This window comes from Hydra viridissima, unplaced genomic scaffold, assembly GCF_058129835.1.
Source record: "Hydra viridissima isolate aposymbiotic clone 2 unplaced genomic scaffold, HvirCarnegie_v1 scaffold_8, whole genome shotgun sequence".
Classification (NCBI taxonomy): Eukaryota; Metazoa; Cnidaria; class Hydrozoa; order Anthoathecata; family Hydridae; genus Hydra; species Hydra viridissima.
Window position 1 is genome coordinate 6434808 of NW_028324307.1, and position 125193 is coordinate 6560000.

Below are 125193 nucleotides of genomic sequence, written 5' to 3' on the forward strand. Positions count from 1 at the left end.
GGAAAAGTTTCATCTTTTTTTGACTTGAAAAAATCAATGATCGTGTTCGTTTTTCTGGTTGTGCTACAACACTATCGTTACTGTCAGATGTAGAAGCTGTTGTATTTTCATCAAACTTTCGCTTATTCAAAACTGTGTTGTGTTTAGAACGAAGATGTGTGTGCATGGGAGTTGTACATCCACCCAATATCTTTAAAACTTGCTTGCATTGCATGCATTTCGCCACCTCATTTGTTTTCCCTCGTAGAAAATATTTCCACACAGAATTTGATGAGCTTTCTTTTGAAATGTCCATAAAAGTTTCTTCAGATTTATCTACCATACTTGGGTTGGGATTTAAAACAATAACAATGTAAGTCTACAAAATTTTTGAAACATAAAGTTAATATAATGACTTACTTTGTCTGCTCTGCATACAATTTAATTTCTTAATGTTAATATTTCATTTAAAAAAAAAATTTTAATGCATTTGCAGTAGCCTAAGCCTACTAAAATTTAAATTTTTTGAATTTGTAACAATGAAAGTACACAATGCTGCCATCTATAGTAAAAGTTCTTCTAAATTCAAAATTCTAAAAATTTCAAAAAAAAACTTTTGTTTTGTTTTTATATTATGTATTTAATCCGTTTTAAAAATTTTACTTTTTATTACTAAAAACTGTTGTATTATACTACTGAGGATGACAACTTTGTTGTTGAAAAACGTTTTTAGTAATAAAAATTAAAATTTTTAGAACGGAAGAAATACATAATATAAAAACAAAACAAAAGTTTTTTTTGAAATTTTTATAAAAACAGTTCTAAATAACTTCAAAAATAAAATAAGAATTAAATAATCGAACTTCTAAATTCGAAAAATCCGGAATTTGCGTTTTTGAATTCCGGATTTTTAAAAATTCAAAATATGACGGAATTTCGGAATTCCGAAATTCCGAAATCCGGATTTGGATTCACTAAACCAAACCATCATAAGCAAACAAAGCATCATCATTAAATCTGTTATTAACTTCGAATAGGAGGTGATCGATAAACGGTGTGGTTAATTTCTTAAAATGATCTGAAGTTGAACATGAAAGAACATTATTTCTATATATTTGACGACTTGATACTCTTGGTTCAACTTCAGCAACATTAACTTTAGAAGCAAGGCAAAAAATTGTATCATGCCACTTTATGTGATTATCATCTATTGAATTTCTAAGTGTCAACATACAACTTTTTAAAGCTGAAATAGAACTTAAGCCATCACAAAAGTTTTACCTTGCAACTTTTGTGTAACAGGAATAGTGTAGTCAAGAATTGTTTGAGTAATCATAAAGTTGCAATAAAATCAAAAGTGGTAATGAGTTTTACCAAGGAGCTTGTGATGAAGTTTCTTTGTTGCACTTTTTTTGAAAATTCATGCTCATTCCTTCAAGACGAAAAACAATAGGTACAAACAAACTTTCAAAATCATCCAACCCAATTATGCGTTCAACCCATCTTGTGCGACAAACATCAATTGATTTTTTCTTTGTTGCAGAAGGACAATGTTCGGTGATAGCTTCTTCTAAGAAACTGTCTTGACTCAGAAAAATTAGAAAAAAAATAAGAGAATTGTTTTACTTGCTTCATCACATTTCTGACTTCTAGTAGTTTGCACGAATTTGATACACTAAGATTAAGACAATTACTAAAGCAGTGAGTATACACTGCTTTGTCGTTGTGATCTTTAATTCTCTTTACAAGACCTTTCGCATACCTCTGACCTCGACACTTGGAAATGTCGAGGGAATAATCTTTAAGACATAAAATAGTTTTGTTAAGAGTTTCTCCTGATAAACCATATTTGCAATGCAAAAAACCCATAAAGTTTTCTCTAACATCAAAAGAACTATCTATATATCTAATAATTAAAGACTTTGATTAAAAATTTTGGAAAAGAATTTCTTTCATTAGGCACAAAAACATTTCTAATTAAGTATTTTATTTGCAAATCATTTAAAGTAGATGCCTTTGAACCAGACGCGGATTAACCGTTTGTGGGGCCTGAAGCTAAGTGAATTTTAGGGCCGTAAAAGCTTATTACCAAAATATAAGTAAAACGTAATGAAACACAAATAAACTTTGGAAAAACTATAAATTCATCTTAATTCATAAAAATAACAATAAACATAATAAAATTTAAACTTTTTGTTTGCGGCATTTTTTGTTTGCAAATTCTCTTATTACTTCGTTATAAGATACTGATTTTGTTAAGTCATTTTCAATTGACAAAATTGAAAGATAACTAAGTCTAACTTCGAGCATTGTGGTGCGATACTTATTTTTAATAAATGTTAATTTTGAAAACCCTCTTTCGGCCTCACAACTGGTTATTGGTAAAGTAGAAATATCTTTAATGCGGTATATAAATTTGGAAAAACATCTATCAAATTTCTCTCGTATATTAATTTAAACATACTGGATCATTTTGTTTGTTTTTCTTTATTTGTAATTTGAAGATATTCCCTAAATTGTGTACATTTATTTGTCCAGCATCTATTTCATTGTTGTAGAATGAAATGACATAATTAATGCTTTCCATGTCTATATGAGAATCTTTTTTTCCTATATTCAAAAGAAATTTATATTTCTTTGTATACTATTCCTTTTTTCGATAATTCTTTTGCTAAAGAATCAAAAAGGACATTGTACAGGTGTACTCTACCCGAAACTTGTCCTTGCCATTAAAAATGTGTGTCTTTCGCCGCTTGTTTAAATCATTATGATTTCCTGTAATTTCTTCACTCAAATTTTTAGCTTTTTTTTCGAACTCGTTCATTTTTTCTTCTGAGTTTTTTCGCTTTTCTTTTACAAATAGTTCTAATGAGAATATTAATTCATAGCCTTCAGAAACATCGAGCCCAGGGGTTTGTAAAATTTGGTTGACTTTGTTAAAACGTTCAAGAACCTAAAAATATATACAGTATTGTAAAAAGTTTACGAACCACCAAAAAAGAAAAGCATAATTTTTTTTTATTTTTAAATTTTTATTTAACCGAATATATTTTTCTGGTTAAAAAAATAATTATAAATTTTAGAAAATAGACAAACAAGATAAACAATAATAACAATGATAAAACTTTTAAAAAAATTAAAAAAATGAATTGAAAATTTTATAGGTAATTTTTATTTAAAAAAAAATTGTGAAAAAGTAAAGAACCACAGAACAAAAAACGGTAATTTTTACCTCATACCGCGTAATCTACCAAGAATTTTTAAGCACTCATTTATACAATTAAATTCTCTAAAAAATGTTTGGGAAAATTTCCAAGTATTGCTGGTAAAATATTGCGCAACTCCTCAAGGCTCCTTGGTGCTTTCTTGGCAATCTTTTTATCAAGCCAACTCCAAAGATTTTCAATTTAATTTAGATCTGGGCTATTTGGTGGCCAAGTTCGGTTTTTTCGGTTATCAGCCTCAATATTCATCAATATTCATTCATTATTTTTCCAATTTCACGAGCGGATTTACCTTCCTGGTGAAAATGCACCACTTTTACTCGATCTTCATAGGTAATAGCTTTTCTACTCATATTTTTCAAAAGAAAAGAATTTTTTTTTGTTTAAAATTATATTAAAAGAATTTAAAAGAAACTATTTTTTTCAAATAATTTTATTGTTTTTTTGGTAATGACTCAGGTCATTAATGGAGTATTTAAACAAAAAAGGTAAAAAAAAAAATAATTAAAAAAGACCTTTCCGCCGCATTCAGCACCAAAAATTCTTTGTGGTACTTAACTTTTTCATACAAAAAATATTAAAAAATTCAGCTTCATTAGCGTACAGGTGGATCCGCGTCTGCTTTGAACAAAAGCATGTAATATCATATTCACTAGAGAATTCACTTGACAACTTATTTTTATTAGATTCTAGTTTTAAAATTTTGGCAGATAAAAAACTTTTTATTTTTAAATTTACAATCATTTTCATAATTAAACTCTAACCACACCATACAAATTCTTGACATAGATGTAATGCTTCTTCCTTAACAAGATCATCTTTTAGTTTTCCTGAGTCTACAGAATGTGTGGACACAGATACTGCTAACAAATTATCTATTGATGAAAACTAATTCGGATACTTTAAGCACAAGCTGACAAACGTTGGGTGATTACTTTGGAATGAGGGATTTAAATATAAATCAATTGCTGTAAGATTTCTTATATCCATTACCAAACAATTATCAACGTTCAAACAAATTGAAAACGAAATAAATAGTCAATTACCAGCAGATTCAGATCTGTAAAAATAATGAATAAAACTTTTTTATACACGTTAAAAGACATCCAACACCGAAGCTTAATTTTAAAAAAATGTTGTTCAAGTATTTATATAAGTTTGACCAGAAAAAAAAGCAAATCAATTAGATCAAGGCAAACGATAAATTTAAGAAATGGTTTGCTTTTGCTAACTTTCTGAAAGCAATTTTAAGTCAAGTTTATTATTACAATTTTTAAACGTTTTCATTATTATTTTATGATTATTATGCTTATTACTATTATTGTTGTTGTTTCTATTGTTACCATTATTACTGTTATTATTAATATTATTATTATTGTTATTATTATTAATATTATTATTATTATTATTATTATTATTATTATTATTATTATTATTATTATTATTATTATTATTATTATTATTATTATTATTATTATTTTTACTATTATTATTACTACTGTTGTAGTTGATACAAAGAATGAATTTTTGCTATTATTTTTCCTATTATTTTTCCTTTTACTTTTTAAGCTAAATAGAGACACTTCAATGCCATAGTTTTCTCTGAATTCTGCGGTATGTCACACTCAACATAAGTATTTCTCTTTATTGACTTTTGAACTGTCAACAAGTCATAAAGATCTGGTTTGTGAAGGAAATTAATCTTCAACGACAATTCGGAATAAACAGTTCGTAGATTTTCAATTACACTGTTCTCAATTAACTTTCTTACAGACTGTAAAGAAATGCAAGACATGCTAAATAAATGTTTTAAATAGTTCAGTCGAACGTTTCTTTAGAAATCTGCAAACGACAGAAGCAAACAATCTTTTACAGCCTTGAAGTCTTTCATACATGGAATTATTGAAACTAAAGCAGGAAACTCAGATAATATAACGTTTTCTAACTCATCTAAACTATCTAGTTTAAATTGTTTCCATCCCATTCTCTGCCTTAATATATAAATAAATTCTCATACATACTTACCATATATGTAGATATATCCTTTTTATATATCTGTATATGCACTTTTTAGTTATGCAATTGTTTTTGTTAAGTACTTTTGAAATAGATTCTTAGTCATTGTTTTTATGTAAACTTGCATACTCATGACATAACTCACACACTTATGCCTGAAACATAGTTACTAAGTTTATTTTAAACTTTACTAGTAAAACATTTAAATATATACACAAGTAGATAATTTTGTGTTCGCATATGTATGTATGTGTGTGTGTTTATATATACATATATATATATATATATATTTATATATATATATATATATATATATATGTATATATATATATATATATATATATATATATATATATATATATATATATATATATATATATATATATATATATAAACACAGACAAACACATAATAAAAGTTTGTGTTCGCATATGTATTTATGTATGTATGTGTGCGTGTGTATATATATACACACACACACACAAGCACATAAGAAAAGTTTTTTCTTGATCGTTTTTATTAATAATTTTAAATCGCTTTGTTTTGAAATTTATATATAATCAAAATAAGTTTCCTAATTAAAATACTGAAAAAAAAGCTCATTCAACCAATGCTTTTTAACAAAAAAAGAATCTATTCTTCCAAAATATAGCTTTCCAACCATCATCTTAAAAACTTTTTTCAAGTGATGCTAGACCTACTTTTTATTTGTTAATGGTATTGCTGTAAAAATCTAATACATTCTGCATTTCATTTTGTAACGTCTCAATTTTTTCAACAGCTTTACAATTTATTTGATAAAACTTTAAATATTTTCTTTTAACAATTATCACAATCAATGTCTCTAGTTCATCATTGAGGGTTTTCCAAAAAGCACTCTCTAAGTTGATAACTTCGTCTTAAACATTAATACTTGATAAAGTATTACTAGAGTATAATAAACTTATAGAGTTAAACTCTGATTGCATCTTGTAAACGTTTATTGTTTTTGTTCACCTTTTTAAGTCTTAATATTATCCCTTAAATTTGTAAATAGCAATATGTTTTAATACTTAAAAATTGTAGATTATTATGTCTTCAATCGAAAGAAAAATGTCATATTAAAAAAATAACAAAGTATTGAAACAAAATGTTAATCTATAACAGAGTGTAAGTAACAAGTCTTCTAAACTTTTTACTGTTGCTAGAGAACCTATATATACAAACATCCAAAACTTTGAACACCAAATACGAGCTTTATGAAAAAAAGAAAGTTTTTAATGCATATTCTCCCAACAATTGTGGCAATACCAAATATGAAGACAATCTGGACATTTAATCAATTTATCTAGAGGTTTAATTTTATTTCATATACATCTAGTTATATTCATCAAAGAATCAGAATTAGAATCTTTATTTATGTGATTGCTGTGTCTTGATGTTAAGAGTGATAATGATGAATTATACAACTTAAAAGTTAGAGCTTGTTTTTTCAATATATTCCAATTTTTAGAGTTTTTTTTTTTTTTGCAATAAGACATGTACCAGAAAAAATCTGCGCGGACATTATAAAGGATATTTATCTATTGTATTTCGATATTGAATGTTATGTATATTTTGAAAGAACATATATTAATACTTTTAAATTTCACTTAAGAAAGTTTGTGAAGTTTTGTACGTGAGAACGCACGCACTTTGTGTTTTACAGTCGACATCAGCTTTTGCACAGTCTTCGGCTGGACTTTCTTAGTAGCTCTCATCTATTTATTTTTGAAGTCTTTAATGTTTTTGGCTTCTTTTACATTGAACTTTAGTTTTCTTTTGACAAGAGCCCAATATCTTTCGATAGGACGTAGTACGGGACAATTTGGTGGATTGCAGTGTTTTTCAACGAAATCTACTTTATGTTCTCTAAGTTTAAAGTTGTCCCAGAGCAGTGACACGATGCTAAATCGGGCCAAAATAACGGGTTACCCGTGTGTGTTCTTAAAAACGGCAAAAGACGTTTCTTGAGGCATTCTTTTATGTATATTTTGGTGTTAATTGTCCCCGTAGTCACAAAACAAGAGCTTCTTTCACCACATTCACAAATTGCTTGCCAAACTAAGAATTTTTTAGCGAATTTTTGCATTCCAATGCATTTATATTTGAAATTCAGTTTCTTGCGATTAATTGCTGAATAATAATGGTGTCCTGGAAAAGATCGGAAATATTCAGCACATTAAGTTTCATCGTCAATAAACAAACAAGGTTTTTTAGCACACAATTCTTTATAGAGCAGCTTTGAACATCTAATTGCGACATTTTCTTCCTTTTCTTCTCGACGAGGAACTTTTTTCTTTTTATAAGATTTATAACCACAATTTCTCTTTACTCTTTGTATAGTGGAAGCACTTGTCTTAAATTTATTCGCTCATGTTCGAACAGAAATCTCCGGTTTTCTGTCTAAGGCATCTTTTACCTTTTTACCAAGATCTCGTCTAACAAAACATTTTTTTCTTCCACTTCCTGATTTTCTTATGATTGTACCAGTGTCCTTAAATAGTTTCACAACGCTTTGCACTGTTCTCAAAGCAATCTGCAGCTCTTTAGAAATTGTTTTGTTTGATACACCAGGACTTTCAACGAGAAAATGCAAAATTTTTTCTCGCTTCTTATCTTGATTTGATGAGATTTCAATTAAAGCTAATTGTTTTAATAACAGAGTTGTTTAAAATTTGAGCAACATTAATACAATCACATTTTAAAACAATTAGCTATTTTAAATGATGTACGGTTTCCGTAAACACCACATCAGAACACGCGCAGATTTTTTCTGGTACATGTCTTATCAATGTACGGAACTTGCTTTCTCTTTTTTAAATATTGTTCGATGTCATCTTGGTTATTTATACAAGTAAGTGCCACCCCTTTGCCTTTGTCAATATTTCCTCTAACATCACAAAAAAATTTTATTGTGTTTACTTTAAACATTAAAATATTAATGTAATAATAAAAAAAACAACTTCTTGAAAAGTTACTGAAAATTCTTGAAAAAAAGTTCAATAGAAAACATTTCAAAGTATTTTTAAGAAAATTGAGAGAAAGCGTTTTGAAAATAATTTCTTGTTTTCCGTAAAAATAGTTAAAATCATATAATGTGGGCCATTACCACAAGACCTCACCAGATTTAGTTTTAAAGCAGATTTTATGAAGATCCTTTTTTAATGGCGGTATTTTTAATCAACTTTTTGTATGGTTTTAAAGAAAAGAAATACCGTGATCTTCACCAACTTGACTTTGAAAACTGTTTAACGCATACCACTTTCTTGTAATTTTCATTTTATTTATAACAACAACATTTATTGTTATTCTCCCTCTAGCTCGAAAGCTTCGCCACCTCGAAGACATTGCAAAGAATCTTGTAAGAAATATAAACAGCGTATAGCAAGACATACACAGTTTGAGATCAGAAAGCAACGCCACATGTGAGACGGTGATGCGTATACATAGTTGATGAGATCGTAAAACACGAAGAAATTTCATTTCGATGAGATTGAAGCATTTTACTTGTGATCGGGTGAAAAAACAATAAAATTATGTTAGTTTTATTAACTAATACAGTTATGCCTTGTACGTCGTATTTATGTCAAAAGACATCGCACGATGTCAGAACGACGTTGGTAAAACGATCTCGTTATCGCGACGTTATAAGAATGTCGTACCAAGTCGGTTCCCAGCTAACACAAAACGTTCAAGTACGTTCGAAGAACGTTGACAACGTTCTTAGAACGTTCTTGGAACGTGCCCAACCGTTTCCAACGTTCTACGAACGTTTCTTGAACGTTTCGTGTTAGCTGGGTTGACATCACCGATGAAACCCCAACGTAAACCCGACGCTATCTTCCAAATTTTCAATAAAGTTAGTGTTTATGCAGCATCAGAAGATTTTGATCTTCTTGGAGATCTAATAGTTCTGTTTCAAATTGAGATACTTCTTCAACTATATTTGATGGAATTGGACAACCATCACCAATAATATCAATTAAAAAAAGTTTTGTTATAAATCCTAAAGATGATTTAAGTACATGCAAATCTTTAAATATTTTTTCAAAGTCTTCTAGTAAACTCTGTAATTTTTCCCTTTATGATTCAATCTTATGGTTATCATACTGAATTGAAGGATTAGAAATAATCATCTTCATTTGAGAAAAATGGCTAAAGGTTTTTAAAGTAAGATCTCTCTGAAAAAGAGTATTTTGTTTTTGAAAACTAAAATTAGTCTGAGCAAGATCAGATATAATTTTTTCATTTCCCTAAAGAGATAAATTCAGACTTTGTAAATGTTGCATTATATCAGTCAAAAACAAAGGATCTTGCAAAAAATTCATATCATCAAGAATTTCAAAAGTCCTTTTCTTTTCAATCAAAAAAGATTTAATTGGTTCTAATAATTCTACGAACTTATAAAAAGCATCACTACTTGAAAGCCACCGTACAGCAGAGGAAAATGATTTGGTTTGTCAGCAAGATCCAATTTATTATTATGGTTTTTAAACTGTGATTTTTAGCATTTGATCGAATATAATTTACAACTTCTGTCACTGATTTTAGAACGATTGAAAAATTAAAATGTTTTGCTTATAATTTTTCTCGATGAATCAAACAATAAACTTGAATGAACTCTGGATACTTAGGTTCACTTTTTAATAAACCAATAAGTCCAACATGTTTGCCAACCATTGCTGGTGCACCATATGTAGCAACACTAACAAGTTTGTTGATAGGTGCATTGGCTTTAAGAAGAACTGTTTCAATAGCTTCTTTTATAACAACTCCACGAGTTGTATCTTTTAGCTCAACCAAGTCTAGTAATTCAACTTTCAAAATTACATCTGATGTTACATACCTAACAAATACTGCCATTTGAGATTTATCTTGAACATCTGTTGATTCATCCAGAGCAAAACTGAATGCTTCACAGTTTTTTAAGTCATTCAACAATTGCTGCTCAATATCAGCACTAATCTCAGATATTCTTCTTTCAGTTTAATGTCGAGAATTTTGCTAATTTTAGGATCTAAATCTAAGAGGACATCGAAAATATTTTGCTTTACAAGTTCTCCATCAGTGTAAGGATGTTTTAATCTTGCAATGTTCCATGCTGTAACAAAACTTGCTTCTGTAGAAGTAGTTGATTCTTTACTGAAAGATCATGCATTGAAACATTTCTGGTTGCTAATTATCGTTTTGAGCAATTCAATTTTTTTTTTCCTGTAATCTGAACTTAATTGATATTTCTTGGAAAAACTTATATGTTTAGTTTCATTGTGGCGTTTAATATTCCCTGACTTGTTGTGAGCAAGTTCTTTATTACAAATTAAACATATCATTTTAATTCTTTTTCATTAAATGCAAATTTTTCTGTTCAATCTTCATTATTCTTTTCTCGTCATCAATTTTTCTTTCCCTACTACTGTTGCGAAGTGAATTATTGTAAGTATATACTTTATCTATTTCAAAAAAATAAGCTTTGCGATTAAGTAAAGTTAATACAAAGAGTCCAAATGAAATTACAAGAGCCGCATGCGGCTCGCGAGCCACGTTTTGGCCATCCCTGATTTAAGCAAAGGAACAACACTTGTGATAATTATGGTATGCTCTTGATTAATCTCTCATTATTAATATTTAGTGTTTGTAATGCCTAAGCATTTGTTTAATTGCAGTTGTCGCTAACATTATCAGTCATTACTAATATATGACATTTCTTTGTATTGTTTTTTATGTTATTAAATTACAAATTATTTCATCCCTTACTTGAAATATGTTTAAAAAAAAAAAAAATTGACATTTTAGCATAGAAAATAGTATTTTCTGTTAATTTACTTAGAAATACATTATAAATCTCTCTGCCCGTAACACATCTACACCACTTGGCCAGTACACCACCTTTTTTTCTGTCAATCTATTTTCTTAAAATTATCCAGTTTTTTTAAATTATCCACATTTTCTTAAAATTAGTCCACTTTTTGATTGGTACTGGTTCCATGTTTCATCAAACCTTTTTACTAAGTTTTTTTAATCTAAAGCAACCAATATTAAAATGAGAACAGCTCCAATCAAAGGCAATATTAAATTGGTTATAATGATCATAAATAATACAATTGCTATTTTAGTTCAGCAGTATTATAAATTTATTCTTAAATAAACTGTTGTTATGAAAAACATAATGTAACGTAATTCTTATATTACCAAAATGAAGAAGAATGAAAATTGAGCAAGTTGAAATTGCTTAAGGTTGTTGGATTGTTTGCTAAAAGTAGCAAATTGATTTTAAAAAACTTTAATTTTGCAGTAAAAAACTGAACAAAAAGAACAACAACAACAACAAATGCATACAAAAATATATACAAACCGTTATTAAAAGGCAATACGGAAACCTTCTTAACTTTTCCTTCTTAACAACAATTCGTAGTGATAAAACGTGCATAAACACAGAGATGTGCTTTACCGACAAGGTCAGTACTCATCGAGAGCGATACTCACAAGTTCAGCTTCTGACAGATTGTTTGACAATTGTTCATAAACATTAACAACCATTTTCTCAATTTTTCGAGTAACTGTACGCGCGGACAAGTGCATATTTTGAAATTTGTCATGAATTTTTTTATCATTTGGGAAAAGAAATTTTGATGCTTAAATCATGCATTCTTTTATTATTTCACCATCAGTAAATGGTTTCAGGTTTTTTGCTAATATCCATGACACCATATTAGAGGCACGAGTTTCACAATCAACACCACTAGACATTTGTTGAAACAAATTTTTCTGTTTTTCTAAACAGCTTTTCAATGAGTCGTATTTTATTTTTCTGGTTGTTGAATCAAGAGGATATTTAGTATTGTACAATTCATGTTTTGATACGAAATGACGTTCAAGCTTGGTTCCTTTCAGTTCACTAACAGTCTCATTACATATTAAACAGAGCATTGTTACTTGGTCCCTTAGTGAAGAAATGAATCAGCTCCCATTTTTCATTCCACTGGCGTGCATATTTACGCTTCGCTTCATGTTTACCTGGCATATCTTTGCAAGTTAATGTGTGTATTTATCAGAGTTGCAACTTCTGAATAAAGCATCCAAACTCGATAACCGGTTACTCGATAACTGGTTATTCTCGAGTAATTTTTGGTTATTCAATTTCCAAATATTGCGTCTTAAAAAACCGGTTATTTAAAACATTAAAGATTTGCCGACTATTTCTTTTATAATACTTATTTCGTAAAAAATCGAAACAATGTAGTATTTTTATTCAAGAAAAGTACGAAAAACATTCTAAAGACGATAACTTTTACCACTGATATATTTGATATGAAATAGTTTTTACAGCGTTAAATTAATTAAATTGTTGTTTGAGTTACTTCATCTGAACAAATTCGAATGTTCTAATTATTTTTGACGTGCTTTTCGAATGTTTTTATTTTTGCAGAGTAATTTTTTAGCATGATTTAACTTTTAAGTATAAGGATCTTATTTGAAGTCTTAAAGTTCTACAGTGTTAGAGTGCATTAAAATTATTTTTTTACTATGTCTAAAATGACAAGATCTGGTGTTAGGGAGTATTTTATAAGGAGGCTTTATAATTTTTACAGCCTGGAAAACAACTGAAAGGCCCACAGCTACACTACTTTGTATATTATGCAGTTAGGTGGCTTGGGACCCACAAATTGTGTAGCAAAGGCCCACGATTGGGCCGCGGCCCACAATTTGCCAACCTCTGTAGTAACTAAATACATGTTGTAACTCCAGATAATAGTACTGTTGCACACTTCAATGTTCTTTGTTTTTTTTGTGGCAGATTAAGGTTTCTTGAAGAATATAATTGATTTATGTGCATGTACATCAACCTATGGATGCTACCATTGCATATTAAAGAGAGACAAATGGTCCTTAAAACATACAGCAATTTGGTGAAAAGCGCAGTATGGCAGAATTAGGTGAAAAAGTAGAATCAGTCATAGGTGTTACAGCTGATCACAATTCTACATTGTTTAAAAAAAGTCAGCTTTTAAATTATGGCCAATTGGTAAAAATAATTATTGAAAATGGTTAAGTGAAATAAATATTAATATAAAACTAACTATTTTCCACTTTTAAATATCTTTTTTCCTCATTTTTTAGGTGAATTTAGATTACTATTATTTGTATTAATTGTTTTTTCTTTACTTTAAATAATTTACTAAAAACAAGTTATATTTATTTTTAAATTCATAATTTTTTTTCTAAGGTTGTTTCTAAAATTTAGACAACAGTGTTATTCAAGGGTTTTGTTATTGACTAAATGCCCACCCCTGAATAATTTTTGGATATTGGACTTTGAGCTGACCCGAGAGCGCCACCTATCTAGGGTGAAAGTAAACATAGTCCCACACCCAGGAATGTCAATTTTGAAATCAAGTAATGACGTCCGCGGAAATAAATTGGATTTGAAGTCAAAAATCATACTAAAAAAGGACTAGCAGGTGTAACATACAAAAATGCCTATAAATTTTTTTTGGTAGTTTAGATATTACCCAAAATGGGCATGTATACTACCCATATGTGTGCCAAAATGTGTATAAAATTTCACGCCAAAATATTGCTTACTTTTGAAATTATGGTAATTCCAGTTTTCAAAAACCTCACCTTTTGCCAATGTCACCATGTAAAGTTAGCATCCATTGAGCCACTATCTAAGTTATCCAACAGGTAACACTACACTTTAGCCCTACAGGTTGTGGGCAACAACTTTTGTAACAAAAAGTTTTTTCTATGACTTAGTGGTAGAGAACTATGTCAAGAAAACTTATCAAGTTAAGGGATTTTCCTTTATTAATATAACTCTTAAATCATAATAAAAAAAATGAGTATAGCACCATAGTTGTCCATTTTTTTCAAAAAAGTGCATAAAATAAAAGTTGTAGGGCTTAAAAAATTAGAGGGGGTCATTTTTATACAGTTTCCATTAATTTTGTGTTCCACTTGGAGAAATTTTGACAACCTGTGATGTATTTCTAGTTTGGTAAACAAATCTTACTGTCTTACAAATATATGATTGATTTTTCTAATCAGCTTGAAAAAAAAGTTAAATTCGGAACTGCTTAGGAATTTTGGACAGTTATTTAAGCTCAGTAATCTTATTAAGTAAAATTTCAATCAACTATTGAAATGACTAATGTTACAAAATTTATCTCCATCGTTTTAAATTGCCAAAGGCATTTTCAAGATTTACCTAGCTACGATTTTTAACAGAACTTCATGAAAGTAAAAAAGTATTTAAAATGGCTTTAACATCTATTTTAATTCTATAAAGAAACTTTTAGGCATTATTGAAAATTTTGCAAAACCATGAAAATTGAAAAATTGACTTGTGTTCTTAACAAGTTGATCTCTGTTTACACTTTTGTTTTCCTTGAAAATTTTCACATTATTCTCAAAGAACTTATTAAGTAATAAGGTAAGAAACATTTGAAATTTAACATTAAAATGAACAGTGATACTTTCATACTTTTTAGTCAATTTTGTAATGTTGTTTTATATTGAAGGTGACTCCAAGTTGTTGTTCACTAAGACTTGCATTGTTTTGCCGTAAATTCAGTTGTCAAAGTATTTCGCTTAAATCACCGGCAATTTTCAAGATAAAGGTATGAAATTTTGACAGCAGTTTACGGGATAATAAAGAAACATTTTATTTTATAAATTTTTTTGTTGGACTTAGTTTTGGTCCAGTTTTATTACTTCCAATCTTATTACTCTGTTAAGCACTTAAGTTTAACCCAAATTTGTACACTTCACAATTACTTTAAGTACATTAGTTAACAATATAAATCAAAGATTAGTATATTTAATTGTTTGCATTGTATACTATAAGTAAGTGAAAAAAAACTTTTTCATCAAATAAAAATCCCTTAGGGGCTAACAGAATGTTTAAAAGTTGCACTAAAATATTTATAATTATGCAAAGATTGATAGGTTAGGTATTTCCTTGAAACTTTCTTTTATGTAAAATTTAAAAAAATATTTCTCTCACCCAATCAAAATGCCGAACCACGCCAGAACTCATGAGGAAAATCAGAAAATTGTTTGCCTGATTTGTCTTAAAAAGTGCTCAAGACAACTGACAGCATTTATGTGGGAGCAAATCAGCAAAATCTATGGAGTCAGTTTTGATAAAGAAAAAAAAAGAAAAAAAAGAAAAAAAAAAATTGGAATTATAGAAATTTTTTTTATTTTTATTTTTATAAATTATTTCTTAAAGAAGAAAAAAAATTGGAATTATGATACCATAATTACAATAATAATAAAAAAAAACACCACATAAAAACTTAAAATCGATTTACCTATTTATAGTAATCTATTTTGACATGGCAGTTAATATAAACATTTATCGAAAATGTAACTATAAAATCTGTTTCGAAGAACAAAAAGATAAACAATACTAAATAAAAAAAAATTAATAAAATCAAATTAAGATATAAATTACATTTTTAGCATAATGTTGTCTTGGCTTTTAGTAAATAAATAAAAGCAGTAAGTTCCAATTATGAAACTACCTATTATTCATATTTAACAATAGACACCAACGTGAAGGAAAGCCAAGCAGTCTATCAACACAAAACAGCACAACAATAACACATAACAATAGAATATTTACACCCTTGATCCTAAAATCCAGCGAAAATAACAAACCAAATTAAAATATGAAAGGCAAAAGTAGAAAACCAATATAAATTTAACTATATTTATCTTTTTACTAAACATATAAATACATGAAAGTATATTTGTTTTTATGTTAAATATTAGTTATTCAATTACTTCAAATTTAGGATATTAAAACACCCTAGATTTAAAGATCACGGTTGCATACTCTCTCATACACATCACGTTTAACATTAACAGATTATTACGTGTTTCCAGAATAATTAAAAAAGGCTAGACAACACCTAGCTCTAAAGCAGTAACACTGCCTGGCACTAATTGCTGCCTAGTCATACCTCTGCAATAAGTACACCGCTTGGCTGGCAAGATTATCAATCTTGCACAACTTAATGCCAAGTCACACCACTTTGAAAACATGGAAACAACATAATTTAAACATATACAACTATAAACAAATATGGTTTTATATAACACATATAAACACATTTTATAACAATAATAAATGACAGGTATATTAATCAAAAACTATGAAAAAGATATTAAAATAGTAAAGTTATACATACAAAATGTGCTCACAACCTACAAACAGTAAATTTTCGAAATGAAAACCTAAAAACTTTAAATCAAGAACATTAGAAAATATAACATTATTTGTGTAACACTTTTCACCTACCACACCTTAAATGAGATGTTTATCAATTTTGAAAATCAAACTTCTAAATGCTCTATTTCTTGAACATGCAACATAATATTGAGCATGAGAGTCTTTTTATTGCATTTTTTAGAGCTCTTTTTCTTTGCTTTCCTGACATGGTTTTCTTTATGATTTTTTTTTATAACTGTTATTAACTCAATATTATGGAAAGAAAATTAATAATCAGTTTCGTTATTAATTGTCCTTCGATAATATGAAGTTATTAATAGTTAATGCATAGGAATATTTTAAAAAATACATTCGTTGTGAATGTTTACATCTATTTGGAAAATAATAGTAAAACCCATATTTATTCATGTCATATATATTTATTTGGAAAATGAAAATAGTTTACATCTGTAATACATACTAAAATTCAAAGAGAAATGTGTTATTTTAACTATTCATTATCTTAACATAATTAGCACAGAAACGTTTAATGTTAAATGCTCAACGTCGTTTCGTCATTAGTTACTAGGCTTTGAAAAAGCGCGTTCTCTAAATGCACGCGGCCATTGGAGAAAGATCTCTTAAGCGAGTTGAAACTTTTTTCCTTTTGGAATTTAATTATTAGTTTAGATATATTACATAAAGAATCATATTAAGAGAAATGATAATCGTTAAGATCATATTATAATTGAAGTAAGTATATAAAATAGTTATACATACATTTTTATTAGCTAAAGTAGAAAGGATTTAAATTTTTATCAGAAAAAGTAGAAAGGATTTTAATCTTTTAAATCGTTTGTATTTAGTTTGTTTTAGCTTTTCTTTCAGCATTTATATTTTTGTTCTTTTAATTTTTAGAAAGAAAATAGGGGTATGGATGTTATTTAAAGTTACACTAATGCTACTTCCATAAAATGGTTATTACTACTTTGAAATTTCTGTGATGCTTTTAATTATTTTTGTTCTTTTTTAGAAAATTTAGAAAAATAAATTAAAATTTTGTGCCAACACTGACATGGCATGTCACATGTTATTGTATGTAAAGGTTAAATTTTGTTATGAGGATTACAGTTCTTATGAAAAAAAAAAAAGAAGGAAAAGAGTATTGTTTGTTAATATATATTTTGTTTACTTTGAATCTTTTTAAATTTTATGGCGTTATTTTTAAAATTTTTGTTTGCACAGGTTTATTGTTTACATATATGCTTTTTTGATATGTATGTATATGTTGAAATAAGTGCCTTTTTTTTGTTCTATCAATGTGTTTTTACAACAATGTAAATTGTTTTTTTATTGTTTGTGTATGTGTTAATATGTGTTATAATTGTTTTAAAATTGTGTTGAAATATGTATATAAGGTATATATTTAACCTTATATACACATTTAAACACATTGTGTTTATAGTTGGTACATATGTTTATATTATGTTGTTTCTGTGTTTTCAAAGTGCTGTGACTTGGTAAACATCTACCTTAAAATCATTTATTGTATTTTAGAGAAGGAGCAGAACAAATGGCTTGAGATTGTGCAGCTCAACGTGATACGCACCTAACGGCATGGTTTAAGGGCTCTTAGAAATATTTTTTTGAGATTTTCCCATATAGCACAACAAGTTTCTTCGATTATACTACAAACTGTAGCTCTGCCAACTCGAAAATAAAAGGACTGAGTTTGTTGTGATTCTCCTGTAGCCAGGTATCGAATTGTAATAATTAATCTTTGCGATGGACATATAGACTCTCTACTGGGACAATACTTTTTCGTTAATGAAGATCCAATTAATGGCAAAAGGTGTTCAAGTCTGTCAGGAGACATTCTTATGTATCGATAAAAAAATTCCCTATCAAATAGCATCATTCCTTGCACCAAAGAACTAAACGCACCCTGCTTAACGCGATTTTTAAATAGTTCTCTGACCCAAAACATATGCTTTCTTTTCTTTACGCTTTTTCGGCGTCTTAAAATTAAAAGTGTAACAAAAAGAAGATAATTTAGAGTGAGATTTTTTTTTTATGACGGCCATTTTTTGTTTGTTTACACTGTTTTTTTTGAAAGTTTTTTGCGCTAATTCAATGTAATGGAAGCATTGCGTTGCACAACAATTTAACGCAAAACAAACCAAACGAACGTTGCACGATTTTTGTACAACATTTCTACAACTATTGGAAACCAAGCTTAACAATCTTTTTAATTTGATGAAGAGTTGCATGTTCAGCTATTAGAAGTGGGACTGAGCGGTAAATGAAATCTTCCATCATAAAAGCTTTGCATGTAAAGGATTGTCAGATTCACAAAAGGTGAAAATAATTGTAAACAACTGTCTAATTTGCTTTGGCAATACGTGTTAAAACCGCCTCAGAAAGAGTATTCTGCCATTCAGTGTCATCTTGCAACAAACCTTTCAAAACACATACTTCACGAAATGTTTCAAGGACAATACCATAAACAGTACGCCAATCCTCCCAAGATGTTGCTCCTTTTACTTGCAAAAGTAACAGTCTAAGAAAAAACAATTCTCCAGTTGGATTAACTTTATACATTCTTACTATCACCTTATCATAACCCCTTTGTCTAATCTTCCATTTACAATGTTTAACATCAAATATAAAGTTATTAGGAATGTCTACATACGAATAGCAATGTGCGCTTTCATTTTTTTCTTAAACCATGCTGTTAGGTGCATATCACGTTGAGCTGCACGATCTAAAGCCATTTGTTCTGCTCCTTCTCTAAAATACACTAATTGATTTTCAGGTAGATGAACTTTAAGACGTATAATAGTGTGTGACATGTGAATTATTGGACACTCAAAAATTCGCCACAATGCTTCAGGTGCACTAACATAACGACAATTTAAAAAAGTGTTTACTTCATCATGATTAATTTGTTCCTTTAATAAAATATTTGCACAGTCGTGACACTTGTATATGTATTTGTATAAATATTTAACAGTTTTAACAGACATGCAAGCTTCAACATTAATGTGAGCTTGATATTTCTTTGATAACCATGGATTGTAAGGTATCACCCAGCAGTTATATTCATTGTTACCTTTAATATTGATAACCAAACCATTATCACGACGTCTATATCGTGGATAACCATTATGAACTGCTACTGTGTTAGCATGAAATTCTTTAGGATAGTTTTTGCTGCACACCCCATCTTTCATGCAGGGAGAATTTGTATTCAGTATGCCAAAGGGACCGTGAATCATGCAAGTTTTAACAACATCATCAAGGTCTCGATTAACAATCGGATCTGAAATTTCTGCAGATATTAAATTATTGATATCATGTGCTGTTTCAAGCTTATCTTTATTTGCAAAGTGAAGTAAAATATGAACATGTGGCGAACCACGCTTTTGAAACTCAATAACCTGAACATGTGTTACAACCTTCCCTATTTTACCGTGGTTATAAATGTCATTGAGAAGGTTATTTAATTTGAGATTAAATACTCGAATTACCAAATCAGGTCTATCGTTTGCAGTCTGACCTGGATAAAAATTTTCAGTTATCTCGCGCCATTTTGGGTTGCAAGTGATAGTAATAAAAAGATCTGGTTTACCATACTTTTTATTTATAGCCATAGCATCTTCAAAGTTTTCTTTTAAAGCTGTAGGACTTCCTACATAAGTTGATGGCAAAACTACAACACGCCCTGGTCTAACATTATGATCATTTCCGAGGTTGTTTACATGGTCGTGTAAGACATCATACTGCTCGCTTCTCAGTTTGTTTTGGTTATTTCTGATTAAAGCAAGGCGCCGGCCTTCAATTTTAACATACGCATCAACAGCATATTGCTGAAACGGCGCTTGTCTGGTTTCGCACCCCCCCCCCCCTCTTTTTTTTTTTTTTCAGATTCTGAAAGATCTTTGTCTGAAACGGAAAAAAATGGTATTAATTTTTCTTTTTGACAAAGAAAAAGTACTCTAATTCACATTTAAATACTCCATTTTTCCGTTAAAAAGGACGCTGCTTTTAACTCCATTTTGAAACTTTTTAATGATAGTTTTAAAACCATTAATTCAAACCGCTGAAAATATTTACCTAGTTTTTACAAGCGTTAAGAAACACACAGAACAAAAAAATGACTTAAATTAAAACATTTGCTGAAAAGCTACTAAATTTATTCATTACAATATATAAAGAAATATAAACAAACAAATAATGAGCTGTGTTCATCAAATAGTTTTACGAACACCTAATTTACTGGGTAGTTAGTAGCAATTTGATCCCAAAAGTGAAAAAACGCATGCTCTTTAAATCTCTACATCCACATGAATTCGCTGAGATAGTCAGGAATCATGTCTCGATGTGTTCCAAACATTGCTTTAAACTTTGCTTTGCTGCGACTCCACATTGCTTCAACGCGATTAGTTGTCACGTTTGTTGCCGGATCTACAAAGTGAAGCAAGTGGTTCACCGTACCATGCTGAAAGCCTTGTGCTCCAAGAGTGTTATAAGCACCCCACATATCACTCCAAATTTCCATCCCTGGCCTTATCCATCGATGTATAATGGGCAAAAGAGTTGCTGCATCACGTTGAGCTACAGGGATTAAAAAACCTTGTTTAGTTGTTGGCTCGTAACCACCAAATATCCATTGGCCTTCCACAATTCTGCCACGGTTGTATTTGCGGCGAGCAAAAAGAGATTCGTCAATCTCTACAACACAGCCAGGGCCGCCTAATTGTACAGGATTATTCAAAAAGTAATCTACTGCAACATTTCTGCAAACTGGTTCCAATCGCTTATAGTTTCCCTGCATCCAATATCCAATTCTTTTTGAATATCTTTTTGCGACAGTCCCCGACTTTTGCCTGCGCTACGAGCCCATATGTATGTTATTCCAATGATTTTCCACAACTCCAGTTTTGATTTGTCAAAAACGCTGCCTTTGCGAATGTTTACAGTCTTTTTACACTTTTAACAGTACATCTCCAGGTTATTCCATCTAGACTGCGTGTGTACAGCTGTTTGCTACACTGCAAGTTGCAAACGGGACAAATCATTACAGTAGCAAGCACACCGAATTTTCTCAACCACTTTATGCATTTTTCGCGATTATTCATAAACCTCGCACCAATTTGAGTTAACGAGATTTTATCGATTTCATCTACTGTTGGTTTTCTAGCCATTTTGAAATTTCTCTTTGTAAAAAACTGGTGACACGAATTTATTAAGCTACTTATTATAAGCATCAAAACCGTTCGAAAAAATTCCAAATATTTTTATACCTGATACCTGTTATTTACTGGAATAAGGCAGTCGCGCAGCGAAACATGGACAAACATCAAAGATGGAGTGTAAAAACCACTTAAAAACTGATTTTGTTTTGTTGATAACACTCCATCCATTTTTTTGTTCTTTGTGTTTCTTAACGCTTGTAAAAACCAGGTAAATATTTTTAGCGGTTGGAGTTAATGGTTTTAAAACTATCATTAAAAAGTTTCAAAATGGAGTTAAAAGCAGCGTCCTTTTTAACGGAAAAATGGAATATTCAAATGTGAATTAGAGTACTTTTTCTTTGTCAAAAATAAAAGTTAATACCATTTTTTTCCGTTTCAGACAAAGATCTTTCAGAATCTGCAAAAAAAAAAAAGGAGGGGGGGGGGGGTGCGAAACCAGACAAGCGCCGCTGAAACTGTTTTTTACCATAAAAGAGTGAAGAAAAAAATTGTCTAACTCAAAGTTTATGATTGTAATACTGAGATAATGTAACATGATTTCTAACCAATGTTGCACATTCAGGGTTGTGAACCAATTGATTATGCCAACCAGCATCACACTTCGGAAAAAATAGAGGATAAACCATAGGATCTAAGTTGGCAGACAAACTTGATATAGTTTTAAGAGGATGACCTCTTGAGTAAATAACAACTTCCCTGGAAGCAGGTGGTGCACCATCTTCACCAACAAATACAACTGCAACTTCGTTATGTGAAGGGAGATTATAGCGACGTCTATCTTGCCCTTCAAGTAAAGACATTTTTACAACTGACACTGAGCGCCCTTCTAGAGCTGCTTGACGAACTTCTTCATGTTTCATTTCAGCCATGTTTTTAAATGCAAGAGCAAATGGGTTCTCTTCACTAATAATAGTTTGCAATCGCAACATTAAATCATTTAAGTAAAGATCATTACCACGTTGTTGCATTCTAAAATTTACTGCTGCAAGTGGATCATAGATGTATAGTTGACAATATGTCGGCGGAACATCTTCATTTGGTCTTAGATTACCTATAAGATGAAAAACTTGACCACATATTCTAAAACATGACGGCCCGTGTATCACGGGTTGAACTAAATTAGCTTCTAATGAAGCAAAAGAAAGACAGGCATTATAATTTCTATTATATTTTAATAAATTCCGATTGGCATTTCTATCTGCATAGTTTCTTTTAAATCTTCTAAATCTTGTGGAAATGATGAAGGTTGCGACAAAACTACCTTTCCATTATGGCAACATAAAATATGTGTTTCATCAGGAAAATTCTTAATACCACAATGCTGACAAATATAGTTCATTTCTCCTAAATAATTATAATCTGGAATAGTATTACTTCTTGCTATACAATGCACACTGTGTCACGAAATAAATTTTAATTCGAACCTCTTGTCCCGAGAAAACCCTTTGGAGGTTTGAGAGTACACATGTGTAGAATAACACTAGAGTTGGTTTTGAAATCTTTCATCATCGTCCGAGAAAGAAAAATCAGTTTAAAGTTTTTAATTTTATTGCTCAGAATAAAAATTTTACAAAAAAATAATTTTTTTAAAAAAATCTTGTTCTCTATTATAACATATAAATTTCTTCAAAATATAATGTGTTTGCAACTCTAAACAAAGCAAAACCAAAAAAAATACATACAAACTATTCTTGAAAGACAAACAGTTTTCTACTTTCAGCTTTGAAATTCAAGCTGTGAAAAACATTAATGATTCTAGATACTTATACAAAATTATTCTACTCAATTGATTAAGAAGCAAGCCTTTATTAAACTCTTACATAGCACATGTAATTAATAACTGTAAATGTCTCTTCCACAAATAGAAATCAAAATAAATGTTTACTGTTATACTCGATCAAACAGTTTCGAAGATTCCTGGGATAATCCCGATGGATGGCTGGCCTTTTGAAACGTTGCCAATGAAGACTGAAGTTGTGGTGAAGTGACTCTGTGGCTTGCTCAGAAAAGATGCCCAGAGAGTGGTTGTGGCGATCAATAAACTGTGTCACATGGAAGAAAACAGCATGTGCTTTGGGGGTAACACTTGTGTTTGGAAGGTTGAGATAGGAAGCTTTAAACTCTTCAATAAGCTCACAGTAGTTCTGTTGGAGTGTATTCCCAAAGCAGGCATGAACAACAGCATCAAATTTGCTGAGGGTTTCAATAAATGGAAATGCCAAAAAGCAAGCATGCTTCTCTGCAAGTTGTTGAAGTGAGTCAACATTTCTCAAAAGCTTTCTACACTCATTGCCAGCAAATTGTCCTCCATGAAAAGGTTGTTGTTGAATGTTGATCATCTTTGGCCACTCATCTGCATTTTGCCAAACCTGACAGAGGTTCTTAAAGAGGTGGTTCACAACACCAATAAGAAGGTGAAGTTCCATAGGAGGAATAAAATCTAGGACAAGAGTATCATCAGAAAGTCTTATTATTGGCTGGTGAACAACATTTTGAAAGTCCCTTGCCTTTTTTGTTTGGGCACCGGCTGCTTGGAAGCCTTCAAAATCAGAACGAATGGAGCCAAATGTTCGAAGCTCACCACTGTGATGAAGATTCTTTGACTCAATGTCACACCAGGTGCAAGGGTGTGCACTAGAGTGAGATTGCAAGCCACAAATTATGTTAGCAAGCTTCATGTCGCATAACAACACAAAAGACATTCTCTCTAAACACAGTTTATCCAGGATTTGTTTGACATTGTCATAGTTTTCAGAGACATTTTCTGCAATGGCCACCAAAAGTTGACGCTTCACTCCTGAGTCTTTGAAATTTTTAAAGAGAGGTTTCTTTGATGGAGAAGTATCTGGTGTTTCTAAGCTCATAATACCAAAAGAAACTTTCACGAATCCGCCTCCACCATCTATCCCCACCTTAATAAGCTGGTCTGACTGAGGGCCTCTGACTTCAGCAACAGTGTTTCTTAATGACTCCATTTCATTGCAGTACACCAATAAATGTTTAGACTCTTGGCTAGTGCTTTTGGATGTATCAGTAATTTCTGAGGTCAGAAAGTTGCTTTCCTAGAGATTCAAACTTTTCTCTGAAATTTTTCTCCACAACACGCTGTGAAACTACTTTGTTTAGAGTTGAAGCAAGCATATTCATTCCTCTATTTGAAAGACCAATCTGGTTTTAAACTTGTACTAGACGTTGTGCAGTCAAGGTGGGTGTAGATGAAGGAAATAATTCTCTTTGTCGCGATGAACCTGCAAAAAATCACAGAAAGTTACCATTTTATCATTTCCGAAATTCATAGTGTATATTTTATTGCTATGCCCTTTGACAAAGGTTTTTTTTGTTTAAAAAGTACAGTTTTTACCTGGAGTTACTGGAAAGGGTCTTCCTACTCCTTGATTGAGACGGACAGTGCCATGGGGGAAGGAACTTTGTTGGCAATTACAGAAACAGCCACTCTTTCTGCTGCTTTTTTGTCCTTTTCTGCAACTTCGAGTAAGTTCTGTCGTAACATTGCTTTAGTACAGACATGAGGGATGCCTCTTCCTATCAATGAAAAGCATGCTGAACATCTTTTCTCAACAATTGGCTGTTCTATAAGCTGACTGGCAGTGTTTGTTGCTCCACTTATCTGAGGGCTTCTGAATTTTGCTTTTCCCACACTACAAATCCAGCAATCACATGCTGATTCTCTTGTTGCAGGACGGATCTTTATGTTTTGATAGTCTGGCAAGGAAGGAAGTTGGACATCTCTCCCTTCACCTTTTCTTCTGAGACTTACTCGACAGTTTTCACAGATTCCAATTGGTACTCTTTGGTCTTCAAAGTTGATTCTTTGGCCCAAAATTTCTTGACTGCGTTTAATCATAAAATCAGTCAGCTGCCTGTTAGCTTTGTTCATACAGAGAAAACAGACAGTTTTCCTGTTGTCTTCATGAGTTTTTGCTTGGTTAGGCATTTTGAAAAATGACGCACACCTTGTTCTTTTAAAACGGTTTCTAAACTGTTTGCAGGTTTTTCCCGGAATTTTTTAGTTAATTTTTTTTTTGCTAAAATATTTTGTATGTACTATTTGTAAAACAAATAACCAAAATAGACAGTTTTTTTGAGAAAGAAAAAAAAACTCTTCGTTTATTGACCTTATTAAATAAGCATAAAATTAGAAACTTTAAACTGATTTTTCTTTCTCGGACAATGATGAAAGATTTCAAAACCAACTCTAGTGTAATTCTACACATGTGCACTCTCAAACCTCCAAAGGGTTTTTTCGGGACAAGAGGTTCGAATTAATAGTCATTTCGTGACACAGTGTGCATTCCTTCGTATCTAGCAGCATTTCTAGCATTTTGTCGAATATTAATTTCATCTTGCCTAAGTCTATCTCTTTCATTTCTGCGACGAATATTTTCAACTCGCCTAACCAAGCTCTCCTCATTTAGGTTTGAATTATTTGGTGCTTTCCGAGCAGCATTTCTAGCATTTTGTCGATGATTAACTTCATCTCGCCGAAGCTTATTTCTTTCATTTCTGCAACGATTATTTTCAAATAGCCTAACCAAGCTCTCCTCATTTGGATTCAAATTATTTGCTGCTTGCTGAGCAGCATATCTAGCATTTTTTCGATTATTAATTTTATTTTGCCTAAGCCTATTAACATTTCCATTTTCTAAACAAATATCTGCTTCGAGCCTAATATCATCAATTTAAACTTCACTTTTAATTGAAAGTAGAAAGAAAAAATCTGAAAGTATCCTGAAGATTGCGATCTTTCCTACATAACTTTTTTTCTACTCTAAATAGCACACACAAATATTTTTTTAAATATAACAGACTGTCATTTAAAAAAAATTATAAAATAATCTTATGACTTTAAAAATAAATATATCAACTAGGAGATGTTTAAACAAAAATTAGCTTAGCTAATAAGTAAATAAAAAAATTATTAAAAATATACGATTCTAATAACAAACATACTGCTAACAAAGAAAAATTTTTAAAAAAAATGTTTTAAACCCTTTTTTGCAAACTTATATATTATTTCTTCATAAAAAAATATAAGTAAACGTTTTTAAAAAAATCACAAAACTTTACAATATTTTGTTCTTCTATACCTCATGAATACATCATCTGATAAATGTAAAATAAAAAATGTAACGAATAAGTAAATAAATAAGAAAAACATTACATACAAAAAATGAAAATCAATGTACCTTATAGAGAAAAGCTGTTGTGATTTGCCAGAGTAAAATATTACTATTTAATGTTATCTTTTACAAAATAATTTATTCTGGAACATCATGATTATAAAATATTTATAGCAAAATCATGTAGTAAACAGCGCTAAAGACAAAAAATCAAACTGAGATAAAACAAATTGTATATATGGCAAAACAATTCGTATTGGCTTTTAGTGAATGATTAAAAGCAGTGATTTCTAATAAAATTACCTATTTACCATTTTTAACAATAGACACCAGCATGAAGATTAGCCAAATGTCTATTAACTCAAAAGATAACAAAAAACATCACAGCAACAACACACAACAATAGCACACACCATAAGTTAATATGTATATATATAACTTAAGTTAACATTCATATACAACAAGACATAAGTAACAATATTGTGCAAAATTTTATTAAAATACATTATAATGTATTTATAGAATATCTTTAATAGTAAAGGCTTGAAAACAGCTAGACCTAAAGCAGTAACAATTTAACACTAAACACTATCGTGTAACTCACTGTTAAAAGTACATTTCTTGGCTGGCAAAGTTGAAAAATCTTGCTCTACATGTCTACCAAGTCACAGCACTTTAAAAACACGGAAACAACATAATATAAACATATGTACCAACTATAAACACAATAAATATGTTTAAATATGTATATAAGGTTATATATATACCTTATATACATATTTAAACACTTTTTTAAAACATCTATATAACACATACACAAACAAAAACACTTTACATTTTTATAAAAACACATTGATAAAACAGCTATAAAGCACTTATTACCAAATACACATACATATCAAAAAAAGCATAAATGCAAACAATAAACGTGTGCGAACAAAAATTTTAAAAATAACGCCATAAAGTTTAAAAAGAATCAAAGTAAACAAAATATATATTTACAAACAATACTCTTTACATTCTTTTTTTTTTTTTTTTTTTTCATAAGAACTGTAATCCTTAAAATTTAACCTTTACATACAATAACATGTGACATGCCATGTCTGTATTGGCAGAAAACTTTAATTTATTTTTCTAAATTTTTTAAAAAAGAACAAATTATTGTTAAAAGCATCACAGAAATTTCAAAGTAGTAAAAACCATTTTATGGAAATAGCATTGGTATAACTTTAAATAACATCGTTACCCCTATTTTCCTTCCAAAAAATTAGATAATAAAAATAAAACTGCAAAATGAAAAACTAAAACAAACAAAATATAAAGGATTTAAAAAATTAAAATCCTTTCTACTTTAAATCCTTTCTACTTTATCTAAGTAAAATTTAAATCCTTTCTACTTTATGTAATAAAAATGTATATATAACTATTTTATATACTTACTTCCATTATAAGATGATCTTAACGATGATTATATATCTTAATATGATTCTTTATGTTACATATATAAACTAATAATTAAATTCCAAAAGGAAAAAAGTTTCAACTCGCTTAAGGGATCTTTCTCCAATGGCCGCGTGCATTTGAAAAATGCGCTCTTTCAAAGCCTAGTCACTAATGACGAAACGACGTTAAACATTAAACGTTCAACGTTTTTGTAGGAAATTATATTAAGATATAAATTGAAAATAACTGTGGAATTGTTTACTGCAAGATACTAGCAGGCTCAAAGGTAGTTTTGGAAATTATGTTAAACAAAGTAGCCGCAAAAAGACATAGATTTTTGACACTATGTTGACAACGTAACAGTTTCTTGATATTTGTTTCCTTGATATTTCTTGATATTCGTTTCCTTGATATTTGGCAAAAATATCTGAAAGAAAATGTAGAAATTTGAATCGCTTTCATTGTTTCGTTCTTCGTTCGTTTCAATCGCTTTCGTTCAAATCAGGCAATTGTTATGGTCATCTTAAATTAATATATTTGGAAAATATTCGATGTGGAAATTGTTGCCAATAAACTCCATTGCCACACATGTTGCACCATCTTGCTGAAACTATATACTGGCATTTGGTGGCAAAATAGCTAACCAATATCATGAAAACAAAGATAAAAATTTAATTAGAATAACTATAAACCAATAATGAAGTTGAGTTGTCATGAGTTTTAATCAAAATTATAAGCACTTATTACTCAAAACAGACTCCTAATAAATCTCAACATAGTTTGTTGACACTTCATTTCCTTATTCGCCTTGGCTATTAGTTAAAAAACATATTTTAAAACTAAAATAAATATTTTAGTTTTAAAATATGTTTTTTAAATCATAATATCAGTGTGCACCACAAGAAGGTTGGCCATAGGACTTTGCTCACCGCCTTCCATGAGTTACACTTTGCCTCCTTTTCGAAACTAAACTAAAAAAGCCATTTAAATTTAGTTCAGAAGCTGAAATGCCTTAAAGCATTTTCAATACCTATTTTCACTGGTGTCATATTCTAACATTCTCCTCCGTTAATTAAAAAAAAGAACAAAAAGTTTAACTAAAAAATCAAAATCAAACAAAAGCATTTACAAAGAAATTTTCTTGTTTCTTTCAGTTCTCATGATTGAACCCCAAACTTCTTTACCAGGCACTCTAAATCTGGATGCTTTGTTTAAATTGTTAACTTTTTTTTCACAATTGGCTCGTTAGAAAATTTAACAGACGGTAGGTACTTGGATATAAGCGTGTTATCTTCTTCAGAAAACTCTTTTCGCATCCTTTTAAACACCATTTCTGGAGAAGGTGCGATAAAATCAACATCGTCATCACTAAACAATATTAAATCTTTAGGTTCAAAACTTTTTCATTTGTTTTCGTTTTCATTTTTTCGTCTAAGATTATAGATCTTAGGAGAACTAATACAAGCAGTGCTACTGGTAATTTCTTCCTCTTTCATTTTTACTTCTAAAACCTGATTAACTGGTTCGTCTTCCTGTTTTGTTGCTCCTATAGTCAAAGATGTAATCGATTGATCAGCTGGAATCGATGCCGTAGTTATGCCTTTTTTGCGAATATCATACCACACTTTATCTGCAATTTTCTTTATCTCACTGTTGCATCCTTTGAAACTATCTGCCACTGACCATTTTTTTCTAATATCAGCTACTGTAACTGACCCTTTTTTAATCTCCTCTTTGAATAAATCTTTAATGTTACTTTCCTCTTTCTTTTTTTATTTTTTACCTGAGAGGTTAGACGATCTCTGAATATAACGTAATTAAGAGCTGGTATTAGATGCCAAATTACGCCTATCAAATAAAGCACGTTTATTTTTAGCAACCTTCAGACTGTGAAACAGATGCTGTTCACATCATGCTTTAAATTTGGAAAGTTGCCATGTACTTTACTCGCGTATTTCCTCACCAAGGTTGGATTCACTTTCGGAAAATTTTTTGGTTTTTCAGTTAAAGCACGGTTCCAAAACAAACTAAACTGTGATGTTATCATTGATGAATCCATCGAAAAACAGTTTCTTTCTCAGTGGGATTAGATATTCCTTCTAATTTATTTCGAAGAAATACTATGTACTTTGATACTTCATTGTACAGTTTAACAGTCATTACAAGATTGGCCGGACCTTTGACCCTGTCTTGTATTTTTTCACACTGATGGTGTATCCAATATCTTTATAGAGTGCCTGGCGAAATTCACCAATAGTCATATTGGCAAATGCACCAGGCCCTGATGCATTATTGAATAATGTGTATGTCAGTAAATATGACCTGGCTAAACAATAATTAGATTTTGTTATTACAAAACCAGTGCTGTTGCAAATTTTAATAACTTTTTTTGCACTTTTAACAAAGTCAGATTAATCTAACAAAACTATTTCTTCTGCAGAAGGAAAATTGTGAAAGTCTTCCATATCTTTTCCATGCTGTCTTTCCTGAATCCCCTTTATTAAAACATAACTTTGCATACTCATCACTGGAAGATTTCAGTTCTTTCTTTCAATATGCAAAAATCCAAAAAAATAGACAGAGCCTAAATATGTTTTACAGAGCCTAAATATGTTTTAATTGTTCCTGGCTATTTTTGATATTGCTGCAATTTCAACATCCAAGAATTCAAAAACGAAGTACATGCTAGATGCTTGTAATTGATATCATCTGCTGCATGTCGAACAGCACCCATAATTACATTTTTATGTTTTAGTGCTGTGCGATATGGCTTGACTCCACCATCAGGACTTTGCATCCTAGCTACAAACTCTTCCAGAAAGCTTTCTTCTTCATTAGAAGCCATGTAAAACTTCTCTTCGCCATCATCAAAGTCAACAGAGGAACCTTCAGACTCCGAACCCGATGTTACCTTTTCACTTCTGTTAAGGTTTACATTTACCTTAGTTTTTCCTTTATTCTCTAGTCTCTTATCGAGATGTTGTAAGGCAAGCCATTCTTCATCTTCGCTGTCAGATTTACTAGCCAAGAAGCTACTTTTTGGAAAATTGCTTTAAAAGAGCTATTTATAATTATCTTTATGAATGGCTTTTTCAAAGCAATTTTCCGATAACCCATCTTCTTCTGTACTTTTTGAATCCACAGAGGAGCTCAAAGTCTCATGTGGCATTTCATCTCTAAATGTTTCAAGGACAGGTCTTGAGAATGCCGATGCTTTTTGAACTTATTCTTTCGTTTTCAATACATGGAACTGCCTAAGATGATTATTCATGTATTTCACTTCTTTGGAGCAGTGCAAAAATCCACATAATTGTTTTTTGTAAGTGCAGACATTAGAGCGTCTTTTAAAAGGAGAAAGAACTTTTCTTTCCAAGTTCAAGTTAAAATAGTAACTTTTACAATAAAACAGTAACTTTTACAATAAAAAACAAACAATGTCACATTAAATAACTTGATTTATTAAAAAGAATTAAATTGGCCTGATAATGATCATTAATAAGAAAAAATGAATGTTGAAGTAAAAGAAGCATTCCTTTGTTGCTTCTTGAAAATCACCTTTGTGAAGTGCTCTCATTACTTCACTCTTCATGCTTAAATAAAAAAATACTGAAATTAAAAATGTAATTGCTTAGAAAAACGTATATGTTTTTTTTAATATTATGTTATTAATAGTTTTAACTTAAAACTAGTTAACCTTTCATTACTCGTTTTGGAGCCTACAGTTTGCCAAATGTCAAATGTCTAACTACTTTATCAATACTGCCTAGAAAGCTAAAGTGAATAAAATGTATTAATTTTTTAATACTGCCTAGAAAGCAAAAGTGAATAAAATGTATTAATTTTTTTTTTTTTACAATAAAGAGTTTAACACACTTCTAATATGAGCACTTAGCATTAGGTGCTTTACTTATTACTTATATTTTCTATTAAAGTGTGAAAAAAATATAAACTATGATCTTAACTACTAACTTAGGTCTACTTTTAAGTTAGGCTAAGTCTCATTTATTCTAGGAAACAACTTTTGCTCATAATTGTGAAATAGCAGTATGCTATAAAAAAATACTTTAATACCAAAATCAAATACTTATACAATGTTTGTAATAATTAATACTACATTGTCGAATCTTCTTGGGAAAACTTCATTAACCTCTAAAAAGATTTAATATTTTTGAATAAAGACTACAAAGCAATCAACGCTTTGTTAACTAACATTATTTATGGTAAAGGTACAACAGCTGTGTATCTAAACTGATTTTCTGTGCCCACCTTTGAAGACGCTCTTTCTCTAAAAATTATAATGATAATAATAATAAATGTTTGCTGTAATACTCAACGCAGCGAGTTGAGTATGGAGTATAACAACAGTGGTTGTTAGGCTATAACAGCTTTTACTTAAGGTTAAAATATAGTTAATTTTTTTTTTAATGCCATAAGAGTTTTTGAAAATGTTAATAGATTTAGTATCTATAGTTTTTTGACTTAATTTGTTCCATTTTTCTGAAATCCTATTTGTAAAAAACTCATATCTTGCTATTGATCGTTTGACTAAATGTCTTCTAATACGCATGTTGTGACCACGAGTGATTGAGTTTGTTAGAAAATCTGGTGGATGATGCCAAATTAAATTGTCATAACTATTAATAATTTTAATCATTTGAATCATGTCACCTTATTCTTCTTTCACTTAACGTTGTCATTTTTTAATTTATCTAATCTTTCATGATAACTTAAACCTTTTAATTGATGAATTCTTGTTGCTCTTTGTTGTACTTTTTCTAATTTCTCAATGTCTTTTTTAAGATAAGGATTCCATATTGAAGCACCATATTCTGAATGAGGACGAACTAACGATGTAAATAATAGTTTTATGCTTTCTCCATTAAAAAACTGAAACACCTCTTTATCAATCCTAACTTCTTGTTTGCTTTACCAACTGGAATATTGATATGTTCTTCCCATTTCAAGTCATTTGAGATATAAATGCCTAAATCTTTTTCTAGAGTGGTTGTGTAACTTTTTGTTAAGTTTTTCTCACCATCATTACTGCCGTCATCCATTTTATTACTGCCGTCATCCATTTTATATCACGTCATTCATTCCATTTTATAGATACATTGAGGATTATTTGGTCCAATATAATAACTTAGCATTTATCTACATTAAGCTTGGTTAACCATTTGCTTGACCAATCCAACAATTTATCTAAATCACCTTGTAAATTATTCTGCTCACTTTGCAATATTGAAATTATTTTTGTATTGTCAGCATAAAGTTTACATTGATTTTGTAAATTTACAACCAAATCATTAATGTATTTAATAAACAATAGCCTTGAGGAACGCCACTTAAAACCAATTTCCAATCTGAAACATTATCGCCCAAAACAACTCTTTCAGTCCTATTACTTTAAAATCCTTTGCACCAATTTCATAGTTCACTGTTTATTCCATAACTAGCTAACTTAACACATAATCTCTAATGTGGGACAGTGTCAAACGCTTTTGCAAAGTCCAAAAACGCAATGTCTATCGATACACCATCTTCTAAAGCTTGTGCTATTAATTCCATTTTTTCCAATAGGTTTGTACTGCAACTTTTACCTTTTACAAGACCATGCTGTTCGTTTATAATCAAATCATTGGTAATCAAATGGTCCATTATGCAATCTCTTAAAATACTCTCCATTACTTTGCATACGATTGATGTTAAAGAGACTTGTCTGTAGTTTGTAGTTTCCAGTTTGTCGCCTTTTTTGAATAGAGGTGTAACCTTTGCACATAAGCATTGTTTTGGTAAAACTCCAGCTGAATATGATCTATTGAATATAATTGATAGTGGTTTTGCTAGCGCACTTAAACATTCTTTTAAAACTCTTGGTGTACTTTGTCGACTCCAGTTGATTTACTTACATAAAGCTTCAATAATTGTTTTTCTATAGTTTCTAAGGTGAATAAAGTAGTTAGACATTTGACATTTGCATGATTTTGAACACTTGGTGGACTATTTTTTTCTTCTTTAACAAAGACTGAACTGAAAAAAGCATTTAGTATATTCGCAATTTTTGAAACTTCTGTTATTATATCCCCATTTTAGTACTTTAATGCATTGATTGTATCTTTTATCTTCGTTTTGCTGTTGATATAAGAATATACCCTTTTCGAATTCTTTTTAGCGTTAATTGCAGGCGTTTTTTCATATTTCTTAATAGCTTTTTTAATTAACTTTTTCCGTGTATTACTTGTTTTTTTATATTCTTTTTTCAGTTTTTTGTCTCTAAATCCGTTGCTTTTGCAAGTATACAAAAGTTTTCTTTTATATTTTGATAAACATTTTAACTCGTTTGTCATCTATAGAGGTTTACGTCTAATCATTTCACTGCATTGAAGCTTTGGAATAAAACCATCACATCCTTTACTATAAATTTCTAACCATTTTTGGTAACACTCAATTACATCGAGATTTTCAAAAAACTTTTCATAACACCCTTCACCTAGTTTCTCATAACCAAGAAGTTGAAAACATAGAAATGAATAGATATATAAAAGCTAAAAAGATCTGATTCTTTAAACCAAGACAGTTTTATATTTAAAAACATTGTTTAAGATAATTCCTAAACAAAAGTTTTGCCAAAATGCCTATGTAATTTTTATTGCAAATACTTTAAGTTTTAACAGGGAGATAAAAACCCAATAAAAACATTTCTTATTTAACATGTTTATGGAGGCATGAAATGGAACTAAACTAGAAATGTAAATAACATACTTTTCAATTCTTTGTTTCTTAAGCCTCTCATTACAAAATCAGCAAATGACACTTACTCACCTATATATTGAGTTAAAAATATAATGCTGTAGATATTATCGTTTGCTACTAAAAAATCAAACTTTCTTATTCTTTTATCATACTAAAAACTCAGTATGATAAAACAATTCTAAACATAAATCCCAATCATCCAATCACTAATTAAAAACCACCCAATATTAAGGTTAAATTTTATTTTCTTAAGAGATCTTCTCTTAAGAAATCAAAACTTATCTTTTATATATAGCATCTTAACAAAGGATAGTATCTTATTATGAAGATACTATTTCAGTATTTTATGGTATTTGATTGGTTAAAAATGATAACGAGCATTTTAATTCAATACTAGTGTCTTGTGAGCTTCCATCATTTAAGTTTGAAATGTTTTTTTTCCTGAAAATCAACAAATTTTACAATGATAAATTATATTTGATAACAAAAGGAACAAAAACTATATTATTTAGAAAATAAGAAGAGAAAAAAAAACGAACTTAAAAAACGTTCCGTTCAGTAAGAAACTCGTTTAAAAAAACTCCCTAAAAAAAAAAGGAAAAATAACCTTAGTTCATAAGAAAAGGAATAAAAAAATGTCAATTTAAATTGTAATTAACTCAATTTCTTACTGTTAAAGTTTACCCAAAGAACTCATTTAACTGGTTTTGAAAGGACAAAAATAAGTTTGAAAATAGACTTAATATTGCTTCAGGTACAAGAACCTTGTAAACATAATCATTTTCCTAAAAGTTAAATAACAACATAAAATTTATCAAAAATTTTAACATCAAAAAATTTGTTAATACACAATAAAACTAAAAAATGAACTCAATTTCTTAAATAAAAGGAATAACTCAAGTTCTTGTTTGTACCTTAATTTTAGAAAAAACTGATCATAATGCTGAATATAGGTGGTTAGCTTGTTCCTCTGATAAAAAACCAAGCAACTCAACATCAGACATATTTTCTAAAATTAATTGTTGCAGTTTACAGACTTGTAAGGTTGGGTTTAAAACATGTAAATTCCTTTAGTATTTCACTTAAAATTGTTTAAAGTAAAACAAAAGCATTTTTAAAAATAATTTCAGAAAAAAAAAAAAAAATTTTTTTTTGAAGACCACCTTCTTTAAAGATGTTGTGCCTGTAACTATACAACTTTAAAAGATGAATAAGACATATAGAACATTATTTTTAAGGAATAAAAATATTTGTTGATGTGTGTGAGTGTGTAGCAACCTTTACACAGGGTGCGTAAAAAGTTCGGGGCCATTTCGCAAAACACAGTAATTCATTTACAAAATACAGTATATTTCATTTCCAAAACAGGTTATGAATGTATGTACACAGTTCTTCAGACATAGTTATTTACATATTCTCAAAATGTCCTCCCTCTACCTGGATGCACTTTTTTAACCTCTTAGGAAAATCATCCACAGCTTTACCAATTGTTTCCATTGGCAATTCTTTCCAGGCTTTAATCAGATCTTTCCTTAGTTCTTTAATCGATCGATGGGGTTTTATGCAAGCTTTGGTCTCTAGAATACTCCAAAGGGAATAGTCCAACGGGTTCAAGTCTGGTGAGTTAAATGGCCATTCTCCTATCTGTCTCTGATGTTAACTTTGATAAAATCGGGAAATTTCTCTTTTAGCCAAGTTTGAGTCTCTATAGCTTTGTGAGAGGGTGCACCGTTCTGTTGAAACGTCCATTCTTCATCTCCAAAATGCTGCTGGGTCCAAGGCAAAAGTTTTTCTTCAAGCATCGCTCGATATTCAGCACCATGAACTTTGACTCCATCTGGAACAAAGACGAGAGGAGATTTACCATTGTGGGTGATTGATTTCATCTAAGATCTTATTCCGGTTAGCTGGAGTGTTGGCAGTCCGAGGACGTCCACTGCTCCGTCCGTCTTCATAGCTCCTAGTTTCTTGATATCACTTAATGATTTTGGATACAGTTTAGTAATTTTTGATGTTTAGAAGCTGGACAATTTCTTTCATTCATTTTCCTTGCTCAAATAGACGAATAATAGCGGGTCTGAGTTCAGACACTTTTCCTAAAAAACAATACAAACACTGTTAACAAATGGGGTTAGATTATGTTAAATCTAAAAAACTGCATAGGGTGCGTGAAGAGTTCGTCTACCTTTTTTAAAACGTTTTAGAAAAATGGCCCCGAACTTTTTTCGCACCCTGTACAAACAGCCTTTTGGTGTAGGATTAATTACTTAGTTCTCCCGAACAAATCATTTTCATGGTTTGAGATGCAGCAATGTCTTTCAATTCTTCTTTATTAAATTTTGGAAAAACTTTAACATATAAAACATATTTTGAAACATTTTCTGGAAAAAGAAACATGTAGATAAAGAAATAAACATTTATGTATGCATAAAGAGAATATAGATATACACATACATACAAAGAAAAAAAAAATATTGTACTAACATTAAAACTAACCTTGACCAACAATATTTTCTTTATCTGTTATAACTTCACCAGCTATACTCCCTATGGTAAAAAGGGGACAACATCTATATGAAAGTTATCTATACTTAATGAAGTTTCTGTAAAGGCAATTTATGTATGTATGTATGCATGTATGTATGTATGTATGTATGTATGTATGTATGTATGTATGTATGTATGTATGTATGTATGTATGTATGTATGTATGTGTGTGTGTATGTATGTATGTATGTATGTATGTATGTATGTATGTATGTATGTATATATGTATGTAATGTATGTATGTATTCATCTAGCTATGTACGGATCTAGCAATGTATGTATCTAGTTATATACAGATCTAGCTATGTATGTCTCTAGCTATGCATGCCTCTAGCTATGTGTGTATCTAGCTATGTATTTATCTAGCTATATATGTATCTTTGTGTGAATATCTATATTTACTTACTAGTTTCACAACATGATATTTTATAGCAGCTCATATTTTACCTTGATAGCTGCTATGAACTAATAATGCGTTTATAACTTAAAATTAACATTAGCACAAAGAGAATAACATAAACGAATAAATATACCAGAACAAGTTTTACAAATAATGTAGGCATTCCCAACAGTGTCTCTTTGATATTTGATGTCCACATCATTTTTACACATCATAGATGATGAGCCAAGTATTGATGAGCAAATCACCATTTTTATGAAACTTTAAACTTAATAAAAACTAAACACTTATAATTCTCTAAAAAAAAAAAAAATTTAATGAACAAATCCTAATACCAAAATTTCTTTAGAGATAGAAATTGAAGAGAATATGATATGTACAGTGTATTAACTAGGCAACCAGAAGATTTTTTACAAAAGACTTATTGAAAAAATAAGATAAAGTAAAATCCTAAAAAGCCAAAACCAATAATTGAAGTATAAAATATAATATTTTTAATGAACCAAAAATTGTAGGAAAAAAAAAATGCATAGAAAACCTACTTAAGATTTTGTTAACAGCATATTCTTAAACTCACTCAGTAAGACTATTTGAAATCGTAACTTTAGGGCTCAAGAGCTTTTATTCAATCCAATTACGGGCTAAAAAACCCGATGTTCGGAACGTGAGGGCTCAAAAAGTAACATTAGGGCGCACTTCGTAACCTAAGGGCGATTTTCGTAACGCGAGGGCTCCAAAAACGTAGCTTCAAGGCTCACACAAACTACTACTATTACTACTACTACTACTACTACTACTACTACTACTACTACTACTACTACTACTACTACTACTACTACTACTACTACTATAATCTTAATCACGAGCCCTCATGTTACCTAAGAGTCTGGCGTATAAATGGCAGAGACAAAATTGAAAAAGTACAAAGTTTTTGGTTTTTTTTAAACATTTATCTTATATTTTTATAATATGAATTAAAAAAGCATACACTTTTTGTTTAGGCCAGAGAATTATCTCAATAACTGACAATAGTTGTAGCATTGCGTAACATGAGGGCTTTTTGGATTATTTTTGAGTTTTCATTTTTTCTTTCAAAAAAATTTATTTTTTCCTCTATTTTTTCCAAAGGGTGATCCTGGTTGGCATAATCAATTGGTTCACAACCCTGGACGTGCTACATTGGTTAGAAATCATGTTACATTTTCTCTGTATTACAATATAAACTTTCAGTTAGACAATTTTTTTCTTCACTCTTTTATGGCAAAAAACTGTTTCAGCAATATGCTATTGATGCGTATGTTAAAACATAGTCAATAGAATATAACTATGTTCTGGAAGTCTATTGTTCTATGTTATTGTTCGCGTTTATTTGTGTCACGTGATCAAAGAGTGTGCAAAACAAAGTTCAAGCAAACGAACAAAGCTCATACAAACCAACAAATTTTATTTAAACAAAGTTCACTGTTTTATTCAAAACCACTAAGAAGTTATGCCTGGCAGGAATTGTGGTTTTCCAACTTGTACAGTTTCTTATACAAATAAACACAGCTTTATAAGCAGCTTCCGAATTTCAACAAGAAAATGTGACTCTGAATGGAAAAATGATATTGTTAAAGTTTTAAATAAATATCGTAAAATAGATAGGTCATTACAGGAGAGAATTGATGGTGGTCATGTTTATATATGTGAACGTAATTTTAAACCCGAAGATTTTGAGTTGACAAGTAAGTTTATTTTCAATTATATATGTATGTGTATATATATATATATATATATATATATATATATATATATATATATATATATATATATATATATATATATATATATATATATTATGTTTTGTGTACACACATCATCAGTTTGTAACAGTTTGTAAATGTCCCTCACTTATGTGTGTATGTTTATATGCAGTTATTAAAGCCAAAATGTATTGATCATTTGATAAACACCTATAGAATCTGGTCGCAAAACATTGAAACTTGGTTCAGATCCAACATTGAATTTACCTGTGAAATCTCATGAAACTTTTACAGTTGAACGAAGAGAGCTTGAAAAAATTTATATCAACAAACCGAAAACCAAAAAAGCTGTTTGTTACAAGAACTGGAAAGACTTTGTGTCTCATACAACAAAATTAAAGAATGTATATAACTGGCAGATTACAATTGATGATAATAAGCAAATTGTTCAGTTTAAAAATTATGAGAAACCATTCTCTTTACCAAAGTGCGAAGTGATTGTAAATGATTCTTTGGAGTTTACATGTTTGGTGTTTGGTTGGAAACTTCCAGATGATCATATAATTTACAAAGATTTTAAACGAAGTATGACAAATGTATTCATACACAACTTACTGCAAAAAATATCACTGTTCAATGTTTGCAAAGGAATTGAACAAGAAATAATGAATTTCAGTATATTAACTCATGTTATACCTTATGATTACGACCCTGATACAATATCTCCCATGCAATATAAAGAAATGAAAAGACATAAAGATTGTTGGGTTTTGCATGAAGAGAGTGGATGTGATGTTTGTAAAAAAGTTAAAGTATTAATGAAAAAGCAATTTAAATCTAAAATAAAGATTGATAACACTGCAGCAAAGTTAAAAGCTCCTCTAGCAAAAACATCAAAGAACAGAATTGTTTTTGCATTTCGACAAGAACGATTTAAAACCAAAGAATTAAAAGAAAAAATTAATCGGATGAGAAAAGAAATTAATTCAAAGGGTGTGGAACTCAACAAAGATTTTATTAATGATATAAATCACATTATGGATTCCAACAACCAGAATATGACTCCATTTATGAAATTATTCTGGGAAGAGCAAAAAAAAGCTTCTACTAATCAGAAGAGTTTTAAAGTATCATCCTATGATTATCAGATTCTGCTTATCCCTTTCCATGAAATCAGCATCTGCATATGATGAACTTAGGAATTCCATGATACTCACTCTGCCAAGTCGCAGGACTCTTAGTGATAATAAAAATGCAATACGTCCGTCAGTGGGGTTCAATCCTAATGTAATTGAAGAACTCAAAATATTATCTGAAAACTTAAATGATGTTCAAAGATTTATAGTACTCTCTTTTGATGAAATCAAAATTAGTGAAAATTTAGTGTATGACAAGCACTCAAATGAGCTTATCGGCTTTGTTGATCTTGGAGATCCGCATCTAAATTATAGCACTTTCAAAGACATTGATGACTTTGCTTCCCATTGCTTAGTTTATTATGTTAGAGGTGTTGCTTCCGATTTAAAGTTTGCTTTGGCATATTTTGCTACTAAAGGTGTTACTGCGAGTCAAATTATGTCTACTTTTTGGAAAGCAGTGTCTGTGTTAGAATTAGAGTGTGCTCTTAAAGTAATAGCTGCTGTGTCTGACGGTGCTTCTCCAAATCGATTGTTCTACAAAATGCACAAAGGCATGGATAACATTGAATCATTTGTTGTGTACCGTTTAAAAAATATATTTGCAGACCGTTACATATATATTTTTTTCTGATGCACCACATCTTATAAAAACATTTAGAAATTCGTTACATCACTCTGGAGATAGTAAAAATCATACACGTAATTTATGGAATGAACAAAATGTTACATGGAGTTATTTTGTGAAATTAGTGAATGATGATATTTTCAGAGATTTAAAGTTGCTGCCTAAATTGACCTTAGAGCATGTTCAATTAAATTCTTTTTCTGTCATGAATGTTCGCTTAGCAGATCAAATTCTTAGCCAAAGCGTTTCAAATGTCTTACTTTTAGAGTATCCACCAGAAACCCATGTAACAGCACAGATATGTGAATTAATGGATAAATTTTTTGATTGCACAATTACTCGTAATCAAACATAAGGCATTTTCATAAGAAAAGAATTTTTGTTGCCCTACCGCAATGTTAATGATGCTCGCTTTGATTGGCTGAAAAACACCTTTTTAAAATACTTTGAAACTTGGCAAGAAAATATTAAAAATAGAACTGGGAATTTTCATCGGGGTGAATGTGAAAAAATGTTTATTTCATTACAAACATATGAAGGTCTCCATATAACTGTGAATTCATTAATTGAAGCTACCAAGTTTTTATTAACTAGTGGAATGCCTTTTGTATTGACTGAACGTTTTACCCAAGATGTCCTGGAGGAATACTTTGGGAGGCATCGCAGCCTTGGTCGCCGAAATGACAACCCTACCCTCATTCAGTTGGGATACCAATCAAATGCTATCAGAATGCAACGATCTGTAGCACCTGTTACTGGGAATACCATAGGAGCTCATATACAAAAGCGTAAAGTATCGTGGAGAATCACTTCTGATGAACCATTAGGAAAAAAGTATAAGAGCAAGAAAAAAAAGCAAGAGAATCTGGGAACATATGAAAATAATTAGTGATATTTTAAGATACATAATTTCATTGATAAAACTAAGCACATAACAACTTATGTATTCAATTTTAAAGCATCCTTGTTACTCTATGAATTGATTTTTAAGCTTTTTACGAAGTCCATCCTTTCATTTTTTTGTTTAAATTTTAGTTTATGTTTGGCAGTAATGTCTTTAGCCAAAGAAAATGCTCGCACTCGAAAGTAAAGTTTAATCATGTTTTCTAAAAGGTTTTTACAAAGATCATTATCAATATCAACTCCACATCCTGTCATGATAGAGTTATAAAAGCTCACTACTTCTGTATCTTTCAGTAGTTCAACAGTCATTCTGTTTATGTTAATTTCTTGCAAATGTTTAATATTTGTTTCATTTCGAAATTGAATTTCAGCTTTCACAAATATTTGCTGGCATTTATTATTAACAGCTGTTAGTCCACCACGACTTTGTGCCTCAATCAATTCCTGATCTGTAGAATTATTGCTAATTGTGTTATTTAATATTTTTATTATATTTTGATTTTCATCGGATTTTTTAATTTGGGCTGTTTTTCGATTTTTTTATAAACTTTTTGACAACATACCCAGCTAGATATTGCAAGGCACCAATTTCATCATTTGTTATATTTTTTATTTGTTTTGCTTCATTGTTGGGCATCCTTTTGAAGTATGCAAGCACCTTATCAGCCAGTTGTGTTGCTAAAAGGGTACTATTGGGTTTTCCTAATTCAGGAAAGTAAACATCTGCTTTGACTACTATTTTATTGTAAAAGCTGGAATAATAATTTTCTGCATTGTTTGTATTTGTCAAAACGTCATAAATCTTTTTTACATCTGCATAAAGTGCTTCAGTTAGTATGAAGTTATAACACTTGAAACATTCTCGTCGATTTAAGTTGTAACAGTTATCTTCAGATAGATTTTTTTGTGACTCCAGAACTAAATCACTTAGTATTTTGCAATTCATTGTATTTCCACTTGTATCAAAGATCTCATTTACTTTTAAATGTTTACAGTTTTGGTGAAGGGTAAGACCCCCTTTTGATTTACAAATTTTCCCACAGTCGTCGCACTTAAAACTGCTTGGTGTTGACTCCTATGAGAAATGAAATCTATAGTCATGTATTAGTTATAAAGCCTATCTTTTTAATTAAATGTATTTCTTGCGTAAATATTCTTACCTCTGCATTATCTACAATATTTTCAATGATAAATTCTTCATCTAAAAGACCTTCATCCTGAATATCTATCAATAAATCTGCAGAATCCTGTATTAAAAACTCGTTACTTGACGCCATGTTATAGAAGTTTTGCACACTCTTTGGTCATGTGATTAAAAAACAATTTAATTCAACATACGCAGCCTAATAATAAGAAATAACAATAGACTTCCAGACCATAGTTATATTCTATTGACTATGGTTAAAATCAAAGGCCAGCGCCTTGCTTTCATCAGAAATAATCAAAACAAACTGAGAAGCAACCAGTATAATGTCTTACATGAGCATGTAAAAAATTAAATGCAATTGATAGGTTGTAAAAAAATATTTGCAACAACAACTTTACGTTCTGAGGAAAAATCATTCTTTTTGGTGGTGACTTAACGCAAATTCTGTCTATTGTGAAAAGAGGACAGCCAGCTGAGATAGTAGAATCGTGTATAAAATGTTCTTTGCATTGGCAATTGGTGCAGAAGTTTGCATGAACTAAAAAAATATGAGAGTACAAGATGGGGAAGGTGAATTTTCCCAATGGCTACTAAAACTTGGGAATGGAACAATACCTGTCAAAGTGTAGGATCCTTATAAAAATGCATTAAAATACCAAATCAGTGCATTGTTAGAGAAAATAAATCGATTGTTGAAAAGATTTTCGGAGATGCTGATGAAAATGATTATTCTAAATGCGTGATTTTAACACCAACTAATGTTGATTCATTATCAATCAATGAAGAAGTGCTTGAATGTCTGCCAGGTGAGGTCAAAATTTATTTAAGTGCTGATCAAATTGATACTGATGACCTTAATGAAAGAAATGACTTTCCTGTTGAGTGTTTGAATAGTTTAACTCCTTCAGGTATGCCACCTCATTGTTTAAATTGAAAATTGGTTGTGTAATAATGCTACTTAGATATTTAGATCTCAAAGCTGGCTTATGCAATGGTACTCGAATGAAAGTTTGTGCTCTTCAAAATAATTATATTATGCAGAGATTTGACAGGTGTTTCTGGTGGTAAACAGGTTTTTGTTCCTCGAATTCAGTTGGCTCCATCAGGTTCTAATATACCTTTTGTTCTGAAACGTCGTGAGTTTCCTGTCAGATTGGCTTATTAAATGACAATTGGTAAAAGTCAAACATTTAATAGAGTTGGGGTATATCTCAAAAAAACCAAGTTTCTCTCATGGTCAACAATATGTTGCATGTTCAAGAATGAGAGCATTTAATAGTTTGTTTTTCAAAATTAATATACATCTCATTCAAGGTGTGGTAGTTGAAAAGTGTTACACAAATAATGTTATATTTTCTAATTTATTAATTTATAGTCTTAAGATTTTTATTTAGCAAATTTACTGTTCGTAAGTTGTGAGCACATTTTGTTTGTGTAAATTTATTTATTATTTTAATATATATATATATATATATATATATATATATATATATATATATATATATATATATATATATATATATATATATATATATATATATATATATATATATATTATAGTTTTTGATAAATATATTTGTCATTTAATATTGTTATAAAATGCGTGTATATGTATTATATACCACCATATTTAATTATAGTTGTATATATGTTTAAATTATGTTGTTTCCATGTTTTCAAAGTGGTGTGACTTGGCATTATGTTGAGCAAGATTGATAATCTTGCCAGCCAAGCGGTGTACTTATAGCAGAGGTGTGACTTGGCAGCATTTAGTGCCAGGCAGTGTTACTGCTTTAGAGCTAGGTTGTGTTGTGTGGCTTTTTTAGTTATTCTGGAAACAAAATGTCTGTTAATGTTTAGCCTAATGTGTATGAGAGAGTATGCAACCGTGATCTTTAAATCTAGGGTGTTTTAAAGTCCTAAATTTGAAGTAATTGAATAACAAATATTGAATATAAAAACAAATATACTTATGTAGTTATATGTTTAGTAAAAAGATAAATATATAGTTAACATTAAATTGGTTTTCTAATTTTGACTTTCATATTTTAATTTGGTTTGTTATTTTCGCTGGATTTTAAGGATCAAGAGTGTAAATATTCTATTGTTATGTGTTATTGTTGTGATGTTTTGTGTTCAAATTCATTTTTAACAATAAACACCTTCATGTTGGTGTCTATTGTTAAAAATGAATAATAGGTAGTTACATTATTGAAACTTACTGCTTTTATTTATTTACTTAAAGCCTAGACAACATTATGCTAAAAATGCAATTTATATCTTAATTTGTTTTTTGTTTATATATATATATATATATATATATATATATATATATATATATATATATATATATATATTAGTATTGTTCATCCTTTTGTACTTCCAAATAGATTTTATAGTTAAATTTTTGATAAATGTTTATATTAACTGCCATGTCAAAATAGGTTACTATAAATAGGTAAATCGATTTTCAGTTTTTATGTGGTGTTTTTTTTTTTTTTTTCTTTTGGTTTTTTTTTTGGTTTTTTGGTTGTTTTTTTTGTTATGGTAATATAATTCCTTTTTTTTTTCTTTAAGATTTGGGGGCATCCATAAAGTACGTACGCAGGTATTGGGGGAGGGGGGGTTTCCAAAAAACGTACAAATGCGTACAAGGGGAGAGGGAGTGTTCAAGACAGCGAGTACGTAGCGGTTTGACTATCTTTCTCAGAAATTATTTTTAAAACTTGATCTGCATAAAAAGCAACAAACTTTTCGAATATAAAAAATCTTTTTTTTAAATTACGCAACCTGGTTTTTATCTTTTCAATTAAAACGTTACAACAAGTTAATTTTTTATTATTTTAAATTAATATTTTATTATTAACTTTTTATTAACAATGTACTACTTCAAATTATTATTAAAGTTTAAATGTGTTTTTTCTGATTATAAAAAACAAATATTTTTAAAAACAACAATTTGAATGCTACTAGAGACCAACACCTTTCATTGCGAAATGTAACTGCAATTAGTTTGACTCGGGTTATTTTTTTACGTTCTTCGCTTTAACGACACTGAATCTTATGATGAAATCGTTTATTTCCAAATAAACAAAAACTTTTATCTTTCTAATCGAATAATTGAAAACGTTGCAACAAAAAAAAACTGCTTACTCCCAAGATGTCGAACGAATTTGTTGGGAACGAGGAAAAGTATCTTCAACTCCTTGAGTTATATAAGAAAGCATATTCAACACTTGAAAAACAAAAGCAGTATCAGCACGCACAGGAGTTGTGAAAAATAGTAAAATATGATCAGTCTTTGTATGAAAAAAAAGTAAACGAATTAAAAGTGAAAGCAACAAAGTCAAAAGGATCAATCATGTCATTCTGAGGAAATGCTTTATCACCGCCAATCAAAAAGAAAAAAGATATCCCTCCAGTGCCGTCTTCGTCAAATAAAATACAAAGTAATCCGAACGCAACTACGACAGAACCTAAAGGGATTGAACTTAGTAAGCCATTTTTTGTAATAATTTACAAACTTTTTCTCTCGTGATTTTCTATATATTGAATTCAACCGAATTGGTAATTAAACTACATTGTACGACTATATTGCAATTGCATAGTTTTATTCATCATAATTGGACAACTTGACAATTTTCTCTACATCCAATCTCTATAACTATCAAGAATTTATAATAGTTTATTTTTGATAATTTCCTAATTTAGATTTAACATCAAACGAGAAGGAAAGAGCAAATCCGGCGCAAGTTAAAAGTCGGAAGAAAATCTCAGATCTTGAATCACAGCTTTCATCCTTGATAATCTTACGCGATTCTGGTTTGTCTACTGTAACGAGGAAACAATTAGACAATGTGAAAGAAAGCATAAGAAGAGAAAAAACAAACTTGGATTGTTAATGTTAAGAGATATATCGAATAGAGCTAAGAAGTATAGTCAGACGTCTTGGCCATAAAAACCAAACTTTTAAGCAGGCGGTAACTTTCAAAATTTTGTTTTTCAAATTGTCAATAAGAACTTCTAATTGAGGATTTACAAAGTTCGCAGAATCCAGGAAACCTTAAGTATAGAAGGTTTTATAACGGAATCAAAGATTTGTGTAATATTTTGTTTTCAGATTGATTCGTGAATCGGCACGACAAAGAAAACGGAGGCAAAAACTTAAAGAGGGCATCGAAACAGTTTGTCAAAACAACCCTGAAGTATCAATTGCTTTGAAACAGTTTATGCGAAACCATCCCGGAGGACCACGGCTCGAAATTGATCAACCAGAACTTTTATCAACAATCATAAAAACTGTGCAAAATTCATCAGCAGCAGATGAGCGTCGAAGAACAGAATGTCTTCGCAGTGTCTCCACTTTGGATGATCTTCAGAAAGAGCTGACGAAAATAGGCTTCAACTTGAGTAGAAGTGGTTTGTACCTTCGTCTTTTACCACGACGTGAAAACACTCATGAAGGAAAAAAGCATGTAAAAACAGTTCCTGTGAAGCTACTACGTCCAGAAAATTCACTGCGAAAAAGAAATGATGGTAGAATGTTTTCCAAATCTTTTATTGATGACATGTTTGAAGTTTGCAAATTGTTTGGACCAAAAGCTGTGCTTTTCATGTCCAATGATGATAAAGCCAGGATACCGTTGGGTCTTACTGCTGCAAGCCTTCAAGCGCCGTTGCTGATGCATATGGAATACAAGGTCAAACTTATGGATCATGACTTTGTCGTTGGCCCACAGCACAAGTTAATCCCATCGGTGTATGGCATATGCGAAGTTAACAATAATGGAAATGTATCCTACAGTGGAGACACTTCATACGCATAAGAAGTGGGAAACACGATAAATCGAATGCTTTTACACATGCTTTTGATGTTAGGAAGCTTTTTGAAAACAAGTTGGTTAGACGTAAACCAATTATGTTAATGGTGGAGCTCACCATTAACATAATTGGTTTACGTCTGATGGAGCTCAAGATGAGGCACCACGCTTCCCTAAAACGTTAGCAGCTGCTGTTGATCTCTTCCGCTTGCTGGATTTAGATGTCTTGCTTCACGGTGTGAATGCAGCTGGGCTTTCAGCCTTCAACCCCATTGAAAGAAGAATGGCACCTCTTTCTCGTGATTTGGCTGGAATAGTTCTTCCCCATGATTATTTTGGCGATCACCTTGATTCTTCTGGGAAGACAATCAACCAAGAACTGGAGGTAGAAAATTTTCAAAAAGCGGCTGACGTTTTATCCCAAGTTTGGGAGAAAACCGTCATCGACGGTTACCTTGTTAATTGCCGGGCAGTACCAGTTGAAAAAGCATATAAACCCCCGAATCCTGATCCTATTTGGGTAGAGAAACATTGCCAGCAATCGCGATACTGTCTACAAACTGTGAAATGCCAGGACAAGTTATGTTGTTCATCGTTTGAAACAAATTGGCTGAATACCATCCCCCAACGTTTCATTCCATTTCCGGCCATCTACGAGTACTGCGAGAATGGTTACAAAGCGATGGAACCGTCTCGATATTTTAAAAACATATCAAACCATTCAAACTTGGCACCTCTGATGCATAGGCTTTTGCTACAAGATATACCTACAGAAGGCTTAAAGTACAAAATTATACCATTTGATCTGTATTGTCCTTCATTGGAAAAAAAGCTTTTAAACGGAATTTGCGACAAATGCAATAAATACTGGCCGAGCGAGGCAGCAATGAAACGGCACAAGAAAGCACATAAAAAACAAAAAATAAAGAATGATATGGAGAGTGATTTAAGTGAAAGTGAAGAGGTCAGTAAGGAGATTACTAATGAAAGATTAGAAGCAGAGTTCATGCCTGTTTTCCATAACATTTTCAATTTATTTAAGTCACCATTTATGGAAATATAAATAGCTAAATTGATCTTTTTTGTATTTAATGATTTGATAACTTTTTTTGGGGGGGGGGGAGGGGGGAGGTCATACTTTTTTAATAAATAACGCGTACGTACGCAGAGGGGGAGGGGGTGTTAAAAGCGTACAAGTGCGTACAAGGGGGGAGGGGGGGTCCAAAAGCATTGGTTTTACTGCGTACGTACTTTATGGACGTCCCCTTTACGATTGACGCATTTATACGATTTATAAAAAAAACCTGATTACCTTTTATTATAAATTTTTGTCAGTTAAAATGATATAAATATATGCAATTAGTTCAATTTTTAAAAATCTCTATTTTATTTCTAATTATTTGTTTTACGTAACTTTGGGGATCTTTTTAAACGGGGGGTTATAATTGTAGTTTAGCGTATTTGTCAAATATCGAGTTACTTAAATTTTATAAGGTGTTAAACTAATAAATTATCTTAGTTTGCATTTGCAACACTTTTGAGAAAGAAAAAATTCTTATATATATTAAAAAGAAAAAATTGTTATACATGTAAATCATTGTTTTACATTTTATTATTCTGGTAGAAGGTCTTCATCAAAAACTTGATAACTCTTAATAAAGATAAATGTATTCTCCTTACCACCATTAAGGCAAAAACGGTGAAGGGAGGTCCTTTGTTATTGTCAAATTATTAAAGAGAATTAAATTTCGAGTAACAAAAGGAATTTTTAATAAATGGTAGCAAATAACGGTTTACTAAAAATTATTGAAACAAAGACGCCATATATAAAAATGGTCAGATTAGTGCCATAAATAGCAATAGTCAAATGGTCAGATATTTTGAATAAATTTATTTAGTTGTGTGCATGTAACGACAATTTCCTTTGTTAAAGAAACTTGTATCAAGGGGATGCCAAAGAATTATTAATTCATGTAAAATTTACTTTTGCTTTTTATTAATCTTATTAATTTAAGTTCACGTTATAAAAATATAACACGAATTTAGCTTTACTTTTTCGTCAATTTTAAGCGTGAGGAAGTAATATTATTTTGTGTCAGTAACTAAAAACGTATTGTTTTGAACTTAACAATGTCGAGGAAAATGGTTCTGCCTTACATTGATATGACCTATTTCAGTTGTAAATTACTGAAATAATGTTAAATAATTGGTAAAATAATTTACCTCCGCATATTTTTTAATTTAAAGGCGTTTTTCTAAAAGGGTAATAGTTATGGTTTTGCAACTTTAAATTGTGGAAAACAGCCACTATAAATTACCAGACCGACCATAACCCGTATTACGGGTTGCTTTTTTGCTAGTATAATATTACATTTGTAAACTTAAAAATCAATATTACTTACAAAAGAAGTAAAACTTGCATCATCATTTAAATGGCTATTTAACTTATGAAGTTCTTCCATAGAATTAATATGACAAAATTTGAAGATTTCATCATTTGATGGCATCTGTGTTTGAGTTAAGCTTCTACAATCACAATTTGTGACATCTTAAAGTTTGTTTGAAATTTGTGTTAAAAGATTAATCAAGGTTATTTGAAATACTAAAAAGAATTCAAAAGATTGGCTGACTAGTGTGAAGATGAAAAAAGCAAAGAAAGAAAAAAAAAAAAAAAGAAGTAAAATGTTATGATTACAAACATTAGGTATATCTAGTTACTAAATTTTTATTATATATAAAATAAAGATGATATTCTAACGAAAGCATTAATTCGAGTTCAAGTTCAACTAAATTGTCAATGAATTCATATTACTTCCTTAAGTAAAAAAATGTTGCTTCATATATTTTGTTTAACACTGCCACTAATGTTATATTTTAAATAATTAAAAAATATAAAACTTACTCTCATTTGTTAAGGGATAGTTATACCCATGTCTACGTTTCATCTCTGGGTGTGTGATTTGATTTAGTTTCCGTGCTAAGGATATTAAATAAAAAGAATCTAATAAAGTATACAAAATAACTTATCGTTTGATGCAGAGAGTTTTATTATTGATTTATAAAAGCAAACAATTTAAGAAGTATAAAAGATTGTATTTATAACAAAGATAATAAATAAAGAACAACAGCACCAACAACAAAACTCAAAGAAAGAATTTATATAATTGCATGCTCAGGATAATTATAATAGAGGTAGTTAAAATTGAATGTCATAAAAGAACAATAAGGAGTTTTTAAAAATTGAAAAATCTATGAAAAAAAAAAAACTGTTTGATTACTTACATGGAATTGCAATCTTCCTCATGCTTTTTAAGCTTGGTGACACACTTCTATCACTTTGCATTGATTTTTTTCATTCCTAATTTTTTAATGCTACAGGATATTTTTATTGTTGATGGTTGGGGTTTAGATTTTAGAGTTAATTGTGGAGACACAACATTTAGAAATTTGGTTACAACAACTAAAAAAATGTACCAAAACCAGTTGCAAAATAATTTGTGACAGCTATTTTAAATATTTTGAAGCTACCCTTTATTATTGTAAATATAGCTTTTTAACAATTTAACATTTAATATATAATATAAATAAGATATAATATAAATAATATTTTTAATAACAATAAAACATTGAAAAGTTAAGTTTTCACATATTATTTATAACATACTATTGTCTTCTTCATTACAACTGCCTTGCAAGGATTCTTCGGAAGCACTTTTTTCCTCCTGTGTTGTTATGAACTCATAATCATGAAATGTTTGTTCATCTAGAAGTTAATGAAAAATAGTAATTGTAAAAACTCTGCACCTTTTAGTTCAGAATTTACAAAGAATAAAGTTGAAGGTTAATTATTTTAATTCTTCTCAGCTAACTTACAAGTTATTTGTGGTTTTGTGTTTATACAGAGATTATATTAAAATTAATTTTCAAGAAAATAATAAACTACCAACCTCCTACTCCCACTTTTTTTTACTCCCCAGTAAAAATCTGATATGAAATTTTTACCGCGGAGTAAAAAACGCGTATGAGACTTTTACTCTCTTAATGACATTTTTACTCCCTTTAGATGTTTTTACCGTTATGTTTATATAGCGCTTTTAAAAGTTAAACTTTTAATAATATTTTTATTGTTAACTAAAATTTTAAGTTACATATAGTAGCAAACAACTTTTTAAAAATGATTTATTTCCTACATTTCAATATAAGGAATTAAAATCATAATGGAAGTAAAAATTGTTTTATTATTTTAATTAAAACGGATTAAGTACGCAGGTATCTGTAAAATTTATATTCTATTCCCGATAGTGATAAATTTGTTTTAAACTTACATAACATAAATAAATTTGTTTTAAACTTTAAATTTAAACTTGATATTAAATGAGTTTTTTTCCCTTTGACAACCTTGAAAAAACGATATTCAAGTTGTTATGGAAAATAGTGCGATAAAACCCATACCTTACCATAAATACGGTCACAAATGCTAGGAGTATTGATTATTAGATTAGGCGTTGTGAATAAAAATGAGCAATTGCTTTTGCTATGTGTTTTTGGAGCAATTGCTCCACTTTACGTAAAAGTAATTGCTCCTAAAACACATAGCAAAAGCAATTGCTCATTTTTATTCACACCGCCTATTATATTTCATATCTCGGAAAGAAAATATTAACAAAGAAATTATTATAATTTATTTGTTAGGTCCTAGAAATTAAAGCAATTAAGTTTAAATTATTCAAGGAACTTTGGCACTGTCAAAATCTCTCTCTATATATATATATATATATATATATACATGCAGTATTGGACAAAACATTTGCAACCAAGTAATGCTAATTTAGTTTCTTTATATAAAAGTGCTCCATTTTTTCAATTTAGAGAAATAACTATGTAACTGTTTAGAGACAAAGTTCTTCAAGTTTTATTCATCGCATTGTTCGATGTTGGTTGCAAATGTTTTGTCCAATACTATATATATATATATATATATATATATATATATATATATATATATATATATATATATATATATATATATATATATATATATATATATAGAAGATACAGCAAAGGATGACAACTTTGTTGATACTTAAAGTTTCTTACCGGCGTGCCGGCAATCATCAGCCAAAATACATAATGAAAAAAACGTTACAAAAAGAGAACATTAAAGAAAAACGAAAAAACCGTTAAAAATGTCGTTAAAAAAGAATTGTTCTTATTAATGGCTTCAAATTAGTCTTTACTGTCAAATGACGCAAGCATGTATTTATTCATATGCCTACACTTACTAACCAGCTCTTGCTTTTTATTTAATAAATTTGCGCCTCTATAGATGGCAATTTCAGTTTTTTCATTTAAACATAGAGCGCATCTTCTTGTGCTTGGTTGATAAGGTTGGCATTTCCTGATTATACTCCATTTAATAAAAGGTTTTCCGTTTTTTTCTTTTATGCGCCACACTTCCTTGGATAGTTCGGTGTCGTTTTTGTATTTTACAGTATTGAACGACTTAATGTGGTTTGCATAACGTAATTTAAAAGGCGGTTCACTTATGCCAATATATATTTTATCTAAATAGTTCGGAAGGTCTGAAGAAATAACAGCTTTGTAAAGCATGTTTTCTGTTAGGCAAAGTTGATTTAGTGGACAATGCAACCTGTTGATACAATTGCAGGATTTCTTATTTTCATCTTCAATATCTTCGATGATTTTTTGGTTATGCCAGTTTATTATAGATTTTAAATTCGGCATGCAGCTGTAACTGACTTTCAAAGTGTTTCTATTGAATATTTTGTTCAAAATATGCTTAGATGGAAAATGTTTGTCTACCAAATTAAGAAATGATTTGCCAACTTTTGTGATCACATTTTTGCTAAATGGTGGGTTGAACCATATAATGTTACGCTTTCGATTATACTTCTTTCTGGTATTATTATTAGGAGTATTGTTATATTTTAATTTATGACTATATCCTGCTTTATTTAATGCCTCCTCATAACACTTAATAGCTTTGCCGAATATTTTTTCACTGGATGAAAGTCTTGATAATCTGCGTTCCAATGAAATGGGTATTTGCTTAATAATATTCGGAGGATGGTTTGATTCCTTATGAATATAGTTTATTTGATTCCCTGGCTTGCTATAGGGTTGGTAAGTAGAATCGTTTAAGTTCAAAGTAATATCTAGGTAGTTAACGATTTTAAGATTGCATTTAATGGTAATGTTTAATCCATATTCTTTAAACATTTTTGTGATTGTTTTCTTGACTTTTTCCAATTCTGGGCCACTTAGATTTTCAAAAACCGCCAAACCATCGTCTCTGTAAATACCTATAAAATTTTTATTATAAACGGATGATAGCTTATCTAACAGAAATAGCCCCACTAATTCGCAAACTTCAGCCCCGTCAAATGCCCCCATTGTTACATCAAATAAACCGCATCCTTTTTTCATCATCATTTCTATGAAACAGAAGAGATTTTCTAGAGTGGTATACTATTCTTTTTTCTTCAGCTGTAATACAAACGAATTTCTCAGCAAAGGACATCACTATTCTCAACAGTTCTTCACTAATTGTTGGATAAAAATCGTTAATATAAAAAACGACGAATTTCTGTAGCTAAATAGAAGTTCTCATTTCAATAATTGCATATTTTCCATTCTTATCAATAGAAAGTTGCATAATCGTTTGATTGAATGTGGTTTCTTGTTTACCATCAGTTATTTTTTCATTATGTAAATATAACTTTGTGAAGTTGTACTTTGTTTTTAAAACTAGATCCTTTAGATTTTTCAAGGTACAGTTATTTGTGCTTGAAATGGATGTTACAATGTATGGTCCAGTCCAAGGCTTTACAAGTTTCGCGCCTTTTCTATCATCACGTCTACTATTTCTTAGCAACATTTTTTTATTTATGCTAATTTCAAAATTTGGAGCAAATCACCTGTGATAATAAAGTTTTTGCCTTTTTTGAGATTTTTCTATATTTTGATAGGCTTCATCAAAAAGTTCATTCTTCATTTTATTCATTGCATGAAAGGTTTCTGAAGTTATTTTTTTGTTGGTGGAATCATCATTTCTAAGAGCGTTATTATCATTAAAATCAATTAAATTGCAATCTAAATCAATAGGAAGGACTGCTTCCCTTTGGTAAAGCAATAAATATGGTGAAAACCCAGTAGATTTATGTTTTCAAACTCTCAATGAAAACAAAACACTATTAATAATGTATGGCCATTCCAGAGCAACCTCATCCAGCACATTTACTAATGTACGTTTAATTGTTTGATTCTGTTGCTCTACTAATCCATTTGCTTGAGGATGATATGCACTCGTAATTCTTTGAATTCTTCCTGTTTTTGAGTAAAGTTCTTTAGATATTTCATTTACAAACTCACGACCCTGGTCATTTATTTGAATTTCAAAACAACCATGTCGACATATCTGTTTATACAAAAAAAAGCCAAAGTTCTAGCAGTTTTATCAGTAAGTGTTTCTGCTTCAACCCATGAATTAGTCGACTAACACGACCAGATATTTATAGCAATTAACTTCTGGTAGTTGTCTTAAATCAATTCCCACTTGCTTCATATTTCCTTTTGGAATTAAAACATTTTGTAGCAATGGTTTTGACTGAAGTTTCCTGTTTCTCGACTTTTGACACTGGTCACATTCGGAAACATAGGTTATAATATCTTTTGTCATTGCATACCAAAAAAATCTACTTTGAATGTGATGTGTAGTGTTTTTAATACCTGTATGACCAAATAAAGCTTTGGACTCAACAGAGACATCGTTTCCTTCATGAACAAGCTTTATTATGTTTTGTTGTTCATCTCTGCTCCAAATAACTTTTCTCTAAAAAAAAACTATAAACCATAAATATAATGAGAACAAAAACTACAAAGTTTTTTAGTGTTTATCTCGTTGTAAAGTTTCGTGTTTATCTGGTAACTTGGTTCTAGTTATAACAAAATAAAAATGACCAAATTGTTTAAAACATTTTGAAATAATAGAATACCTTTGCAGCCTTATTTAAATGATATAGCTCATTATTATGAACTATAAATGGCTTTGTTTGTCTTCTAAAAATGGCTTTATCACCTTTATTTAAAACTTCTTTTGGATACGTTTTATATTTTAAATAATTAAATATATCAGCAAATATGGCGTGCATGTCTTGTTTATTTGTAATTTCGTTAATATTAATATGAGAGTAAAAATCTCATAAAGAGAGTAAAAATCTCATACACGTTTTTTACTCCGCGGTAAAAATTTCATATTAGATTTTTACTGGAGAGTAAAAAAGTGGGAGTAAAAATCTCATACTGCACCGGCTTTCTTAAGAGTTGAAATGTCTTATTACAGATACACCATTGAGCCAATACAATTTATTAATAATTATCCAGTTACATGGAACAACACCTTCTGTTTCAATACCATCATCCATCCAAACACCACGAGCATAAAACATTATTAGGTAATAAATTTTATCTGCTATTGCAAAAACTAAATTAGTTAATAAAATCTTAATTATACAAAGTTATTTTTCGATCAAAAGAGAGACTAAAATACAATTTTTGCAAAAGTCAGTTTTATTTAAATTTGAAGATAATTAAATAAACTTTTTTTTTCCGGTGTTACTCTTTAAGCATTTCAAAAAAGGTTTATCAATTAATTTTTTTATTGAAAAATTAGGAGAAAAAAAACAGATTTTACTAAAACTAAAATTAGTCATGTAATACAGTTCCTAACAAAAAGAAAAGGAAAACAAATATATATATTTTATTTCTAGTTGACATCATGAACAAGAGGAATAAACACTATACCATGATCACCATATGGCATAACAACAACTTTACACAAAATGTCATCTCTTTCAATCGGTTTACGAGTAGGATTAAGTGATCTTTCCTTTAGAAGTGCAATAGTGAAATACTTGGAATCACAGGGTTCAAGAAAGAAACTTTCCATGCTCTTTTCTGTAAGTCTCACATATATAAATATTGTTGTCTTTTATTTCTTTTATATTAGCATAATTGCCACACTTCAGTAAAAATCAGCTATCTTTATGCTTTATACTTATTTTGGTGTACAAACTTTTTTCAGAATATCTAGCTCCGCAACTTTCCAACTCATGTGTTTGCTTGATTATTTGACTTACAGGATTTGCGGCATTACGAACAAGTTTCTTTAAGATTTGGAGGTGATTTTCAAAAGCAAATCCAGAAATTGAATCAAGTGGTAATTGATAACTAGCTACATCATCTTGGAGATGAATTAGATTATGAGCATTATATGTATTAAATTTATTAACATAAGTTTTTTTTGCTGTAGAAACAAAGTATACAAGCAAATGATGAGCATATTCCAACAGAGAATTTCGATACTCAGTATTTGAGCTCAGAATAATACCAAAAGCTATTGAAAGACAAATGAAATGGGTGTAGACTTCTTTTTTTACAACTCTTCGAAGAACAATAAGACCACTATATAGAAGAAATTCCCTGAATTCAGTTGCTCTCCATCGTTTTAAATACTCTAAAGATCGAGGTTGACGAGCATATTCACTAGGCATTTGATTATTTAACGATGTCATACTCTCTGATAAACAATAAAGTATGCGGAGGTAAAATAATTTACCAATTATTTAACATTATTTGAGTAATTTCCCAGTAAACACAAAGACGTCTAGAAGACCTTTAAAAGATGTCTCTTAAGAGGTCTGAAAGGCGCATTTGTAGACGTCTAGATCATAAGGCTAAAAGACGTCTTTATAAAGACGTCATTAAGACATCTCTTCAAAAACATCTTTTCAACGTCTTTGTTAAGGCGTCTTTTAGTCATGTTTTTAAAGACGTCTTTCAGCCCTATGATCTAGCGGTCCACAAATGCGCCTTTTAGACTTTTCAAAAATGCGCTTTTAAACGTCTTTTATACGTTTTTCCGACGTTTTACAGACACACTAATTTTAAAGTTTAAAAATAAAGTTAAAATTAGACTTTAAAATAAACTGTCTTTAAAACGTCGGAAATACGTATAAGACGTATTATTGCATATGTATTTTTAAATATTTAAAAAAACACATACAATAATATCTAGATCATGAAGTTGATATATCTATCAACTCCATGATCTAGACATTATTGCATATGTATTAAACGTCTTTACGTAGACGTTTAAAATTTTTCTGCAATGAAAGCCAGATTAAAAGCCAGAATACTGAAAAGTACCTCAAAGCCAGAATACTTCGACTTCAAGTAGTTCTGTAGAGGATGACTTAAGTCTTTATAACTGAATAAAATATCTTATTAAAAGTGTTTACAGTTAAAAGTATTTACTTAGAAACAAGGTAAAATATCAATCTATAATTAAGTTTCATTTCTTAATAGAAATTAAACACAGTTACATTTTTTCAAAAGAAGTCAATGGCCAAAAGTAGATTTAATGCATATAATTTTTAGTTATTAACTATTTTTCAGTATTTTGAGTCTTTCGTCCATCACCGCTCTTTCTGCCAGGAGCATTCTGCCAGGAGCATTCTTTAACTTAACACTCGCTTTTTCACGAACTTCTGCTTCTCTACTTAGTGGAAAGATGGCGAATACGCTTTCTAAAAACAAGATTTATTAAAACGTTAAATATTAAAAAAAAAACAACTTATATTCACCATAAATTTGAATTTTTTAAAGTCAAAATATTAACCAAACGCAGAATGAAAAGAAATAAAAAGTCGATAGTATTTTGTCATAAAAATTGGGTACATAACCGTTCGTCATAAATAATTAAAAAACAATTTAATTAGCTTATTAATTCCTTTATTAATTAAATTTTCATTACTTGGATAATTAAATTACGTTTTATTACTTTCCATATAAACTTATCTTCAATACCAATCTTACGACCAGTCCCTTTCATGTTAAGTTTCGATTGAAGTTGGACAGAAAAAACTCAATCTATCATTCTTCGAATTGCATCTTTACCATCAACACCCCCAACTTGTTTATGATGCTCAATCTAAAATACACCCAGAAAAATGATCATTAGTTTAGTTTAAGAAATAAAATAATTTTAAAAAAATGATTATATAGAAAACATAGATAAAATGGCTTAACCAAATTATTCAGTATTTTATCTTTAAACGTGATCTTCCTATTTAATAAGATAATAAAAATGGGATAAAATAAGTTAAACAATACTGTTTTGGCCTGGAATACGGGATCAACAAGCTTCTCTTCAAACTGGAAAAATTCATCTATATCAAGTAGTTGTTTTAATTCTTCTCGTTTATTTTCAACTCGATTATTTATCTCCTTTCCCATAAATATGTTCATGTCATTCATGAAAAGCTTCACTTCTGCCATGAATTTCATCACTCCTTTTTGGAACTCTTAATAAAGAAAATATATATACATAGATACATAAAGCTTGGGTTAAGTAAAAATGACAATTGTTATTGTTTGAACTTAAAAGGTTTGGAATGAGCTACAAAGTTGATATGTTTTTAATTGAAAATTTATGATGTTTTAGTTATTTCCACCTCCAGACGTTCTATTTATTGTATCAAGTGTTAAATACTTCTGAAAGTTCTAATAGTACAGTACTTTTAGAACATCCAATTTTTAAAATTAAGGCAAATTCGGATTTTCTGCTCGAGCATGCATCACGCATATGTTGCTGTTTTAACAAAATTTAATTATTATTAAAAATGTTTTTGGCATTTTAAATAATAATTGAATTTATTAAAGCTTATAAAATCTATTAAGTTTTTTTTTCTTTTCTTAATTACTATTATGTAGATGATTATTTTTCTGTATAATAACATTTGGTACAATTTTTGTGTTGTCCAAACATTAATCCAAGTTAAATATATATATATATATATATAAAACCATAATAATTAAACATCTTTAAGTAAAATATTACTTAATTAGTTATCACAATATTTATTCAATGTTTACAATATTATTTCAATGTTTTTAAACAGATATTTAGCAAGTTGAACAAAAACTTACTTCCAGTCTCAATCGGATAACTGATTTTTTGCAAAGCATCTGTAACGTTCCTAAACATGACAAAATCATTACATTTAACACTGATTTGCTCACAATGGATATAAGAATAATAAAAAAAAGTAGTAGTAAAATGTGCTTTAAAGTTCTTAACCATTAAAACCTCATTAATTTAAAGAAATACTCAAATTAAAACATTTTTAGAGATTAAAAACAAATCAAAATTTATATTTATTTTGGCATAACATTTTTAAGGAAAAAAAGTTTACTTAAAAATGTTTTATCTAAAATAATTAAAAAAAAAAAATCATTAAAAACCTTTTTCATTGAACGATTCTTCAAATCTATTTAACATAACATTTGATGACTGTTTTGATGATGTCTTAGTTGGAGATTCTGATAAAGAAGAACTTGACCTAATTGGAGATCTTTTCCAATCAGCATTTTTACTTTGGCTATTGTCTGTTAAACTATTTTGTCTGTAACAAGATCTTGAGTTGTGAAACATAGAAGGGGATCGGCTATTGTAATTTGCACCATTGCGTCTGTAAGGAGATCTTAAGTTACAATGAATAGGAGATCTAGAAGGTGATCGGTATTTTGAACCATGACATGTAGATACATTCTTATAAGATGTTTTAGGTATATTAATAGATCTTAAGCTTTGACTAGATTGGGATATGTTAAAATCACAATCATCCATTTCATTGAATTGATTTATCTTTTCAGGTATAGGTGGCAGGCCTAAAGAGAATATAATATTATTACTAATAAGTTACAGAATAGCTGTAATGGATTAACAAACCTTAATTTGGAGGGTAGAAATTATGCATTTTCAATAATATTTCCACAAATATATGTTCTGTAGCATGACATCAAAGCAAGGTTTTTACATATTTATCTATTGGGATCCCAAAAATGTGTTCTATTAAATAGAACATATAATAAAGTTTTGTGTAATTGGTGGTGCTATACCTTTGATTATTTAGTATGTCCCTAACATTTAAAAAAAAAAGTTTTTTTGAAGTATGTCAACCTGGTACTGAAAAAAGCGAAATTTTATAAATAATAGTGAATTCATAAAAAACTTATTTTTTTAGATTTTATTGGATAAAAGCTATGTTTTTACACATAATATAAAGTTTGGTTTTTTAAACAGTTTTTTTTAATAATATTTTTTAAAATTTATTTTATGCAATAAGATTACTATTTTTGAACTATTTATAAAGTTTTACTGCTACAAGTACCAGCTTGACTTACTTTAAAAGAACTTTTTTTTTAATATTTATATTAAAATATATTAGTGACCCATTAAATAGTCAAGAGTCTAGCTTTTTAAAAATGTTAATAAAATTTTGTTAAAATATGTTTAAAACTCTATATAACACAATTTAAAATCTATTATATAGAACACATTTTAGGGGTCCTAACAGATAGTTATATAAAAATTTTGTTTTGAGGTCACCCTAATGTATTATTAATACATAAAATATATATAATTTTTTAATAGTAAATTATTATTGAATGGTAAAATGTAATGATATATAATAATAATTATATCACCACATTTTACCATTCAATGACACTTTACCATTAAAAAATTTCCACTTATGTTTGTGTGCATTTAGGTGGTTCAAAAAACCACTCAAATGCACATCAAAGTGCATTTGAGCTGTTTGTCAACCCGGTACGAAAAAAAAGGTGAAATTACAACAAAAGTTAATGTTTATGAGTTTTTTGCTTCTTGAGTTTTTAACATTTGAAATTGTTTTATAATTTTTCTTCTTTTGAAATTTATATTTAACACATGCAGTTGAGAGCAGCAAACCACGTTTGAAAAAGTTGTTTTTTGAACCACCTTAGTGTGCATGTCATAAATACCTTTTTTTTCTGTTTTAAATAAAATGGCTTGTTCCTTTTTAATAAGTTCCATATCTTGATCTGAAGCTGACGTCAGATCATATCCTTTACAAACTTCAACATCATCTAAAAGATTTAAGCAACTTTTAATTTGATTGCTTTTTAGCTTAAAGAATCTGTAATAAATGAAAAAGCTAAAAATTGAAATCTTTTTTTTTTTTTACATAAACTATTAAACATAAAAAGAGGAACAATATACCATGACAAACCTTTACTTTAATCAGTTCAAAAACTTTCCAGTGAGGGCCAGGATCCATTTCTTCCTTTTCTGCACGACTAGCATTAATTTTAACTGGCCAAAAAATCTTTTGTTGTGAATCATCAATCCATTTGGATAGAACCACTTCCTCATGAACTTTTGTTCCTTCCCTCCATACAGCTCTTGACCATTTTGGTGTTATTTTTTGTACATTGACAGACATTACTGTAAATATATATATACATCTATACACACACACACACACACGCACACACACACACACACACAGAAACATATATATATATATATATATATATATATATATATATATATATATATATATATATATATATATATATATAAAGAGAGAGAAAGAGAGAGAGAGAGAGGGAGAGAGAGAGGGAGAGAGAGAGAAAGGAGAGAGAAAGGGATATATATATATATATATACAGATAAATGCATATATAATCTTTTAACACTAAGCAAGTAAACATCATTAAATAGGATATAAAGATACACAAAACTTAAATATATCACTGTGTTCATCAAAAAAATCAAATTGTTGATTTTTTTAAGTTATTTTAATACAATTAAACAAGCAACATAATAATTTTTCATTGCTGAAAATTATTTAGTCTTAAATATTAATTACAAAGTTTATATATTTTGAATCATTAATATTCTGTCTCATGTAAAAGTGGGATGCAAACATAACCACTGCCACTTGGTAATAGAGCTACTTTTCTCTCAATCTCACTTTGTTTAATTACTTTACACTTTTTATATTTTTGCAGATTGGGGATATAATATATACCTAAGTCTTTAGAATTTAATGGTTCTTCATAAAACGATTCTAAATATTTTAATTTATACACATGACAAAAATAACTGGTTTCAGCACCTAGATTTAGTTTTGTGACAATACATAACAGATATTTTGTGACGAAGCAAGAATCTTTCAATCCTTTGTCAGAAAAATGATAAGTTTTTCTTAAAGGCAATTTTGTATAACAATTTTCTAATTCTATGTACCTTTTAGCAACTTGGGAAATTGGGCGCTAATACACTTTCGCACCTCCTCCGAACTTACAGATTTTAATTGCAGATTCTGAAAGATCGTCGTTTAAAACGAAAAAAAAAAGGTATTCAACAACAAATTTCATCAAAGTAAAGGGCTCTAACTCGATCTCGAAGTTTTGAAAAAATACACACAAAAACGCTAATATTCGCCATCTTTTTTAAACTTAACCAGTTTACTTATGTTTTGTTTGTAAAACTGTTTTGTTTATTAAATAACCTGGTTTTTATTGTCATCACGCATTAAATGTTCTTGCGCAAACATCGTTGTTTTAAAGTCATTAGTTATAAGTCATTAACTTCTTTATTTTATTATTAACTACCACGATTTTGCAATTAAAATAACGAAATATGCAATGTTTTAATTTTACCAAAAATAGTTTGTTTTAATAAATAAACTTAATATATAAGTTCTTATAAACTTCTAATATAATTTTTTGCATTGATTTATGATTTTCTCGTCTTTTATTAAATAAATATAATAACAAAAGTTTAATGAAACAATTTTTTTCTTATCAAAATCGATAGATATCAACAACTTGTTCCCAAAAATGAAAAAAACCGTGTTGTTTAAATCTTTGCGCCCACATGAACTCTGCCAAGTAATCAGGAATCATTTCTCGATTAGAAGAACCGAACATTGCTTTGAACTTTGATTTACTTCTCTGCCACATTGCCTCAACTCTATTTGTTGTAACTCCAGTAATAGGGTCTACAAAGTGATATGTATGGTTGACTGTTCCATGTTGATATCCGTGTCCTGCCAAATTTTCATACGCAGCCCACATATCGCTCCATATCACAGTACCAGGCATTATCCATTGTCTAATGATTGGTATTAGAGTGGCAGCGTCTCGACGCTCAACAGGTATAAGGAACCCTTCTTTTGTGGTGACATCATAACCGCCAAAAATCCATTGGTCTTCAACAATTCTTCCACGATTGTATTTCCTTTTTGTAAATAAGGACTCGTCAATTTCAACAATTCTGCCGGGACCACCTAATTGAACTGGGTTGTTCAAGAAATAGTTAACAGCTATGTCTCGACAAAACTGATTCCAATCTACGACCGTTGATTGACTAAAAATTTCTAACTCCTTTCTAATATCTTCCGACGACATTCCTCTACTTCTTCCAGCACTACGTGTCCACAAATAGGTAATTCCAATTATTTGCCACAGTTCTAAATGAGATCGTTCAAAGAAACTACCAACCCGTATACTAATAGTTTTTCTACAATGTTTAAACGGACACCTCCAAGTTATTTTGTCAACAGATCGATTGTATTGTTCTTCATTACATTGCAAGTCGCAACGAGGACAAGTAACATTTTGAGAAGGCAGACCAAACTCTCTACACCATCTAACGCACTCTTCTTTGTTCGTTTTAAATCGAACTCCAATATTTACTAAAGAAATACTATCGAACGCAGCTTGTATAGGTCTCGCCATTTTAAATAGCATTTTATTACAAAGGCAAAATTAAAAAACATTTAGGCTAATAGGAACCAGTCTTTTTTAAAGTAGAGTTTAAAGGCTATTAAAATTTTAAAAACGAAGACTTTGGAAAGGAAATATCCTATCTTGCGAAAAAAGATGGCGAATATTAGCGTTTTTGTCTGTATTTTTTCAAAACTTCGAGATCGAGTTAGAGCCCTTTACTTTGATGAAATTTGTTGTTGAATACCTTTTTTTTTCGTTTTAAACGACGATCTTTCAGAATCTGCAATTAAAATCTGTAAGTTTGGAGGAGGTGCGAAAGTGTATTAGCGCCGGAAACTGGACTTTTATGGTTTCTAACATCTTTTTTAAGGGTCTGCAAAAAATTTTCAAATGGAAAACCAGAAATTTCATTAAGTGAAACATTATATTTTTCCACATCATCAGCAATATGCAGTAGACTGTGAACGTTATATACTGAAAAACTATTGCCATAAAAATCTTCTGCATTTGTTACAAAATAGGCAAACAATTTTCTAGCATAATCTAAATAGTGCTCTCTTATTTTTCTATTGGAGTTCAATAGAATTGACGTTGCAACATGGAGAGAAAGAAAATGTATATAAAACTCTTTGCAAACAATACCTTTTAATACAATCATTCCAGTATACATTAAAAACTGGCAAAATTCAGTTGCTTTCCATCTTTCTAAAAATAATAAAGAGCGCGTTTGTCGCACAAAGTCACTTGGAATTGAATTTTTCAATCTAATTAAACTATCATTAACTTTTGCTAATAAAAGATTAGATAACTTGCAAATTCTGGGGCCATATTTAAGAAATACAAGGATTCGTCTGACAACTCCCAAACAAATAAGATGCATGTAATCCAATACAAAACAGTTAAACGAAGCATTAATTTCTTTAAGAAGGGAGAACCCTTTTTGATGAAATTGGTATCCAAGACTATCAAACTTTTCAGTAGTTCTAAGTGGAAAACCACTCCCCCTATATATTATTCGATGGTTCAGACTTTCTCCAACAATTTCACATCTCTCACAACCATGTTTGCTAGTATGACCCATAATATTTTTTAAGTATGCTCTAGCTGGAGCATCACATACAAAAGCATTTATTTTAAAGTTATACTGATGTTTTTCAAAATAAATTCCATTTTTAGATAAATTTTTACACTCCATGATATACTCATTTAAGTAATCATCAAGAGGACTTGGCTTAGATGATCAGCAAAACAAAGCAATCACAAAAACATTTTTATTAAATAGTCCAAGTATAGGCCATATTGAACTGAAGAGGATTTAAATAAAGGCAACCCATCAACATTTACATTTATTTTTATGTCACAAGAAACAATTTTTTGACTTTTTTTTATACACCTTGTTACACCAATCTCTATTCCAAAATATAAAAAATCCCCACCACATTTTTTATGGACATTAACATGTCTTGGTGTATTTAGCAATGTTCGACTATCTCTTGGCAACCCAGGAATATTATTTATACAAAGAATATCCAGAAGTTCCTTGCAACACAAAAAACTAATTTTATGTTTTATTGCCCATGCAGCAATCTCTTCCTTCAAAGAAAACATGGTTTTTTCAGCAGAGCTTATGGTTTCTTGATTATTTGTAATCAAGAAATATTGGTCTGTATATCAAATGTCTTGGACAGGAATTTCCTTTTTTAGAAGAAATTGATTTGGTACAAAAGGTTCGATGTTGATCGACGAAGATTGTCCTTCATTTATATCTTCAATAACATTTAACTCATTATCACTAGACTCAAGAAAATTTTTTATTATGTTATTCAGGCGTCTAAACTTCCGTTGACAGTAACTATTATTATCATTCATTTTATTTCCTATACACAAAAAAAAAAAGAAATATCATCAACATAAATTACCAATCGAATCACCTTAAATAACAAATAAAATTCAAAACTAGAAACTATTAAATGAACATTTAAAATGAAAGGAAAGTCTACATTTACATACAATTGACTGAAAGCAACTTAATCAGAAAAACGTACAAAAGGAATTCGACTTACACCATTTAATTTATAATTTATATTGCGCTACTGCAGTTTTCCCATCCCATTTTTATGATTGATTATGGTAGATAATTTTATGCTTAAGAATCGTATAAAAACATAGACCTGAATTATATTATATTATATGTATATTATATGCATATATATATATATATATATATATATATATATATATATATATATATATATATATATATATATATATATATATATATATATATATATATATATATGTATATATAATAATAACAATAATAATAATAATAATAATAATAATAATAATAATAACTTTATTCAATTAAAATTCTTGTTGTTCAATCTTACTCAAATTAAAATTTAATACTTGTCGTGATACAATCGATTTAAATGGTTTTTGAAAATACTCTCTTGATTAGCAGTATGCAGAAGTCATTTATCAGAAAAAATGTGGTTTTTCACGAGGAGTCTGGTCGTACGGCAACCGGATAAAGTTTTTAAAAAAACCGTAAATAAAAGACATCTAACAGATGTCTAACAGATGTCTTATCATAAAATCTTAAAAAACGTATAAGTTTTTCGGTATAAAAGACGTGTTATAAACGTCTTTAAGATTGCGTCTTTATGTAGACCCGTTTTAAACATCTTTAGACGTCTAGAATGCGTCTTGTGTTTACTGGGTTACAACTGAAAAAAAGTCATATCAGTGTAAGGCAGAACCATTTTCCTCGACATTACAGTTTTAGTAACTGACACAAAATAATAACACTTCATCATGCTTTAAATGGACGAAAAAGTAAAGCTAAATTTTTGTTAAATTTTTTATAACATGAACTTTAATTGATAAGATTAATATAAAGCGAACGTTAATTATAGATGAGTTATTAATTTTTTGGTATCCCCTTGATACATGTATCTTCAGAAAAAGGAAGTTGACTTTAAAACGTTAAATACACACAGCTAAATAAATTTATTAAAAATAACTGATCATTTGACCATTACTATATATGGCACTAATCTGACCATTTTTATATATCCACTCTTTGTTTCATTAGTTTTTAGTAAAGGACCTCCCTTCCCCGTTTTTGCCTTAATGGTGGTCAGGAGAATAGAGTTATTTTTATTAAGAGTAATCAAGTTTTTGATAGTGACCTTTTACCAGAATAATAAAATGTAAAACAATAATTTACATGTATAAGAATTTTTTCTTTTTTATATAAGAATTTAACATATATAAGAATTTTTTCTTTCCTCAAAAGTGTTGCAAATGCAAACTAAGCTAATTAATTAGTTAAACAACTTATAAAATTTAAGTAACTCGATATTTGACAAATGCGCAAAACTACAATATTTATCCCCTCCCCCCGTTTATAAAGATCCCCTAAGTTACGTACAACAAATTATTAGGCATAAAAAAGAGAAAATTAAAAAAAAAAAAAAAACTAATTGCATATATTTATATCATTTTAACTGACAAAAATTTATAATAAAAGGTTATCAGGTTGCTTTTTTTTTAAATCATATAAATTCATCAATCGTAAATTTTTAAGAAAAAAAAAAAACACCAAATAAACACTGAAAATCGATTTACCTATTTATAGTAATCTATTTTGATATAGCAGTTATCATAAACATATATCGAAAATGTAACTATAAAATCTGTTTCGAAGTGCAAAAGCATTAACAATACTAATATAAAAAAAAAAAAAAAAAAAAAAAAAAAAAAATCAAATTAAGATATAAACTGCATTTTTAGCATTATGTTCTCTTAGCTTTTAGTAAATAAATAAAAGCAGTAAGTTCCAATAATGAAACTACCTATTATTCATTTTTAGCAATAGACACCAACGTGAAGGTAAGCCAAGCAGTCTATCAACACAAAACATCACAACAATAACACATAACAATAGAATATTTACACCCTTGATCCTAAAATCCAGCGAAAATAACAAACCAAATTAAAATATGAAAGGCAAAATTAGAAAACTAATTTAAAGTTCACTATATATTTATCTTTTTACTAAACATATAACCACATAAAAGTATATTTGTTTTTATGTTCATTATTAGTTATTCAATTATTTCAAATTTAGGACGTTAAAACACCCTAGATTTAAAGATCAAGGTTGCATACTCTCCCATATACATTACGCTAAACATTAACTGACATTATTGTGTTTCCAGAATACTTAAAAAAGGCTAGACAACATAACCTAGCTCTAAAGCAGTAAAACCGCCTGACACTAAAAGCTGCCAAGTCACACCTCTGCTATAAGTACACCGCTTGGCTGGCAAGGTTATCAATCTTGCTCAATATAATGCCAACTCACACCACTTTGAAAACATGGAAACAACATAATTTAAACATATATACAGCTATAAACAAATATGGTTTCATATAACACATATAAACATATTATAACACATATAAACATATTAAATGACAGGTATATGTTTCAAAAACTATGAAAAAAAATATTTAAATAATAAAAAAAATATAACATTATTTGTGTAACACTTTTCACCTTCCATACCTTGCATGAGATGTTTATCAATTTTGAAAAACAAACTATTAAATGCCCTAGTTCTTGAACATGCAACATATAGTTGACCATGAGAGAAACATGGTTTTTTGAGATATACCCCAACTCTATCAAATGTTTGACCTTGACTTTTGATAATTGTCATTGAAGAAGCCAATCTGACAGGAAACTGACGACGTTTCAGAACAAAAGGTAAATTAGAATCTGATGGAGCCAACTGAATTCGAGGAACAAAAACCTGTTTACCACCAGAAGCACCTGTCAAGACCTCTGCATCAATATAATTATTTTGAAGAGCACAAACTTTCATTCCAGTACCATTGCATAAGCCAGCTTTGAGATCTAAATATCTAAGTAGCATTATTACACTACCAATTTTCAATTTAAACAATGAGGTGGCATACCTGAAGGAGTTAAACTATTCAAACACTCAACAGGAAAGTCATTTCTTTCATTAAGGTCATCAGTATCAATTTGATCAGTACTTAAATAAATTTTTACCTCACTCGGCAGACATTTAAGCACTTCTTCTTTGATAATGAATCAACATTAAATGGTGTTAAAATCACGCGTTTAGAATAATTATTTTGATCAGCATCTCCGAAAATCTTTTCAACAACTGGTTCATTTTCTCTTATAATGCACTGATTCGGTATTTCAATGCATCCTTTAAAAGGATCCTCCTCTTTGACAGGTGTTGTTCCATTCCCAAGTTTTAGTAGCCATTGTGAAAATTCACCATCAGTATTCATATTTTCAGTTAATGCAAACTTCTGCACCCATTGCCAATACAAAGAACATTTTATACACAATTCTACTATTTCAGCTGGTTGCGTTTTTACACAATTCTACTATTTCAGTTGGTTGTGTTTATTCACAATTCTACTATTTCGGCTGTTGAACATTTTTATCAAAATTTTCTAGATTTAAGCCTATAAACTCATCAATAACAGGCAAATTGTAATCAGCCAGCAATTTACCACATTCATTAATAATCTTTTCAATTTGATGAAGAGAAGCATGTTCAGTTATTAGAAGTGGGACTGAGCGGTGAATGAAATATTCCATCATAAAAGCTTTGCATGTAATCCAGAGATGTAAAGGATTGTCAGATTCACAAAAGGTGAAAATAATTAAAAACAACTGTCTAATTTGCTTTGGCATACGTGTTGAAACCGCCTCAGAATGAGTATTCTGCCATTCAATGTCATCTTACAACAATTCTTTCAAAACACATGCTTCACGAAATGTTTCAAGGACAATACCATTAACAGTTCGCACATCCTCCAAAGATATTGCTCCTTTTGCTTGCAAAAGTAACAGTCTAAGAAAAAAACAATTCTCCAGTTGGATTAACTTTATCCATTCTTACTATCACCTTATTATCACCCCTATGTCTAACCTTCCATGTACAGTGTTTATCATCAAAGACAAAGTGATAAGGAATGTCTACATAAGAATAGCAATGTGCTCTTTCATTTTCAGTATTTAACTTAAAACATGCCGTTAGGTGCGTATCACGTTGAGCTGCGCGATCTAAAGCCATTTGTTCTGCTCCTTCTCTAAAATACAGTAATTGATTTTCAGGTAGATGTTTACTAAGCTACAGCACTTTAAAAACACGGAAACAACATAATATAAACATATGTTAAATATGTATATAAGGTTAAATATATACCTTATATACATATTTGAACACATTTTTAAGACAATTATATGACACATTTTAACACATACACAAACAGTAAAAAAACACTTTACATTATTATGAAAACACATTGATAAAACAACTATAAAGCACTTATTACAACATACACATGCATATCAAAAAAGCATATATGCAAACAATAAACATGTGCAAACAACAATTTTAAAAATTATGCAAGAACATTTATAAAGATTCAAAATATATATTTACAAACATTCATCTCCACCTTCTTTTTTTCTTTTTTTTTTAATAAGAACTGTAATCCTCATAACAAAATTTAACCTTTACATACAGTAACATGTGACATGCCATGTCAGTGTTGGCACAAAAGTTTAATTCATTTTTCTAAATTTTCTAAAAAAGAACAAAAATAGTTAATAGCATCACAGAAATTTCAATGTAGTAATAACCATTTTATGGAAATAGCATTAGTATAACTTTAAATAATATCCAAACCCCTATTTTACTTCTAAAAAATAAGATAATAAAAACAAAACTGCAAAAAGAAAAACTAAAGCAAACAAAATATAAACGATTTAAAAAACTAAAACCCTTTCTACTTTAAATCCTTTCTACTTTATCTAATAAATATTTAAATCCTTTCTACTTTATGTAATAAAAATGTATATATAGTTATTTTCATATACTTACTACAATTATAATATGATCTTAACAATGATTATTCATCTCAATATGATTCTTTATGTAATATATCTAAACTTATAATTGAATTCCAAAAGGAAAAGAGGTTTAACTTGCTCAAAAGATCTTTCTCCTATGACCGCGTGTATTTATAGAACGCGCTTTTTCAAAGCCTCGTAACTAATTTAAAGCCTAGTAACTAATGACGAAACGACTTTAAGCATTGAACATTAAACATTAAACATTAAGCATTTTTGTAGGAATTATATTATAAATGAGAGATTTAGCTTTTTGGTGCTCACCTTCATATTTTAATAGACTGAAATCTAGGTCATTTCTTGTAACACAATTATTTTTGTGAAAAACAACTCGTCCATCATATCAGCCTTTAATTATGCATCGCTCACAAGAATAATATCCTGTATGACTTTTGATACTCTTAATGAATGCTCTAGCGGGTGTCTCGCATCCCAGCTAGCACACATACGTTGGGCCGACGTCGGACCAACGTCAGAAGCGTTGGCTAATTTTATTAACTTCGCGCTGACGTTGAACCAACGTCGGGCCATCGTCGAAATACGACCATTTTTAAATGCGTACAGTGTGATACCGGGTTTAGCGTTGAAAAAGCTTACGTCCATTTTTAAAATCTGTTGTGGCGCAACTTTTTATTAGAGTATTTTATTTCTTTGAATTTCATGATTTTATAATAATTTCGTAGTAATTGAGTATTGAGTAATTTCGAATTTAATATCAAATCATTAAAAAATAAATACAAACATGCTAATTTTTATATCTATTAAGTGCAGTTTTTAATTTTTCTTTAAAACAAGAGTTTGTTTAAGTAAATTATAATGTTTATAATGTCATTTTATATAAATTATAATATTTATAATGTTTTTGGTTTTTAATAACATTATAAACTAAAGTTAAGTAAACTCTTGTTTTACTCTTTTATGTACTACATACATTAATAATGTATGTACTGTACATACACATAAATTAATCATATATACGATTAATTTGCATGATATCATGCATTAGTTTTAAAAATCATGTAGTTTGTATCAATAACATTATGACATAATGTTATTGATGCAAACTGTAGGATTTTTAAAACTGATGTATGATACAATCAACTACAATGTAGTTAATTGTATCATCCCTCAGTTTTATCTAGTTAATTTATCTAGTTAAACAATATCAAATTAATAATGTATGCACCACATACAGTACTAATGCATGTAGTACACACATAAATAATAGTGTATGTAGTACATAAACATAATGTATAAAAAGCATAATACTGTCTATACTATTTAGACAACTACTGCATGTCAAACACTGAATCATAAAATATGATACAGTCAGTATCATATAGAATGATAGTCAGTATCATATAGTATGATACATACAATGAAAAAGTTATTAATTACTAAAGACTTAAGTAGTTAATAATTATAGTCTAAATACATATTATCCACTTAATTCTTTAGTAGTTCATTATTTGGTAATACTTAATAGGTATTACCAATTTAGTGTTGCATTTTGTTATATGCATTTGTGGTATTCTACAAAATGAATGCAATGCCAACAAATGTACTGATTAGTATTTTTTAAATCACATTTTTTTACCATGTTTTTGCAGGTAGATCGAAATAATTATTTTATGTTTTATATGCATTTTATTTGTGTAAACTAAATATTTTTTGCATTTGTTTCTCATTAACTGTTTTTTTACTTCAAATATAGATTTTTATTTTGATATAGATTATTTATTGAATATAAAAATATGTAAATTATGTTACTGTTATCTACAAACACAAATATATATAACCTATTACCTATAATTTTAACAGTAGTTATGTCTAAAGCTTATCAAATGAAAGATGCAAGTTCAAATGTTCATATAAAGTTGTATAATGAGGAGCATTCAAACATTAAAGTTGCTCTCAAGCGAAATCAATATGCAAGATTTGTAAGAATGCTAAGCTGTTAGAAAGAGCATTATTATGTTTGAATATGTGTATAATTTGTACAAATATTTTAATATAATTATAATTATTGTTACAACAAGTTTTGATTTTTCTCTGTGTTACAAAGTTAAAGATGCTTCTTTGATCAGCATTAATGTTAAATATTTATTTATTAGTAAATCCATGTGTTTAACAAAGATAACATATTTTTAGTAGATGGTTTTGTTTTACAAAGATGTTAGTAAATGCATGTGTTTTACAAAGATAAGATATTGGTAGTAAATATACGTGTACCTCATTCCTGTATTATAATTCTTATCTGCATTACAATTGTATGTTGTTAAAATGTCCTAAAGTTATAATATATTAAATAACTTCTTGTTTCTGTATAGGTTTTGTATTGTATGTTTTTATTATTTATTGTTTCATTATTATTTATTGACATTTATAATTATTTACTGAATGAAGCTTTTGTTTAAATTGTTCTTTTTTTTTCAAGTATGTTTAAAGGGGCGTTTATTTTTTAATTCATTTGGCAGCTGTTAAAGAGGGAGAAGATAACAATTATTTGGGAGTGTATTTATTATTATTTGTGGCATTTTAATGGTAATTAGAATTCTTTTAGTAATTTTATAGAAGAGTTTTGAAGCTTGCTGTCTCTAATTATTGCAGTGAAATACTGATACTATTATTCGAAAATTTTCTGTATAGACCATGACTTGAAAAAATGAATGCAATATCAGCAAATGAACCTATTATTTTTTCACCATTTTTGTGCAAGTAAAACATAAAAAAAATTTATTATGTTTTTATTTATGTGCATTTTACACTCACACAAATATATATAACATAATACTTATAATTTTAACAGTAGTTATGGCAATGCCTAAAGCTCATCAAATGAAAGATAAAAAATCAACAATTTTCAAAGTAATGATTTAAAGAGCATTCGAATGTTGTAGTTGCTCTCAAGCGAAGTAAAGATGCAAGATTCGTTAGGATGCCAAGCAGTTAGAAAGAACATTATTATGTTTAGATATGTGTATAATTTATACGACTATTTTAACTTAATTATAATGATTATTATAACAAATTTTGATTTTCTCTGTGTAATTATTAAATTAAAGTTGGTTCATTAATCAGCATCAATGTTTACTTTTGTTTCTTAGCGCCAAATTTTATTTTAACTTATTTGGACATTTTAATAAACATAACAAAGAAATAGTTGCGGTTTATTTAAATTAATAGTTCACTTTATTTAAAGAAATAGCTGCGTTTTCTCTAAAGAAATAGTTCCACCTTAGTTAAAGAAATAGTTTACTAATTAAAGAATTAGTTTTTATTTGTTTCCAAAAACTTTACTATTTATTCAAAAGGTATACGCATCTTTTGAATCAAAAGCAATGATTTTGCAAACAAATTAAAACTATTAATAGTAATATTTAACGTAATATTTTAATAATTAATATTATTAAAATATTACGTTGGGCCAACGTCAGAATGCGACGCTCGCCGTTGAAATATAACGTTGGCCCAACGTCGAAATCCGACGTTGGGCCAACGTTAGCCCAACGGTTGGTTTGGACGTCGCGCCGACTACCAAATCGACGTTAAGCCAACGTCGGTTAACGACCATCGGCCAACCAATTTTTCGACGTCGGCCCGACGTCGGCCCAACGTATGTGTGCTAGCTGGGTACATACACACATACATACATACATACATACATACATACATACATACATACATACATACATACATACATACATACATACATACATACATACATACATACATACATATATGCATACATACATACATGCATACATACATACACACCTACCTACCTACATACATACATACATACATACATACATACATACATACATACATACATACATACATACATACATACATACATACATACATACATACATACATACATACATACATACATACATACATACATACATACATACATACATACATACATACATACATACATACATACATACATACATACATACATACATACACACATATATATTTATATATATACACAAAACATGGTTTCGGAGATATTTAAAAAAAAAATTATTTTATGTTAAAATATATAATTTTAACATATAATAAATTTTTTTTCATAAAAGTAGAATACATTAGAAAACGAAACTATTTGGATTATATCATGGCGATACTTATTACAGGCCTTCCCGTCGCGAATCCGTATTTTTAACTGGGGGCGGACAATGTTACGGAAAATATAAAAAAATGGCTGAAAAAATAAGCGAGCTACATTATTTTCAGTTAATTTATTAAATTTAAAAGGAACTGTTCCAATGCACAAAATGTCTAATGCAGTGTTTATTAAATATCATAAAATTTTAATAAATAAAAAAAAAATAATCAAAAACAATATTTTTCAGAATCATGAATGAATTTTATTTAAAAACGAAATCACAAAAGAAAAATAAACAACCTTTTAAATAATGCGAAAAAAAAGCCATTAAAATAATCATCAAATATTAGAAATTGTTATAAAAAATGTACATAACAATATTTTTTAATGCTTTACAGATAATTTTAAAACCTTTAATGCAGGTTCCTTAGAGGACTTAGGTGAAATAAACAAATAATAATTTTTAAGAAATATGTTTGACAATATAACACCATGTTTCTTTAGCATTTTCAAGTTATAAATATCTGATATCATCATAAATATATTGCACAACGACTTTCTGCATGTCTTTTTTTTCTCAACTTCAAAAATAATGTAACAAAAAAAAACCCACTGAACATAGCAATCCAGAGGTACCCTCAATCCACCTCTGTCCATGGTTTTTGTGTAGTCTCCATACAACTGAAAATAAAATGCAGTGTCAGTCAACAATTCATTTTCACTGACATCATCTTTTCTTGTAACATAGCCTGCAATATAAAACAGAGCCATTTTTGTACTCAGTGGCAAAAATGCTTCTAGTTCAGGTAATTGATTAATTATATCATGAGATTCTTCACTTCTAAAATAGCCACATTTTTGACAAATGCTCAATATCAGTAGTGTAATCTGAAACATCAACTTTTAATCCCAATAACAGTTTAGCTTTTTCAATGTTTCATTTTTCAACAACAATTTAAACAGTTATAAAATATGTTCCGTCTGAACCTTGTCTAAACTTACTGAATGCTTTTTCATTATAATCTGTTGAGAACTCTCCTAACATAACATAAATGAAATTGTTTTTTAACAAATGTTTACACATCTCTACTAACCCATAACAAGTATGCCAAATTGAAGAACTTGTATCTCTAGTTAGGGATTTTATTCTACGCCCTTGTTTACCACTCATATCTCCAAAATCAAGTAAATATTGCAAATTTATGTCTACTTCTTCCGAAATAACTCTTGAATAAGTTTTGAAAGCAGCTATAGTTTCATCACAAAACACTTTTAAACAGTGTGATGCATTTTGTCTTTTAATGGGTTTTGAATGTATAGCTACAAAATTTAGTCTAGATAATTTAATTAGCTGATCTTTTTCAAAATCAAATAAACATTTAAGGTCACTCCATTTAGCAGTCATATTTTGATTTTTTTCAAAATGCAATTCCTTTTTTTTTCTGCTATCCAGTTATTTCTGATGGATTGATTTCTGAACATAGCTTACTTGCTAAAACAAAAAAGCATCCAAAAAAGATCATCCACCTTTTGAACGTTTAACCATGATACCCAAAACAGTATTTGCTAACAACTTAGGATTATTTTCAGCTTTTCCAAATAGAGAACCACCATGGTAGAGAAGAAGAGACTTTACATAAACCTCATCTACCAATATTATACAATTCCTCTGATTCTCTTCTATATTTGAAAATACAGTGCTGATAAAATTAATATCTGAAACATTCTTCGTCCTAGATGTAATTTTTGTCAGTGTTTTTACACTTGGAAGTTTAAAATCTTTTCTTAACTGATTGTGTAGACTTGGAGATGTTGAAAAATAAGAATACAATCTGATGATTGTTTCTATATTATAAATTTTTTTACCTACTTCTGATGCATTCATAGATGCAATATGATCTTGTAATATCAATCTTTGATGATCAACTTCAATGTTGTTCAGATAGAGAATTGTTTCTTCCACTTTTGACCAACAATTAAGAGTGGTAATATGGTCTTTAGATAATGAAGAAATAAAGCAATCAACACCAGCATGAAAACTTTCAAATTTAAAATTGCTAGAGATATGAACAGCAAACATAGGTATACAGTTAACATAAAAGGAATTTGATTGGATGTGCAAAACTTCATTTATAACAAAGATTGTTACAGGACAAACAAATTTATGATTTTTAATATCTTCACATAAAGAAATGAACGTAAAAAAATCACTTTTTAAATATTGTGACAACTCATCACACTTTTCATTTCTGATAGAAGACATCACTTTAGTAGTGGACCTTGGTTTTAAAGGTTGAGTTAGTATAACACTTGATGGAATAATAGGAAAAATTGAAGGAGTTTCGATTGGTCTATCTTTCCCATTGACACGAGCTTTTAAGAAAATTTTCAGGAAAATATTTTTAACAGACAACAGTATCTGGCTTATTTGGAAAATTACTTCTTGGAATTGAATTTATCCAACGATTTCGTTCTTCTTCGTTCGAGGGAAGCCTATAAACTCGTACTTTATTTTTAGTGTCATAGTTTCCTCTACATCTAGGAATACAGCACTCTTTAACCATTTTGTGACTATTAACTGCTCTCAAATCGAAATTTTAAAACTAAACTTTCCGTAACATTGTCCGCCCCCAGTCAAAAATACGGATTCGCGACGGGAAGGCCTGTAATAAGTATCGCCTTGGATTATATCCAAAACAATTTTACTTCATTATTTTTAATATAACAAATATTAATATGCCTTTAAATAATATTATTCTATTAAACTGCTGAAGTAAAACAATTTTATTTTTATGGAGAATATTGTTAGTATACTATTTTCCATAACGAAATAGACGAACTGAGAGATATTTATTAATTATCTTTTTCAAAAATTGAGATGAGTGCATATCTTCAGTTAAAATTTTGGGATCTAAATCATGCTCATTTAGTTCCGGAAACAACTTTTGACATGCAAGCTATTGATTAGTTTTATAAACCATTAAGGATATCAAGTTTTTTCGTGAAGAAGTGGTTAACATTGTTGAATTCAGGCCTATAATAAATACTCTAAAAATTTGCTCTCATTTTTCTATAATTTTAATGATACTAATAGATGGTATATTTAATCCACCAAGATTTTTCAAATTTATAAAAGATAACCACGACGATTTGTAAAATGCTGTGTAGTCATGATCACAAACTAAATTATCTCGTTTGTTGCTTCAGCGCATATGCAACAAGTTATCTTCTTTTTAAGATTTCTGACAATATATCCAGCTATATAACCAAGTATTGCTTCTTTGTATATTGATGTCGAAATTTCTCCTAGGCTATTTGATAAATTTTCAAATATGTTTTTATCTTCATCTTTTAATTCTGCTTCTATGGTTGGAGATCTGGTTTTACAGCATTTCAAGGAAAATATTGAACCAGCTGAATTTATTTCAAAAGTGAAGCAATTTGCATGCTTTGAACCAATCAGAAAGTTTCTTAAAAGAATTTTTTTGATGCTCGCCTTTAATTGAATATTATTTGGATTATTATTAAAACCATTTTTTCCCCTAATACAAGCAAACAGCAATTACAGGTGATCTTGAGACATTTTGTAGGTCAACACATATTTGAATGAATTTTCTGATATTGATAGTAAATTATTAGACATCCTTCAGATGCTTGCTGCAGAGACGATGAAACCAATAATAAAGGTTTTTCTTCTATGATTAAGAATTTTAGTCCCATATTTATCAGTTAGGTTGGCGAGATATTTAACTGACTTTTCAATAACATTAAACCAATTGATTTTGTCAAACTTTGCCAAAAGGACCTCTTGAATTAAGTAAATCAATAAGTTGATTAATTGTTCTTATAAAATCTAATGTTCCTTAGGCATCATGAAAAGAGGTATGACCAGATAGCATTAGAAATTCAATAGCATCTGCTATGGAGTTACTAAGTATTTGGGGGGCTATTTTTACATTCATTTTATGTCTCTGAAAAATAATATGGCTATTGCCTAAATTATTGGCAAACTTTAATCCAATGTCCTCTTGCAAATTTTGCAGAACTGTGATGTGCTCCCACTTAACAAGTCTTTTTTGACTATCAATAAATAAACCAAGATCACATAATGCATTTCGTGCAAGTTTTAGCATATGGCAAGGATCAGGAATAAAATAAATAACTTCATCATAAGATTCAATATTGAAATGAGTTTTCATACTTTCAACTTTAACGGGTGACAACTAAAAAATGAGACTGGATTTAAAGACACATATCTCTTTAAAGAAGTAGGGTAAAACAAAAAGGAAAAATGTTCTAGAAAGTATTTTTATTCTAGTTTATATATATATAATCAGTTGTTCTCAATTAAACCATTTCTTCTGACTTTATCAACTAGGCCTGGTATAGACTAAGCAAGGCTCCGTATGAGCTCAATATCAATTTTATTAAGGCAATAATTGATTCTAGAACGTAATTTTTTAAGATTTTCTGCATGCCAATTATTCTTGTAGACAAGGCCTTTCAAAATACTCCAAAAATTTTCGATAGGACGACATTCTGGCAAGTTTGCAGGGTTATCCGCTTTCTCAACATAATGCACGTTTTCCTTGTTTAGGTACATGATTACTGTTTTTGCATAGTGAGATGATGCTAAATCTGGCCAGAATACATATGCACCATCTGAATGATACTTATTGATGAATGGAATAAGTCTCTTCTTAATACATTTGTTTAAATAGATTTTTTGATTTACAGCCAGTCCACTTGGTACAAAATAAGGCCGAGAAATTCCATTTTCAGAAAAAGCAATCCATAGAATAATTTCTTTTAAACTTTTGTTTTGTTTGGTATTTAACTGTAGATGGAGTAGATTTTACATCACTAGTATAAAATATATCATTTCCATTGATACTGGAGTGATTTAACGTGAAATAAGACTTATCGTCAATGATTGGTTTACGATTTTTGAATTTCTGACACAATCGACTGCACTTAGTTCTAGCTGCTGCTTTTTGCTGGTCAGAGCGTTTTGGAATCGTCATTTTTTTTCTTGACTTAATATTTGTTCTTTTTTTTAATGTTTTACTAATGTGTTGCTGAGTACAGTTGAACTTCTTAGCTGCCTGTCGTTGAGAAACTCCGTCTTTATGGTCAAACATGAGTTTGAGCCTTTCAATGTTTTTCCTGGTCATTTTTTTAGCTTTTACTCCACTTCCTTGAACTCTTTGGTACCCAGATTCACTTTCAGCACGTTTAATTATCTTGTAGATAGTACTTTTAGGTATATTCTCAACTTTAAAGTGGTCATAAGTGAACTTTTTACCAGCATTTTTGTAATTTGAATAAAATTCATACACACGTTTTCTAATCTCTTCTTGTTTTGAATTTATTTTTTTATTCATTTTTCTATAAAAACTAAAAATACATGAAATATTTAAAAACTAGAATAAAAATACCTTCTAAAACAGTTTTCCTATTTTTAAAATCTTATTCCTTTGAGAAGATATGTGTCTTTAAATCCAGTCTCGTTTTTTAGTTGTCACCCGTTATCAAGCGAACAAGCAAGACTTTTCATTGCACTAAAATTAGAAAAAACACCATCACAAGTTACGCTGCAAGCATCTATATGATGTTGAAATGTTGTTGAAATCTTTTCACGTAGAACATAACCGATAGGACATTTCCAATGACCTCGAAGTCCAACAAGCATAAAGACAAGAGTCTCAGTAGCTATAATATTTGGATCAAAAGCAGATATATTGTTTCCATAATCTGAAAAGCCTTCATAGTTACCATTACTTGGATTATAAACAAGACCTGATTTAATAGGCATAGAATCAAAGATTAATGCACAATCTTTATATGTATTATCTTCTAATCCATTTTTGCTGTATGTAAGAAAAAACATCTTTAAAAAACCCATGTGAACAATCGATAGATGAAGACCAATTTGATAAAGAACTTTTACAAGGCAAAGCAAACAATGGCCTGACAAATGGAGTCAGATACCTATGTAATATATATCACTGATTTTAACAGCAGTTTTACGCGAATGCAACCCTACTCCCATATCTAGCCCGTTTTTCGTTTGCTATTCAATTTCGTCATCAATATCGGAAAATGGCTTACATTGTCTTGTTAAATTGTATACGGTGTTAAATATTCTACAAGTTGTTGTTAAACATTTTTTATTCATCGTATCAATAGTTTTTGGCATTAAAACTTGTTTTATCAGTTTATAGTTTTCCACGCATATTTTATGTGCTTTTGAATTAAAATGCTCGTTTAATTTTTTCTTCGTGAGGCTTGTTGTACTTCTTTGTTTTTTCCTTTTGCTTCGATATTAATACTTTGCCATTCTTTTTAAACGTGTTTGCCTTTTTCTTTCAGAGTATCGTGTTGAGCACAATAATGACATCCAATTTTGTATTTTAACACTAGAAGTCCGTCATATTTTTCTTTAAAATATTTGTATTGTTGTCCGGACCAGCACTTGGGTAAGTTATTCTTATCATTACATCCTTCATTTATATGTAACGCAGTTGCCTCTGATGCATTAGAATTGAGTTCCGAAACCATTTTAGACTTGATAACTTCAGTTTCTGATTTTTTGGTTTTGTTAAAAAAATCACCCAAAGAACTTTGTCTTTTCATTGTTGAACTTAAGCAAAAAAAAGGTGTTGTGATAAATAACGTACCGTGAAATATACCGGTTTCAATTCCTGCCCCACTTTTTTAAAAAATAGGAATGAACAGCTCTTAAAGCAAAAGGTATAAAATATTAAAATTTTGCATTGAAAAGGAATACAATATGTTTGCACATATATTGCCTAACAAAAATAGTGCTTTGTTACTAATACCCTGTGCTAAAGCCGATGTCGGGCCGAGCTTGGCTACCGACATTGGACCGCCATCGTTTTTGTTCGTACGGATCAATGTCGGCCCGACATCGGCTAGCCGCCCAAACTATCGCGATGCATAGGCTGGTCGATATAAGCCGACGCACAGTGAGTCAGAAAGGTGAAAAAACGGCAGAAATTATATAACTATCATATATAATTATGGGATACATCAATATTATCGTATTTTGGGTCAAAAATTTTAAATTTTCCATTAAAAATAATTTTTACGCGTACCTATGACGCGTAAGGCGCGCGCATACGCGTGTAACTGTCTTTTACGGGCGTAAAATATAACCTAAATAAAAAAATCGAATTCCTTGATCCAAAATACCATATAAAAGAATAACATATTTTTTAATCTAAGTATTTCTTGTCCTAAGGCTCGTACTACTTACGCGTATACGCGTTAGAGACTTTTACGCGCACAATGACTGACTTAATTTGAAAAAATTAAATTCCTCAAACCAAAACATTTATTAATTAAAAAGAAAAAATGGTTCGAAAAATATTTTAATATTATATAATATTAAAATATATTAAAAACAAAATAAATATTTATCTTATCTAATTTTTCTTTCAAGAAAATAAAAAAAGAAAACCTAATACTAATAAAAAGGCTTTATTTCATTATTACAGCATTAACAAAGATAAAACTTCAGGGGTAAGTGTTTTTCCATTTTCAACCTTGTATTTTTTAAAACAAGTGTTTGATATTACAGGATCACTTCTAATCAACAAGTATTGGTACTGGTTTTTCATAACATTCTTTCTAGATATCTTGGCTGTATGGTTTAATCTAGCTTTGCGAATTTCTTTATTTAGAGCCTCTTGTGACTCTTCAGAGAAGTAACCAATTGGCAGTTCTAATGCCTCAGATATCTGCACACCATGTTCCAAGAGTTTATGAACAGTAGGGGGAATCACATACCAGCAATAGTTTTTGAGTATAAGAGCTGTAGTTTCATAGCAATACTGGCCAAAACTTTCAGAGTTCAACTCATAACAGGAGCATACTGCTATTAGGATTGTCCTCAATCTAATAATTACATCTACTGCCACTCCCGTTATATCAGCGAAAGTTTCAGCATTTTCAAATGCTCTTCTGGCAGTGTTTCCATCGTTAGTGTTGCCATCGTTAGTGTTGCCAAAACTCTGTTTGGGCATATCAACTATATGACTTAGCTCTTCTCTAAACCTCAGTTGAATGTTCGTTTTTTTACTATTTACTAATGCTTTTTCAGCAGGGGATTTGGCAAAGTATTTTTTAATTTCTAATTTATATCCTAAATGTAAAATATATTCAAAACATCTGAGCCAGCAATGCAGAGTAGAAAGACCCAAAGATAAAGCTTTTTCATTGATTGGTTTAGATCTGATCAATGCTGGGTTATTAAGTTCACTGGGCTTAGCTCCTAAAACATTACATGATTGCGAGGACAGAGTGTTAGTGAGGGCATTAACCACTTTACCATCAAACATGGTTAAATCTAGTTTGAACTTAAATGTGAGAGTCGTATCCGGTTTGCCTTCCTCTACTTCTAACGTTACTTCAAACTTGACTAGTCTGTATTTCTGCTTTTAAAAGTTCATATTCATTTCTTATCAATTCTTCCATTTCTTTATGATATTGGAGATGGAGGGGTCTACAGTAATATGTACTAGAGGGCTTTTTATTTAACCATACATTTTTGTTCATGATGGTTAATTTAAGTGGAACAACAGCTGTCTGGAAAAGACTTTGTTCATTAACTTGGGCTTCACCAATATTTGTATCAGTGTATTTTTGTTTATAGACACTTTGACTGGAGGCACTATCAAAACCACCTTTAAAATGAAGTAGACCTTTAAACCTCCCCCCAATTTCAGCAAACATTCTCATAGAGTCTTGGCATTCTGTAAAAGTTAATATCCTTGTCAGAGTATGATTAAACACACCCTGTAGAGAAGTTGAAGCAGATGTTTCTGTCACAAATAAACCCTCAGGATAACATTTGTGTCTCTCATTCTTAATTTCATGAAGTTAAGGATAAATATCTGCATTAAGTATTATCGATGAACTTCTAATAATTTGATACTGTTCATCAGAAAGGTCACACTGAATTTTTAAGCTCAAGGCATCTTCGGTTTTCATTTTTATCGGAAAATTTATCTTTTTGATTTTATCTTTTTGTTAAGTTGAGTTTGTAGCACTTTTCACAAGATCAACGAAGTCTTTTTTGCTAGAATCTCTAGTGGCTTTTTTTATTGAAGCTAATGCCAATGCTTCAACAGGATGTTCAGCCAATTTGGCAACCTTAAACAAGATAATATTTAATATTTAAGCTTGTAAACTATTTTTTTAACTGGGTTGAATTTAATTTATTTATTAATACCTTAGATCTTCTGCTTCTATCACCTAAATCTTCCCAGTTCTTGCACTTTCTACCTGAACCTGATGCAACATTTTTTTTGTTAACAGTAATATCTTTGTTCAACCAAGTTCGCTCGTGTTCTAAAAGTCTAAAGAAGGTTCTTGCATACTTCCGCAACTTTGATCGGAATTTACATTTAAATATAATTAGAGTTTTCTTTAGATTTATGATTTCAGGTTTTTCAATACTTTCATAGTATAGACCCTCCAGTCTACAAAACTCACGTAGAAGAGCCTCGAGTAAGTTATCATGATTAATTCCTAACTCTTGAATTATAGGAACTATATGTATTCTTTTCATGGTGAATGTAAGCAATGAACTATTTTAAGTTATTTTATACACAAGTTTTAATTTTAAAACATGCACTATGCCATCAAACGTTGCATATATTGGTTTTTGAGGTTTGATAATTAGCACCATCTGCATGAGCATGAGTTTTTTTACTAATAGGAACTAAATAAATAGTTTGTGTAATGAATGAAAGCAATGAACTAGTAATCGCTACTTTATACGGCAAGTTTTAATTAAAAACGAAAAAAAAACACAAAAAAACCGAAGTATTTGAAAGGTCTTATTTTAATTGGGGCAAGTTTGGGCTAATGATTTTAATTTTTTCTGCTTTCATATATACCTATTAATGGGAAAATATTAAAACTACCATGGAATCTAGTGGAATCGTTTAGTTTTTAAACTAAACTCATAATTAAACTAATTTAAAAAAATCAATTTATGACACATTTTTGAGATCTCAGTAATGAAAAACTAAAAACAAAATTTATTGTCAAAAATGTTGTTAGTAGTTGCCAAACATCTTAAACATATGACTTCAAATTAAATTTTAAACTGTTTTTACCCATGTCAATCTTAAAAGAGTGACACAAAAGCTAGATTTTTTTGAACGTGTTTTCCGATAAATAAAATAAAATAAATAAGTCTCGGAAAAAGGCGTATAAATTGGTGAAATCTTGAAAATTGTTCACAAAAAAGTTAATTATTGACTTTTAGTGGTATTTAGTAACATTTTAATTAAATTAATTAATTTCCATCAATACTTTTTTTATGGGGGGTTTTTTGCCGTTTTTTATGGATTTTGATTCACTGTGCGACGCGATACCGCATATATCATAATTAAATAATTATATTTTATATTACTAAATTTAGTATTGTAAAATATTATTACTTTAGTGTGAATATTTCAATTGTTTTTTGTTATGAAAATCAATTTTGAAATGTTATTACTTAAGTAATAATATTTTGAAATTGCTTTTAATAATAGGTAGTATGTTAGTTTTTTATTTATGAATAGTGACATGTAACCAACTGATATCAGTTTTATGTAAGTTGAAAGTTAAAGTTACGTTAAACGTTACCATGTAAAAGATATTTACAAAGAAAAGGATTAGGCAACTAAAATATATACAAAACACATATAAGTCAAAATTAAATTTATTTTTAAAATAAATTAATTTGAATCTTTCGAATCATCAAATAAAATGGATCGGCTAAATATCCGATGTTTTCTGGACATTGGTCTTCGTAATTCATATGATTTACGAAGATATGGTAGGATTAAGTTAGCAGAATAGCGAAAAGATTAAAGTAAAATCTTTTTAATTAAGGGGTGTTTTTTTAACAGAGGGCATTTGTTCATTGGGGGATTGTTTTCTAGAACTTGACCTGAGACGAATCTTTACCTATTCCATATTTTTTAACTCACGACAAACAACATCTCGGAAGAGGATTGTGGGTTGTTAGTGAGATTGCTTGCGTCCAAGAGAAAAATGTAAAAAGGTTGCGACATTTTTGAAAGTATAAACCACAAAGACTTTAAAACCAAGAATAGGCGTTTTTCTTTTTTTGTTAATAACGAATAATAACAAACAAAGTGCAAACTTATATATATAAACAAAACATTTAATATGAATTATTAAAAATTTGTATTGTTTTTTTTCCTAAACTCCGCCACAAACTTTCTTCTTCTGTAAGATTATTTTCTTCCTCAGCATATTCATAATTTTTAGTAAAACATTGTTCCTTATTATTATCATCTTTATCTACAGAGGTAAAATTAACATCATTATAAATGTTTCTTTTCTTCACGTCTAAGCCTTTTGAAACACATAAAGATTGAGTGTTAATAGTTAAAGGGGGGTGGGGGTGGGGGGTAGGGGGCAAATTCGTTTTTTTGATCTAACATGGCTCGATATTTAGAAAGATTATTTTTCAGAAAATGAGGCGATTTATACAAATGATCATGTATTCTGTGAACAACTTTTTTACATATTGGACAAACATGCTTTTGATAGTTACGTTGATTAGAAGTGGAATTAACATCTTTTCTTTCTTTCCTTAAATCAAATAATCCACGAGCAGCACGAGTATCTTTAGATGACCACTTATGCTTTTCCCTCAAATGTCTTGGTAAATATATCATCAAACTATTGCAGTTTACTTCTGGACATTCAACTTTTTGTCTGCAAAACTCTGTTTTTACTGGAGTCTGAAATTTATCAGTTTCTTTTTGAATTTCTACAGATTTTTCTTGCTTTATCTTTTCATCCTTCCATTTACAGAATAGCTAAAAATTAATTATAAAATAAATCAGTTTATTTACTTAAACAAATGTTTTTAATGAAATTTCTTAAGTGGTTGAGTATAAAGTTTAAAGTATTAGGAGGAATGACTAAAAAAGTATTCAATAATGAACACTTGAAAAACAAAGTTTAAAAAAAAAGCTTGCAAAACTTTTTTGTTGAAAACATACCTCTTCAGCTTCCATCCCAGTAAACACACAAACGTTTATTAAACGTCGAAACAACGTTTAGATAAAAGTTTAGATTTGGTCGATTATACGTTCAGAATGAAATCCAGATTAACGTTTAGATCAAACCTCCATAAAACGTCGAGATTACAACGTATTTTCGACGTCTATTATAGGGTTAATAAAGGTATATAAAGCGTATATTATACGTATATAAACTGTTTAGATTTAGTTCAATTAACGTATATAAATTGTTTAGATTTAGTCTAATTAGACGTATATTAAACGCTTAGATTTAGTCAAATAAACTTATGTAAATCGTTTAGATTTAAATGTAATTAAATCCAACCTAATAAATATATATATATATATATATATATATATATATATATATATATATATATATATATATATATATGTATGTATGTATATATACCTTATATACTTTTCCAATATATACAAATATTTTATATACTTATATAATTATATACTATTTATAACTTTTTGTTATTTACTACTTTTATACTATATATACCCATTAAAAACTTGTAAAAAACGCTAGAGTTTGAATTTACCCCACAAATAGCAGGGAATGGGGGGTTCTTAATTTATATTTAGTTTCATTAACTCTAAAAAATTTAATCACTGTATCCATTATGTCTTCGCAGTAGCAATACTATTTTGCAAGAACACCTATACAAATAATTTTTGTAAATTTAATCTCATTTAGCAGATAATAAGTTTACATTAGTATTAAGTTAAAGATTAGTAATAAAATTATTAAACTTATAAAAATGTATTTTGGATCACTGTGTTTTCTGGTTTCTCAAAAATCTTTCTAATATACCGTCCAACGCATGTTCATCAAGCGCCGATTCTTGTTCATCATGCGCCAGTTCTTTGTTCATTGGCGCCGGTTCTTGGGAAACATCATCATTTTTATTCGTCTCCTGATCGTCTTCTTCTACATTTTGATCATCATTAATAACATTTTCTTTAATCTCGAAGATTTCTTTTTTTGGCCCTCCTACTCGCCACGAGGCCTGTTTTAAATATGCGGCTATTGAACTATGTGATTGAGCTATTGACATATTGGGAAAACTGTAACTTAGAGAATCTAAAAAAAAAACAATTAATGAAGTTAATAAAAAATCGATTATTCAATTATTTATGTACCTTTAGGGTTACAAAAATAGACTTTCAATAGTCTATTTTTGTAACCGAAAAAAAACTGGTTTAAAATAATTTGCATTTAAAAATCAACATTGGAATTACCAGCAACAACTTTACATATAGAGGATCTTCTGAACGGAATTTTCCCCGAATTTCCTCGACCATCCGTGTTCATTTGTGACATCAAAGAATTAGTAAAAAGTCGCGACATAATATATGCAGTGGTCTTTCCCAAATCTGATCCACCAATTTTCTTTAGCAAATGTAACTAAAATTAAAAAAAATTAAACTAAAATTAAAATTTTTTTATTATAGCAACGACAAATAGCTACTGTTAGACAATCATAAAACGTTTATAAATTTTCACTGTTCAGTTAATTATAAAACTTACCAAAAGAGTTCTTGCAGCAGGACTTTCACAACGAGAAACCAGTGACTCGTATTGTTTAACTGTGCCATCAGTAATTTCAAAAGAATCCATTGAATTGTTGGCACCTAGTAAAACAGCTGGCATTGATTGTCGCTCAAGGAGCTTTTTAACTTCCGAGATTTCTATGGTGAGTTGTGACAGTTTGAAGAGAACTGTCTTCTGGAATTCTGAAATTCAGTTAAGCTATTAAAAACACCATCTTGAAAATAAAGGTTAAAAAAATTTGATCGATGCAAATAATTACCATTATAATATATAGCTAAATATTATTTAATTTTATTTATTACATTAAAACATTATTTTAATCCATAATTAAAAATAATATTTTACTTGCATACTTACTTGCATTTAATTTATCGGTGCTATTACCTAGTTCATTGGATGTGCAATTTCTTGATTGGATGTTAGGAGAACCACTAGCTACTGTTTTTAGTGATCTGACCGTGTAGACAGACTTGGGTGTTGACCTAATGAGTTGGTTCGATGTTGTTAGTGGCAGACTTGACTGGGTAGATTTTGGTGTTGACCTGATTGGTATGTTTGATGCTGTTAACAGCAAACATGATTGGGTAGTTTTTTTGGGCAATATTAGGTCATTTATTGTTGATGTTGGTTGTGATTGAGAAGATTTGATGCTTGATGTAGGTTTTGGATGAGCAAGGAAACTTTGATGGACTGAATTAGTAGATTTAGATAAAGTATTAATTTGTCTACAATGTAAACGTAAACTTAGTTTGCTGGACGCATTTGGAGGAGTGGGGAACTTGGACAACTCTTCTAAAACAACAACAAAAAAATAAAATAATTTACTTAAAATAATCTTTTGAGTAAATTGTTTTAAAGGATTTTAATTTTGACAAAATAAAAAACTAATTGTTATTTTTTGAATGGGAATGAAAAATAGATTGACATCACTAAAGTATTAAAATTGTAAAAGCAAAAATCATAATTCATAATCAGATATAAAACCGCACCATTTGACTCTTGTGGATAATTGTGGTCATCACTATCTAAAATATAAAAAAATGACACTAAACACTTTAAAGAATATAATTTTAGCCAACGTAATAAAAGTTCATATATTAATGATTTTGTTTTCAAAAATACTTATAACATTTATTAAAAATATCAAAAAAACATTCTTTTTTCTACTTTAGACCACTAACTTACTTAATTTTTAAAATTTTCTTTCGGTTTAATAAATACTTTTTAGAAATTGAACTAGATTTTAAGATTTCTATAAGTTTTGATTATTTTTTAACCATCTTCACTTGCAACAAGACTGCAAGCAACCACTGTTCTTTGAGCTTTACCCTCATTAGGAGATAATAGAATGAATTGCCTAGTCATACAAACAGAAACACAAGCAAAACCTATGCCTTGAGTCAAGAAGATCCACAATTCAACATCCTAATCTGGAAACAATGTATTGTAAATACCTCTATGCCAGCCTAATAGATAAGAAGGTGTGTGAAGCTGGTCAACGGATAGAATCTATTTAACCCTTAAGTCTTTGCCTAGGAGACCTTCTACAAGACAGTAGTCGTGTGCATTGAATGTCTACCCGAGATGAGTATTTTTATTGAGACACCATCTCTAGCCTTTACTCAACCAAGAGCCCCAAGGCAGGGGGTGTTTGTCAGAGTTAGCTTCTCCTAGCCTTTGCCTAAAGAGTATCCTACAAGGTGGCAGGGCATGAATTAAACTATTACCTTTTATTAATTTTTTTTCTAACTTGGTTAATTAAAATTCTTATTACCAAATTAAAAATTTTAAAATCACTCTACCTTATAAATTAAAACAATAAGCGAAAACTTTATTAGATATTCAGAAGTTGTTAAAACTTACCACAAGATTATTAAGTATAAAAAATTTAGTTTCAATATGAAACAGTTATTTTTAAAACAGCGTAGTTTTTGGCAATGATTTTGGCAAATATTTGTAGTATCTATGTATTAGTATAATTTATAAAAAAAAATACTTTTTTTTTCCTATGCTTTTTAATTTGAAACAATGTTAGGAGTACTTAGTACTTAGATCCCTTTAAGAACTTGTATACCACAGTATCTCCACTCTCATCATCATTATATAAGTCTTATTAAATGTTTAAATGTAATAAAAAAAAATAATAATAATAATTTTAAATTATTGCCACCTTTTTTTAAATTATTAAACGATTACAACATACCATCTGAATATTCTATATAGTCTGTCGGTAGCTTTCTTTTTTTTATTCGTTTCTCCACAAGAGGTTCATCAATGTCTGTTGATGTTGTGTATTCAAAATTTTCACATTCCTGAAAGCTATCTGAAAATGCAATTTTCAAAATACAAATATATTCAAATGTAAAATTTAATATTATAGAAAATATTGAAGAGATAGAGATATTTATAGATATACAATTTATTTTAATGATTATATTTTGTCTTTTTAAAAAAAAACCATCAAAGAAGACAAACTTTTTAGTCTCTTCTAAACACTATACCTGAACAGAATTTTATTTTCACTAATTCAAATTTGAACCAGTTGGGTTGAGGTGCAGCTCTCTGCTCATATAAATGCTAAACGTTTTTTGGAGGCCATCTAACAAATTTTCCTTCTACCCAACTTTTTGGCAAAGTCCCTTCTTCATCTGCTGCTCGTATCCATAACATTATGCTAAATAAATGTTATATTATTATTTATATTATATGGGAATGTAATACATATATATATATATATATATATATATATATATATATATATATACATATATATACACACACTATATGTTTAGTCAAATTAATCTGGTAACTTTTAGTTAGGACTATCCAATAAATTTTATCTAATAATTGTTTGCATAAATTTTGCGTTAAATCGTCTTTTAACCTAAACCTAACTTTTTTAAAGTTTAAACTTTATTTATATCTAACCTGGAAAACAAAATGTTATCTTATAAAATTATTATCTTAAAACTATCAAAATGTTTAAACACAGCAAACCAAGCTTTAAAATTTGAAAAAAACTACCAAATAATAATACAGCATAATGAAATTAATGAGAATATCAATAAAATTTATTTTATTTATAATGTACTACTACTCGTTACAATGCAGAAACGGCATTAGGGCGTATCCATCTCCACATGGCAGTTTAAGCCCCTTTTTGGCAATATCCTCAATAGTCACCAGTTTTGTTTGGGTATGTTTATGGCGGTTTTCTGAATAGTAGATATCTACAATAGCTGAAGAGCATGGTTCTATAAAAAAAGGCTGTAGATAAGAACAGTCAAAAAGACAGCATAAATACCCATTTGTTGTAACTTCTATAGTTTGAGCATAAGTGTCATTTTTAAGAAACAAAATTGAGTCTCTAGGATGTGTTGCTAGCTTCCAATCTCTTTGTTTTAACTTAATAATACCTTTTCGAACAAGCTCAATATTTTCATACTCTTCAATCCTCTTAGCAACTTGACCAAGTGGGTTTTTTGGCCCCCGAACATACTTTTTAGTGTCTGTAAAAAATTTTCAAATGGAAAAGCACTAATTTCATCAAGCGATAAATTAAAAAAACGTACATCATCTGCTAGGTGGAGTAAATGATGAACATTATATACAACAAAATTGTTTCCATACAACTTTTGACAGTGTAGAACATAATGTTCTAGTAGTTTTTGTGCATACTCAAGATATTCAACTCGTTTATCTTTATCAGGTGAAAGTAAAATTGTCACAGCAACAGACAATGTTAAAAAATGTTTGTACAAATCCGGTTTTAAAACGCTGTTTAACGTAACTTGACCTGTATATAACAAGAATTGGCGGAATTCTGTAGCCTTCCACCTATCCAATTCAATCATTGCCCGTGGGCGCCTTGCAAACTCACTAGGGATGAACTTTCTTAATTCAAGTAGGTTTTCAGATATATTTAAAATTTGACGGCTACATAATCTTACTACTCTATCTCCTTTTTTCAAAAATTGAAGCGTCTAACCACACCCAAACAAACTAAATGCATATACTCCAGAGAAAAAATGCTTAAACAGTTATTTGTTATTTGTACTAATGGTGTTGGACCATGCTGGTGACTATTGATATAAGCCAAGTTGAGGAATTCTTTGTCAGTGCGTCTTTCTGCGTTAAAACAACCTGGGTTAACAAATGTTGTACGTCTATTAACTGACATTCCAGCTGCACAACAACGTTCACACCCATGCAAACTGTTATGGCCTTTAATATTTTTTAAAAAAGCCCTACCAGGTGCATCACACACAAATGACTGCAATAATAAGGTATAGGTTTTTTCACCATAACTAAATCCATTCTCTTGGAGGTGTTTAACCTCATAAATAAAATCTTGCAAAAAATCATCTACAGAGTTTGGCTTTGAATTTCCACTAAAAAGTGCAGTAATCATAGGAGTAGAATGATTTATAGAACATAATATTGGCCAAAATTGTAAGCTAGATGATTTTTACAAAGGTATGCCATCCACATTTACTTTCAAGTTCAGAATTTCATTACTGTCATCTCTTTCAAAATACAAATAGTCACCACCACATTTTTTGTATGTAACTATTGTTCTTGTACTTTTTAAAAGAGTACGACTGTCCTTTGGAAGATCAAAACCATACTTCAGCAAGACACTAAGCACTCCATTCACTTGAGCATGCGTCATTTTACATCTAACTGCCAAATCAGCCAAATCATTTCTTAAATTTTCTTCATTTCTATTAACTGATTCTGGATCACCTTCACTTTCCGAGTTACTATTAACAAAACTCAGGTTATTAGTTTCAAAATCATCCTCATTATAGTTATCAAAATTAGATATGTCAATATCATGTCTAGACAAAGATTGTAACATCTCAACATCCAGTTCATCAGCATTCAAAAAACTCCCCATTTCCTATATCACCTTTCGATATTTTCTTTAGTACTCAGAAGTCATTTTCTATCAATAAAATGCAAAATCTATTTTAAAACATACATATAATCAATTGTATTACATTGTATATTACAAAATCAGTATATTTAATATGTAATATATTTACAAATAGTTTTCATATTACAAATACTCAACTGATTTTTAAGTAAAATATTATAAACATTGTTAAATGAATAATTTTTAATGTTATGCTATAACATAAAAAATTACTCTTACTTATAAATAATAATACCTATATTTACAATAATTTGTATCATGAGAAAAAGTGGATATGATTAGATGCATAATCACTTTGCATCTAAGCGTATGACTTTCTTATAAGAAAGTCCATACATACAAACATGTCCATTATAGGCATGGTGTACACCATGCCTACAAGCATGGCTAAATTTTAGCATTATTAAAAAATATATCCACTTTTTCTCATGATACAACTTTTCCTAATTCCTTAATAACCACTTATTCACGTATTATAATCTTTATATCCCATGTACTGCTAATTTTACCACTTCTTCGCCTAACTTAACTGAGCAACAGCTAATTGCAAATCAATTGTTATACAAAATTTCCAAAACGATGATTTTATTAGGTATTAGATAATCGTTACTAAATATTTGCTCATTGATATAAAGAATATATGCTATTTTTTGGTATGCCTTCATAGTTTTTTTTTTTAACACATTCTTAGGTATGAAAAAATTCCTTGAGGATTTTTTTTTATTCTGCGCAATACACCTCTTTCAACAGGACTGCCGACTCGATTGTTTTCGTTTGACGTAAGAGCGACACATATTTTAGTCTATTTCAATTTCTAATAGTCATTAAAATTTATAGACTTACATTAGTCAATATCTAAACGATGGATCGCCGTTAAATAAAAGGTTTAAATAAAAAGTTTAAAGGATTCACTTCAAACCTATGTAGGTTTGAAGTGTATTATTTAGACATTTTAGTATATACGTTTATTGAACGTCGATCCAACGTTTAGATATTAACTAATGTAAGTCGAAATTCTAAACGTTTGATCGACGTTTAATTAACGTTTATGCCAAAAAATTTGAAACGTAGATCAAAAATCGAGCGTCTATTTTAGGTCAATAATTGGTCGCTAAACGTTTAGTCAATTTTTCGACCAATTTTGACTATATATTGACCAATTCTAAACCAGTCTGTGTTTATTGGGATAACCAATCCTTCTTTCATAAAGCCTGTTAGCATACTTCCTCTCTTATTCTCTTCCAAGTTATTCTGATGACTATGAAAGGGAAAAGAATTTAAATAAACTTCATTTATTCTATTCTTTTCGTTGTAAATTATTATGCAAAAGCTAAGTGAGTCTTATTTATATAAAAACAGCATAAATGGTATTTAAAACAAGAAATTTAAAGTCACCCTGGAACAGCACCATTCAATGTTTTATTTGGTTGCTCTAAATTAAAATTTGAAAAATAATTGAAAAGACAACAAGTCAAATTTTCTTCAAAACTTACAAAGAAAAGTTTCTCATAAGCTTGTATAAATTAAAAAGACTTACAAACTTTTTGCCAATCTTCTTATAAACTGAAACCATATCACTCATGAAATCCTAAAGGCCAGGAATTAGTTTTTGTAACAAGCTTGAAAAACAAATTGTTAAGAAAAATTCAACTTAAAACTATTAACATCAACTAGTGGGTATTCTGTAATTAAATCTGTGTTTTCTATATTCGTCAAAGAAGCTTGTGATGCCTCTATATTGGAGATCTTGGTCTAATTTAGACAAAAACAGTAGTAAACCTCTGATAATAATATATAAATATTCTACTAAAAACTAGCATTTTAATATGAAAAAAACTGTCATTATGTAAATAATAAATAACTAAACATTTAACTAAACAATTAACTAAACAGTCTTATTGTGATTAACTTATGATATAATAATTTATTATAACCTAAAAAGAATTTGATAAGATATTAAAAAAATATGCAGCATTAACACTCACAATATCCTCATTTAATTTAGGTGAACTAATTTTAAAATCTATATCTTCAAGCCTATCCTCATCAACTGGTTTCTACAAACATAATTTTTTCTTTATCTATTAGCATAAACTACTAGACACATACCTAAACTTTTATTTTATTCTGGCAATAGACATACCATTTTGAGTTCAGAAAATAAAGTCTCAGCATCTAAACACATTTTAGATGTATAAAAAATTGAAACTTTAGGACAACTAATTTTAATGAAATAATGGTCAGATTGGATTGATAACAAATGAATGCCATATACAGGAAATAATCATTAAAAAAAACAAAACAACAACAAACAAAAAAAGACAAAAAAACAAGCATACAAACAGAAATTACCTGATTCCCTATAAGCTTCCAGATTAGTATAAACCTGTATTTTTGAGGAGCACTTCTAGAATATAAAAGAAAAAAAGGAAAGAAAAGAAAAAATCGAACTATCAGGTATAGAACCAATGATGCAAAAACAAGATTTCCACACACTAAAAAAAACCTAATACTTACTTGATGTTGTAACTCAGGACAACTTAATTCAACTGAAGTTGGAGAGTCTGACATTTGATCTGATTTCTATTTGATATATATATATATATATATATATATATATATATATATATATATATATATATATATATCAAAAATATTACATCCATTTTAGTCACAATGATATCTAATATATCACAAATTTTAATAAAAAATTAAAGACAAAAAAGGGAACTATATCAAAAACCATTTAATGAAAAATATAAATAATAAAGGGTGTTTTTTTTAGAGGTATAGAACTTTAAATTGCAATAAAACAACGATGGATTATTCGATTGACAAGAATTTATTTTATTAGAAAGATAGTCTTGTGGCATTACATTTTAAATATAATATCTGGCATAAGACCGCCACGGCTGGCTCGGATGTAGTCCAATCTGGACGTCCAATTTTCGATGACTTTTTCCAACATTTGTGGTCGTATCTCGGCAATAACACGGCGAATGTTGTCTTCCAAATGGTCAAGCGTTTGTGGCTTATCCGCATAGACCAATGACTTTACATAGCCCCACAGAAAGTAGTCTAGCGGTGTTAAATCACAAGATCTTGGAGGCCAATTCACAGGTCCAAAACGTGAAATTAGGCGGTCACCAAACGTGTCTTTCAATAAATCAATTGTGGCACGAGCTGTGTGACATGTTGCGCCGTCTTGTTGAAACCACAGCTCCTGGACATCATGGTTGTTCAATTCAGGAATGAAAAAGTTTGTAATCATGGCTCTATACCTATCACCATTGACTGTAACGTTCTGGCCATCATCATTTTTGAAGAAGTACGGACCAATGATTCCACCAGCCCATAAAGCGCACCAAACAGTCATTTTTTCTGGATGTAACGGTGTTTTGACATACACTTGAGGATTATCTTCACTCCAAATGCGGCAGTTTTGTTTGTTGACGTAACCATTCAACCAGAAGTGCGCTTCATCGCTAAAGAAAGTTCGCTTATGAAAATCGGGAACAACGGCAATCTCGTTTTGGGCCCATTCGACGAATCTACGCCTTGCTTGATGATCGTTTGGCTTCAATTCTTGCACGAGTTGGATTTTGTAAGCACGCATACCAAGATCCTTCAGCAAAATCTTCCATACAGTGGATGGACACAGATCCAATTCCTGTGCTCGATGGCGGATAGACTCATTCGGGTCTTCCGCAATGCTACGCTCTACAGTAGCAATAGCTTCTTCTGTACGCACCGTACGGCGTCTCTGGGAATGCGAGTTATCAATAAGAGTAAACGTGGTGCGAAAACGTTCCATGGTTAATCGAATTAACTGCTCTGATGGATGATTTTGTCGAGGATAAAATGGACGTAGAGCGCGATACGTATTCCGCACAGAACCATTATTTTCGAAATAAAATTTAACTATTTGCAAGCGTTGTTCAGGCGTGAGTCTATTCATGGTGAATTGCCAAACCAAACTGAGAATAAATCACTTGTCACCTGTTAAATCGGTCGCCATCTTGAACAGTAATGCCAACTTAAAGTTCTATACCTCTAAAAAAAACACCCTTTACTTCATATGTATTATTCTAAACGTTGTAAAACTTAATTAAGAAAATGTTTTTTATTTCAAAGAACTGTTTGAATAAAAGCATGGTAATAAACATAGCTTTCTACAATACAAATATTTTGTAAACCTTCCATTTTCTGTGATTTTTTTGAATCAAACAACTTCAGTAAGCGATTATTTTCTATCCACCATAAAAAATCACACACACACACACACACACACACACACACACACACACACACACACACACACACACACACACACACACACACACACACACACAATATATATATATATATATATATATATATATATATATATATATATATATATATATATATATATATATATATATATATACCCAAATTGATATTAAAATACTTGTCAAGAAAAAATAGATTTGGATGCAATCTCTAGTATACTTTTAGCTGCAATCTTATTGAAAGCTAAATACAAAAATTGATTAAAAACATGTCTTATATACCTACAAAGTAAAATTCTTAAAACAAATGCTTATAAAAACTTTTTACCTGATCCAACAGTTTCATTAATTTCATCAAGCTGCATGTTTACACATACCTTGCATATATTGTTTCCACCTTCTATAATAACACCATGACATTTGATGTCAATAAATTTGTTGCAAAGAACACATGAAGTACCAGAAGTGGATGCATCACCACCACATAACACACAAAAAAGCATTTCTTACATGCAAATTCTAATTAATATAAAAATATGCTTTTTTCTAAATATTAATGTAAAAATGGATCAATATATATATATATATATATATATATATATATATATATATATATATATATATATATATATATATATATATATATATATATATATATATATATATATATATATATGCATACATATCTTTATATATATATATATATATATATATATATATATATATATATATATATATATATATATATATATATATATATATATATATATATATATATATATATATATATATATATTAGGTGCGTGGACTGATTTTTTTAAATTATTCAAATACTAAATGTTATATATCATTAGAAAGCCCTCAAATACAGTATTTCATTAGAAAGCCCTCAAATACAGTATTTCGAAAATCGGACAATTCTATAAAAAGTTATGACGTTTTTAGTAGCAAACTTTCGATATATGGGTTTCTTGATAAAACTGTGGTCAAAAATTTTTTTTTTTTACATAAATTGTTATAACTTTATCAATTCTTATTTAAAAATCTATAACTTGGTATCAAAAAATAGGTGTAAAAATAGACTTTAATTTTAAACTTTTTTCTAGGTAAAATGCGCATCAAGGGCTCCAAAGGGGGTGCTAATCCATCACTAACACCTCACAAAAAAACACTTTTTCTCCATAAAAGAATGTTTATTTTTATGAAACTGATAATATTTATGAATAACATGTTGGTATTATTTTATTCTACATCACTAGCGAGTATAACAGGTTAATCTTAAAGTTGGGTGTTAGGTTGTGGGTAAGGTTTATCACATCCTATCAAAATTTCATTCTTTTAAATATTTTAATATTTACTAAAATGAGTAAATTATAAAAAATAAATATAATATTTTAATTCTTTGAAAAATAGTATGTTGTGGTGTATAAAATCATAGTCATAAAATACATAGTCTGGCCAGTTGAAGAGCGCTTTTGTTTATCTTATTGTTAGCGTTTTTTTAGAACCCAGTCTACTAACTAGTGCACACTGTTTGTAAACAGACTCGTTTAAGAATAATATTTACAAAAAGGTTGTTGATTTATCCTTGGTTTTTGCAAATGCCTGGTGCTAATTGTTCCATTTTCGGTTGTGGTACTTCTCGAAGAAATAAAGGTGTTTCACTTTTTAAGATACCATCCACCGATGATGATTTCAACAAAGAATGGAGAAAAAAACTTATACACATTATAACTAAAGATAGAGTAATTGACGAAAGCCTAAAGACCCAAATAAAAAAAAAAATATTGTTTATTTGCGAAAAGCATTACGAGGCTAACATGTTAATTGTCAATCCAAATAAAACTACTCTCAAGACTGGTTCACTACCTACATTAAATCTTCCAGTTAAAAGCTTTTCATTGCAATGCCCTTCTTCATGTTTGCTTATTCCCAAAGCACGAGGATCAGCTTCTTCTATATCCCTAAAGAGATCAGCTTTTCCTTCTATATCAGATGAAGCAGTTAATAGTAAGTCATATAAGTCTTTTAAGGAATTGGTTAAACGTATTAGCTTTCAAAAACTTGACTGGGATATAAATGCTAGTGAAACTTTTTTAAAATTGAGTAAGATGGATGATGTTCACATTGTCCCGAAGTACGAAATTTACATAGATGATAGTCTCTCATTTACTATTCGTATATTTTTATGGCTTCTACCAGATAATCATGAAATATACTTGCATTTAAAAAGATCAATGTTTAATACAACTATTTCTAACCTTATTTCAATTTTGTTATCATATATGATATGCCCTGGTATTAAAAATAAATCAGCTAGTTCTTATGGATATCTTCTTCATGTTATACCTAAAAAGTTTGAATTGTTTAATAGTTATTCTTTACCTTTAAATCAAACAGAATATATCCGATCTCTTTCATGTGAAGTTATTATTACTAAGGATGAAATTTGTAAAGCATGCCAATGTCTTCAGTCTCAAGAAAAAATATCTTTTAAAAAAAATAGTGATAAATTACTTATTCCAGCTAAACTTAGAGCTCCAATTTCTAAAACTGCACCAGAACGTGTAAAATTAACCCTACAAAATTATCGTTTAGAAAATAAATTGCTAAAAGAGAACATAAAAGAAATGCAAAAGGAATTAAGTAAATCCTCTCATCTTGTCAGTGATGACCTACACAAAGACTTGGTTTCAATCATATCAAAAACTTATAGGACAGTCACTCCATTTATGAAGCTATTTTGGGATGAGCAGCAAAAATACTTAAATACTTCAAAACAGGGAATTCGTTATCACCCAATGATTATTCGCTATTGTTTAGGTCTTGTTGCTAAGTCTCCTGCAGCTTATGAGGAAATTCGTTTTAATGAAAAAACAGATTCTGGATTTGTAATTTTACCAAGTCAAAGGCGTTTAAGAGACTACAAAAACTATATCCGACCACAAAGAGGATTTAACCATGAAATTGTCAATGAATTAAGTTTAAAGGTAAAGGATTTTTCTGAGCAAGAACGGTTTATCACTCTTTTATTTGATGAAATGAAAATTCAGGAAAATTTGGTTTGGGATAAGTATTCTGGTGATCTTATTGGATTTGTTGATCTTGGTGACACTAATATTAACTATGCAACTCTTAACAAAGTTGATGAGATTGCAACACATATCCTTGTTTTTCTTGTGAGAGGTATTGTAAACCCTTTTAAATATAGTTTTGCAAACTTTGCTACTACAAACCTCCAAGCTATTCAATTATTCCCCTTATTTTGGAAGGCTATTAGTATTTTAGAGCTCTCATGCAATCTTAAAGTAATTGCTACAACAAGTGATGGTGCGTCATGCAATCGCAAATTTTTTAGCATGCATTTTCATATGACAGAACAACAAGATATTAACACAAAAGTTAAATTTACCTATCGCATCAAAAATAAATTTGCTGATGATGATCGTTGTATATATTTTGTAGCTGATCCTCCACATTTGATAAAGACTGCTCGAAATTGCCTTTTTCATTCTGCATCAGGTAAAGGTAGATATATGTGGAATACTGATAATCACATTTTGTGGAACCACATATCTGAGTTATTTTATGAAGATCTAAACTGTGGCCTTCACACTTGCCCAAATCTCTCCTTAGAACACATTAGGTTAAGCCCATTTTCCAAAATGAATGTAAGATTAGCAGCTCAAGTACTTAGTTCATCTGTTAGCACTGCTTTAAAGGCATTTGGTCCTGCTGAAGCCTCTAGAACTGCTGAATATTGTCAGATGTTAAATGATTTTTTTGATTGTGTAAATGTGAAAAATATTATAGATTGCACTAGAAATCAAAATCGATTTTCCAAGCCATTTTATTTGATGAATGATGAAAGGCTAATATGGTTGACTGAAGTCTTTTTAAAATATTTTGAAGATTGGAAATTGTCTATAGATCAAAGACCTGGAAATTTCACCAAGGCTGATCGGGGGAATATGTTTTTATCTTGGCAAACATATGAAGGGATCAATATTACTGTTCACTCAGTTATTGATTTAATTAAATACCTTTTAAATATGGGTGTCCAATATGTTTTAACTGAACGGCTTTGTCAAGATTCATTAGAAAATTATTTTGGCCAACAACGAGCAATTGGAAGAAGAAAGGATAATCCATCTTTACATGATATTGGCTATAATGATAATACCATAAGAAACCAATGTACTTTCAAACCAATTATAGGAACTAATAGTCTTTATAATAATCCTGAACCAAAGACCTTTACCAAAGAGAAATTACCACGCCGAATTTGGAATAAAAAATGAACTCATTAAAAGAAGGAAAGTAAAAACGGCTATTTTCATAGCCACAAACCTTATAAAAGCATTATTTGTATAAAAGAATTGTGTGTCTGTCTATTATATATATATATATATATATATATATATATATATATATATATATATATATATATATATATATATATTATTATATATATATTACACATCTGTCCTTAGTATTTGGAGGCTGAAAAATGACCTCTTAAGTTGAAGTGCTACAAAGAAAGAAGAGGCTGAAATAAAATTCTTAACATTATTTATTTCAAAATAATTTTAATAAAATAGTAAAAACAAATATTAAACTAGTTTTAATTATATAACATTTGGTACTTAAAATAAAAACTTACTTAATTTCATTTGGTTTTCACTTTATTAATCATTGGATCTCTCCATCATGCTGCAATATAGTTCCTATGCAAGAATATGTTTTTAAAGACATTTGTGGCTATGAAAATAACCTTTTCTAATGTCAATAGAGTTCAAAGTGTCTAATCAGTAGAGTTCAAAGTTCCTTTCTTGATTTCTTTTCTTAATGAATTTGTTCTTTTGTTCTTAGACTTGATTTTATGCAAGTTTACAAGGTCCTTTGAATAGGAAAATGAGCGAACACGAATATAAAGAGTTAAAAGATGGTCTAGAAGATTGAGAGACATTTCTTTAGATACTTTGGTAGAAGAAACATTGCAAATTTTTGAGAAGTGAGATAAAACCCCAACATCTTGAAGTAACTCTGCAGTCATCTTGCTGCAGTCAATATTTTTACTTAAAATTTTTGTTGATTTTCTGAATGCTATTTCTGCTATTTTAAATAGTGACAAAGCATCAGAAGATATAGACCAAAGACCACCTCTATTTTTTAAACTAGTAAATTTTTTACTAGTATCATGATTATACTCATCAAAAGAATTAGAATCATTTTCTACAATTTTTCCAGCCAACAGAATTGAGAGTGTTTCTTGACAAAATCTGGTTTGCCAACTTTTTGAATAACGTATCCTTCGATAAAAAGTACTAAATACATACCCACCCAAATATTCAATTAAATCTTTTTCTTTATCTGTAAACTTAATTTCATCATCAATAACTAAAACTGAGGTGGCATTTTTAGACTTAATCAAGTGAGCCAAAACGTGATTTGCAAGGTCATATCCTACAAGAGTTGAGGTTTTATCTGTGAGATTTTTCAAAAAACCTTTCTGACCAGCAACTTTGTAAAATTGTGGATAAAAAACTTCCGCATCACCATTAAAATTGTCAATGACTTCCTTTATTAAATCAAATGAATGCTTTGCATCATCTTCAGAGAAACTGTACCTTGAAAGCTCATCTCTGATATATGGAGGGTAGCAAAGATCGTTTTGCACAAATTTAATACTTTTTTTAATGAAAGTTATGAACTCGTCTGCAGTACACGCACGGTTAATATCAGTTGTTGCATTTGTTTGCAGTGTTGAAGAGTCAATCTTGGAGTGATGTGTTGTTATGTGGCGTTTGAGTCCTTTATCTGATTTGCATTTTTTCACACACTGCTGGCAGTTAAAGTTGTTTGAAACGCTTCCATTCTCAATTTCTGTAAGAAAAGCATCGACATCATTAAGAAACTCACTTTTTTCAAAAAAAACGTCTGATTCTAGATCAAATATAAGAGAATCAATGGACTGTTCCTCTCCAAAGTTTGCCATTTTTTAGATTTTTGTGCACTAGTTAGTAGACTGGGCACGATAAATTTACTGTTTTCAACATAAATTCAAAATTTTAACTTCTATTGTTTGAAAACAATAGAATCTTGCGAAAACGGCTTAACTGGCCAGACTATCTGTTATTATGACTATGATAAAATTGCCTTTTTTGGAGGGGGCGTATGCCGCCCCTCCCCCTGCCGCCATAAACCTGAAAAAAAAATTATTAACAATTTTCACAAAAAATGTTAAAATGCTGTCTTAAACAGAGAGAAATTAGAATAAAAAACTGTTTTACCACATTACAAGATGCGTTTGAATATCCATTTTGTCCTTTAATGGGACCAATTACCCACTCCAACCTAAAAAAAAAACACACAAAAACAATTATTTTGAAATAAAAAATGTAATGAAATTTTGTCTTAGCTTTTAGTGAATGTTTTAATTTTTCAATTCAATTAATGAATAAAATTAAATCATTTTTAACAATAGTTCATTGTTACCGAAAAAAAATTCATAAAAACAGAAATAAGGTACCAAAAGTGCTGTTCTTAATTATATATCTGCTCCCATTTTTTTTTGGCTGAAATATGGCAGGCAAATAGAAAATACATGTAGAAAATAGAATAAATAATAAAAAAAGCGGGCTTAACATTTTTTCGGTACGAAATTAATGTAAGAACATCGACTAAATTTTCATGGAAAATTGTAAGCAAAAAAATTCATAAAAAAGTTAAGCAACCATATTTTAAAAAAATATGAGAATCAAGCTTGACCTTTCTTCTTTCAAAAAATCTTCTATGTTTATATGTGTTTCTATAAAGAAATACTTCAAAAAAACGTTTGCCTAAGGCTACCTAAAAAAAGTGGCATTTATAGAATAACACATAGTAAACTGTCTGCTCCCGATTTTTTTTCGTTGAAAATATTGGCATGTGCTTAGAAAATGCATGTAGAAAGTTAAATCAATAATAAAAAAAGCGGGCTCGACATTTCTACTATAAATTAATGTGAGAACATACACTATATTTTCAGGACCATAACAAACCATGAAAAATTAGTAACCATACATTAAAAGCCACATAAAAATCAATATTAACCCTTCTTCTTTCAGAAAAATATCAAGATTTATATATGTTTCTAAAAAAAAACACCACAAAAAAACGTTTGTCTGACGCTACCTAAAAAAAAGTGAAAAAAACGGCTCCGGAAAACGCGATTTCCGCGTACCTATATATATATATATATATATATATATATATATATATATATATATATATATATATATATATATACATGCATACATACATACAAATTTATAATAGGTTTAGTAATTATCTTTATACATACACTATGCAATCTGTTTACAGACATTGCAAAGTGTGTGTATAAACGTAGTTACTAAACCTATTATTACTTGATGTAGTTTGCTAGATAGCTAAATCAGATTAAGCAGTTAACTAAAGTCCATCATTTATAACACTTAATGCTATATAAAAATACCACCATTAAAACAATATTAATAACTTAAAAAGTAAAGAGAGAGGTTATATAAACTAATACTTATTAATGGATAAGACTATTTAGAGCGCTTTAGAGAATATATCAATAGCGACAGGTTTAAAAATAATCGGTTGCCGAATAGAAATAAAAACAAAAACCAAAGCAAGTTCAGTTATTGTCGCACGATTCATTACAGAACTTTACGTTATATTACAGAAAATTCGAGGTGCATTACCGAACGAAGAGGTCGCAAAAACGAACAATGTTGCAATACAGAAGAAAAAAAGGTAGCATTACCGAAAATAAATATGCTCATCATCATCATCATCATCATCATCATCATCATCATCATCATCATCATCATCATCATCATCATCATCAGTATGTTGAAACTTGTTCGGTAATGCAACCTTGCGCTTTTATTCCAATTTAACGGCACGTTGCATTACCGAAATTTCAATGTTTTGTTATAGTTTACAGGAAAAGTTAGGGTGATGGTTAAACTTTTGTTCTGATATGATTTTAAACATTAATAGGAGTCAATCACCCCTAAAAAAGTAATGATCACCTTTATCATATAACCCCAAAAACATAATTTATCATGAATTTTTGTTTTGGTTAAACCGTCTATAACTTGTTACTAATTATACTTGAGTTATAACTTTCATGAAAAAACTAAAAAAACCATAATTTTTATTTTGTAAAAATGTAATAATGGAAATAGGTGATGAGTTCCCTTACATTTGGTATGAAAGATAATAGAATAATTTACCATCGAAAAGGAATACAATTTTAACTGTATAATGAATATGTTAAAAAAGTTGCATTACCGAGAATACAAAGGTTGCAATACCGAACCTTAATAAAAACTATGATTGTTTGATTATTTTATGTCAAAATTTTAGAAAAAATGCCAATCCTAGTAATAATCTAATTATATTTCTTTTAAAAAAATAAATATTTTCACAATTTCAAAAGTTTAGAGTTTCAACAAAAAGAACAAAATGCAAAAAATGAGTTGGCGCTGGATTATGACCCATTTGAAATTCTAGGGACTTATTTTTTGGATCTGATAAGGATGTTTAAGACAGGTTCGGCCCTAGTAGCAACTGTTTTAGTTATCTAAAACCCTCAGCTCATACGTATGTGCACATTACGCAATCAGCGAATTAGAAACAGAAAGTGAACAGCTAGTGTTTTCCTATTAAGAGGTGTGGGGTGGTGTCCAAAAATTTATAAAAACAGAAATTTTATCACAACGCTAAAAGGTAATATTTACACGCCTAATTAGATTTATAAAATTTAGGTCAAATAAATCTGAAGAATCTTGTAAACTGAACATATTTTATTTAAGATTCTGAAAATGCTCGTTCCTACAGCCGCCCCTCTACCTATATCTTAGCTAAACTTTTTTAACTGAGTATTTTAGTTTTGTATCGGATACATTTGTAATTTTATATACAACACGTAAGGTAACAGTCTTTATAAACCGCCTCAAAAAGAGGTTGACGTGCCCGGTTAAGCAGAGATTTGATCTCAAGCATCGCACTACGTCATAAGTTATGTCAAATGTATTTACAAACATTTTAGTATTATTTGTTTCAGCTTTAACAGGCAAAAAACTCTAAGTATTAAATAAGTATAGTAAACATATTTTTGTGGCGTATGGTTGTTTAGAATATTTAATCTATATCAGATTTATATACACTTTTACAGTTGTTACAATACATTACTTAATAATTACAGTTTACTTTAATAATTACAGTTCACAATACAGTTTTAGATAATTTAAATGATTAGATTAAACCATATGTGACAGAATAAAATCATGAAAAGTAATTTTTTTTTGAGATAAAATCATGGGAAAAAATTTGGGATAAAATCATGAAAAGTAATTGTTGCAAAAGAAACGTACCAAGAAATTGATAGCTCATAATTCAATTAAGTGTTGAAAAAAATGCAACACTTACACCCCTTGTTTTAGTTTGTTGTTAAATTAATGAAAATCTATTAACTCTTCTAAAGTAATAGATTTAAGTTTACATCAATTTTTTGTAAGTATTTGTTAAAAGATTTATGTGAACAAACAGCACATAAAGGAAATATACAAAATTAATAGAAGTAAAATCATATTACTCATCTGATTAAAAAAAAGGTTATATGAGAGGTTTAACGTGTCCAACACAACAATTTATTGATAAACTTGAAATATACACACACCATATATATATATATATATATATATATATATATATATATATATATATATATATATATAAATGATAAATATCGCAACAGGAAACAACCAAAAATAATTAAAACAGATATATATATCGGTGTGCGTGTCATTTATTTATATATGTGTATATATATAAATAAATAATAAATATCGCAACAGAAAACAACCAAAAATAATTAAAACCGATATATATATAAGTAAATATCGGTGTGTGTCATTTATTATATATATATATATATATATATATATATATATATATATATATATATATATATATATATATATATATATATATATATATATATATATATATATATAAATAAATGATAAATATCACAACCGAAAACAACCAAAAACTATTAAAAACTCAATAAACAAAAAAAAAAAAGAATTTTACGGGAGGAAGACAGCTTTAAAGAGAAAGAAAAAGAAAAAAGAAAAAAAAGAAAAGGAGAAGTAAAAGGAGAGGTAAAGGAAGTATATAAAATATAGGTATATTTATAGTAAGGTATATAAAAAATATATAAAATACCTATTAAAGTTTTTTGTAGAAAAACTTCTTTTTTTCATAACGAACTTTTGCGACAATTTGCTCAGTAGTAAAGTCTTTAAAAAGCTCTTTAGCTTCTTTATTTTGATTGATGATACTTTTCACATTTGAAGTAACAACACTCTGGTGGCCAGATATTGTAGAGGAAAATAATGTTTTTATCATTTTTAATTGTTCTGAATTGAATGAAAACTTCAAACACTGTGGCTCTTCATTTTCATTTAGTGCTACAACTTTACATTTCCTTAAATGGAGCAATTTATCGTAAATTTGCTTTGGAGATCGAAGTTTTAGGATGTCATTTTCTGCAACAATTTCACGAATTAAAGGTTGAGTTAATGTTAAATTGTTGGAAATGTTAAACAATTTATGCAACTCGTTTATTTCATCTGTGGTCCAACTTTTTTTCGTGTATACTGAAAACGAATTACTTTTTAAAAAATCGTATTCCTCATCACTTTCACTCAAATCACTGGTTTCAGAACATAATACCTGTGAACATTCAGGAATTTGATTTTCTTCAAAATCTAAAGTTTCTTTTTCGACATTAGTTAATTTTGATGACGATATAGAGCAAACTTTTGAGCTTTGACTTTTTGTTCTGGATTCAACATTAATGTCTCCAAATAAAGTCTCAGTAACTTTTTCAGAAGCCTCACATGTGTCTTGTTTGTTTTTGTTTAAATAATACCATCGTTGAGCTGTTGTTTCCTTATGTTTCATAAGGGTTGCTAACTTGCTTTTATATTTAGGATGGTTATCATAAAAAAAAGTAAGCAGACTTTTTCGAATCATTGTTGCACTGTATCGTTTTTCAATTGCATCTTCGTTTGGTAAACATTTTAAAAAAAAAGAATTTAATTGGGTTGAAACTCCCCCAGATTCAAACGCACACCCAGACCACGTTATAAAAAAATTTTCAGACATTTTACCTGGAATTCCATTACGTATAATTTGATCATAACAATCGCACATAACTTTTAGATCAGGGTTTAATATAATCTGACAAGGACCATATTGTTTAGCAGTTTTGTGTTTTCTCACTAGAATAATGAAACTTCCTGTTGGTGAAAAAGTTCCTTTTCGAAATTCTGAAGTTGTCATACTTGAAACAGCTCCTGATCGTGAAATATTATTGGTTATTAAACCAAAAAAAATGCAGTCTCTAACATTTGTAAACAGAGTTCGAGTAATTAGAAAATCTGAAGGCCTGCTTTTGTAATTATTATAAATACATTTGACATTTTTGACAATATCCTGATAAAAATCACTTTTAATTATAGCTTGAAAAGATTCTTTAGGAATTATATTTTCAGCATCTTCCATCATTACATCATATTCTCTTAGTGCTTCTTCACCACGCAAAGAGGTTCTCCAGTTACTAATTTCCTTCTGACAAACATTAAGAACATCAGGTGATAGAATGCAAGGAACAACATTGGGAACAGTGGGAGTTAATTTAGAGCGAAGAAGAAAATTTATGAAATGACTCAATGATAACAAATAAGAACGTTGAGTACCTGGCTCATAACCTTTGTGTTCAGTATAAGGGAACCATTTCTCTTGTAAAAGTTTAAGGTTTAAAAGACTTGTGTAACATAAAACAGTTAGGTTGTGTAGCATTAGAGAATCTGGTAAAATGACTTCCACCATTCTTCTAATTTGATGCATTTCATTTATTGCAGCTTGGGGATCTTTCTTTCCTCCTGATGGACTTTTTAAGTAAAGAAGAAATGTATGAAGATAGTCTTGAAAACATAGAATGTTATTTTCTTCTTTTTCAATCAATAAGTTTGGTTCATTAAATTCATCACAAACATTATCTTCTACATTACTATTAGGTTTATTTGGTATGCAAGGAGCTTGAAAATTGACTGATTCATTTGGCAATTTCTTCATCAGCTCTGGTCCTATTGAACTTAGTAAAACAGGATTCATTTCAGTCAATTTATTTTTTTGTGAAACAGATATTGCAAAATTTTTGCTTCCGTCATAAAGTTGCTTTTTGTTGAGCATTTCTCTATATTTTGCCAAATCATTTTTAAGGTGATGCGGAGCTCGATACAGATGATCATGTATATTTTTTGTAGCAATACTGCAAATAGGGCATTTGTATTTTATCTTACTTTTAGCATTTTCTTCACCTAAATATCTTGTTTTTCTTAGATCAAAAATACCTCTAGCTTTCCTTGCTTTTTCAGGATCAATTTTATGTACATTTCTAAGATGTCTGGGAAGATCAATGATGTATGCATCACAGTATGTTTCTGTGCACTTAACCTTTTGACGAACAGACTTTTTTGCCTCATTAAAATCGTCGCATTTTTTAAACTTAACATTACTCTTCCATTGTTTGAATAACTTTATCAACAAAAATCAAAAACTCAATATAAAATAAGTGTTTTTTTAAAGAAACTAAAATGTAATAATATATTTTAAAAAAAAACTATTTTGTATTAAATAGCATAAAAAAACTTAAACAATTTTTTTAAAAATATTTAAAACACCATACCTTTTCAGCCTCAGAAACTAAACCAACTTTCATAAATCCTGTTAGAATACTTCCCATTTTTATTTGTTCGTTTTCATTCATTGCAACTCGACTGTTTAAAAAACAAATATCAATCTATACAATAAAATATAAATTTTTATAGCTATATTTATATGTATAAATACTTAATAGATCATAATGTCAACCTATGAATATCATTGTTCAATGCTTCATTCTTCTTAGACTAAATTTTAAAAAAATTAATAACTGAACAAGATAAAAACACTAATCTTTTAAAATCATGTATTTGAAAAATTTTATAAACCTAAATGTACTTAAGTGTAACTGTATCTAAGACAAACAGTTTCACTTAAAAAAAAATTTACTTACAAACTTTTTTCCAAACTGCTTATACACTTTGGTCATATCACTTAAGTGCTCCTAAAATGTGTACATGAAATAAAAAAATAAAAAAATTTATAATACAGTAGACATTTTTATTTTTAACTCAAAAGGGATGAGAGAGTTCAAAATTGTGAATTTTCAAAATGAAGGTTTGTAATAACAACATTATTTGGGTAAGAAAGGGAAAAAAATGTTTAAGTACTTAAGTTCATTTATTGAGCATCTATAGAAATTTAAAATTTATAGATTTCGATCAATTAGCATATCCTTAAATAGTTGGGCATGAAAAAGCAAATCAAATTGTTATGCGAAAGGCATATATTCATACAAGTGAAAATAAATTTGAAGTAAAAAAAAAAGGTCAACTGGTGATCAACAAGGTTTGCAAGTTTGCTGCAAGTTAGCCTTCAATTAAAATTCTAACTTTATTTATTGCTTTTGGCTACTTTTTGAAAATTGAAAGTTTGAATTAAATGATAGTGTTTAATCAATGAACTAGAATATTGAATTCTTCAAAAGATGAAATTTGGATTGATAATAATATAAATTTTAAAAACTAAAGTTACATTGAGTTCAATTGCATCCACACTGCAGTTTAAAGATGATCTTGGTACTAACATTTTTCCCTAAACATATAAATTTTATTACGAACTTCAAACACATTTTAAAAAACTCAAAAAAAAAAAAATCTAAACAAAGCAGAAAAAAGCTAACAAGTCTTAAAAAGTTAAAAAATACAAAGATAAACACATACACAGCCCTGTTTATAAAATAGACCAATAGATTTAACATTTAATATGCACTTATGGTGTACTTCTCTGCCTTACGGTTAGGAATTGAATATGGTCTTTTTGTTAACAACATATGTAAGATGTTACTTTGTGGTACTATTTAGTGAAAGCAGTCTAAACTTGATTATGGTCCATTTTCAAACAGAGCATATTAAAAAGAAACAGATTAAAAACTCAATAAATTTTTGACAATACCTTGTTTAAAAAAAAACACATTGCAGATCACACAAACTAAAAAAACATAATAAAACTTAACTCACCTCATCCTTATCTTCAATATCCATAACTTTATTTCCTATTCCAAAATCAACCACCTTATATTTTTCTTCTACATCAACCACTTTTGTAGTTTTTTCAACTTGACCAACTTCATTTTTATTTCTAACATGTGTTGCTTCAATTTTAAAATGAATATTTTCATCTAATTCTGGACAAACCTGTTAAAAGAATACAACATTTTACATAAACAATCAATTTTATATAAATAATAAATATTTAGTGAAAGCAATCTAAACTTGATTATGGTCCATTTTTAAAGCAGAGCATATTAAAAAGAAATAAATTAAAAACTCAATAAATTTTTGACAATACCTTGTTTAAAAAAAAACACATTGCAGATCACACAAACTAAAAAAACATAATAAAACTTAACTCACCTCATCCTTATCTTCAATATCCATAACTTTATTTCCTATTCCAAAATCAACCACCTTATATTTTTCTTCTACATCAACCACTTTTGTAGTTTTTTCAACTTGACCAACTTCATTTTTATTTCTAACATGTATTGCTTCAATTTTAAAATGAATATTTTCATCTAATTCTGAACAAACCTGTTGAAAGAAACTTGACCAACTTCATTTTTATTTCTAACATGTATTGCTTCAATTTTAAAATGAATATTTTCATCTAATTCTGAACAAACCTGTTGAAAGAATACAACATTTTATATAAACAATCCCAAATAGGTAAAAAAAGAATAAATAAATTTGTTGCATTAACTCATAATAAAAAAGATGTTTTTTATAAATTTTTTTAAAGATACAATACTTTAAAAACTTGTATACAATTTTGCTTCTTTTGAGACCTTTTTATATATAAAAGATTTTAAGGTTGGACATCTTGGTGTCCAAGATTAAAAATACAAAAATACTGTTAGGTCTACATAGTACTAATAATTATAATCTGTAAAAATTAAATGAACTAAATATCTAATTTAATATCTAAATATCTAATATCTAATTTAAAGCATCTTTTTCAGAAAAATAAAAAAAATAATTTATTTTATGCTGTAATAGATGTCTTATATATGCATAGACCTGGCACTTGCCAATACCCTAACTCATTAGAAAACGTATGCACTAAAACTCTCACCTACTTCAGTATGATACCATCAGTGTATACGTAAATATACAAATTATTTTTACTAAAAACTCACCCTTAATACTAATTCTGATAGCAATTCTTTGATTATGAATTTCTGAAAAATATTAATATTGAATGTTATTATAAATAATAATGTTAAAAGATAAAGAATTTTCAATATAAATAAATCATTTCTAAATACATAGTTAAAAAAGTACATTTTCCTCTTTTTCAACTCTTGTAGTTTCTTGATTATTAGACCATCTTTGTAAACGCTCATTTTCTAAAAACCATTCAAAATATTTTAAGGAACAGAATAACAAAGAAAGTAAAAAAAACCTAAAAAACTAAAATTTAAAGCTGTTCAAATTAACAATTAACTAAGAATAATTAGTTAAAACTGTTATAAAATAAAATATATAATTGTACAAATGACATAAATAATCGTTATAAAGATAAAATATACAAGATACATAAATTTTAATCATATGACATTTCCTGATTGTTATTTATTTGTAACTCTTCCAAATTATTACTATTTTTATTATCTTTTTTGATATTATAATTATTTTCCACATATTAATGGGGAAAACATACTGGCTATTTGAGATCTTTTTAGTCTTTCCATCAAATTTTGTGAAAAAGAACTTCCACAGCCTGAAATAAATAATATACGACTTTCAAATAGTACTATTTGCAATTGAATGACTTTACTATCTAAAACTGTTAACTGATCTGATAGATTTTTACCAGATGATATTTCACTTTCATCACTCTCTGACATTTCTTGATTTCTGAAGTATCAAATATATAATAAACATTATAAATCAGATGTTATTTAAAACGTTAACTATATGATATGTGAAATATATAACTTTATGACATGTGAAATAAAAAAAGAAATAAGAAATAATGAATAAATTTTTCAACTATAGTGGTTTTTGAATATTATGAATACTTGTACTAATTTTGAAAAACTGCATTTTTCTGTTTAAAATAGCTTGAATGCTCTCCTTAAAACCACCAAAATTTAACAACAATCTTAAACTTCAAACTTTACAATTACAATGATCTCATAAAGGTTTTCAATATTTTTATTCCACAAACAACTTGTGTATTGCATATAACTTTTATATTGCAAATCCATTTCCTCTGCTTTCTGAAAAATCATACATTTGAATCATATTTTGTTAACACCATGACTATATTTTTTGTAAATGTTACCACTACAGGCAGCATGAATTAAACTTAACTTAACAACTCATATTTTAAAGATTCTAAAATGAATAATAAACTACCTTTCTGAAATATAAGACATTAATAAAACTTCAGCCTAACAATAAATCAAACAGTATAAAACAACTTCATAAATTAATATAATTTAAAAATAACAGATTAACTAAAACTAAAAGAAGATAACTAAAATGACTGAACAATATATAACAAAGTTCAACAAAATACTTGAATTCTTGACATCTCCTCAACTTTAGCAAAAAGATAAATAACTGCTTCTGGCACCAGTACTTTAAAAACATATTCATTGTGCTAAAGTGAAAGAAAGCTAACTATTATACAATGAATTTTCAAATTCTTAAAAGATCTTTGAACCAAGCCACTATAACATAACAAATATATTTTAAATTTATTATTAGATGATGTAATAAAGAACTTAGAACTTGATATTTACTTTAATAGAATTATATGTTCGAGCCAAAGCATTAAATAGATAGTGTTGTTGGTCCTCACTTAACAAATCAATCAGTTCTTGATCAGATAAATTTTCTAGTAGATAAAACAATTTTAAAAAAAATTTTAGGGCATTTTTTTTTAACTAATTAAAATCTTAAAAACTTTCAAAAAACATGCAACTTTACATACTTTTACTTTGTCTTCCTGCGTTAAACAAATCATGCCTGTAACTGTAAACCTAAAAGTCAATGCATTGACATGTTAGTTTTTCTAATTTATTTCTCATTACATTTATTATTAATGTAATCATCCAAGCTTCACCTGCCTTTACTTTTCTATATTTATTCTAAATATACACATATAATACACAGACACACACGCACAAAGACACACGCACAGACACATGCACACACACAAACACACACATATGTGTGTGTATATATATATATATATATATATATATATATATATATATATATATATATATATATATATATATATATATATATATATATATATATATACATATATATATATATATACATATATTTATATATATATACATACATACATACATACATACATACATACATACATACATACATACATACATACATACATACATACATACATACATACATACATACATACATACATACATACATACATACATACATACATACATACATACATACATACATACATACATACACACATTATTTATTTTATAGGTGAGTTGCCTTCAACATAACTGAAAAGCTTCACTTGCCCTAAGTAAAATGTAACAGAACAGACTTGTTATATTAATATACCACCTAAATAAAGTTAATTTCTTCTTTTTTAAAAAATTAAACTTAAACATCCAAATTGTATTAGCAATACCTGACCAGAAAATATTGATTTAAGTAATAAAGAAGAAGCAATTTCCTCTATTTTTTCTTTTGTCATTTTTTGAATACCTAGAATAAACAAAATAATTTATTTTCAAATTATTACTAGCTTTAGCTTTAAGTGTCATAAAATTAAAACCCTTTAAAGTTTAATAATTTGTGTGCAATAGTGATTCTTCTCTCTAATAATTTGTGCCCAGTCAAGAAAAAGGTTTTTTGGTTGAGATATCCAAAAAGTGAGTTTAATTTCTTATCTCTTCAAGTTTTTTTCATTCTTATTGGTTACTATATTACTATTCTTGATTATTTATCAAAATTAATTACCCTGTGGATAATTAACAAGTGTTTTTACATAACTAATTAGTGTTATCTTTCTAAAAATATAAAACTGACCTACTATCATATAATTATAAATTTATATATCTTTGTAATAAATAAATTGCAATAAATTTTGTAACAACTTTATGAAAATGTTACAAATAAACAATTAAAAGTTTACCTCTACCAACTAAACTATCTTTTTTTGTTGGGGATATTTTGCAGCAACCTAAATAATGAAATAATCAATTATATAGATTTATTTTCTATTTTTATTGGAACTCTTACAGAAATTTAAAGAAATATAGGAGAGACTGGGCAGACTTTAGACACAGGGAGACAATCATCACTTTTAAATCTGTCATCCTATTGACACTAGAATAATATTGACTATGATTGATATGTTAATAGACCTGCAGCTTTAGTTTTAAAACATTCAGTTCCTAGTTAAATCCCTGCCATAGTTTGTGCTTATTTCTTTAGAAGGAACAATTCATTTAACTGAATTTTATGCAACTGAATGAATTTTTCTTTATCTTTGAAAAATGCTAAAATGTGTTTATGTTTAAAGTATTAGAGCTTAAGTTAGGGAAAAAAAGAAATAAAAACATCAATAACTTAATACCTGCACATACTTTACAGATAACATAGCCATCCCCAATTATTCCGCCATGGCATTGGATGTCAATTATTTTTTTACATAGAGCACATGTAGTTCCAGATAAGGACGCGTCCCCCGAGCATAATTGGCATTTAACCATTTTAAAATAGTATCTATATTTGACCAAACATTATTGAAACTTTCAATTCAATTAACTATTAACCTTTTTTGTGTTAGCAACTTAAAGGTGCGTTACTAATCAACATAGCAAATCATTACTAACTCTTAAATCAATATTAAATTGTTTACACATCACACCTTTTATGTATATAATTAAAAAACTATTTTGAAATATAGCTTAAGTTATATTTATATATATATTTTAATCTTTTCATAAAGTTAAATTCATAATAACAATAAAAGTTTTTAAAACATCTTTTAACAAATTTCAATCGAGTCCTCGAGAAAACTTAATGGCGGAAATTCAAACGTATTGTAACCGGAACCGATTTAAACTTTGGCGGGTTGCAAAAACGAATTTTCACACTTTTTGGTTGCAAAAACGAATGATGAGGTTGCAAAAACGAAGCCTAAGTTGCAAAAACGAACGCGTAAGTTGCAATACCGAAAAATAATCCACATAAACGAAAAAAAAGGTTGCAATACCGAATTTAACTATGGTCATCATCATCATCATCATCATCATCATCATCATTACTATACAAACTAAACAATTAGTTCGGTTTATATATTCTTATATATATATATATATATATATATATATAGCGCCGTATCAAGCAAAATTGTGACCAATTTAAGTTTACTGAAACTTCTTTCACATGTTGAAACTGTCACTGGGTAAGGAAAATCCTGAGTGAAATTTCAATGTTTGGATATGCATCTGTTAAAGAGTACGAGTGTATGAATTGCAATATTTCAATTGGATTAGCACATTCCAAATTTTCCATCATAGTTTGCAGTTCTAAGGAATCCTAATCATTTTTTTTACTTCCGGGCTAGGCTAAATGCTTTTTGCTTAACTTCTTCAACAGAGTTTAGAGAGATTTTTTTTCTAGTGAGAAATAGAAAGTCAGATGATACTTTGGACATTGCCTTAAATCGCCATCGCATTTGTGTGATAATGCTGTCAAACACAGACTTGCATTGAATGACAAAGTCTTGTTCTGGTTTGATTAAAATGCCATCATCATCAGTCTCATCAAACATCATACGCTTGACTTTTCTCTTTTGTTTAATTGGTAAGTATGTGTCAATGTCAATTGTTTTTGCTGTTTTTTTTGGCAGATTCTATAATGTCTTTCACTCCTCTTTCTCTGAGATACTGGATGGCCGAAACCAGCCCATTCGTTTTTTTTTTTTTATGTCAATTAAAATATTTTTGGCTTGCATTGCATGATTTTCTGTCAATCAATGTAAGAACTTTAGTCCACAGATTCAACAAACAAAGAAATTTAAGATTGAACAATTTGAGTAGGCCTTTTGCACCAGCAACAGTTTCATGGTTTAAAATTGTTTTTGTACTCATGTCTTGTAAAACACTATAAACTTTCACAACTTAATTGTTTAGGGAAGCAACAGCTTCTTTTTTTGATGACCATCTTGTTTCACAGTGACCCTGTAATGAAATTGGGAATTCTATCATTAGGTAATCCCATCTTGATTTAGAATTGGAGAAAAAATTTGAATATTTTTTGAATAGATAAAAAGAATGTAACTATATGAGGTAAGACTTTAGCAGCATGAACGCCAACCAGATTAAGAGTATGGGCTGCACATGGTACAAATGATGCTAGTTCATTAATACTAATGATTTTTACCTGAACTCCTTTGTGTTTTCCAGCCATATTTGCTCCATTGTCATATTCCTGGCCTCTGCAATCTGCAATATTAAATCCATCAATTTTCAGCTTTCCTAGGATTTCTTCTGCAATTCCATTTCCAGTCTTTTGATGGCTCTCTATAAAATCCACAAAACTTTCTTCTATTGAGCACATCCTATTTTTTATAAGAACATATTTTATCACTTTACTTAGCTGTTCTTTGTTAGAAACATTAGGTGAAGGATCATGGCACCCCCTACCAAGACTTTTAACTTCAAAACTTCTTAGCTCCAAAACCATAACAGATTTTTATTTAGGGTTTTCGAATTAATATTTTATACTCAATTATTAGCTAAATTATATAATTGGAATTTGAGTAAAGTTATTTTTTTAATGTTATTTTTAATTTTTTGTAAGAGCTAGTAGGTTTCTTCACCTACCGTGATAAAGCACTACCTACCGTAATCGATTCTCCACCTACTGTGTATGAAAAAAGTTGTATATTCTGAATTTAAACTTTTTTTTTTTTAAATTCTTTTTTGAAATGTTTTTTTTGTGTGTGTGTGTTTCATTTTTATTTTCTTTTGTTACAGGTTGTTTTCTTTTAGATTTTTATTGTTTTTCTTTTTCTTTCAATTATTTTTTATTTTCAGCTGCTTTATTTTTACGTTCAAATTTTTTGATATCTTCTTCTTCTTTTGTATTTTCTTTAGTTGTTTGAATTTCTAACCATTTGGATGAAGCTCTAACGCTCGGTAATCGTTCAACTTGTTTAAGCCTTTTTTTCGTGATTGGTTGTTTTGGCCATAAAAGAAAGTCGTGTAATGGATTTACATCTTTTATTATTTGCTTATTTGAATCTGTTGGATCTGTGGCTGCTTTACTTTCATCGGATTCATCAATAATTACGCTTTTTCCGAAATCGCTAACATTACTCAATACGATTTCATTTTGCGTACTGCTAATATTTAAATACAATTCTTTATCGATTTCATTATTCGATACATTATTGTTGGCTTCTATTAAATTTATGGTTTGTTTGGAGCTATCGTTAAATTTAAGATTGTTAATTTTTCCTCCCCATTCTTTATTTCCAGTTTTTTCAAACTGGAGCAATACTTCAGGTCCAACGTTGTTTTCAAATATGAAAGATTCGTTTCATTCTTTTCAATTGTAGTATTCAATTTAATACGTTCAATTACTTTTTTATAATCAACATTGTTTGCATTAAATGAGATTATTCCTGTCGATCTAAATCCGTTAATAATATTTTTTTTCATATATGGATCCATAACAAAATTATTCAACAACATTGGTACATTTTCTCTGCGAATTTCATTAAAATCGTTATCCAATTTAAATTGCCGACAAATGTTCTGCCATTTTTTTTTTTTTTTAATTGGTCCGAAAACTGACACATCTAATGGTTGTGAGATGTGTGTAGCGTTAGGAAAAAACGAAATCAAACGAATTCTTTCCGAAGAGCGATACATGCTAAGCTCTTTAGACAGATGCCATCGATGTCCATCCATGAACATATATATTGTTAATTGTGCATTAATAGATTTCAAATATGGTACTAAAACATTTGTGAAGTACTCATAAAAGCATTCGGTAGTCATCCAGCCGCTGTCTCTTTTACCGAGACCCAAACCTGGTGGTGCAGCAGCAGCAATAGTTTTTGGAATTCGACCATGCAGTTGTTCTTTTTAATACAATAGCTTTTTTTGAATATTTTTATTCCTTTTTGAACCTTGCATCTTTCTAATCGAATTCATTTTACCTAATAAATAAAGTGTAAAAAAACATCTCAAATAAAAACTCCCTAGGGTTAAATTCATTTCACATAATAAATAAAGTATAAAAAACATATCAAATAAATACTCTCTAGGGTTAATTTACTTTTAATTAATAATTTAGTTTTAAAAATAAATTTTAAAAAAAAACATAAAAAATTTACTGATTTTTTCAAAAACCACGGTAGGTGCTTCTTTACGGTAGGGGATGCCATGATCCTACAGTTAAAAAGCAAGGAATAATATTTTGCATTTATAATCCGTGAGAGGATTTCTCCTCTAACATTTTCTCCTACAAGTGTAATTATTTCATTTTGAAATTGTGGTGAAAAATATGAGACTGCAGCTTTTTTGGCTTTTATTGCTGCAATATGGTCTGCCAATAGAGGATTGTAATGACTAATCAACTCTAGAGTACTTAAAAAGATTCCACTTTTTTGTTCCCCTATTGCATCATTACTGCCTCTTAGAGCTTAACTATTACTTGCATTGAATAATATGGCATCAACAATAATTTTTAAAATGTCCCTCCATTTGTTTGCTTCTCGGTTTATTGTTCTCTGAAGGTCATTATCTAAAGTTTGGCTCTTTTAAAATTTTGTTACATTTCCTTCCAAATTGCAAAGCATTTTCTATACTCAAGACTATTCTGATGTTCAGGAGTTTTTAGATTAAGCTTTTTCCAGTCACTAAATCATTTAGAAATATCAGATAACTTATTAGCTTTTGTTGAGGAAAAAAGTAAACAACAAAAACAGAATGTTGCATTTTTTAAATTGCGACATAGCAACCATTACCTTTTCACCAGTTCACCATTGTAGAAAGATCCTTTAGCTCAAAATTAGTGTTTGGAATTTCTTTTTTTCCTTCTTCTTTGGGATTTGATGGTTGAAAGTTGTTTTTTTTTATCACTTACAAAAAAATCCTCATCAAGTTCTTTGTCTTTACAAGATGAAATTTGGAAAACCTTAGTTTTGTTTAGATATTGATTTGATAATGATTTTGTTAAGATATTGATTGATTTTCATTTAAACTTTCATTTCAAAATGCACTAAAAAATTGCCGCCTTTACAATAACTTAAACTAACTAAAAATATTGAAAGTAAAATTGTCCAATTTTCCGCCCTTACAAAAGATATGCTAAAATCCTTGCATTTATTTAACAATCATTCTAGATTTTAAATATCCAATTCCTTAAACATGTGAAAAAATTGTTTGCATATAATCGATTATCTAATCTAAAGTAATCCTAGCATGCTACCCTAGTAAATAGTATTTAGTTATCCGCTTCCAGTCTTTCATTCTCATTTTTTTGTGCTAGTTCCTAACCTTGGGAACCTAAATAATGTCTGTCTCGCCTTTCTAGTCCAACAATACTGGAGGTTTCATATTTAATGTGGCGGTATCATCATCCTAGTCTGAGTCATCTTCATCATCATTTTGATCTCTGTCTGGAGCAGGTCTAGCTTCCATTTGCTATTCCATGGAGCGGTATTCCCAAACTGGTACAAAGGAGTTTAACAGATCGAAGTTCCCGTTGATAAATGCCAACTTCAACCTGCATCAAAGGAGTTTAACAGATCGAAGTTCTCGTTGATAAATGCCAACTTCAACCTGCATCTCTTTCCGTTGACAGGCGGTCAACGAAAAGAGATGCAGGTTGTCTCCAAAAAGCGGTTTTTGGAGACAACCTGCATCTCTTTTCATTGACCGCCTGTCCAGCTTCACTAATGGCCCGCTCAGTTGAGGTAATTGAGCCTGGCAGGCAATAATAGTCCCGTGCTAGTCCTGCTAAGATGGGCATCTCTCTGCGATGTGTCCTCCACCAGTCAAGGACATCAATCTTCGAATCGATCACAGTTGTTTCTCTGAATTTTGTCCACTCGATGGTAATCGGAGGACCCTCAGCTGTAGCATTTGTCTGCCTGAATTGGATGGACACAGTCTAAAAGAAAGGAAGTTAAACGTTTAGTAAACTTTGTATAACTTTGCTTACTTTAATCTAAAATTGTTTATATTAAAATAATTTTTAAAAAGTTCGTTTAACTTTGAACAAGAGATGATTCGGCAAGTAGTCAGGAGTGGCAGAATGGTTGCAACCAGCTCAAATTTTTCATCCGTAGGAATGAACAATTTGAGCTGGTCTAGCAGCCCTAAGAGCACACACCACACTTCGGAGATGTTCGATATCTAGGAGCATCATCTGGATAGGCTTCCATCTGGTAGCACAAGGAGCAGTGATCTTTCTGTAAGGTACTGAAACAAAAACTAAAATAAAAATTCGAAAAAAAATTCGCATAAAATCGTAAACTCTTAGAAAACTGTGTTTGAAATTAAAAAGTATTTCTAAAAGTTTGACATTAAGTTTTAAAACTTCGTATTCGTATCTACTTAAAAAGTTAAAAGTATTACCATTCATCTCAAGGCACTTCTTTTTTAACACCTCGTCGGCAAGAGAGAAGTGATGGACTCGGACGGAGATTGTCCTGCATGCATCGATAGCAGTCTTGATATCAGGCTGTTTGTTGACATTCCTTTCCAGGGCCATGTTAAGCTTGTGGTCAATGCACGTGATTGAACCACTTCAAGCAAAAGTCTCTGACTTCCTCAGTGCAGCTTTTATATTTGAAGTTGATTACACATAACAACCCGCTTCTTGACCATTTTGAGTAACTCAAAACTTTTAACCAAGTTGTCCACCTGAGAAGAAATGTTCTGACCAGTGTGCTTACCTGGGAATAGAACAACTCCAACAGTTACCTTTTGTAGAACAAACTCCTTGGTGATGTAATGAAGAGTCACCGCCATAAATAAATCGTTGTTGCTTGAGGTCCAGATGTCATTGTTAATTGCAACTCGGTCGCAATGAGGAAGCTCCTTGTAAAACATGTTCTTCATTGCCATCTGCAGATTCCTATGGAAGAGAGGTAATGTGAAGTTTTAACCTTAAATCTCGAGTCAAAATGGGCAAGCAGTCTTTGGAACGGGATTGAGTAACATAAGGAGAAAGGCTGATTGTCAGTTGCAAGGTAAATCATGAGCTCCATGTCACCACGAAGTTAAGTGGTGCTCTGTATTGGATGGCACAGATTCTTTTAGAACCCTTTTTCTTTTCCTGTGACCTAAAAAAAATCGTATACATTTGTTTACATCAATAAAAAATCATATAAACTTGACGTGAAGTCGTATAATTTCGCTACATCGCATTGTAACATCCATTATTTAACTAAGTTACCAGCGCCAATTGTTTCCAATTCATCTTCTGCCTCTTCAACTTTGTCCTCCTTGGCACCTACTGCCTCATCTCGTATCTTTTGATTCTGACACATCTCAATGTACTCATCCTCATGGTTGGATCGCAGATGACCACTCAGGGTCAATGTTGACACACAATTCATTTTTAGTTCCTTCTTGCAGATATTGCACACACCATAGGCCTTATCTCCCCTGTATTCCTTCAGGAAGTACTGCCAAACCAGCGAGCGATGGGATGGCATATTTGTTTGATGTTTTACAATGTTTAAATCGTGTTAAATAACATGCACAAAGTAATAAGGTTTTCAAATTCGTTAAATATAATGTAAACAAATTTTTACAGTTTTCATAACCGTAAAATTTTGATTTACAACTTTTTGCGGCTCTCAACATCGTTTTAATTAAGTTTTAACAACTTTTAAAAGTTTTTAAAGTCGATTAAAATTAAAGTTACGACTTTTTATGGCTTTCAACATCGTTTTAATTAAGTTTTTACGACT

The 125193-nt window shown here is 29.4% G+C and overlaps 4 protein-coding genes, 1 long non-coding RNA gene and 9 pseudogenes across 8 annotated transcripts; 3 read left to right on the forward strand and 11 right to left on the reverse strand.

Moving 5' to 3' along the window:
* Positions 1-18419: 18419 nt before the first annotated feature.
* Positions 18420-20515, reverse strand: LOC145189153 (uncharacterized). The gene is made up of 3 exons (XM_090094561.1): positions 20476-20515; positions 19470-20293; positions 18420-18476 (listed from the first exon to the last, which is right to left on the reverse strand). Exons 1-3 carry the CDS (start codon positions 20513-20515, stop codon positions 18420-18422), a joined length of 921 nt encoding a protein of 306 aa, XP_089950687.1.
* Positions 20516-25999: 5484 nt separating this feature from the next.
* Positions 26000-33378, reverse strand: LOC149884757 (uncharacterized; annotated as a pseudogene).
* Positions 33379-39489: 6111 nt separating this feature from the next.
* LOC149884758 (uncharacterized) lies at positions 39490-42440 on the forward strand (annotated as a pseudogene).
* A 38-nt stretch (positions 42441-42478) lies between these two features.
* Positions 42479-43707, reverse strand: LOC149884759 (uncharacterized; annotated as a pseudogene).
* A 2904-nt stretch (positions 43708-46611) lies between these two features.
* Positions 46612-49439, forward strand: LOC149884760 (uncharacterized; annotated as a pseudogene).
* Positions 49440-58841: 9402 nt separating this feature from the next.
* On the reverse strand, positions 58842-62724 carry LOC149884761 (uncharacterized; annotated as a pseudogene). Its single transcript, XR_016455165.1, has 7 exons — positions 62502-62724; positions 62264-62368; positions 60701-61126; positions 60386-60436; positions 59570-59760; positions 59228-59387; positions 58842-58983 (listed from the first exon to the last, which is right to left on the reverse strand). The product of XR_016455165.1 is annotated as an uncharacterized LOC149884761 (transcript).
* Positions 62725-83597: 20873 nt separating this feature from the next.
* Positions 83598-84473, reverse strand: LOC149884762 (uncharacterized). The gene has a single exon (XM_090096533.1). It carries the CDS (start codon positions 84471-84473, stop codon positions 83625-83627), a length of 849 nt encoding a protein of 282 aa, XP_089952659.1. The 3' UTR covers positions 83598-83624.
* Positions 84474-84664: 191 nt separating this feature from the next.
* LOC145191983 (uncharacterized) lies at positions 84665-85754 on the reverse strand (annotated as a pseudogene).
* Positions 85755-87644: 1890 nt separating this feature from the next.
* On the reverse strand, positions 87645-99513 carry LOC149884763 (uncharacterized). Of its 3 annotated transcripts, XR_016455185.1 has the most exons (8): positions 99293-99513; positions 99124-99208; positions 97211-97276; positions 96359-97100; positions 96231-96281; positions 96089-96125; positions 95862-95951; positions 87645-87983 (listed from the first exon to the last, which is right to left on the reverse strand). It is a non-coding gene; the product is annotated as an uncharacterized LOC149884763 (long non-coding RNA). The 3 variants fall into 3 exon arrangements; XR_016455184.1 differs by having other exon boundaries at positions 96231-97100; XR_016455186.1 differs by lacking the exons at positions 87645-87983; positions 99124-99208 and having other exon boundaries at positions 95886-96281; positions 96359-97276.
* LOC145195126 (uncharacterized) lies at positions 88887-90254 on the reverse strand. Its single transcript, XM_090096622.1, has 4 exons — positions 90112-90254; positions 89731-89936; positions 89442-89607; positions 88887-89283 (listed from the first exon to the last, which is right to left on the reverse strand). The coding sequence occupies exons 2-4, from the start codon at positions 89851-89853 to the stop codon at positions 88973-88975; spliced, it is 600 nt and encodes a 199-aa protein (XP_089952748.1). The 5' UTR covers positions 89854-89936; positions 90112-90254; the 3' UTR covers positions 88887-88972.
* Positions 90646-92424, reverse strand: LOC149884764 (uncharacterized; annotated as a pseudogene).
* On the reverse strand, positions 92848-94268 carry LOC149884765 (uncharacterized; annotated as a pseudogene).
* A 918-nt stretch (positions 99514-100431) lies between the features above and the next one.
* On the forward strand, positions 100432-103319 carry LOC149884766 (uncharacterized). Its single transcript, XM_090096125.1, has one exon. It carries the CDS (start codon positions 100566-100568, stop codon positions 103263-103265), a length of 2700 nt encoding a protein of 899 aa, XP_089952251.1. The 5' UTR covers positions 100432-100565; the 3' UTR covers positions 103266-103319.
* A 5917-nt stretch (positions 103320-109236) lies between these two features.
* On the reverse strand, positions 109237-118010 carry LOC145187690 (uncharacterized; annotated as a pseudogene).
* Between the last annotated feature and the right edge of the window lie 7183 nt (positions 118011-125193).

Coding starts and splice junctions, on each gene's coding strand:
- LOC145195126 (XM_090096622.1), bottom strand. CDS start 89,853: ATGCCAGCTGTTTTACTAGGTGCCAACAATTCAATGGATTCTTTTGAA. Junction 89,608..89,730: donor CTGCTGCAAGAACTCTTTTG/GTAAGTTTTATA, acceptor TTTTAATTTTAG/TTACATTTGCTAAAGAAAAT. Junction 89,284..89,441: donor TATATGTAAAGTTGTTGCTG/GTAATTCCAATG, acceptor TTTTTTTTTTAG/ATTCTCTAAGTTACAGTTTT.
- LOC145189153 (XM_090094561.1), bottom strand. CDS start 20,515: ATGGAGTTAAAAGCAGCGTCCTTTTTAACGGAAAAATGGA. Junction 20,294..20,475: donor CTTTTTAACGGAAAAATGGA/GTATTTAAATGT, acceptor TTAAAATTGAAG/GCCGGCGCCTTGCTTTAATC. Junction 18,477..19,469: donor CTTGCATGTCTGTTAAAACT/GTTAAATATTTA, acceptor TTTAATTTTAAG/ACGCCGAAAAAGCGTAAAGA.
- LOC149884762 (XM_090096533.1), bottom strand. CDS start 84,473: ATGTTTGATGGTAAAGTGGTTAATGCCCTCACTAACACTCTGTCCTCG.
- LOC149884766 (XM_090096125.1), top strand. CDS start 100,566: ATGCCTGGTGCTAATTGTTCCATTTTCGGTTGTGGTACTTCTCGAAGA.